Raw genomic sequence first — 144,179 nt, forward strand, 5'->3', positions numbered from 1 at the left:
AATGAAGCAGGCACGTAGAATGGCTTTCCATTTGCTGCTTTTGGACTCATGGAAATCATGAGATAACTCCTGCATTAAGAGCCTTGATCAAAACAACTGCAATACTGTACCACCATGAAGGCCAACAGATGAGTATAAACATGCTAAGAGGACTAAGGTAGGTGAGAGAGTACAGCTGGTTGTAAAGCAGGTGGGATTAGGAGATGCTGTTTCCTGATGAGTTTGAGTGCCAGGCAGTGAGAACAGGAGGAAATGCTGTCTCTGTCCAAGAGAGTCATAAGTGCAAAGATAGTAAATTTTACACAGCTGGGACTTAATTCCAAGCCACATATTTGTTTAAAGGATTGAATTGCTTGTATTTAGCTTCTATTTTCTTCTTTAGTTCCCCATGAAAATGTTATACAAATAATGCCAGCTCACAAAAAATAAAATCTGAGATAGCTTTCTTCCTTCACATACTGGGTTGGGCTAAATGCGTTCTGTGGATTGTTTACCAAGGATCACCTCATAAATTATGAAGATGTATGACAATGAACAAGGGTGGCCTGAAATAGACCTATGCCAGGGTACTTTTAACTGGAGGGTCTATTTTACAGGAAAAACCTGGGAGTCACATTGCTTTGCAAGGCTGAACTCATGTATTGTTAGTAATATTTCAAGACAAGCCACTTAAAATATGTCCTGGGGATTGGAAATGATCTTGTTTTCCATATGCTTTCAAGTGTCTTCATTTAAGTGTACATATTTATGCCTACATTTAACCTCTATCTACATTTGAACTCTACAAAATACGTGATTCGAAGAACAAATTCTGAGATCAGACCTGGAATAAAAATCTTAATTGCCACCATTTCCTTGGGCAAGTGTTTTCATCTTCCTATGCCAGTTCCCTCATTTGAAAAATAGAGATGACTCCTACTTCAAGGGTAATTGGGAGAATCCCACTAGTTAATGTGCAAGGTGCCAAGCATGTTCTATGTCACATGATAAGACTCCTTAATAGTAGGTATTTTATTAATACTACAGAAACTGTCATGTTTAGGAGAGACTGTTGGGGATCAGAAATGTTTATTGAATGAAAAGGCAGTCCCCAATAGCACAGATTTCTTCCTCTCCTTTGTAATTGCTTACCTGCCTAAGGACTGGAATCAACTCACTGCACACTGTCACCAGAATCGCCCATTAATTTATCAAATAAGGCAATCTAAAAACTCTAGGTGTATCTTCTCCTAAGGACCCGGACTGTTGAACTGGAAAGCTGAAAGTACAGGCGTGACAATTACCCTTCGACCCACACTCCCCCATAGGTCGCCTGCTTATTTAAATGGTGCGTCCCCGCAGGTGCCAGTTGGTAATCTTTAGGCGGAGAGCTCCTTGCGGATTCGCGGCAGGACGCAGCTGGAGGCTCCAGTTCTCCCAGGTGTCCGCGGCGCTCCGCGATCCCGGCCATCCCGAGTCCGGCACCAGGTGAGGGGGGGAGGTGCTCCCCGAAGTCCCAGTTAGAGCAGCTGGGCTGGCTGCGGTGGGCGCAGAGGCCACTGACCGCGCCTTCCCGCCTTCCCACCTTCGCGGAGCCGCTCGGGGCTGCTCGAGGCGGGTGGGGGGACGGATAACTGGAGGACGCCTCCGATCCCCGCGGGCGCCACGCCCGCCGCGCCAGCGGCGCCGGGAATAAGAACAGAGCGCGGAGCCGCAGAGGTAAAGCTCGGGCTCCGGCAGAGCGTCGCGGGGCCACAGTTTGTACGCAGGGCCCAGGAGACCGAGCGACCATGGACGCGACGCGGGGCATCGGCACCTTCGTGGTGTGGGACTACGTGGTGTTCGCGGGGATGCTGCTCATCTCAGCTGCCATCGGCATCTACTACGCCTTCGCGGGGGGTGGCCAGCAGACCTCCAAGGACTTCTTGATGGGCGGCCGCAGAATGACTGCCGTGCCCGTGGCCCTGTCCCTCACCGCCAGCTTCATGTCGGCCGTCACCGTCCTGGGCACCCCCTCGGAGGTCTACCGTTTTGGGGCCATATTCAGCATCTTTGCCATCACCTACTTCTTTGTGGTGACCATCAGCGCGGAGGTGTTCCTCCCCGTGTTCTACAAACTGGGAATTACCAGCACCTACGAGGTAAAGGGCGGGGGTGGGGTGGGGGTGGAAGGGACAGAGCTTTTCAGGATCTTGGAGGGATTTTCCTGGGGGCAGACTCACCCCCACGTTGAAATCTCTCCCTGTCCATGTCCATCACCTCCCCTGCCCCACCCCCCTTTTGGGGAGAGGTGTCTGGTGAAGGCGACAGAATCTTGGGGCTTACTCTCACGAGCTCAGTGAAAAAGAGAGGCTTCCAAAGTAAACGGAATGATTTGGACTAGTGCTCACAAAGGCCCTTTCTCCTTTAATATCTTTGATTTGGAGTCAAAGGGAAAGATTTTAATACTTCTTATCTGGGGGAGGGCAAGTTGTTCGAGTCTCAGCCCCTCCTCCTTGAAAGGAATCCCCTGTCCCAGGTCCCCAGGCACCATTCACTTTTCCAGGATAGTTGGAGAAGAATTTGCACTCTCCCCTCCGTGCCTCCACACACACACACACATTCCCTGGAGAGGCAGATTCCCAAATGGTTGAGGTACTGTAACTCTAGTCTCAGTCCCTGCATTTGAGACCAGATTCTACCATTTACTAGCTGGGTAACCTTGGGTGATTCAGTTAACCTTTGTGCCTGTTTTTTCATCTCAAAATGAAAATGATATCAACTACCTCATCCAGTTGTTGGGAGGATTAAATGAGATGATTCAAGTGTAGCATTCAGAATAGTGTCTGGAGCAGGGTGAGTGCCGGATAGACGCTGACCCTAAGGATTTGTGGTGATAGTGGCAGAGGTGGTTTGTTTGGGGTCACTAGGAAGATTTGGCTGCAAGGTTCTTAAACAGGCCTACCTTCTCTGTATGTGGAAAGATGATTAAGGAAAATGATCTTTCCTATTGCATAGCTCCACTGGTTATAGATTTTCTTCAGTTGTCTGCAGGAAAGGGCTTTGCAAAGATGGGGAATGTTTGGTTTAGGTTAAAGAGCTGTTGAATGGGAGTGCAGGGTGGGGATGGGGGAATAAAAGCTCAGGGGAGTGGGGGGCCTGTTCAGTGCCCTCACTGGTCTCCTTTCCCCAGGTACTAACCCATGAGCAACATGGACAAACCTGGCAAAGTTTCCTCTCTCACAGGGCATGATTCAGAGGGTGCTGATACTCATTCTCAGCAACCACCTCAGTCCTTGAGTTTAGGTACTGTGTGCTCTACTCCAGAGCCATTGGAAAGGTGGCTTCCTAGTGAGGCTGGTTCAACTAGTGCCGCTACAGGGCCTCAATGGCTCAAGTGTTTGTGACAAACGCCTGGGCTATAGTGACGCCACCCAGGGCGAGGCACCCCTGGGGCAGCTGTGCCTTCCACTCACTCTGGCCATTGTGTTTGGGAGAGTTCAGTCATCATCCCAGAAGTGAGCAGGATGGAAATTCTCTGTTTTGCTGAAAGGTAACAAACTGGCTGTCCCAGACCAAACTCTGTTTTCTGTCTTTTTTTTTTTTTTACCCTTATGGTGTTTTGAAAGAAAAATAATTTAGCATTTATGATGTTGAGAAGTCAAATAAAATTCCAGATTCTAGCTTCTTTTGAAAATTTAGAAGCCTGGGGGTGCCTGGGTGGCTCAGTCGGTTAAGCAGTTAAGCATCTGCCTTCGTCTCAGGACATGATCCCAGGATCCTGGGATTGAGCTCCATGTCAGGCTCCCTGATGAGCAGGGAGCCTGCTTCTCCCTCTCCCTCTGCTGCTCTCTCTGCTTGTGCTCTCTCACTCTCTATCTGTCAAAAAAATAAATAAAATCTTAAAAAGAAACAACAACAACAATTTTTTTTAATTTATTTATTTGACAGAGAGAGATAGCGACAGCAGGAACACAAGCAGGGGGAGCAGGAGTGGGAGAAGCAGGCTTCCCGCTGAGCAGGGAGCCCGATGTGGGGCTCGATCCCAGGACCCTGGGATCATGAACTGAGCCGAAGACAGACGCTTAACGACTGAGCCACCCAGGCGCCCCCAACAACAAAAATTTATAAGACTGGTGACACGGGGCTCACATTCCCTGTGATGCAGGAACTCCAGTTATAAGGCCGTTGCTCTCACCCCCTGTTAATTTCTATATTGAGGCCTCATCATTGTAGGTGCATGGTTACTTTCTTATGATAGAGAAATCTTTATCTGCATTTTTGTCTTCCTCAAAAATGCAAAAGAGAAAATGGACAGGGGTGAAGGGAGTACTTGGTTTTGAGAGAGATGTGAGAGGACATATTTCTTAGCGAATATGAGGAATATTCCAACATTTTAATATGTGAACACCTGGCTGATCCACTGGTGTATGTTCCCTGATGAGCCCTTAGGCAGTTTGAGTCCGTGAGCTCTGATCTGTAGTTAACCAATTCCAGAACTCAGAAAGGGTTTCAAGAACCTGGCAAGAAGACTTCAGTCCCCAGAGAGGAATGCTCCTCTTAATAAGCACTGACCCATTCCTCCTTGGGGGCAGCAACATTAACTCAACCAGAAACAGATTTCCCACACGTTTCCCGCGGTGGAGGCTGTTAGCAGGGTTCCAGCTAAAAATGGCAAAAAGTTAACTTTTACCGAATGCTTAATACATGTGTGGTGCTGGGCTGCATGTTTTACATACACACATTATCTGTCTCAATACTCAAAACAATCCTTATAAGGGAGGTACTATGAGAGCCCCATGTTGCAGACAAAGTTAAGCTACATAAGAGAGTATGAGGCAAAGTAGACACATGCCTGGAGGCTAGGCAGTGGTGCCTACTGGCTGCTTCTGAAGGCTCTGGTAAGTCTGTTATATCCTCGGGCGGGGCTTAGAAGAGTGCAGAGAGAACAAGAGAAGTAGAACAAAACACCTAGAGTTGTGGGCATGCTGGGGGTGTCCATGACTGGTGGATGCCCAGCAGTGGGGGGTCAGGGAAGTTAGATAACATGCTTTGTCCCTGACAATTGGCCATAGCAAACACTTTCTTGTGAGCAATTTTTGTTTTATGCTGAGAGGTGGAAACATCTACACAGAATAAGAAGTCCAGCATTGAGTGATACCCTGGCATTCTTGCTCAAATATGAAATCTCTTCCTACTTACATTTCTTAAGCTAGAATTGACTGTTCAGAAGCATTTTTATTATCTATTTATCCCTGCCTTCAAAGTATAGGCCTGATACGTGTTTAGCCACTTCCAGACCCACAGATAAGAAGTATAATGCAGGAATCCAGTTTCATTCCCCACTTTTTCGGGATCTTTCTGGATCTATGTAATCTGTGTATTGGAACTGAGTTGTCCAGAATATGTGTGTGTGTGTGTGTGCGCGTGTGTATATAAATATATATGTTTATATATATATTTGTGGATTATATTTATTTCTATATATATTATTCATATATATTTATGAATATATATGTATGCTTATTTTTTTAAAAGATTTTATTTATTTATTTGACAGAGAGAGAGCACAAGCAGGGAGAGGGGCAGGCAGAGGGAGAGGGAGAAGCAGGCTCCCCACAGAGCAAGCCCGATGTGGGACTCGATCCCAGGGCCCCAGGATCATGACCTGAGCCGAAGGCAGTCGCTTAACCAGCTGAGCTACCCAGGAGCCCTATATATGTATGCTTATAATTGTGAATTATACTTATATGTGGATTTGAATACCACCTTCTTAATGTCTTAGTTTTGAATAACAGTTTATAATATTTCCCCATCCATTTATATCATTCAGTAGTCTCCAAACCCCTGCAAAGTAAGAGGGGAAAGAGTTAATGCTGTGATCCTCATTTTTAAGAGGAGGAGCCTAAGATCTTCAGTGACTGCCCCAAGCTTGTGCAGTTACAAGTAGGACTGGGTTGAGGGCTGGAACTCCTCCCCAAAACTATACTGTGCTGCATATTTTTTACGTTTCATTTGTTTCAGAAGGTGTTACTATATATCAGTGCCACCTACTCACTCAAAGCCATGGTCAGTTAGCTTACTTATTTATGTGGAATAATGTAGTTGTTCCCTGCCCAGATTTGGGCATTAAATGGTCCTAGACTTGCATTGTGGCTCTGAGAGCTATTAGGTTGCAGCTTTGGTGTTCTCTCTGAGCCCCGGTGCCCTCCCCCGTAACAGGTGGTACTGGCCTCAGGGAGTTGTTGGGGGGACAGTGTACACAGCAAGTACTCTATAACTGTTACCTGTGATTTTGGAGCAAAAATATCTAGTGTCATTTCCCCAGATTATTACTTAATGTCAGTTTTTCCTCTTTTTTTTTCTGGTATAAAGACTGTTTTCAGCTTTAAAATTCTCCCTACGTGAGTAATAATACTCAAGTTAAAGAATGTTTGAGACCCCAGCTTCCTTCCAGCTCTAAAATTCTATGATTCTAACTCTATATTATGACATATAATATAGGAGATGGGTCGACTATATTTTAAGATACAGCAGATGCCAAGGAGAGTAGGAAAAATTGGCAGGGTTTTGGATCTGAACAGAAACTGACTTAGGCCGATTTACGTAAAAAATCATTTATTTGGGAGGATATATGGGTAACCCATAGAACAGAGTGAAGAGCTGAACAAATAGGCTGTGAAAAGGACAGAAGCCAGGGAAGCCTCTTCAGGCCACTGTCAGATCAGTCTGCTTCTGCTCCAATCATTTTCTGCCTTTATATTATACCTCCAAGATCCAAATATCCATTGGAGAGAGGAGCTGATTGGCTGAGCTGGGTCAGGTGACCACCCCCTAGTCAAAAGAGGCAGGGCACCTTGATAGACAATTCTATCACAATTGCCTTCAGTGGGAAAGGGCTGATCCCCAAGTGAATCAGGGAAATGTCTGAAGTAGATGCCAAGAGAAAGGGGAGAACAGCACTTTGCTCATTTTAAAATTGCAGAATATAATCCATTTAGATGATATTCTGCAAAAGCCAAAACTAGGGATGGAGAACAGTTGATCAATGATTGCCAAGGTTTAGGGGTTGGGGGAGAGTTTGACCACAAAGGAACAACGTAACAGAGTTCTCTGAGGGTTTTGGAACTGTCCTGTATGTGTTAAAACCCAATGAACTGTACTTTAAAGCAAGAGTAATTTTGCTTTATGTAAAGAAAAATAGTTGCAACGTGGGAATACAGAATACAAACATTTATGAAATTGCTTTAAATTTCTTTTTTAAATTTAAATCAATTTAGTTAACATATAGTGAGTGTATTATTAATTTCAGAGGTATAATTTAGTGATTCACCAGCTGCATATAACTTCTCATTACTTCAAGTGCCCTCCTTAATGCCCATCACCCAGTTACCCCATCCCCCCACCCACCTCTCCTCCAGCAACCCTCAGTTTATTTCCTGTAGTTAAGAGTCTCTTATGGTTTGCCTCCCTTTCTGTTTTTATCTTATTTTATTTTTTCTTCCCTTCCCCTATGTTCATCTGTTTTGTTTCTTAAATTCCACATGAGTGAAATTATATGGTATTTGTTTTTCTCTGACTGACTTATTTCACTTAGCAAATACCCTCTAGTTACATCCATGTCGTTGCAAACGGCAAGATTTCATTCTTTTTGATGACTGAATTTCCTTTAAATTTCTAACCCCTTTACTTGTTAAGCAGCTGATTTTTGAAAAGTGTATAAAGTTTTCACATAGTAACCATTTCTTCCTTTTTTGGAAACAGTATTTAGAGCTCCGATTTAACAAAGGTGTCCGTCTCTGTGGAACAGTCCTCTTCATTGTTCAAACAGTAAGTCACTCTCCATTAATTTGCTTTACCTTTTGTTGTCTAGAATGTTTTCAGCTAAGGCATCTGGGCTAAGCTTATTTGGTAAATGCATAAAAGATAAAAAAAAGAGGTGTTGAAAATAGGAGGAAACCAAAAAGGGAAAGCCCTTGTCATTATTTTCCGTTCTTCATTCAGGTTGCTGGAGGCTTGTCATGATGGTTGTCACTTCATTTACATTGATCTTCCTCTTGGCAGCTGAGTGCTTTAGGGATGGGTTTGATAATGGAGGTCCAGGAAGGAGTTTTCATTCTCATCCCTATTTGTAATTCTCTTCTCCAATGGCAAGCTACCTAAGCATTTGCAAAAGCGTAACAGAGTACCTTTGTAAATTATTTAACTTGACTCCATTTTATGTCTCTGTAAATTGCATAACTTAAATTGGTCATTAACACTTCCAATGTAAAAGGAAGGAGCCCTTTGGGGTTTGGTAAAGATCCTGCCAAAGAACTGAACCTCGTAGCTTGCATTTATCAACTGTTCAGACCCTCTTTGGATCATTTTTAGAAATGCCTACAGAAATGGGAAGTGGGGAACAAGTGTTAGGAAGATGGTACATGGCCATGTTTTCAAATCTTCAACTTGGTCAGGATGATGACTGTGGAAAGCTGGTTCATTCTTGCAAAAAAGAGGAAAGCATCTCCCACTTGAAGGACTTACTTCCATTGATCTACCCATGTAATATAATCAGACATTCAAATACTATATAATATGGCTTTTTTCATAATATGTTTTTATAGAATAAACATAAAATCATAGAATCATAATACATTTTTATAGAACAAATCACATAGAATATATATGATATATTTGAAAGATCAAATGCAGTAAAAATGATGTTCTGAGAAAAAAGACCATATTTTTCATACTGTTGTACCCTGGATTAATAAATATTTGTTAGGTGTATGAGTGAAAAATAACATATACAAAAGATGGAATACAGTTTTTGTTGGCTTTCAGGATTTTTTTAGTGCAAATTTATACTTTTGTTTAATAAATGAGCATGCAAACGTTTTAAAACCAGTTTCTAAAATTTTCAGTTTTCCCAGTTAATTATGCAGTGATTAATAATAGTTTGAAAGTGTATGAATGAGGGACCATCTCCTTTTAAATTTGTATTCTTTCTTTCATTCTAATTGTTTAGATTGAGGAGAATTGATTTCAAGTTTGAGGTGATAGATCAGTGACTATCTGCATTAAGCACTGTGTGAAAAGTCCATAATTTTAACAAAATTGGTCATAAAAGATTTTTGTAACCTATGACCACACCACAAACAGAAAAGGAGAATCAACTTTACTTAAATAACATTTTCAAGTTACAAACATATTTCATTAAGTATATTGAAACTACTGTTTTAATTCATTGTTGAGTTTATAGAAAAAATTGATAATTTATTTTATAATTCATACAGTTTATTTGGTTTCTTTTTTCCCATAGATTCTGTATACTGGAATTGTTATTTATGCCCCTGCCCTGGCTTTGAATCAAGGTACATTTTAGAGTTACTAATTATGTCACTCACATTTTGGGGATCACTTTTAATAGACCTTATTCCCTCTTTGGGGAGATGGGGAAACGAAGGGATGTTTCCAGGAACCTGCATCAACTTGAGGGGAACAAGATGGGCTTAGTGTTTAGCAGCTTCTTTGCATTCCTGGATCGATAGCTCCAAAAGATCTATGATTAATAGAAGGGCAGACCTCGCTGAGGAGTGAATCTCTGAAGTGCCAACCCGCCATGCTCCATTAGTTCAGAATGAACAGCCCCTATGGTCTATCACCTCAAACATGAATGGCTGTTACTTTCTTCCTTGGCGGCTGTAATCTGGAGCCCATAGTCAAGAGGCTTCTGTGTTACTCAGCTCAGTTCCATTGTAAAATATGGCAAGGAGAGAGCTTTTCTTATTTCCATTTCTAATGTGGTCCAAAATGCAAGAGAAGGAGATCTGTGCAATTTGAAATATCATCTTGCTCCTAGCGACAAGATGAAAGATGGCTATGGTGTCCTTTTAAACAAATATATGAAGATGGTGTGATTGACATACTCCTATACTCTTTGGTTTTGAGCAGATAAAAGCCATGAAACTGGAATAGTTTACTTCAGCAAAAGTGCATTTTAGTCATATCCTCAAAAGGCTTTGGGAAAACCCCATATCCTTTGAATTCTTATCAATTAGATGTGAGTTTATCTCTAAAGCTTCCTTATGAAATGTACAAGTGAACTCTGATGGGAAAAATGTGATGTAGTTCCTGGAGTTCATATAAAATTGAAAAGCCCTGCTAAACCCACACTCTAATTTCCTGCTTTCATGGTAAATAGATAGTAATTATTACCTAAGTTTATAAAGTACAATAGTATCGTTACAAACGATATTATTATATAACATTATATAACATGCTCTTGAATTCTGAATGTCAGGCATGTTCCATGTCAATATTACCAACATCATGAATGGGTCATTTTGTGTATAAAGAGCTGAGCTATAAACTTCATAAGTTACCTATTGGCTGTAAGTATAATGTAAGTGTAATTAAAGTTGTGGCTTTAGGGTTTTAAAGTACAGTTCTGGCAGTAAGAGAGTACTGCCTTCTATCTATGAAGAACTCGAGGACTCTGCTCTTATCAGTTTATTGGACTATTCCCTAGAAATTAGGACCCAAGAGGCTGCTGCATTTTGACCACTTGAATATCAACTGCGTATTTTACTGTGACCAAGGATAAATATAGTACTTGGTGTGCAACAGATGCTCCACAGAAACTTGTTTAACTGAAATGGATCTTAACGTTCTCTAGGTCCAATCGTTTTCCTTTTACCTTTTTAAAAAAATACAGAGAGGGGCGCCTGGGTGGCTCAGTCGTTAAACGTCTGCCTTCAGCTCAGGTCATGATCCCAGGAACCTGGGATCGAGCCCCACATCGGGCTCCCTGCTCCGCGGGAAGCCTGCTTCTCCCTCTCCCACTCCCCCTGCTTGTGTTCCCTCTCTCGCTGTCTCTCTCTCTCTGTCAAATAAATAAATAAAAAATAAAATCTTAAAAAAAATTATAAAAAAATAAAATTAAAAAAAATAAATATATAGAAAACTTCAAACATATGCTAGTAAAAAAAGAGAACAGTATTTTGAACTCTAATGTACCCTTAACTCTATGCTAAAAATTATCAACTCTTGGTTCAGTTCATTCTGTTTCCCTCACTAGATTATTTTGCTGTAAATCTGAAGTATTTTCATCATTTCATCTGAATTCAATGTCTTTTAAAAAATAAGCTAATTTTTTCACTGAGGTATAATTGACATATAACATTGTATTCTATTATAATGATTCAAGATTTGCATATATTGCAAAATGACCACCACTATGTCTAGTTAACATCTATCTCCATACATAGTTACAAAAGTTCTTTTTCTTGTGATGAAAGCTTTCAATATTTACTCTCTTGGCAACTTTCAATAAACATGCAATACAGGATTATTAATTATAGTCACCATGCTGTACATTACATCTCCATGACTTATGTATTTTATAACTGGAAGGTTGTACCAGGATGTGTTTTGTAAACACAATTATACTATATTCATATCTAAAATATTAACATTATTTTAAAAAATATCAATATGAAGTCAGTGTTTAGATTTCCTTGATTTTTTTCAGTGTTTGTTAGAATTAGGATTCAAATAAGTTTATGTAATTGCAATTAGTCGATTTGTCTCTTAAATTTCTCTTTCTTGCTTTTAAAACTTTTTTTTTTTTTTTTTTGCTCTACACCTAGAATAGAGCCCAGTGCAGGGCTTAAACTCACAACCCTGAGATCAAGACCTGAGCTGAGATAAAGAGTCAGATACTTAACTAACTGAGCCATCCAGGCACCCCTTTTGCTTTTTAAAATTAAAAACCCTTTTTCGTTGAAATACAGCTTATACATAATAAAATGTACAGAAATTAAGTGTACAGTTGGATGAATTTTAACAATTGTACATAGTTGTGTGACCACCACACAACTCAAGATACAGACTATTTTCTTTTTTTTTTTTTAAAGATTTTATTTATTTATTTATTTATTTGACAGAGAGATAGAGAGAAAGCACAAGCAGGCAGAGAGGCAGGCAGAGGGAGAGGGAGAAGCAGACTCCCCACTGAGCAGGGAGCCCGACGAGGGGCTCGATCCCAGGACCCTGGGATCATGACCCGGGCCGAAGGCAGCCGCTTAACCGACTGAGCCACCCAGGCGCCCCCAGACTATTTTCACCATCTAATCCTAGGAGATTTTCTTATGCTTCTTTGTAATAAACCCCCCTGCCAACCCAAGCTGCCACTTTCTGATTTTTATCACCATAGATTAGTTTTCCCTGTTAGATTTTATATAAATGGAATCAAACAGTGCCTTTTTTGTAACTGGTTTATTTTGCTCAACAAAATGTTTCTGAGATTCATTCATGTTGTTACATGTTTCAGTAGTTCATTCCTGTTTATTGCTAATATTTCATCATCTGTATCTCTACATCTGTTTATCCATCAACAACATTGGGTTGTTTCCAGTTTTAGGCAATTATGAATTAAGACTACTAAGATCATTCTTGTACAGGTTTTGTTTTGTCTTGCTTTGCTTTTTTTTTTTTTAATTCATTTGCATTTCTTACAACCTTTTAAAGCAGAATGTGACTTGAACACTACATTTCCACTCACAAAACTTGCTGAGTTACTTTTTGAACAGCTTTACAACACACCTAAATAGGCTTACAATTTTGCTACTCTAAACAATGCTCTTCTTTGGAAAACAAGTCCTATAGATAGTTATTCCCATGAAGTTGGTTCAGTTTAACATACTAGTTTCTAGATGCCTGGTACATGCAGTTGATAACTACAGGGGATAGAAGACTTAAAAAGTAGATCCTAGAAGGTGAAAATTGTTTTAATCAATACTTTTCTTCTAAACATCAAGGTATAGCTCAGAACACTTCACTGACAAAAAAATTTGGTCTTACTAAGAAATCTGTTTGATTGCTAAACACTTTAGACCACACAGTTAACATTAGGTTACATACATCTCACAACAAATGTTATCTCCTTCCGTTAAAATAAGCCAATGTGGAACTAGGAACAAAAAACTAGCTGGGCTTTAGTTCCTAAATACCACAGCATCACACTCAGAAAGAAATCTTATCTTCTCCTTAAATAGTTCTTGTCACATCATATAGATTTTTAAAAATGTTAACAAAAACAAAGAAAAACATTCTTTTTTTTTTTAAAGATTTTATTTATTTATTTCAGAGAGAGAGAATGAGAGAGAGCACATGAGAGGGGGGAGGGTCAGAGGGAGAAGCAGACTCCCTGCCCAGCAGGGAGCCCGATGCGGGACTCGATCCAGGGACTCCAGGATCATGACCTGAGCCAAAGGCAGTCGCTTAACCAACTGACCCACCCAGGCGCCCAAAGAAAAACATTCTTGAAAATATATTACCAGAGGGAATAAAGATAAAGTATTGAATACATGTACAAATAATTCTTGGGACAGCACTTAGTCTACTTCTTCCATGCACGATGTGTTGTCATCCCCTTTGAGGAACAGCATCTCTTTGGCTATGACAACATTGTTATCATGAGCAGTAGTGTCATCTTCGTCAATACCAAGACCAAGTTTAATCATCCTGTAGATCCTGATAGCATGTATCTGAGGATTTGCTTTTGACACATATTTTTATCTCTATTGGGTGAATACCTGGAAGCAGTGTAGTTAAACATAACACCTATTATAGCCCAGTACAGGGCAGATGCAGGTACAAAATTTAAGAGAGACTGGAAAATAATTTTTCTAAATGGTTGTACCATTTTACATGCCTACTCCACAATGTATGCATGTCCAAGTTACTCCAGTTGTGCTTCTGCCCTGGCTTTGAATCAAGGTACATCTTAAAGTTACCAATTATGTCACTCACATTTGGGGCTAGTTTATTTTATAGGAAAACAATGGACTTTTGTACATTAACCTTGTATCCTACAACCTTGCTCTAATCACTTACTAGTTCCAGTTTTTTTTTTTTACATCAGTGATCATGTCATCTATCAACAAAAGAGAATTTTATTTCTTCTTTCCCAATCTGTATACCTTTTATTTCCTTTCTTGCCTTATAGCATTAACAAAGACTTCCAGTACAATGTTAAGAAGGAGCAGTGAGAGGGAACATCCTTGTCTTGGACCTGATCTCAGTGGGAAAGCTTTGAGTCTCTCAGTCTTAAGTAGGATGTTAGCTGTAGGAATTTTGTAGACAGTCTATCAAGTTGAGAAAGTTCCCCTCTATTCCTAGTTTACTGAAAGTTTTTATGATGAATGGATGTTGCCTTTTGTCAAATGCTTTTTCTGCATCTTTTGATATGATCATGTGATATTTCTTTTTTAGTGTGTTAATATGATAGATTCCATTAATTGATTTTTAAATTTTGAACCAGCCTTGCATACCCGGGATAAATCCCTCTTGGTCACGGTGTATAATTCATTTTATACTCTTTTGGATTCAATTTGCTAATCTTCAATTTGTTGAGGATTTTTGCAGTTGTGTTCATGAGAAATATTTGTTTGTAGTTTTCTTGTAATGTCTTTATCTGGTTTTGGTATTAGAGCAATTCTGGCTTCATAGAATGAGTTGGGCAGTATTCCCTCTGCTTGTATTCTCTGAAAGAGATTGCAGAGAATTGGTATAATTTTTCCTTAAGTTGGTAGAAATTACCAGTCAACCCATCTGGGCCTAGAGCTTTCTGTTTTGGAAGGTTTTTAATTATTGATTCAATTTCTTTAATAGATATAGGCCTATTTAGATAATCTATTTCTTTTTGCATGAATGTCTTGGCCTATTTTGTCTTTCAAGGAATTGGTCCATTTTATATAGATTATCACATATGTGGGTAGAGTTGTTATCCTTCCATTTAAAAACAATATAATATGCCCCTCCGCTTCTTAGATAAATGGTAGCAAATTATACAACTTTTCTCTTTCTTGGTCTCATCTTAGTTACATGCATAACTTGTCTTTCAAGCACTGGTAGAATAGTGTGTTTATTTGAACCATGATGACACATACTCTGTGACCCCATTCAGTCTGGATAACTACCTCATAGTATCAAGTTGTTTCTTAGCTTCATTACAATATAAATGCTTTTCCATGTATTTAATTTAGTCAATGTTGGATCTAGGTATGCTCTCTGAGGGTAGAAACCAGTTCCATTTAACTTATTGAGTAAATTTGTTTGGGGGCATTTTATGAGATTTGGACCTAGTTCTAGGCAAGAGTAGAGAGGTATGTAGAAAGATAGTGCCCCATAAATGATATAGCTTCCTACTGATGATTTTTTGAGAAATATTTTTATTGTACATGTTTCGCAGTTATGCAGACATTTTCTTTTCTTTTTTTCTTTTTACAGTCACAGGATTTGATCTATGGGGCGCAGTAGTGGCAACAGGGGTGGTCTGTACATTCTACTGCACACTGGTATGTCAAGAACATTATCTCTTCTTTACTCTACCAACTGTTTTCCAAAGTTGAAAATTCCAATAGTTGTGTTCTGCAGACTAGGTTTTTCATATGTCCTCCCCTACTCCTACCTCCCACAGTGTAACTTTTTATAAGAAATATTCCGTCTAGGGAAAAATTTGATTCTTTATAGAACATTGATCATAACTGAAACTTTTTTCTTTTACATGAACCATTGCAGTGGTCCTCAGTGTTGTCTCCTAATTAATCCTTACTATTGCTAAATTATTATATTTGCATTCATATTATTCCTCAGCTTAGAAGCCTAACTTCCCATTGCCTATAAGCAGGAATCACAGTCAAAATATGTAACAACCAGATACTATGGACAATGATATTATTATGGATGCTAGTCCCTAGCAGTTGTACAACTCTTACGGCATATGGGACATACTAGGTCTTAAGACTTTAGTGGATTTTTTAGAAGATGGGGATCTCAGGGAGGGGATGGTTCAGCCAAGGACATAGGACCTGGAGGGAGACACTTGGGAAGTTTTTGGCAGTGGCTAGTACAAAACAATTTTAGTATTTCAACAACTGGTATGACCTTCTATGTGCATACTTGATTGAATAGCAGCCCTGCCAATAGGATAAAATCTATGATTATTTTGCCTTTTGCAATTTTACTCTGAATTTTCTTCCCAGCAATCTCCCTCTACCATTTCATTTTGCTCCAAAAGGTATATCTGGCCACACTCAACATGTCATGGACTTTGACTTCTTTATGCTTTTGTCCATGCTGTTTTTTCTTCTGGGATGACCTTCCATCTTTGCCTCTACTTCTGTCTGGAGGCTTGGCTTAAATCACACCTTTTCTTGAAGGTTCTACCAACCTTACTATCTACCACCTTGAGTCTATTCCTTAGCCAAGATCTATGTTTTCATTACTTTTGTCCAGCATAGTATATAACCATGTAGATGATTAATAATGTCTGATAAGAGCATTAATCCTAATATACTTTTTCCTCAAAGGGTGGTCTTAAAGCTGTTATCTGGACAGATGTTTTTCAAGTTGGGATCATGGTGGCTGGATTTGCATCTGTAATTATACAGGCTACAGTGATTCAAGGTGGGATCAGCACTATTCTAAATGATTGCTATAAGGGTGGAAGATTAAACTTCTGGAAGTAAGTTGCTATTTATCTCCTGGTCAATAGATCACTCCTTTTGTTGTTGTTGTTGTTGTTGTTTCTGTAAAAATAATCTCATTATTGAAGTAGTAGATTTACATTAGAAAACAAATAGATGGCTAAGAATGTGGTACAAAAAATTGAAGCTGGTAAGTTAATGTGTGAGGGGTTTCCACCAGGTCTTTAAGGGGTTAAAGCAGTCAGATGGTTACTTAGGTACATGGAATGTAACTTCCTCCTGAGAAAGGATTGATAGCAAAAGAGTGTTTTTCTTCCAGATATTAAAATCTGGAATTGGTCAAAGGATGGGGTAGGGTAATTAGGGAAGAGATAGTGGAGATATAAGATAAGGAAACCTCTTAAGAGAAAAACACTAAAGGGCCATGCTGTCATTTTGACAGTTCTTTGTCTCAAGTAGCCTAGAGAATTTTTCTATTGATATTATATATAAATATTTTATAATATTCTATATTATTTCTAGAAGATTGACTAGAAAGTTATGACTAATGCCTCAAGTGTCAGTATATTGTATGATATAGCATTTCTTAAACAGCTATTTAGGTTTCCTAGAGAAAGACTAGTGGAGAAACTAGATATTTTATCACATATATACCACACAACTTAGAAGAATATTTATTTTTATTTATTATTTTTTTTTAATTTTATTATGTTATGTTAGTCACCATACAATCATCATTGGTTTTTGATGTGGTGATCCACGATCCATTGTTTTCGTGTAACACCCAGTGCTCCATGCAGTACGTGCCCTCCTTAATACCCATCACCGGGCTAACCAATACCCCCTCCCCTCTAAAACCCTGTTTGTTTCTCAGAGTCCATAGTCTCTCATGGTTCATCTCTCCCTCCAATTCCCCCCCCACCTCATTTTTCTGCATGTGGCTGTCCAAGTTTCCCAGCACCATTTATTGAAGAGACTGTCTTTTTTCCATTGCATGTTTTTTCCTGCTTTGTCAAAGATTATTTGACCATACAGTTGAGGGTCCATACCTGGGTTCTCTATTCTGTTCCATTGGTCTATATGCCTGTTTTTGTGCCAGTACCATGCTGTCTTGGTGATCACAGCTTTGTAATATAGCTTGAAATTGGGCAACGTGATGCCCCCAGCTTTGTTTTTCTTTTTCAACAGGGGGGAAATACATAGCCATCCAAGCCTCACTCAAAAAAACAGAAAAATCCCAAATTCACCAACTAACTCTACACCTTAAAGAACTAGAGAAAAAGCAACAAATGATGCCTAAGCCATGCATTAGAAGAGAAATAATTAAAATTAGAGCAGAAATCAGTGAATTACAAACCAGAAACACAGTAGATCAGATCAACGAAACTAGAAGTTTCGGGGTCTTTTCTGATTCCATACAAATTTTAGGATTGTTTGTTCCAGTACTTTGAAAAATGTCATTGGAATTTGATTGGGATGGCATTGAAGGTATAGATTGCTCTGGGTAGCATAGACATTTTAACAATGTTTATTCTTCCGATCCATGAGCATGGAATATTTTTCCATCTTTTTCTGTCTTCTTCAATTTCTTTCATGAGTGTTCTGTAGTTCCTAGAGTATAGATTCTTTACCTCTTTGGTTAGGTTTATTCCGAGGTATCTTATGGTTTTTGGTGCTATTGTAAATGGAATCATTTCTCTAATTTCTCTTTCTACAGTTGCGTTGTTAGTGTATAAGAAAGCAACTGATTTCTGTGCATTGATTTTGTATCCTGCCACATTACTGAATTGCTGTATGAGTTCTAATAATTTGGGGGTGGAGTCTTTTGGGTTTTCCACATAGAGTATCATGTCGTCTGAGAAAAGAGAGAGTTTGACTTCTTCTTTGCCAATCTGAATACCTTTTATTTCTTTTTGTTGTCTGATTGCTTTTGCTAGGACTTCTAGTACACTGTGTTGAACAATAGTGGCAAGAGTGGGCATCCTTGACGTGTTCCTGATCTTAAGGGAAAGGCTCTCAGCTTTTCCCCATTGAGGATGATATTCACTGTGGGTTTTTCATAGATGGATTTTATGAACTTGAGGAATGTTCCCTCTATCCCTATACTCTGGAGAGTTTTAATCAGGAAAGGATGTTGTATTTTGTTGAATGCTTTTTCTGCATCAATTGAGAGGACCATATGGTTCTTCTCTCTCCTCTTATTAATGTGTTCTATCACATAGATTGATTTGTGAATGTTGAACCACCCTTGCATCCCAGGGATAAATCCCACTTGGTCGTGGTGGATGATCCTTTTAATGTATTGTTGGATCCTATTAGCTAGGATTTTGTTGAGGATTTTGGAATCCATATTCATCAGGGATATCGGTCTGAAATTCTCCTTTTTGATAGGGTCTTTGCCTGGTTTGGGGATTAAGGTAATGCTGGCTTCATAGAATGAGTCTGGAAGCTTTCCTTCTGTTTTTATTTTTTGAAACAGCTTCAGGAGAATAGGTATTATTTCTTCTTTGAATGTTTGATAGAATTCCCCAGGGAATCCATCAGGCCCTGGACTCTTGTTTTTTGGGAGGTTTTTGATCACTGCTTCAATCTCGTTACTGGTTATTGGCCTATTCAGGTTGTCAATTTCTTCCTGTTTCAGTCTTGGCAGCTTATAGGTTTCCAGGAAGGCCTCCAGTTCATCCAGATTGCTCAGTTTATTGGCATATAGTTGTTGATAATAATTTCTAATAATTGTTTCTATTTCCCTGGTGTTAGTTGTGATCTCTCCCCTTTCATTCATAATTTTATTAATTTGGGTCCTTTCTCTTTTCTTTTGGATACGTCTGGCCAGTGGTTTATCGATCTTATTAATTCTTCCAAAGAACCAACTTCTAGTTTCATTGATCTGATCTACTGTGTTTCTGGTTTGTAATTCACTGATTTCTGCTCTAATTTTAATTATTTCTCTTCTAATGCATGGCTTAGGCATCATTTGTTGCTTTTTCTCTAGTTCTTTAAGGTGTAGAGTTAGTTGGTGAATTTGGGATTTTTCTGTTTTTTTGAGTGAGGCTTGGATGGCTATGTATTTCCCCCCTGCCTTTGCAGTATCCCATAGGTTTTGGACCAATGTGTTTTTGTTCTCATTGGTTTCCATGAATTGTTTAAGTTCTTCTTTGATTTCCTGGTTGACTCAAACATTCTTAAGCAGAGTAGTCTTTAGCTTCCAAGTGTTTGAATTTCTGCCAAATTTTTTCTTGTGATTGAGTTCCAGTTTTAAAGCATTGTGGTCTGAGAATATGCAGGGAATAATCTCAATCTTTTGGTATCAGTTGAGACCTGATTTGTGACCCAGTATGTGGTCTATTCTGGAGAAAGTTCCATGCGCACTCGAGAAGAATGAGTGTTCTGTTGTTTTAGGGTGGAATGTTCTGTAAATATCTATGAGGTCCATCTGGTCCAATGTATCATTCAAAGCTCTTGTTTCCTTGTTGATTTTCTGCTTAGATGATCTGTCCATTGCTGAGAGTGGAGTATTGAGGTCTCCTACAATTAACATATTGTTATCAATATGACTCTTTATTTTGGTTAACAGTTGGCTTATGTAGATGGCTGCTCCCATGTTGGGGGCATAGATATTTACAATGGTTAGATCTTCTTGTTGGATAGACCCTTTAAGAATGATATAGTGTCCTTCTGTGTCTCTAATTACAGACTTTAGTTTAAAATCTAATTTGTCTGGTATAAGAATTGCTACCCCAGCTTTCTTTTGAGGTCCGCTGGCATGGAAGATGGATCTCCATCCCTTCACTTTCAGTCTGGATGTATCTTTAGGCTCAAAATGAGTCTCTTGTAGGCAGCATATGGATGGGTCCTGTCTTTTTATCCAATCTGCAACCCTGTGCCATTTTATGGGAGCGTTTAGGCCATTCATGTTGAGAGTGATTATTGAAAGATATGAATTAATTGTCATCATGTTGCCTGTGAAGACGTTGTTTTTATAGATTGTCCCTGTAAATTTCTGTTGTATATCACTCTTGGGGTCTTTCTCCTTTTATAGAACCCCCCTTAATATTTCTTGCAGGGCCAGCTTAGTGGTCACATATTCTTTCAGTTTCTGCTGGTTGTGGAAGTTCTGCATCTCTCCATCCATTCTAAATGACAGCCTTGCCGGATAAAAGTATTCTTGGCTGCATGTTCTTCTCATTTAGTACCCTGAATATGTCTTGCCAGGCCTTTCTGGCTTGCCAGGTCTCTGTAGATAGGTCTGACGTTATTCTGATGTTCCTCCCTCTGTACATAAGGAATCTCTTCCCCCTAACTGCCCTTAAGATGGTTTCCTTGGTTCTAAGATTTGCAAGTTTTACTATTACATGCTGGGGTGTTGGCCTGTTTTCCTTGATCTTGGGAGGGGTCCTCTCTGTCTCTAGGACGCGAATGTTTGTTTCATTCCCCAGATTAGGGAAGTTCTCAGCTACAATTTGCTCAAATACATCTTCTAGTCCTCTCTCTCCACTCCCTCCGGATTCCAATTATTCTGACATTGGAACGCTTCATGGTGTCACTTATTTCTCTGATTCTATTTTCATGGATTCTGAGTTGTTTTTCCCTGGCCTCCTCTTTTCCCTTTTTATCTATTATATTGTCTTTCAGGTCGCTTATTCGTTCTTCTGCCTCACTTACCCTAGCTGTTAGATTATCCAGATTGAATTGGATCTCATTGATAGCATTTTTAAGTTCTGCCAATTCACCTTTCATTTCTGCCCTTAGAGACTCTATGTTGTCATTAATTGATTTCTCCATTGTAGCTATTGTCTTCACAATTGCTAGCCTGAATTCCATCTCCGACATCTTGGTTATACCTGCATCCATTTGTAAATCTGCAGCATAAGTCATAATCTCTGAGTCTTTTCTATTTTGGGGGTGTCTCCTCCTAGTCATTCTGTTGATGGGTGTTTGAGGGAATGTATAGAGTCCAAATTATTGACCAGAACCCAAACAAGATGCACCTGTTTTCTTGGGACCTTAGGGTTGCTGGCCACTTGTTTTCCCAGCCTGTCTTCTGGGGGAGGGGCCTGCTGCGCTGTTACTCAGGCAACCCTGTTTGGGCGGAGTTGCCCTGCCCCCCTGTGGTGGGGGATGGGCTCAGTGGGAATCAGTCTTTGAGGCTTTTGTTCTCTGGCGGCTTTCCCTGGTGGCTTTTCACATCTCTTCCGCGAGTCAGAGCAGAAGAGACCGTTTCCAACCTTCTGCCTCAGAGCAGAGAGATCGCAGTCTGTTCTTCAGTGAGCTCTCCAGGCCACACTGTCTCTGTTTCTGTCCGTGCTGCTATAAACTGCAGCGGCCTGGGTTGTTCGCCCCTCCACAGCACCCCCAGTCCTGCCTCCAGGTCAGAGCATGTCTCTGCCCTTTGTGCTTCTAAAACCGCCAGCCGCTCCCAGTTCACGCATGCGTGACCCCACCAGTCCGGGTTTCTGCCCTGGGGGCTGCCCTAAAGTCCTTTCCCCTGCGCTACCGGTCTGCAAGTCTGTGTCCTGTCCGCAGCGTGCGAGGCTGTCACTCACTGGCGGTGTAGGATCCCCACGGCCAGGCACCTTCCCACTGCCGTTTATCCTCAGATATCTGCCTGCGGAATCAGGGCTCCCCGCTTCGTACCTCAAAACCAACCGCCTGCGATATTCTGTTTGTAGAGATCCAGATCTTCTTACATCTCAGGCTGGTTTCGTGGGTGCTCAGAGTGGTCTGGTAGATATCCAGCTCAATTCCGGGGACCAGTTGAAATAGGGTCCCCTACTCCTCCGCCATCTTTCCTTCTCCCTTAGAAGAATATTTAAAACACCTTCTACTGTGGATCAGTAGTGTCATTCTTGTTATCATGTTCAATATGGGGAGGGGCTCATTTTGACATGGACTGGCTTATTTCCTCTTTAAGCAGTCCTACTTTGAGACAGGCAAGCCGAAATCATTGGCAAAGAGAAAGAAAAAAAATTTCTTACTTGGTGACTCTCTTCTAGTTTTCTGAAAATGGTGCTAATGTTTGAGAAGAGCCTTGTCAGAAATTGGACTGGGACAATGTGTTAATTTGCAGAGAAAGTTGAATTATGATGAATCAACTTCAACTATTTTCAATAATCTTTTTTTTTTTAACCTCAGGATTCAGATTCCAAGGAAGAGCACCTCCAGTTGTCCTAGCTTGGGCATTATTCCATCCCTTAGTAGGAGTGGAGCAGGACATTTTTTTTAATTTTTTTTTAAAGATTTTTTTAATTTATTTATTTGAGAGAGAGAATGAGATAGAGAGAGCACATGAGAGGAGGGAGGGTCAGAGGGAGAAGCAGACTCCCCGCTGAGCAGGGAGCCCGATGCGGGACTCGATTCTGGGACTCCAGGATCATGACCTGAGCCGAAGGCAGTCGCTTAACCAACTGAGCCACCCAGGCGCCCCGGAGCAGGACATTTTATTGACAACCATTTAGACTATTTTATGGTGAAATGGTCTTTTCCCCAAAGTAAATTGGGTTGCTGTTACTAGAGGACAGGAGAATGGATACCAAGAAGCAGAAACAACCAGTGGCCACTCAGAAGATCTTGATTACTTCTAAATTTCCTAGTAGGCGAGATTGAAGGGAGGGGGTATGGAACCAATCATTTTTCTGCAAGATAACTGTCACTTTGTACAAAGGCAATCCATATTGCTGCACTGAAGTGACAACTTGTACACCAATAAGAGATTCTTAAAAGTAAAAGATTAGACACTTTTGTGACTTTTACTTTGGAGGCTGCCAACCATTAAATAATAATGAAAAGCCTCATTGTATATTCCTTGTGAGTCTGATATGTTTGAGAATATGGTGGGCAAAATATCTGCTCTGGTGGTGATAAACCAAGAGAAGGATTTTGTGTTGGTATTTTCTGTATGGTCTATAGTTGTCTTATATATTCTGTATGGCCTAAAACCACTAAATTGGGTGTTCTAAATCTTGTCTTACTTCCCTCGAGTAGATTCCTGAATCCTTTTGTCTCTTGATATCCATTAGCTAATATAGTAGCTGTTTTCTCTATGGGTTAAATGGTCAACACCCTTGAAACACTTAAACTTTGATATGAAGTGTTAAAGAATAGAATAGAGGCTCTTATATTTCCATAGGAATGCTGGGATATACATGAAATCAGAACACTTTACTCAACTAATCTTAAATATAAGATTGAAATGGATTTGCAGAATTTCATAATTTTTAGAAAGTTTCTATGAAAGCCAATTTTGCAGAAATTTGTCAAACTCATCATGGATGAACAGAATCATTCCTTCCAAGATAATGCATTAAGAAGAGTCAAAAAAATATTAAATACAGAAGTTGAACTTTCTTTGTAGCAATATTTTGGATTTAAGTACATGTCATAAAGTGACTTTTCACTATTAGCATTTAACTTGTGCACACAGCATTTTAAGAAAGCATGATTATAATGACATGGTAGTTTTAGAAGATGAAAGCCTTTAAATTGCATTAATTGACTGAGTTCTTGAGCTTGAATATAAATTAGAAATATGACTGTACATGTGCTAGGAGAGAAATTATATATGCAAAATGTGTCAATTTTGTGTTCATTTCAGTACCATATCTATTGCTGATGCACTTAGGAACTTTACTGTCTTTATTGCTCTCTCTCTTTTTAGTTTCATGCTCTTCTCTGATTTCAGCATAGCAGACTTGTTTAAATAACAGTTTCCTAAGGCCACAGGAGAACAATTTTTATGAAAGCTCAGAATAATTAGAGCATTCATTTTTCTTCAGTCCCATCCAGAATTTCCAATTCTCTGAAAGTATCCAATTTTATTTCATTGAACTTAAGTTAGGAATATTTCTGCCTTTTTTATTATTTAATAAATTTGTACATATTTATATCTGTATGCATATTTACATAGATATACATTGCTTGCTTCCAAAAACTATTCTAGGAGAATTTTCTGTAGTTTTTTGCTGATAGTTAAAATTTGTTTTCTGTTTCTTTTCATTTAGTTTTGATCCCAATCCTTTGCAAAGACATACATTCTGGACAATTATTATAGGAGGGACCTTTACATGGACCAGCATCTATGGTGTCAACCAATCCCAAGTGCAGAGATATATTTCCTGTAAAAGCAGATTCCAGGCAAAAATGTAAGCCAAACTATGGTATGGAAATCATTAATAACCATCAGTTGTCTTTATTGAAACTTGTTAATTAGTCAAGCTTTGTTCAGGTTTAAGCTTTTTGCATCATGAAATTCCAAGAAATAAATGATATACTTAGTTATAAAAGGATCAAGTAAAACAAAGTGGTACTTATATTTTAAATCAGATATTTGAAATATTTATATGATTTATTAAGTAAAATAAATCTTACACAATAAATGCCTTTTTATTTAATATCTATTTGTATAAGGAGTTATGGAGGATAAAAATTAGAATTATATGGCTCTTATAATGAAGGGACTTAACATCTAGTTAGGAAAATATATACAAGCATGCAAAAAGTGAAATAACACTAGAAAGGTATGACAGTCCCATGGAACAATATAATGATAGAATAAATGGTCAAGGACATTATATTGCCAGATGTGCTGGTATATTTTATTTTCAGACACAGTCATGGGCTTATAACTCTGCTCTAATACCTGCTATTTGAATGGGCTAGTTACTTAGTCTCCCTGAATCTCAGTTTCTAAACTTATAAATTGAGCATAAGAAATATTATATATCTCCTGAGAGGTATTGTAAAATATTATGCTTCACAAATACTTGGTAGGGATCCAATAAATGTGACCTCAAATCATAGGACGTGAAGGCAGAAAATGGGTGAGAGATTCCTATCAACCAAGCAGATCCTGAATAATGACCATATGTGGGCAGATGGAGAATAGGGGGAAAGAATTCCAGATATACATTGATTTGGACACAGCCCAGAGGTCAGAAGGATGACATGGTCAAGCCCATCTTGGCTTGAGGAAAGAGTATGAGTGGTGGCTGGTTCTTTCTCAGGAGGCCTCAGATCAGTGTGGTGACCACCACTCCCTATGCTGATAAATAAAGCTGACTGGACCCACATGCATTTAGGAACTTAAAAATTATAAATAGATTAAGAGTAACAGGGTGATTGGAGTAGGACAAGGAATGGCAATTCTATTTCTATTCAAAGAAGAACATGAAAATATTGTGATGTCACATGTTAAAACTCAATATATTGAGAGTAAATTGGTTTAGACATTATCTGTCTTTAGAAAATTCCATAGTAAAAGATCTACACAAATATCAGCACAGTAACTGGATATAGAATCCCCAAAAGTGAGCTTAGGAGTTCTGGTATTTTAAGGAACTTTGAAGGAATGTAATTTATCCATCCAATAATCCACTGGACTTTAAATCTATATTAGAGCTGATGCTTCTCCAAAATTAATTGTGCATATGCTCTTCTGTTTCTTTGGGAACATGAAACTCAAAGGGCCCAATTTTATAACTAAGAGGCCAACATTAGAGCTTTAGAGCTTTCTTAATAAGAAGCAATTTCCTTTGGAATGGCCCTCAGCAGACTCCCTGCGCTGAGAGGAACCATTTTCTCCTACTTTTTAACACTGGCTCCATAGGAAGAATGAATCCCAGTCAAAGAGTTAAGACCTACTGACATTGATTGACTGGGGACAGTATCAGATGTTATTGATAAGTGATCTATTTGAGTGGCACTAAAGTTAAATAAAACTATATAATAAAGTATTAACCTCATATATGAACAAGGGTATTTGAGCAGGAAAGTGTCTGGGTATGTTTTCTGGTGATTTGGAGATGAGCTGTAGTTACTTATACTATTTTTAGTCAATAGCAAAACATACAGTAAACTTAGTCAATCAAGGGAAAAGGCTAGCAATCTGTTGTTTGGTAGCTGTTGAAGGTGAGTTATCCTGAAACAGACTCTGAGATGGAGGTTGGCATTCCAGAGTCTGTGAGGGAATCACCACCTGTAGAAGAAAGAGAAGAGGAGGAAGCAGAATTGGCCCGAGAGAGAAGTTGGATTGTAATGCATTCTCAGCCAAGGCCTTAGGGGAAGCCCTAATGCTGAACTGACTCCAGTTTTGTCCCAGGTTAGGGTAAGGAGACTGGGTTTTAAGATTCTGAATCCAGTAGTCATTGGACACAGGTGCCCCAAAGAAGGAGGCATGACATTGGGGATTGTACCTCTCTTCAGCCTAGGGCAGCTTGTTACAATATCCACTACAGCACTCCTGGGAAAAAAATGTAGACACCTTAGTGAGAACAATGTTTACTATTCAACTGATTATTAAGACATAGAACTCAATGCCATTAGCACTCATAATGTCAATAATTACCATTTAACAAATGTTATTACATGCCAAGCACTGTATATATGATACATACTATTTCACTTAATCTTAAAATTCTGCGAGGTAGGCATCGTTATCTATAGGTGTACATGAAGAAGCTGAAGATCAGATAAGCTAAATTACTTGCCCGGGGTCACATATGGTAGATGGAACCAAGATTTATGTTCAGGTCTGACTCCAGTGCCGTTATACAAACCTTTACAATCTCCTGGAGCACACACCATGTATTATGATGCTGAACATTGTTTGGGAAGAGACCTCAAGGAATGCAGGTTTGCCTCTCATACTTATTAGGTGATATTACAAACCACATTTAAACAAGTTTAATGAGTTTCTGTGTAGATGCTAACAATGTTTAGCAGTCTATAACTGCATTATTTTTAAAAGCAAAATGAATAATAGTTACTGCTCTGTTGACCATTAAAAAATCCTTATTTCATGACAAGAAGACCTGAAGTAGTGTAATTGGATACCATTATAAAGCTGACAATGCCCATGGAACTCTGACCAGGAGGATACATTTACTCAATAGAGAATCCCCCATCTATTCCAAGTATTTCCAAATACAGTGTTGATTGACAGCATAAGCAGACGGTTAGTCTAGAATAAAACAGATAGCATTTTTGATAACCAAAAGATAATGTGCATTTATTGAGTAATCATGAAGGTCTCTTCTGTTTGTGTAACAAGTTTCCTAATCTTTGGGATGGAAATTACAATTGACATTTGCTGGTTTGTTTTCACTTCCTTAGGTCTCTCTACATCAATCTTCTGGGGCTCTGGGCAATCCTCGCCTGCTCAGTGTTATGTGGGCTTGCCCTATATTCCAGGTACCGTGACTGTGATCCTTGGACAGCCAAGAAAGTATCTGCACCAGACCAGGTTCAGTACCATGTCTTTCTTACATGTGCATTAATGTTATCCAGAAAGCTGATTAGTTGGGGGGAAAGAGTATTCATGTTTTTGTAGAGAAACAGCAAATGAGAACAATATAATCATCTTTAATTTGTTGAAAGCATTTGGCAAAATTTATTTTAGCAGATATAGCAAGAATGAAGAATGCTGTATCCAAGATTAAAATACTGAAATACCTGGAAAATTTCAAGCCAATTGTTAAATAGAATTAGGTCAAGACTGGGAGTAGAAATGTAAACACGGTTAAAGAAAAAAAAAAAACATATGTAAACCATGGTAGTGTAAAATATTTTGTGGGTATTCTTAGATCACTTTTTTATCAACAGCTTACCTTCCAGTTTTTTTTTTTAAGATTTTATTTATTTATTCATGAGAGACAGAGAGAGAGAGAGAGGCAGAGGCAGAGGGAGAAGCAGGGTCCCCGCGGAGCAGGGAGCCTGATGCGGGACCCGATCCCAGGACACTGGGATCATGACCTGAGCCGAAGGCAGACGCTTAACCGACTGAGCCACCCAGGCGTCCCTACCTTCCAGTTTTTAAATGATAGAGAAACAGATCTAATGAGTGAACATTTATTGAGTACCAACTATGTGGTGAGATTCTGTGCCCAGAGCTTTGAGTGCTTTATCTCTTTTAATTCTCGTAACCTGGTAATTCTAATTTTAGAGATGAGGAAATGAGTGACTTGCAGAGAGGTTATATTACTTGCTCAAGGTCACATAGCTGATAAATAAGTATAGTCGCAAGCATTCATCATACTGTCATAAGTGCTTTATATAAACTTCAACTTTGAATCCCTACAGCTACACACTGAGGTAGGTGCTATAATTATCTCCCTTTCAAAGATGAGTAAACTGAGGCACACACAAACTGTGTAATAGCTAGTAAACCTAGAACCAGAATTCAAGCACAGGGAGTCTGCCACTGGAGTCTTAACTTTGTTTTTTGTTTTTGGGGTTTTTTTTAAAGATTTTATTTATTTATTTGACAGAGAGAGACACAGCAAAAGAGGGAACACAAGCAGGGGGAGTGGGAGAGGGAGAAGCAGGCTTCCTGTGGAGCAGGGAGCCCGATGCGGGGCTCGATTCCAGGACCCTGGGATCATGACCTCAGCCAAAGGCAGACGCTTAACGACTGAGCCACTCAGGCGCCCCCAGAGTCCTAACTTTGAACCTCTATGCCATATACCACCTTTCAGAAAGTATAGCTAGAATTCAATGTTAGACTCCGAAGCTTGAGTTCTTGCCAAAATTATGTTCTAAGACTGGCTTGTAAATTAAGTGCCCAGGGTACTCATTAGATTGAAGATAGATTGAAATATATGCTGACATAAATGCATCACATACTCCTGGAAAAAAAAGCAACTTTGTGGGGTTAGAAAATGAGAACCTCCTTGAGCTGTGCATCTCAACCCTGTATTCACATGTGTCCTCCTGTTAATAAATAGATCTTTCCTATTTGCTCAGAGAATCTAATCATCATGTTTACTCTGAAGATGGAGGCACTCTTTCCTTATATTCTTTCTAGTGAGGAATATTTTGTCTGTAGTTTATATCATGAAGATAATAGGGATGTTAAAAATGTTTCTCATATATCTTCCCCGATCCCTAGACAACAACGAAAAATATCTACAACTTCCTATCCTCGAGACTTCTTGTCATAGAACGCATTCAGTGGGGTCTTGCATGCATGCACCTTTAGAGAGCCTGTGCTAAATTTTTTAAAAAGAAAGAGGTTTCCTCCTAATTGGATGATTCTGGTATTATGTTGATTATTGAGGAGTTAATTCAATTAACATTTCCCTAGGGATACAATGCACATGAGGCACAGTAGTAGAAAGTCAGGTCAAAATCTTAACCCAAGGAGAGCAAAGATATATTTGTGCAACGCTGCTGGAGCTCACCCTGAGGAAGCAAGATTAGTGTCTAGATGGAGTTTTACTATTTTTCTATCTATCAGTCTCACCTTGCTGGTTCTACCTATACCTGAGGGGGCCACTCAGAATATGAAATATCACACCAAAGACTTTTGAGAAAGTTGATGTTATGGTAGAGGATTTTAGATCTTGTTATCACAGTAACGACGGAAACCTTGACTTTTGCTTATGTATGGAATACTGTTTGAAGTTACACTTTTAAGATACCTTGGGAAAACTGGAACTTGATTTCATATAGAGATAAGTTCTATTCTCTCTTTCTGAGAATAAAAAATTAGTAAGCTTTGGATAAAGTGGAGACATTCTTAAAACAACTCAACACAGATCCTTGCCACAGTGGAGGATGTTCTTCAACATCCCATAACAAACTATTGTCAAATGAAATCAGAAGAGGCTGATAAGAGAGGACATGACATCCACTCTATACTCGAGGCTTTTTCAGTGCAAGTGAGGGGACTTTTTCTAGAAAATTATCCTCTTAGGACCCTTTTGATTTAAAAATCAGTTTTGCCAAAAGACTGTCATGTGACATAGTACGGAAGTAATACACCTTCCCATCCTTATTTAATATTTATTTTTTAAAAAGTAACTTATCAAAAGGTAAGTTGGTATCAGGAACTTTTTAAAAAGAAGCAAGTTTCAGCAACTTCCCAAGGTTACTCTCCACTTGTCACTATGTCTCATACTATATGCAACTATAATTACACTTTCAGTCCTGGGTAGTGATTAACGTTCTCAAAGGTGAACTTTGAGTCATCAAGTAAAGTTAAGTGAATGCTTCTTATTACATAAGCATAGAGGTGTGTACAATATTTCCTTTAAATTGATTTATTATTCCAAAGAACGAGAACAGCTGCCTCTTATCATTTACGATATCCCATGTACTATATTAAAACTTTACATAGATGATGTAATTTAACTTTTATAGCAAGTCTATGAGGTTAGTATTATTATCCCTACTTTACAGATGAGGGAACTGAGTTTTAGAGAAGTAACAAAAACCACTTCTGTCTGAATCCAGACCCTGTATCCTTAACTACTCTGCTATTAAGTGTTAGCAATAAAAGAGTTTGATTTTTCATATTCGGAAATTTCAATTATATGGAATAGGTTCCTTTAGTTCTTAAAGAACACAAGATAAATGAGGCATTAATTAATTTTATTTGATAGCAAATAGCACTCAGAAGTCAATTTTGGAATTTTTCAGCTCATGCCTTATTTGGTACTGGACATTCTGCAAGATTTTCCGGGACTTCCTGGACTTTTTGTGGCCTGTGCTTACAGTGGAACATTAAGGTATGAACTATGACTCTAACAATACATGGTTTCCCTGTTGGGATCTTTCTTTTGTTGTTGGATATTTTGGGGGATAAAGCTGAATTCTGGACATGAGCACAAATGGCCCAAAGTGGGTAATCTACTCCATGTATCCTCTCTGTTGGTCTCACTTTTATCCATGTGGATTATCAGTCTATTATCCTCAGTCTCCACTTTTAACTTGGTCTCTACTGTAATACATCATTACATACTCTGTAGGGTCACCATAATAATGATCAGTTGATGGTAGTTCTCACTGATTATCAAAAATGGGTGCCTATAGTCTTGGTTTAAAATGTATGTATAGCTAAAGCATGGTCAAATGGAAAATTATAATTAAAATCTCCTATTATGTGCTGAATAATATACACTGTCCAAAGAATCTTGTTCTGTGTTTCAACTTATTCATTGCACTTTCTTTCAGTGTTTGTGCCAGGGAATTCTTATTGTTAACATGTACAGTGTATGTTAGTAAGGATCCAGGAAATTAATATTATTGATATTAATGGCATATGTTTGTGAGGATTTATGACAGTCCTTTATATGCACAAAGAAGTCATTATATAATAGTACTATGTAGTCTGTGTAGATTCTTTCCATAGACACTGAGGATTTATTGCAAAGCGGAAGCAACATAAAATTGTTTTCTCACTATTAAGCCTATGGAGGTTACCTGAATCATTCTTGGATGATAACAGCTTCCAGAAAGAGGATGTTGTGATCATTAAAATATAGTAGAAATCTGGTTATATTTCAGAAATGACAGTTTGTTTACCCCTTTCTTATTCCTACTTAAAGTATTATTAAAGTTAAAATATTATAAATCAAAAGATTTTTTTCTCTTACAGCACAGTGTCCTCCAGTATTAATGCTTTAGCAGCAGTAACTGTGGAAGATCTAATTAAACCTCACTTCAGGTCGCTCTCAGAAAGGTCTCTCTCTTGGATTTCCCAAGGAATGAGTGAGTTTCCATTTTCACAATTCCTTCTTACCTCCAGGAGATTATTTTTTAGAAATACCAGAAATCTTTTCCATGGAAGATACAGAGTAAGAACCTTCAAGTGTAAATGTACATATACATATGCATGCCTATGACTAAATGCAGTTATGCCATATTTGCAATCCAGATTTGAGAGACACTTCAAGCAATTAATTTTCAGGGGTCCTTATTTTTTTTTTAAGTTTTAACTTAAATTCCAGTTAATTAACATACAGTGTAATATTAGTTTTAGTGATTCAACACTACCATACAATACCTGGTGCTCATCACAACATGTGTACTCCTTAATTGCCATCACCTACTTCATGCATCCCTCTACCAACCTCTCTTCTGGTAACCAAAAGCTTGTTCTCTATAGTTAAGAGTCTGTTTCTTGGTTTGCCTCTCTCTTTCCTTCCCCCATGCTTATTTGTTTTGTTTGTTAAATTCCACATACAAGTGAAATCATATAGTATTTGTCTTGCTCTGACTGACTTATTTCACTTAGCATTGTATACTCTAGCTCCATCCGTGTCGTTACAAATGACAAGATTTCATTCTTTATGGCTGAGTAATATTCCATTGTATATATGTACCACATCCTTTTTATCCATTCATCAGCTGATGAACACTTAGGCCATTTCCATAATTTAGCTATTATAGACAATGCTGCTATAAACATTGGGGTGCATGTATCCCTTCAAATCAGCATTTTTGTATTCTTTGGGTAACTACCTAGAAGTGCAATTGCTGGGTCATAGGGTAGCTCTATTTTCAGCTTCTTGAGGAATCTCCATACTGTTTTCCACAGTAGCTGCACCAGTTTGCATCCGCACCACCAGTGCAGGAGGGTTCTCCTTTCTCCGCATCCTCCTCCGCACAAGTTATTTCTTGTGTTGTTGATTTTAGCCATTCTGACAGGTGTGAGGTGGTATCCCATTGTGGTTTTGATTTGTTTACCTGATGATGAGTGATGTTGAACATCTTTTCAGAGGTCCTTATTTGGCTGTCTTTCTTTTCTCACTTCTTCCTTTCCCAAATCTATGTTAAAATTCTTAGCCACAGAAAAAAATTCAACACTTTTCCTTTTCAAACTTTAGCCAACAGTTTTAAGAAATACCCTTAGTTTGGAGCCAAGAGCCACACTTCTTCTTTATTATATAAGAGGGCACTCTCAGTTTAAAGTACAGAACACTGGGTGTTACACACAACTGATAAATTATTGACCACTACATCTGAAACTAATGATGTACTATATGTTGGCTAATTGAATTTAAATTTAAAAAATTAAATTAAAAAAGCCTAAGCCAAAAAATAGAATACATAGTCTGTATGTATGAATTGAAGATAAAGAAACAGAGTGTTGTAGTTTTTGACCCATCTTTATTGTCTGTTCTATCTGTACACGTAGACTGCCCTGGAGATAGTCAATTAAATTGTACAAGGAATGTTCAACTTCTATTGATAGATTGTAGGACCTTATTAGGGGTTAAATATCAGGTGAATGGAAAGGTTTAAAGACCCCAGTTCCCAGATATCCCAAATATAACAATCTGACTCAAAGAAATCTGGCTAGTGTACTTCATTCTTTGTGTTTGACATTTTGGTTATATGTGTTCTGGAATGAATGACTAACAAAATTGTTTTTGAAAAAGAGTGTTTAACTTCAACCCAGTAACACTAGACTGTCAAAGAAACAGTGAATAATATTCTATTTTGAACCACAATTCTATATGTAATTGTCTTAATGATAGCCTGGAATACTTAATTTATGTTCTTCAGTGTCCCTTGAATTTAAATAACATTGCATCATCTTATTATGTGCCCAATTTTAATCCTGGAGCATAATTTCAGAATGATACAATTCTTCCTAAAGAGTATTTAGATTGATTCATTATAGGATTATTGAAGCTATATGGTTTTAAATAGAAGCTTTTGAAGCCAGACAGACCAAGTCTTGCTTTACCAGTTTACTAATCTCAAACAAACCCAATAACCCAATACAGCTTGAATTTTTTGTATGAAAAATGTTACAAAAAATATTCATCTTGCAGGTACTGTGAGGTTTAGAGATAATACATATAAAATAGGAAGCACTAGCTGGTGCTCAAGGAAGGATGTTGATGATCATTAATAACAAATTAACTCTGCTAGTGTGGATGAGGTTTTCATTTACTTTGAAGGGTTATATAAAGTCATTATTTTGAGGTCTGTACAGTAAGGACATCATAGAGAAGAACATGGCAAATAATTTGTATGTGTTTCCATCAACTTTGAATACCAAAAACCCACAGTGGTGACCATTTATGAGCTATCAGATAGAGAAGACTCAAGATAAATATGTTGGAAATACTATTTACATTAGGATTTGGAGGCATAAAAAAAAAAATCATTGCGACATGAGCTCTATGTACAAATTTAATGTAAGGTTTCCATTCAGGTGCAATAAGGTTATTTACCCAATATACTTAACAAAGGGGTGAGTGCTGGTGTAAATTAGATAGATATAAGGAATGCACTAATTATATAAGCAAATTTGTCATTCCTTTTTTTGTGTTTTGATTTTTATGTGTGGGAAATTATATTGACTGATTTCAGGTGATTTGTGCTAAATGGAAATCTTCAAAAATAAAAATCTGGGGGCATGTGTGTAAATTTTCCTATAGTTTAAAAAGTAAAACATGTATTTGGAGAAATGAAGGGGGGAAATCGGAGGGGGAGACGAGCCATGAGAGACTATGGACTCTGAGAAACAAACTGAGGGTTCTAGAGGGGAGGGGGGTGGGGAGATGGGTTAGCCTGGTGATGGGTATTAAAGAGGGCACGTACTGAATGGAGCACTGGGTGTTATATGCAAGCAATGACTCATGGGCCATTACTTCAAAAACTAAGGATGTAATGTATGGTGATAAACATAAAATAATAAAAAAAATATTACTAACCAAACAAGTCATAAGAATTATTAAAAAAATGTATTTGGAGAAAATCTGGAAAGTACTGAAAGCCAAAAGAGAAAAAAAATTCTATAATTTGTAATCTGACCAGCTGTGGTGGCTTGAAAATTTCTATAAAGTTTGGAAAAACAATTTGTAGAATGGGTAATATCATACTTGATACTATCTTCCTTTGTAATTTAACAGGAAAGGCTTGGGGATGTTGATGGAGATTACAAAAGGGCTAAAGGTCATAAACCACCCCTTGGTGTGGATTGTAACTTCCCAGGAGAAATGAGTACATCAAATCAGATGACTCTAATTTCTGAAGTTTATTACTCCCCTCCCACATCATGTCATACAGAGCAGAGCTGGACTGTGTCCCGTTTCTGGCAAACTGAAAACAGAGACCTGAGCCTTCCTTTATAAACAAATGTTTATGGAGGATTAGATTAATGACACAATAATTCTTAGCCTTAAAATCCCTATGGTTAATGCTAGGGATTTTTTTATTTATATAACCTAATGTTGTCACTAATCCTAGGACACAATATCAGAGTTTTCTTTCCCCTTTGCACACTGCTGATCCTGTAGGAAAACACCCCTTCCCTTTTTTGGCTGGCTCTGATGTATGTGGCCATTTTTCACCACAATCATATTAATTACTTTGAATCAAAGGTGGGTAGCTTATTCTATTGAGAATTCTAATCCTCTGGGTCTGAATTTTACACTGGCTTCTACATCATCCATCTAGGTGTGCTGTTTGGAGCTCTGTGCATTGGAATGGCTGCATTGGCATCACTAATGGGAGCTTTGCTGCAGGTAAGAGCTGATTCTGCAGGGTTTGAGTCATAAACACTGAATTTGTCCTTTTTTTAAATGTTAATGTGACCATCCTTCCAGACTTCTCTATCCATCTATACATAGCCATATCAAGGAACAGAGTTGACTAAATTCTTTAAAAATTTTTAAATTAAATTTTCTATTTTGATATAATTGTAGATTTATATGCAATTTTGAGAAATAATATAGAAAGATCCCATATACCCTTTACCTAATTTTCCTTAATGGTGTGAGATTTAGATTGATGTTCTTTTTCCCCCCTTTCTCTATAGATGTACAATTGTAAAGGCTGTCTTTCTTCCATTGAGTTGCACCTATATCAAAAATCTGTTAGGCTGCCTGGGTGCCTCAGTCAGTTTGGCGTGTGACTCTTGATTTCAGCTCAGGTCATGATCTTGGGGTCATGGGATTGAGCCCCTTGCCAGGCTCTGCCCTGAGCACAGAGTCTGCTTGCTCCTCTCTCTCTGCTCCTTCCCCCACTTGCACGTGTGCTCTCTCTCTCTCAAATAAATAAAATCTTTAAAAAAATCAGTTAGGCATATTTGTGTGGGCTTATTTCTGGTTTCTCTTTTCTGTCTATTAATCTATGTGTCTGTCCCTCTGCTGGTAATATATAGTCATGATTTTTGTACCTTTATAATAAGTCTAGAATCAGGTAAACTAATTCCGTCTATTTTTTATTTTTTTATTTTTTTTATTATTTTATGTTAATCACCATACATTACATCCTTAGTTTTTGATGTAGTGTTCCATGATTCATTGTTTGCATATAATACCCAGTGCTCCATGCAGAATGTGCCCTCTTTAATACCCATCACCAGGCTAACCCATTCCCCCACACCCCTCCCCTCTAGAACCCTCAGTTTGTTTCTCAGAGTCCATGGTTCGTCTCCCCTTCCAATCTCCCCACCTTCATTCTTCCCTTCCTGCTATCTTCTTCTTTTTTTTTTTTTTTAACATATATGGTATTATTTGTTTCAGAGGTACAGGTCTGTGATTCAACAGTCTTACACAATTCACAGCGCTCACATACCCTCCCCAATGTCTATCATCCAGCCAACCCATCCCTCCAACACCCCACCACTCCAGCAACCCTCACTTTGTTTCCTGAGATTAAGAATTCCTCATATCAGTGAGGTCATATGATACATGTCTTTCTCTGATTGACTTATTTTGCTCAGCATAATACCCTCCAGTTCCATCCACGTCATGGCAAATGGCAAGATTTCATATTTTTGATGGCTGCATAATATTCCATTGTGTATATATACCACATCTTCATTATCCATTCATCTGTCGATGGACATCTTGGCTCTTTCCATAGTTTGGCTATTGTGGACATTGCTGCTATAAACATCGGGGTGCATGTGCCCCTTCAGATCCCTACATTTGTATCTTTGGGGTAAATACCCGGTAGTGCAATTGCTGGGTCGTACGGTAGCTCTATTTTCAACTTTTTGAGGAACCTCCATACTGTTTTCCAGAGTGGCTGTACCAGCTTGCATTCCCACCAACAGTGTAGGAGGGTTCCCCTTTCTCTGCATCCCCACCAACATCTGTCGTTTCCTGACTTGTTAATTTTAGCCATTCTGACTAGTGTGAGGTGGTATCTCATTGAGGTTTTGATTTGGATTTCCCTGATGCCAAGCGATGTTGAGCACTTTCTCATGTATCTGTTGGCCATTTGGATGTCTTCTTTGGAAAAATGTCTGTTCATGTCTTCTGCCCATTTCTTGATTGAATCATTTGTTCACCCATTGTTGGGTGTTGAGTTTAAAAAGTTCTTTATAGATTTTGGATACTAGCCCTCTTTCTGATATGTCATTTGCAAATATCTTCTCCCATCCTGTTGGTTATCTTTTGGTTTTGTTGACTGTTTCTTTCGCTGTGCAAAAGCTTTTTGTCTTGATGAAGTCCCAATAGTTCATTTTTGCCCTTGCTTCCCTTGCCTTTGGCAATGTTTCTAGGAAGAAGTTGCTGCGGCTGAGGTCGAAGAGGTCGCTGCCTGTGCTCTCCTTTAGGATTTTGATGGATTCCTGTCTCACATTTAGGTCTTTCAATCATTTGGAGTCTATTTTTGTGTGTGGTGTAAGGAAATGGTCCAGTTTCATTCTTCTGCATGTAGCTGTCCAATTTTCCCAACACCATTTGTTGAAGAGACTGTCTTTTGTCCATTGGACATTCTTTCCTGCTTTGTCAAAGATGAGTTGACCATAGAGTTGAGGGTCCATTTCTGGGCTCTCTATTCTGTTCCATTGATCTATGTGTCTGTTTTTGTGCCAGGACCATACTGTCTTGATGATGACAGCTTTGTAATAGAGCTGGAAGTCCAGAATTTTGATGCCGCCAGCTTTGCTTTTCTTTTTCAACATTCCTCTGGCTATGCGGGGTCTTTTCTGGTTCCATACAAATTTTAGGATTATTTGTTCCATTTCGTTGAAAAAAGTGGATGGTATTTTGATAGGGATTGCATTAAATGTGTAGACTGCTCTAGGTAGCATTGACATCTTCACATATTTGTTCTTCCAATCCATGAGCATGGCACGTTTTTCCATTTCTTTGTGTCTTCCTCAATTTCTTTCATGAGTATTTTATAGTTTTCTGAGTACAGATTCTTTGCCTCTTTGGTTAGATTTATTTCTAGGTATCTTACGATTTGGGGTGCAATTGTAAATGGGATCAACTCCTTAATTTCTCTTTCTTCTGTCTTATTGTTGGTGTATAGGAATGCCACTGATTTCTGTGCATTGATTTTATATCCTGCCACTTTACTGAATTCCTGTATGAGTTCCAGCAGTTTTGGGGTGGAGTCTTTTGGGTTTTCCACATAAAGTATCATATCATCTGCAAAGAGTGAGAGTTTGACTTCTTCTTTGCTGATTTGGATGCCTTTTATTTCTTTTTGTTGTCTGATTGCTGTGGCTAGGACTTCTAATACTATGTTGAATAACAGTGGTGATAGTGGACATCCCTCCGTGTTCCTGACCTTAGGGGAAAAGTTCTCAATTTTTCCCCATTGAGAATGATATTCACTGTGGGTTTTTCATAGATGGCTTTTATGATATTGAGGTATGTACCTTCTATCCCTATACTCTGAAGAGTTTTGATCAAGAAAGGATGCTGTACCTTGTCAAATGCTTTTTCTGCATCTAATGAGAGAATCATATGGTTCTTGTTCTTTCTTTTGTTAATGTATTGTATCACGTTGATTGATTTGCAGTTGTTGAACCAACCTTGCAGCCCAGGGATAAATCCCACTTGATAGTGGTGAATAATCCTTTTAATGTACTGTTGGATCCTATTGGCTAGTGTTTTGGTGAGAATTTTTGCATCCATGTTCATCAGGGATATTGGTCTGTAATTCTCCTTTTTGATGGGGTCTTTGTCTGGTTTTGGGATCAAGGTAATGCTGGCCTCATAAAACGAGTTTGGAAGTTTTCCTTCCATTTCTATTTTTTGGAACAGTCTCAGAAGAATAGGTATTAATTCTTCTTTAAATGTTTGGTAGAATTCCCCTGGGAAGCCATCTGGCCCTGGGCTTTTGTTTGTTGGGAGATTTTTGATTATTGATTCAATTTCTTTAGTGGTTCTAGGTCTGTTCAGGTTTTCTATTTCTTCCTGATTCAGTTTTGGTAGTTGATACGTCTCTAGGAATTCATCCGTTTCTTCCAGATCTAATTTGCTGGCATATAGTTGCTCATAATATGTTCTTATAATTGTTTGTATTTCTTTGGTGCTGGTTGTGATCTCTCCTCTTTCGTTCATGATTTTGTTGATTTGAGTCATTTCTCTTTTCTTTTTGATAAGTCTGGTCAGGGGTTTATCAGTCTTGTTAATTTTTTCAAAGAACCAGCTCCTAGTTTCGTTGATCTGTTCTACTGTTCTTCTGGTTTCTATTTCATTGATTTCTGCTCTGATCTTTATTATTTCTCTTCTCCTGCTGGGTTTAGGCTTTATTTGCTGTTCTTTCTCCAGCTCCTTTAGGTGTAGGGTTAGGTTGTGTATTTGAGACCTTTCTTGTTTCTTGAGAAAGGCTTGTATTGCTATATACTTTCCTCTTAAGACTGCCTTTGCTGCATCCCAAAGATTTTGAACAGTTGTGTTTTCGTTTTCATTTTCATGTGTTTCCATGAATTTTTAAAATTCTTCTTTAATTTCCTGGTTGACCCATTCATTCTTTAGTAGGATGCTCTCTAGCCTCCATGTATCTGAGTTCTTTCCGACTTTCCTCTTATGATTGAGTTCTAGTTTCAAAGCATTGTGGTCCGAAAATATGCAGGGAATGATCCCAATCTTTTGGTACCAGTTGAGACCTGATTTGTGACCTAGGATGTGATCTATTCTGGAGAATGTTCCATGGGCACTAGAGAAGAATGTGTATTCTGTTGCTTTGGGATGGAATGTTCTGAATATATCTGTGAAGTCCATTTGGTCCAGTGTGCCATTTAAAGTCTTTATTTCCTTGTTGATCTTTTGCTTAGATGATCTGTCCATTTCAGTGGTGAGGGGGGTGTTAAAGTCCCCCACTATTATTGTATTGTTGTCAATGTGTTTCTTTACTTTTGTTATTAATTGGCTGCTCCCATGTTAGGGGCATATATATTTAAAATTGTTAGAAATTCTTGTTGGATAGACCCTTTAAGTATTATATAGTGTCCTTCCTCCTCTCTTATTAGTCTTTGGTTTAAAATCTAATTTGTCTGATATAAGGATTGCCACCCTAGCTTTCTTTTGGTGTCCATTAACATGGTACATGGTTTTCCATCCCCTCACTTTCAATCTGGGGGTGTCTTTGGTTCTAAAATGAGTCTCTTGCAGACAGGCATATTGATGGGTCTTGTTTTTTTAATCCAATCTGATACCCTGTGTCTTTTGATTGGGGCATTTAGCCCATTTACATTCAGGGTAACTATTGAAAGATATTAATTTAGTGCCACTGTATTGCCTGTAAGGTGACTGCTACTGTATTTTGTCTGTGTTCCTTTCTGGTCTATGATACTTTTAGGCTCTTTCTTTGCTTAGAGGACCCCTTTCAATATTTCTTGTAGGGATGGTTTCATGTTTGCAAATTCCTTTAGTTTTTGTTTGTCCTGGAAGCTTTTGATCTCTCCTTCTATTTTCAATGACAGCCTAGCTAGATATAGTATTCTTGGCTGCATATTTTTCTCATTTAGTGCTCTGACTATATCATGCCAGTCCTTTCTGGCCTGCCAGGTCTCTGTGGATAGGTCTGTTGCAAATCTAATGTTTCTACCATTGTAGGTTACAGACCTCTTATCCTGAGCTGCTTTCAGGATTTTCTCTTTGTTTCTGAGTCTTGTAAGTTTTACTATTAGATGTCAGGGTGTTGACCTATTTTTATTGATTTTGAGGGAGATTCTTTGTGCCTCCTGGATTTTGATGCCTGTTTCCTTCCCCAAATTAGGGAAGTTCTCTGCTATAAATTGCTCCAAAATACCTTCTGCCCCTCTCTCTCTTTCTTCTTCTTCTGGGATCCCAATTATTCTAATATTGTTTCGTCTTATGGTATCACTTATCTCTCAAATTCTGCCCTTGTGATCCAGTAGTTGTTTATCTTTTTCTCAGCTTCTTTATTTTCCATCATTTTATCTTCTGTATCACTAATTCTCTCTTCTGCCTCACTTATCCTAGCAGTGAAAGCTGGATAGGTTTTAGTTCTTTTATTTCTCCAGAAAGGGTTTCTCTAATATCCTCCCTCCTTTTTTCAAGCCCAGCTAGTATCTTTAAAATCATCATTCTGAGCTCTAGTTCCAACATCTTACTAATGTCCATATCAATTAGGTCCCTGGCAGTAGGTACTGCCTCTTGTTCTTTTTTTTGAGGTGATTTTTTCCATCTTGTCGTTTTGTCCAGAGTAGAATAGATGAATGAGAAGACAAAATGCTAACAGGGTAACAATGACTCCAGAAAAGTATACACTAAACAAATCAGAAGAGACCTGAAACCAGGGGAAAAGAAAGGGAAAGAAAGAAAAAGGAAAAGAAAAAAAAGAAAAAGAAGAAGATAAAAACAAAACAAAACAAAAAAACAGAACATGATCAAATATGATCAGGCTGGTGAATAGATCAGTGCCACACACTAGATTTTGGGAATATTTTGGTCTGTTAGAAGAAAGTGCCTTTCAAAATTTTAAAGAAAGAAAAACATATATGTACAAAAATTAGGGTTAATATGATGAAGGGATGGAATATGACTGTAAAGATGAAAATTATAAAAGATTTTATAAAAGGAATTGATAAGAAGTTGGTTGAAAAAAGAAAGAAGAGGATTTAAAAAAAAAAAGGCGGGGGAGAGAATGTGATCAGGCAGGAGACTAGAACAAAGCCATACACTAGAGATTTAGGGTATATTTTGGTCTGTTAGAAAAAACTGTATCCCAAAATTTTAAAGAGAGAACAACTTATATATATATACCAAAAATAAGGTTAACTACTATGAAGGGATAGAATATGACTCTAAAAATGAAAAATAAAAAGATTTTTTAAAAATAGGATTGATAAGATGTTGGTTGAAAAGGGAAAAAGAAAATTTCAAAAAAAAAAAGAAAGTAAAAAAAAAACTTTGAAAGACTAAAGAATCATGGGAAAAAAGCCATGGATTCTATATGCAGTATTCCCCTAGCTCTGGAGTTCTGCCGTTCTCATTGATCGGTAAACTTGATCTTGGCTGGCTGTTCTTGCTGATCTTCTGGGGGAGGGGCCTGTTGCCATGGTTCCCAAATGTCTTTGCCGGAGGCGGAATTGCCCTGCCCTTGCCGGTCTGGGCTAAGTAATCTGCTCGGGTTTGCTCTCCGGAGCTTTTGTTCCCTGCAAGCTTTCCATACAGCTTTGGAGGACGAGAGTGAAAATGGCGGCCTCCCAATCTCTGCCCCAGAGGAGCTGAGAACTCAGGGCCCCACTCCTCAGTGAGCCCCCAGAGAAAAGCATCAATCACTCCCGTCTCCCCAGTCTCCGGCCCCACGCCGTGCTCACCTGGCCTGTGACCAAGCGTTTCTGTCTCTGGCTCACAACCCCGTGTGGAGTCTCCAAACCCAGCAGATCCCTGCAGTGCACTCCCACGCCTCTCCTCCCGGGGGATGAAGGGGAGTCTCCCAGGATCTGCTGCTTGTTGGGTCCCTGCTGCAAGAGCAGTAGCCCGACTGTGCCGTGGATCATGGTTTATGGCAACCCCGAGCTGAGAGCCCACTCCTTGGCTCCATCTCTGCAGCCGGCTTCCCTGCTGATACCTGGGAGCTCTGCCACACTCAGGCGCCCCCAGTCTTTCTGCGACCCCAAGGGTCCTGTGACCACACTGTCCCAGCAAGTGTTCCACCCCCCCGCTTAGCCACTGGAGTGACATCCCTCAGTGGAGCCGACTTCTAAAAGTTCCGATTTTATGCTCTGCTGCTCTATCACTTGCTGGCAGCAGCTGATGGAGGCCCCCTCCCCTGCCATCTATCTTCCCGAATATCGCCTCAGATTCACTTCTCTGCACGTCCTACCTTCCAGAAAGTGGTCGCTTTTCTGTTCAGAGAGTTGCTGCTATTCTTTTCTTTGATCTCCTCTTGAGTTTGTAGGTGTTCAGAATGGTTTGATCACTTTCTAATTGAATTCCTGGGACCAGACGAAATTTGGGTCTCCTACTCCTCTGCCATCTTGCTTCTCCCCTCTCAGGTAAACTAATTCCTTCCACTTTATTCTTATTTTTCAAAATTGTTTTAGCTATTCTAGCTCCTTTGCCTTTCCATATAAAGTTTAGAATAATCTTCTGTATATCTAAAAAAAATGATGCTTAATTTTGATAGAATTGCACTAAACCTATATATCAATTTGGGGAGAATTGACATCTTTACTATGTCGACTCTTTGAATTCATGAATATAGTATATCTCTTCATTTATTATATCTCTGGTTTTTCTCATAACCATTGTGTAATTTTCAGAATACAAGTTCTGTGTATATTTGGTGAGATTTATACCTTAAAATTAAAAATTTGTTTTAAGTTTTTTTAAAGACATTTATTTGAGAGAGAGAGAGTGAGCTTAATTGGGGGGGGCAGAGGCAGAAAATCTCAAGCAGATCCCCACTGAGTGTGGAGCCCAAAGTGGGACTTAGTCCCATGACTCATCAGATCATGACCTGAGCCAAAATCATGAGTTGGCTGCTTAACCAACTGTGAGCCACCCAGGTGCCCCATAATTTTTTTAAAGTATTAATTTTAATTCCAGTTAGTTAACATACAGTCATGTATTAGTTTCAAGTATACAATATAGTGATAGTGATTCAACAATGCCATACATTACCTGGTATTGTACTCATCATGACAAGTGCACTCCTTAATCCCCATCACCTATTTAATCCATCCCCCCATCCATACCTCCCCACTAGTAACCATCAGTTTGTTCTCTATAGTTAAGAGTCTGTTTCTTGGTTTGTCTCTCTTTCTCTCTTTTTTTCTTTGCTCCTTTGTTCTGTTTCTTAAATTCCACATGAGTGAAATCATATGATATTTGTCTTTCTCTGACTGACTTATTTTTCATAGCATTATATTCTCTAGCTCTAGCCACGTCATTAATAATGGCAAGATTTCATTCTTTTTTCTTTTTTATGGCTGGCTAATATATATATATATATAATCTCCAATCAGTGGACACTTGGGCTGTTTCCATATCTTGGCTATTGTAAATAGTGCTGCTATAAACATAGGGATGAATATATCCCTGTGAATTTGTGTTTTTGTGTTCTTTGGGTAAATACCCAGTAGTGCAATTACTGTATCATAGGATAGTTCTTTTTTTAACTTTTTGAAGAATCTCCATACAGTTTCCAAATATGTATTACCATCAAGGGTGGCACCAGTTTGCTTTCCCACCAACAGTGCACAATGGTCCTTTTTCTTCACATCCTCACCAACATCTATTGTTTCTTGTGTTGATTTTAGCCATTCTGATTGTTATGAGGTGAGATCTCATTGTAGTTCTGGTTTGCATTTCCCTGATGAAAAGTGATGATGAGCATCTTTTCATGTGTCTGTTGGCTGATGTCTTCTTTGGAGAAGTGTCTGTTCATGTCTTCTGCCCATTTTTTATTAGTTTTTTTTTTTCTGGTGTTGACTTTTATAAGTTCTTTAAATATTTTAGATACTAACCCTTTATCAGATCTGTCATTTGCAAAAGTCTTCTCCCATTGAGTAGGTTGCCTTTTAGTTTTGTGGATTGTTTTCTTCCCTGTGCAGAAGCTTTTTATTTTGATGTAGTCCCAATAGTTTATTTTTGCTTTTGTTTCCCTTGCCTCAGGGGACCTACCTAGAAAAAGTTGCTACAGCCCATGTCAGAGAACTTACTGCCTGTGCTTTCTTCTAAGATTTTTATGGTTTAAGGTCTCACATTTAGGACTTTAATCAATTTTGAGTTTATTTTTGTGTATCGTGTAAGAAAGTGGTCCAGTTTCATTCTTCTGCAAGTTGCTGTCCTGTTTTCCCAACACCATTTGTTGAAGAGACTGTCTTTTTCCTAGTAATCTTTCCTGCTTTGTCAAAAATTGACTGACTATATAATTGTGGGTTTACTTCTGCATTTTCTATTGTGTTTCATTGATCTAAACGTCTCTTTTTGTGTCAGTACCATACTGTTTTGATTACTACAGCTTTGTAATACAACTTGAACTCTGGAATTGTGATGCCCCCAGCTTTGCTTTTCTTTTTCAAGCTTGTTTGGCTATTTGGGGTCTTTTGTTGTTCCATATAAATTTTAGGATTGTTTGTTCTAGTTCTGTGAAAAATGTTGTTGGTATTTTGATAGGGATTGCATTAAATGTGTAGATTGGGTAGTATAGACATTTTAACAATATTTGTTCTTCTAATCCATGAGCTTGGAATATCTTTCCATTTCTTTGTGTCATCTTCAATTTCTTTCATCAGTGTTTTACAGTTTTCAGAGCACAGGTCTTTCACCTCCTTGGTTAAGTTTATTCCTAGCTATTTCATTATTTTTGGTGTAACTGTAAATGAAATTGTTGTCTTAATTTCTCTTTTTGCTGCTTCATTACTGGTGTATAGAAATGCAATACATTCTGTAGATTGGTTTTGTATCCTGTGACTTTACTGAATTTATCAGTTCTAGCATTTTTTTTTTTTTTTTTGGTGGAGTCTTTCAGGTTTATATATATAGTGTCATGGCATCTGCAAATAATGAAAGTTTTACTTCTTCCTTACTGATTTGAGTGCCTTTTATTCCTTTTTGTTGTCTGGTTGCTGTGGCTAGGAATTTCCATAACTATATTGAATAAAAGTGGTGAAAGTGGGGGCACCTGGGTGGCTCGGTCAGTTGAACATTTGACTCTTGACTTCAGTTCAGGTCATGATCTCAGGGTCGTGGGATCAAGCCCCATGTCGGGCTCCATGCTCAGCACAGTGTCTGCTTGGGATTCTCTCTCTCCCTCTCCCCCCACTTGTGCACTCTCTCTCTCTTTCTCTAAAATAAATAAAATCTTAAAAAAAAAAAAGCGGTGAGACATCCTTGTCTTGTTCTTGATCTTAAGGGAAAAGCTGAGCTTTTCCCCATGAAGTTTGATGTTAGCTGTGGGATTTTTGTATATGGCCTTTATTTTGTTGAGGTATGTTCCCTCTAAACCTACTTCGTTCAGAGTTGTTTTTGTTTTTGTTTTTTTTATCATGGATGGATGTTGTACTTTGTGAAATGGTTTTTCTGCATCTATTGAAATGATCATTTAGTTCTTATTCTTTCTCTTATTGATGTGATGCATCACATTGATTGATTTGCGAATATTGAACCACCCTTACAACCCAATAATAAATCCCACTTGATTGTGGTAAATGATTTTTTTAATGTATTGTTGGACTCAGTTTACTAGTATTTTTTAAAAAATATTTTTACATCTATGTTCATCAAATATATTGGCCTGTACTCTTTTTCTGTGGTGTCTTTATCTGGTTTTGGTATCAGGGTAATGCTGGCCTCATAGAGTGAATTTGGAAATTCCTTCCTTTTCTATTTTCTGGAATAGTTTGAGAAGAGTAGGTGTTAATTCTTCTTTAAATGTTTGGTAAAATTCACCTATGAAGCCATCTGGTCCTGGACGTCTGTTTGTTGGGAGTTATTTGATTACTGATTCAATTTCTTTGCTGGTAATTGGTCTGTTCAAATTTTCTATTTCTTCCTGTTTCAGTTTTCATAGGTTATATGTTTCTAGGAATTTATTTCTTCTAGGGTGTCCAATTTGTTGTTTTTCATAATATTCTCTTATAATTATTTGTATTTCTGTGGTGTTGGTTGTTATTTCTCCTCTTTCATTTGTAATTTTATTTATTTGAATCCTTTCTCTTTTTTCTTGATAAGTCTGGCTGGAGGCTTATCAGTTTTATTAATTTTTTCAAAATCAGCTTCTGGTTTTATTGATTTGTCCTACTATTTTTTTAGTTTCTCTATCATTTATTTCTGCTCTGATCCTTATTATTTCCTTCCTTCTGCTGGTTTTAGGCTTTGTTATTCTTTTTTCTAGCTCCTTTAGGTGTAAATTTAGGTTGTTTATTTAAGATTTTTCTTGTTTCTTGAGGTAGGCCTGCATTGCTATAAATTTCCCTCTAAATAGAACCACTTTTTCTGCATCCCAAAGATTTTGAACCATTGTGTTTTCATTTTCATTTGTTTCCATGTACTTTTTAATTTCTTCTTTTGCTTCCTAGTTGACCCATTCATTGTTTAGTAGCATGTTATTTAACCTCCATGTATTTGTATTCTTACAGATTTTTTTCTTGTGGTTAACTTCTGGTTTCATAGCATTGTGGTCAGAAAAGATGCATGGTATGAGTTAGATCTTTTTTAATTTGTTGAGGTTTGTTTTGTAGCTTAATATGTGACCTATTCTGGAGAATGTTCCATGTGCACTTGAAAAGAATGTGTATCCTGCTTTTGGCAATGGAATGATTTGAATATATCTGTTAAATCCATCTGTAGTGTGTCATTCAAAGCCATTGTTTACTTGTTGATTTTCTGTTTAGATTATTTGTCCATTGATGTAAGTGGGGTGTTAACATACCCTAATATTAGTGTATTACTATCAATTAGTGCCTTTATGTTTGTTATTAAATGCTTTATGTATTTGGGCACTTCCATGTTGGATGCATAAATATTTACAATTGTTATATCTTCTTGTTGGATTATCCCCTTTATTATTATATAGTGTCCTTCTTTGTCTCTTTTTAGAATCTGTTTTTTATTTTTATTTTTAAAGATTTAATTAATTTATTTATTTGAGGGGGGAGGGGCAGAGGGAGAGGAAGAGAATCTCAAGCAGACTCTGTGCTAAGCATGGAGCCTGATATGGGGCTTAGTCTCACAAACCTGAGATCATGACCTGAGCTGGAATCCAGAGTCAGACGCTTAACCTACTGAGTCACCCAGGTGTCCTAGAATCTTTTTTAAAGTCTAGTTTGTCTGATATAAGTATTGCCTCTCCAGCTTTCTTTTGATGTCCAGTTGCATGATAATTGTTTCTCTACCCTTTCACTTTCAATTTGCAGGTGTGTTTAGGTCTAAAGTGAGTCTCTTGTAGGAAACATATAGATGGGTCTTGTTTTTTTATCTATTATGTCACCTTGCATTTTTTTTTTAAGATTTTTTATTTATTTATTTGAGACAGAGAGAATGAGAGACAGAGAGCATGAGAGGGAAGAGGGTCAGAGGGAGAAGCAGACTCCCTGCCGAGCAGGGAGCCTGATGCGGGACTCGATCCCGGGACTCCAGGATCATGACCTGAGCCGAAGGCAGTCACTTAACCAACTGAGCCACCCAGGCGCCCCCTGTCACCTTGCATTTTGATTGGAGCATTTTGTCCATTTACATTCACAGTAATTATTTTTTTAAAAGATTTTATTTACTTATTTGAGAGAGAGAGGAGGGGCAGAAGGCAAGGGAGAAGCAGACCCCCCCCACCCCCCACTGAGCAGGGAGACCAACGCAGGGCTTGATTCTAGGACCCTGGGATTATGACCTGAGCCGAAGGCAAATGCTTAACCAATTGAGCCATCCAGGCACCCCTCACAGTAATTATTTATGGATATGTACTTATTGCCATTTTATTTGTGGTTGTTCCTTTGTGGTTGTTCCTGAAGATTTTCGCTGATCCTTTCTTGTCTTTCTTTCATGGTTTGCTGGTTTTCTTTAGTGATAAATTTGGCTTTCTTTCTCTTTATTCTTTGCATATTTATTAGTGGTTTTTGATTTGTGGTTACCATTAGGTTTGTATATAATATCTTCTGCATATAGCAGTCTATATTAAGTCGGTGGTTGTTTAAGTTTGAACCTATTCTTATTCCTCTCCTCCCCACGTTTTAGGTATATGTTGTCATATTTTACATCCTTTATTTTGTGAATTCCTTCACTGATATTTTATAGAAATATTCATTTTTACTGTTTTTGTGTTTCCTACCTTCATACCGTTACTTTTAGTCTTTCCTTTCTACTCATAGAGTCCCCTTTAGTATTTCTCACAGGGCTGGTTTAGGGATCATGAACTCCTTTAGTTTTTGTTTGTCTGAGAAACTCTTTATCTCTACTTCTATTCTGAATGATAGCCTTGCTGGATAGAATATTCTTGACTTCAAATTTTTCCCATTCAGCATTTTAAATATATACCATGCTAGTCCTTTCTGACATGGATAGTTTCTGCTGAAAAATCTGCTGATAGCCTTATGGGGTTTCCCTTGTATGTAACTGTTGCCTTTTGTCTTCCCACTTTTAAGATTTTTTTCTTTATATTTTACCATTTTAATTACAATATGTCTTGGTGTGGATCTGCTTTTGTTGATTTTGTTGGGGGTTCTCTGTGCCTCTGGGATCTAGATATCTGTTTCCTTCCCCAGATTAGGAAAGTTTTCAGCTGTTATTTCTTCAAATAAATTTTCTGCCTTCTTTTCTCTTTTTCTTCTGGGATTCCTATAATATAAATGTTACTGTGTTTGATGGAGTCACTGAGTTCTCTAAGTCTGTTGTCATTTTTCATAAGCCTTTTCTCTCTCTTTTGTTCGGCTTGATTACTTTTCATTACTCTGTATTCTAGGTCATTGATTTGTTCCTGTGTTTCTTCCAGCCTACTGTTCATTCCTTCAGCATGTTTCTGATTTTGTTTATTGGGCCCTTTATCTCTGCTATATTATTCTTATCTCCATGTTAATGGTCTCACTAGTGCCTTCCAGCCTTTTCTCAAGTCTAGCAAGTATTTTTATGATCATTACTTTAAATTCTCTATCAGACATGTTACTTGTATCTGTTCCATTTAAATCTCTAGCTGTGGCCTTGTCCTATTCTTTCATTTGAGACAAATTCCTCTACCCTCTCTTTTGTCTAAGTCTCTCTGCCTGCTTCTCCGTGTTGCATGCACTCTGCTATTGTGTCCTGGCCACTTTATCCTTCAGGCCAATTGTCTGTGGAGGCTCTCTTTGCCTACTGTGAGCAGTATTTGTTTCCCGACCTGAATGTGGGGAATTTTAACTAGGTGTACTCTGGTCTGCTTATGAAATGAGTCCTGTTGCCACAGCTGCCAGAACTGAAGCCCTGCAGAATTCGTGGATAGGGAGACGTGGTGTGAGCAGGGGTTTGGGCCAGTCTTCTGGGAGAGAGGGCCCACTGTGCTGGGACTGAGGCAAGCATGACTGAGATGGGCAGTTCCACTGGAGTGGATGGGTCTTGGTGTAAGCAAGTTGGGTAGTGAGTGTCAGCACTGTACTGGTTCCCACAGGTAGCTCTGTGCTTATGCTGAGGGGCAGTGGAGTCCAGTTATCTTTGTTCCTGGAGGGGTCTCTCCATGAATGCTGCCTCTCTGGGACATGCTCCAAGAAGAGCAAATAACCTCCCCACTCTGTGCCCCAGGCACTCTTCAGATTGTTGTTTCCATGCTGTATGTCCACAGGCTATTTGCTCTGCTTTCTCTCCAAGAGGAGCCCCAATGCCCCTGGGCTCTCCTGAGCCAAGCCCACTGACCATTAAAACTCCAGGCTTTAAGCCCTGCTGGTTGCAAGAACTCGTGAAGTTCAGCCCCTCTCACTTTCCAAGCCAATTGCTGTTGGGAATCGTCTTCCCTGTGCACTCCCCTGTGTGCTAGTCTGTCTCTTACCCTTGCCTGGGACCACAGCTCTCTCCCTACCACAGTGGCCACAATCTGTTTCTCTCCCAAACTATGTCTCCACACTTCCTACTTTCTGCCATGTGGCCTCTTCTCTACCTTTAGTTGTGGAGTTTGTTCTGCCAGTCTTAAAGTCAATTTCTGGGGTATGTAGGATGACTTGATAGTTATCTAGTTGTATTCATGGGACAAGGGGAGTCTAGATTCCTCCTACCCTGCCACCATCTCCCTCCTTATCCCAGTATCTAATTTTTTAAGTGATTATGAATGATATTGTACTTTTAATGTTGGTGTCCATGTGTTTGTTAATATATAGAAATACAATTGATTTTTGTATATTTGTGTTGTATCCTGAGACCTTGCTGAATTTACTTATTAGTTCTTGGGATTTTCTACACAATCACGTCATCTTCAAATAGGGACAGTTTTATTTCTTTTTTTCCAATCTGTATGTATAGCTTTTATTTCTTTATTGCACTGGCTTCAACTTCCACATCATGTTTAATAAGAGTAGTAAGAATAGATACCCTTTCCTTGTTCCCCAGTCTGGATGAGGAAAGGATTTAGGTTTTCACTCTTAGATATAATGTTAGCTGTAAGATTTTAGTAGATGCCCTTTACAAAGTTGAGGAAATCCCCTATTTCCCTATTTTCTATCTTTCTGAGAGTTTTTATTATGGATGAATGTTGAATTTTGTCAAGTGCTTTTTCTGCATTGATTGATATGGTAATATGATGTCTTCTTTAGTCCTTTGACATGATCAGTTACATGATTGATTTTCAAATGCTTAACCAGCCTTGAATTCCTGGAATAAACTTCACTTGGTCGTGGTGTGTAGTTATTTTGAAATATTTCTGAATTCTATTTGTTAATATTTTGTTAAGGATTTTTACATCATGAGAAATATTGGTCTATAGTTCTTTTTTTTTTTTTTTGTAATAGCTTTGTCTGGTTTTGGTATCACAGTCATTCTAGCTTCATAAAATAAAGTGGGAAGAATTATTCTCTGTTTTCTTAAAGAGCTTGTATAAAATTGGTGTTAATGATTTAAATGTTTGGTAGTATATTCTAGTGAAACCATCTGGGCCTGGGTATTCCTTTTTTGGAAGTTTTAAAAGTAAAAATTAAATTTCCATAAGTTATAGGGCTATTCAAATGATCTATTTCATAATGAGTGAATTATGATAGTTTGTATTTTCAAGAAATTGGTTCATTTCATCTAAGTTGTAAAATTTGTGTGTGTGGAGTTGTTGATAGTATTATACATTTGGTGTCTGCAGGGTCCTGTAGTGTTATTGCCTGTTTTATTCCTAATATTGGTAATTTTATCTTTTTTTCTTTCAGTCTTGCTTGAGGTTTGTCAACTTCATTGATATTTTTGAAAAACTATCTTCTCATTTCACTGATATTCTGTATTGTTTTTCTATTTACAATTATTGCCTTTTGTTCTTATCTTTATTCTTTTCTTCTGTTTGCTTTGGGTTTATTTTGCTGTTCTTGACATGAGACCTTAGATTATTGATTTGAGACTTTTCCTCTTTTATAGTGTGTGCACTAATTGCTAAAAATTTCCCTGTCAGCATTAATTTAGCTGTGTCCCACAACTTATCATATTTTGTATTTTTAAATTTCCTTTGAGATGTCCTTTTGACCCATGAATTATTTAAAAGTATGTTACTTAGTTTCCAAGTGTTTAGAAATTTTCCTGTTATTTTTCTGCTATTGATTTATAGTTTCATTCCAATGTGGTCAAAGAGCACACTCTGTATGATTTTAATTCTTTAAATCTGTTGAGGTCTATGTTACAGCCCAGGATATGGCATTTTGGTACATGTTCCATGGGCACTTAAAAAGAATGTGTATTCTTAGGTGTTAGGTGTGGTGTTCTAGAAGTATCAATTAGATCCTGTTCATTGATGGTGTCATTGAGTTCTTCTATATCTTCTGATTTTCTGTTTCGTTGTTTTTATCAAATTGGTGAGAGTGGAGTGGTGAATTCTCAACTATAATTGTGTATTTGTCTATTTTCCTTTTAGTTCTATCAGTTTTTATTTCATGTATTTTGAAGTTCTCACTTGGTGCATATATATTTAAGATTTCTATGTCTTGGTGAACTAATTCTTTTGTCATTATATAATGTTTCTCTCTGATAATTTTATTTATCTAAAGTCTAACTTATCTGATATTAATGTAGTTACTTTCCTTTGACTAATGGTTGCATGATACACCTTTTTTCATCCTTTTACTTTGAACTTGCCTAATCATTATATTTTGAATGAGTTTTTTGCAATCAGTATATGATTGGGCCATGTTTTTAAATATACCCTGCCAATTTCTGTCTTTTTATTGATGTATTAGAACATCTTCTACACTTACTGTAATTATGGGTATGTTAGGGTGTAAGTCTGCCATTTTTTGTTTTATGTTTGTTCTTTCTATTTTCTCCCCCCCCCACCTTTCTATAGGATACATGAACATTTTTTAGAATCCATTTTTATTTATCTGTTTTGAGTTTGCCTCTTAGAATAGCATTTTCAATTGTTGCTTTAGGTATTACGTTATATAAACATAACAAAATCTACTTGTTTTGTCATTTTACCAGTTTGAGTACAGTATAGAACCCTTACCTCCCTTTATGTGTGTTTACCCAGTTTTTAATACAGTTGTCAAATATTTACTCTACATACATTTTGAATTACATTAAGCAGTGTTATCATTTTTGTTTCAACAATCAAATATAACTTAGAAAACTCAAGAGGAGAAGGAAAGCCTATTATATTTAGCCATATCTTCACTTATTGTATTTTTCCTTCCTTCCTAATGTTCCAGGGTTCCTTCTTTTTATCATTTCTGTTCTGTTTAGAAACTTTCTTTAGCCATTCTTTTAGGATAGGTCTGCTGGCAAAAAATTATCTTCGTTTCCCTTCATCTGAGAATGTATTGATTTCCCCTTTATTCCTAAAGATATTTTTGCTTGGGTATAGGATTCTGAGTTAGCAGTTCTTTTTATCCAGCTCTTGAAAAGTATGTGCCACTTTCTTCTGGCCTCCATTATTTCTGATGAAAATTTTGCTGCCACTGTAATTATTTTCCCATGCAGGCAAGGTATCATTTTTCTCTGACTACTTTTAAAATTTTGTCTTTGTTGTTAATTTTCAGAAATTTATTTCAATGTGCCTTGGCATGTATTTCTTTGGGTTTGTCCTGTTTGGAGTTTGCTCGGCTTTTGAATCTGTAGGTTTATATTTCTTGTAAAATTTGGGAAGTTCATACATTATTTCTTTGAGTACTTTTTGGCCTCACCCTTTTTCTCCTCTAGGACTCTGATGACATGAATGTTAGATTTTTTGTTATACTTGCACAGACCCTGGGCACTCCTTTCATTTTTTTAAAGTCAATATTCTCTCTGTTGTTCAGATTGGGTCATTTCTATTGGCCTATCTTCCAGTTCACTAATTCTTTCCTCTTTCTCCTCCATTCTGCTGTTGAGCCCATCTATTGAGATTTTTATTTCAGTTAGTATTTTTCAGTCCTAAAAATTTCCATTTGGTTCTTTATATCTGCTATATTTTTGCTGAGACCTTCTATTTTTTTCTAAGACCTATTTTTTCATTTATTTCGAGCATGTCTTAATTACTGAAGCAGTTTTGTCATAGCTATCTGGGACCCCTGGACCTCCCCATGATCCAGAAAGTTGAAGGTCAATGCTGAGCAAAGCAGGTCCTCCAAACTCCTGCTTTAGATCTAAAGCTTGGGTCCATTCTGGTTTGTTTGCTTGTGGCATACCAGTTGTTAAAATAGTTTGATCTCCTCCTGATTATATGAATGAATGAATGATGTCCAGAAGCTCTAAGCTTATCTAGCACATCTAAGCCAAATCAACAAAACTCCTCTGAATGTGCTTTTCTCCATAGTCTGCATTATTGATTATAACTATTATTGTGATTGAGTCCCCTTTTTTTCATATATCAACTCTGGCCTGAGTATATACATTGAGGTGTTGTAGTAGGGTCACCATAACTCCAAGCCAGTTCTTCCTTGCTTCATTTCTAACCAAAGTATTATTTCCTGAGACAGACCTTTTTTTGGGATATATTCTTTGTGCCTCCAAAACTGGCTCCACAAGTCACACCATCATAGCCTGCTTCATGGGCCATGTGACTTATTTCACATTTTGCAGTGAAGTCTGTCTTCCTTCCTATTGGGCTTTGGTTCGAGAGAAATTATGAAATGACTCCCTAGGATTACATTCTGAACCCATATCCTCCTCAAACACTAGTTATTTGTCATCTCCATCCACACTCCTTTCCCTAGTCCACAAGGTAGGCTTCTTATTTTTTTTAACGTAGGACTGCCATCTATATTCTATAAAATTTTTCTTGACTTGATATTTTTTCTTTGATTTAGTTATTCTGTTATCAAGCCCCTTTACTCTGTAGATAAACCAAGGTGTCCTCTAATCCTTCTTTTATGGTTCTATCCACTCTTAAAAATTATCCATTGGCTTATTAGGAACTCACATCTCTTGGGATTTTCAGCTTTTGCATTTTTCCATGAACAGATGAATAGTTGAGACAGAGAAACAGAAGCATTCAAGTTCTGATTACCTATTTGCCAATTAAAAGGTTGCCATGATTTTCAGGAAGAGATTGATTACTTCAAATCCTCATTCTGATGAAATTACTTTGAAACACTTTAATTTGGTATTTGAGATTGCTAGTTCCTGACTTTATTTATTTATTTATTTATTTAGGCAGCACTCAGCATATTTGGCATGGTTGGTGGACCACTTCTGGGCTTGTTTGCTTTGGGCATTTTGGTTCCCTTTGCCAACTCAATTGTAAGTATAAAGAGTAAGTATGTGTAAAGCTTACTTTCCCAACTATAATAGCAGCTCTATAGTTTTTTCTCAATTGGAAAGATATAGTTCCTTTGATATCTGTCATTAGTGACTTGATGACTTAAATTACTCATATTGTCTTTGCTGGGGTATAAAGTAAAGTGCTATGCACTGGGACTTTGCATATATGAAACTAAATGGAAACTGCCAAAATAATATATATTATAAATATTATATAGCTAAATCATAATATTATAATTATATAACTAACCATATAATATAGAATATATAACATAACTAAAAGATATATATTATGAAACAATATATATTATATTGTACACTATATATAGTATATATTATGAATAGCATATAATATAACTAAAGGAGCAACATTTTTTGTGCATTTATCTTTTTGCCCCTCTTGAAAATCACTAGGATTTCTAGAAACATTTTTTTAAATTTAAAGTAAATTAATTGGCATATAGTATATTATTAGCTTCAGAGGTCACTAAACTCTACCTCTGAAAATCACTAGGATTTAAGGAAAGGAGATCAACAGGCTCAGATGTGAAAAGATTTAAGGGAAAAAGAGCTGAGGATACCTGTGAATAGCCAGAGTACAGCAAAGAGAAGCAATAAGATAAGTGTTTCACCACCTTGACCAGAGAGTTTATATTCCTGATATTTAAAGCTGTAGTTCCAATATCATGGTTCTGGCCCCAAAGGGGTGATCATAATTGGGAATGGTATCCAGAATGAGGTAATATCTCTTTTCTACAGAGACATTTCTGTGCTTTGAAGTACTAAATTTTGTTTGGAATAAATTAAATTGAAATTATTTCTCTGAAAGCCAGGAGAAACAGGGTCAGTCCTGCTGTAAGCTGAAGTCCAGGAAAAACTGATAATGTATATATGGTTGTTTCATGCAGACATTGAATAAAAGCAGAACCATGACTTTGCATTTAGAATTCCATTTTCTTCATGAAGCATTAGGGATTGGTAAGGCAGCTACTAATAAGGGCTATTACCATTATTATTAATAACAATTCTTAAGGAAAATAATTCTTAACAGATGATAGCTACACCTGTGGTAAGCATAGCATAGTGTATAGAGATATTGAATCACTGTGTTGTATCCCGAAACTAATGTAACATTGTGTATCAACTGTACTCAAATAAAATTTTTTAAAAAAATAATTGTTCTCAGGGAGCCTGGGTGGCTCAGTCAATTAAGCGTCTGCTTTCGGCTCAGGTCATGATCCCAGGGTCCTGGGATCGAGCCCCGTGTCAGGCTCCCTGATCAGCAGGAAGCCTGCTTCTCCCTCTCCCTCTGCCTCTGCCTGCCACGTCCCTGCTTGTGCTCTCTCTCTCTCTCTGTCAAATAAATAAAATATTTAAAATAATAATTATTATTCTCAAAAAAATAATTGTCAATGAAGTATCATATGAAAAGCTAGTTTGGTAGAAATTAATCACAATGAAAGAATAGTTTGTATCTACCTTGGAATGTTGAAGCTTTGATTAGACTCTGCATTATGAAATGCACAGTGGTTTGTTGAGTGTCTGAAATATTAAGAAAGACTGACTTGGTTTTTGACATTTACTACTACCGTGGGTTGCCTTCAGAAAAGCTGTAGCAGACTAGGTCCCACATAACCTTTTCTCAGGAGAAGTATGATATTATTACTCCTGTCATAGGAGGTACCTCTTTTTACAGTACCCACATTTTTTATTAGCAGAATATCTACTCTTGCTTTGGAATGGACTCCCTGTCTTCCTCTCTCCCTACATCTTTCTCTCCCTTCCTCTCCTTCTCTCCTTATCTTCCGTTGCTTTTCATCCTCCCTCATTTTCTCCCTCCTTCCCCCCCTTCCTCTCATTTTCATTCATTGAATATTTATGAGCTAAGCACTGTCCTGGGAATAAAGAACACTGAATATTTCTGCCCTCATGGGCTTTATAATTTTGTGGATTTTTGATCAAGCCATGTACAATGCTGAGAATAAGCAAGTATGGGCTGTCAACAGCTGGCCACACTACTATTCCAACCTCATATTATTGAAAAAATATTTATTGCATGCCTGCTATATGTCCAGCACTGTAGGTGCTGGGGTACCAAAACCAAAAATATCTAATTCTGCTTTCAAGGTTCACAGCTTAATGAAAGAGCTCATAGTGTTTGTCCCCAACATAAATCATCTGATCTTGTCATCAGCCTTCATCTTAACCCATCAACACACCATTCTTTTTTCCTGCCCTGTGATTTTGCTTACGTTTTTCCCCTTACTTCAAATATTCTCCCCTGTCTTCTCTATGGTGAGCCCAAGGCAAAAGCTGCTCTGTCTGGTCAGTATTCTTAAAAGAAGGGGGAAGTTTTCACCACAGAAGAAGAGGCCTACCAGCTTGAGGTTTGCTTTTGGCCCATTCGTTTGGAACTAGGGCTTAAATCATTCAAGGTCCAGCAGAACACCTGGACTGCTGGTGAAAAACAGAAGTGGGGAACCCAAGTTTTCCAAAGACCAAATGTCTTCAGAGGGGACATCTCTTCTTCTCTTTAGAAATACTTGGTGTGGTTGTATGCAACATTGCAGTCATTTGTGAACACTGCTTCCTATTTCCTCTCTAATTACCCTGAAGCACAGTTACAATCATGCATGTTGTTAAGTATGGAAATGAACTCTGTGTCTGCTTTCCCCTTCATAGTCTGTTGTTCATTTGGCATACCATTTGTTCACAGATTAAGCAAAAATAGAGGGGGCAATTGGCCTGGGGTCAACCATGTGATTGTTGTAGTTCTTTGGGTGTGAAGAGAGGAGGAGGCCAGAACAGAGTGCTAGCCATGGAAACAGAGTAGAAGGGATGGAATTATGAGATTGACAAAAAGAAAAATGAGCAGGGTGAGATAGGGATATGAAAAGGGAATGGAGTTACTGAGTCCCCAGGGCTCTGAGCTGAGGGTCCAGTGGCCCACACCACCCTTGACAAGAAGCAAGGATCTTGGGAGAGAGAATGCTTTTAGGAGAGAAGATGGTAAATCTGGCTTGGACCATGCTGAGCTTAATCTTCTGATGTTAATTTCTATCTCAAAGAAAACTATATTATTTTTCTTTTAAAAGCATTCTTGTTTTACAGGGAGCACTTGTTGGCCTGATGGCTGGATTTGCTGTTTCTTTGTGGGTCGGAATTGGAGCTCAACTTTATCCTCCACTGCCTGAAAGAACTATGCCACTAAGCCTTGAAACCTATGGCTGTAACAGCACATACAATGTGACAAATTGGGTGACAACCACAGAAATGCCATTTTCTACTAGTGCTTTTCAAGTACACAGTGTGGGAAGGTATTGAATTAAGCTTTATAATGTCATATTTTAAAGAAATGGATGTGACAGGTAGAGAACCCCAGTTGCTTTTTGTCTTGCCTACAGTGCTGTGATTTTCCCTAATTCTGAAATGGGTAGAGCCTTGTGGCTTTCTGGCTATAATATTTTGTTTGGAAACAACAAAAATTACTGTATGTTCTTAATTTTGGTAGAAACCTCTGCCTCACAGATCTGGAGAAGACTTGAATAATAAAAAAAAAATTCTATTATGGGTAAATGCTACCAGAATATCAGCTCTAGTTGAATGAAAAATCAGCTTTGTGAACTAAAAATGTTTTAAATGAAAAGCAAAATTATAAAAGAAACGTTGCTTATATAGGTTTTGAAGTATAGCCTTTATAGTCTAAAAGCTACAATCATCTAAATACGTTAGATCATTCCTATTTGTTTAGATTTAAAAATTCCTGATCTTTAGAGCACTGGCAATGGACTGCAGCTGTGATCAACTCACTTGGTAGAGTTTTCTGTATGCAGTATATTTTGGGCTCTGGATCCTTATTTCATCTGATTTAATGAAATGATGTAGATCTATGGGTAGGTGAGTGTTCTATAATATAGTGGACATAGGGCAAGACTTTCTTTAGTGGACAATTAAATGTCTAGCCTTAAAGCATAAACCCCTTGGAGATATTCAAGGAATACAAAGATGAGGTTGCTGCCCCTAAATTATTGCTCCCAGTTCCAGCTTTCCTAGAATGAAACCATTAAAGACTCATCCGCTTTGGGTCAAGACATGATGGCTGCCTTTTAAACTGGACGCACTCCTGAGAGAAGGAATGTGACTTATTATTAGTGATTCATGTTCCAAACAAAACCCAACTATGAGAATGCTTGCCAATGGAAGTTCAATGCTGGTAAATGCTGCATGAGTAGAGAGAAAAGGTAGTTCCAGAGCCTGAGGCATATTTGGGGGAGGTTTGACTAGGTGGGGTGCCATGGGGTGAGGGGCAGAGAAATGCCAGAAGCAGTTTGGACAAGCATGAACACACTAATGTTTGTGGGGAGAGGGTAGTTGTTTGAGTCAGAAAGGGAGAAAAAAATAATAAAAGGGTACATGGGAGGACGTTCAGGATATACTTCTTGTTTCACAATTTTGCTTAGCATTTGTCCTGATTGTATAAATCTCTTTATTAAAGAGTCTGGAGCAAAATAGTTATTTTGATTCTGAAACAAATAAATTAGCTGAAACAAATTTAGTATGTGCCTGGTACCATAATAATTACTTTTACATGTTAGCTTATTTGTAAAATAACAGGTAATAAACAAGAATTTCTTTTTTTTTTTTTTTAAGATTTTATTTATTTGACAGAGAGAGAGATAGCAAGAGAGGGAATACAAGCAGGGGGAGTGGGAGAGGGAGAAGCAGGCTTCCTGCTGAGCAGGGAGCCCGATGTGGGACTCAATCCTAGGACCCTGGGATCAATGACCTGAGCTGAAGGCAGACGCTTAACGACTGAGCCACCCAGGCGCCCCAATAAACAAGAATTTCTAAGAATGAACTATATACTCAGCTCTGGGCTGGCCATTTATGTAGTATCCCAAGAAAGTCTTCACCTCTTATTCACTGTGGTTCCTGCCTTCCAGGAAGTTATAGTCTATATGGAGAGAGTGTGCTAATATACACAAAACAATTAATTCAGTAAGCACAGTAAGTATAAAACTAGCACATGGTAAATAGTAATAAAGACTTGATAAATATCTGTTAAAAGAATGGATATAAACAAAGTTGGAATGATTAGCATCAAGACTTTAGAGAGGTAGTACTAATTGAAGGATACAGAGGTTGGCTAGAAGGAGAGGGTCTGGAAAGTCACAAAATGACCAGAAGGGAAGTTGGACAAGAAAATAAACACTTAAACAATACCCTGTGGTAGGTAGTATTCATAGGCGATCAAGAGAGCCAGAGGGATGAGGAGCCTAACTCTTCCTGGTGGAGTCAAGGAAACCTTAAGGGGAGGATTACGTGAGCTGGAATTAATCAGGTGAACAGGGTTGGGCAGAAGGGACAGAAAGAAGTGTATATTGCACAGTGGAGAAGCAGTATATGCAAAGGCATGAAGGTCTGAAGCCACATGGTATCTTAGGAAATCATACATAGTTCAGTGTCCCTAGAGTACAAAGGAAGTAAACTACACAGCTGAAGATGAAACAAAATACCCTTTGGTTGCCTAGATACCATGTTTCCATTACCTACATTTAGTTTTTATTCTTTAAGTTCCCAGTGCTTGATGGGTATATACTGATAGCTCGTCGTAGTTTTAATTTGCATTTCCTTTATGATTAATTACATTCAATACCTTTTTATTATATGTTTTTTGGCCATTTCCATTTGGATATTTACTTTTGCGACTTGGCTGTTGAAATCTCTTTTTTTCTTTTCTTAAAGATTTTATTTATTTATTTGAGACAAAGAGAATGAGAGAGAGAGAGCACATGAGAGGGGGGAGGGTCAGAGGGAGAAGCAGGCTCCCTGCCGAGCAGGGAGCCCGATGCGGGACTCGATCCAGGGACTCCAGGATCATGACCTGAGCCGAAGGCAGTCGCTTAACCAACTGAGCCACCCAGGCGCCCGAAATCTTTTTTTTTCTTAAGATTTTATTTATTTGTTCATGAGAGATACACAGAGAGAGGTAGAGGGAGAAGCAGGCTCCCCATGGAGCAGGGAGCCTGAGGTGGGACTCGATCCCAGCACCCTGGGATCATGACCTGAGTCAAAGGCAGACGCTTAACTGACTGAGCCACCTAGGCACCAGCTATTGAAATCTTTAATCCAGTTTTAAATGGATTCTCAGTTTTTTTCTTATTTATTTAGGACTTTTTGATATAGTCTAGGTACAAAATATATTTTGAAATATTTTTCTCCTGCTTTGTGGGTTGCATTTTTACTCTCTTAATGATACTTTTTGGTGGTCAGAATTTCTTCATTTTAATTAAGTTCAACTTATCAGTCTTTTTTTTTTTTTCTTTCAAGTTTTTATTTAAATTTCAGTTAGTTAACACATAGTGTAATATTAGTTTCAGGAGTAGAATTTATTGATTCATCACTTAAATTGCTCATCACAAGTGCCCTCCTTAATGCCCATCACCCATTAAACCCATCCCTCCACCCATCTCCCCTCCAGCAACCCTCAGTTTGTTTTGTATAGTTAAGAGTCTGTTTTATGGTCTGCTTCTCTCTTCCCCCCGCCATGTTCATCTGTTTTGTTTCTTAAATTCCACATATGAGTGAAATCATATGGTATTTGTCTTTCTCTGGCTGACTTATTTTGCTTAACATAATATACTCTAGCTCTATCTACATTGTTGCAAATGACAAGATTTCATTCTTTTTTATGGCTGAGTAACATTCGATTGTGTATATGTACCACATCTTTATCCATTCATCAGTTGACTTTTTTTTTTAAGATTTTATTTATTTATTTGAGAGAGAGAATGAGATAGAGAGAGAGCATGAGAGGGGGGAGGGTCAGAAGGAGAAGCAGACTCCCTGCTGAGCAGGGAGCCTGATGCGGGACTCGATCCCGGGACTCCAGGATCATGACCTGAGCCGAAGGCAGTCGCTTAACCAACTGAGCCACCCAGGCGCCCCAGTTGATTGACTTTTTAGCCCTTTCCATAATTTGGTTATTTGGTTGATAATGCTGCTATAAACACCGGGGTGCATGTACCTCTTCAGTTCAGTATTTTTTTATCCTTTGGGTAAATACCTACTAGTGCTATTGCTGGATCATAGGGTAGCTCTATTTTTAACTTTTTGAGGAACCTCCATTCTGTTTTCCAGAGTGGCTGCACCGGTTTGCATTCCCACCAACAATGTAGAAGGGTTCCCCTTTCTCCACATCCTGGCCAACATCTGTCGTTTCCTGAGTGGTTAATTTTAGCCATTCTGACAGGTGTGAGGTGATATCTCATTGTAGTTTTGATTTGTATTCCCCTGATGATGAGTGATGTTGAGCATCTTTTCATGTCTGTTAGCCATTTGTATGTCTTCTTTGGAGAAATGTCTGTTTATGTCTTCTTGACTGGATTATTTGTTTTTTGGGTGTTGAGTTTGATAATTTCTGTGTAGATTTTGGATATCAACCCTTTATTAGGTATGTCATTTACAAATATCTTCTCCCATTCCAAAGGTTGCCTTTTAGTTTTGTTGATTGTTTCCTTCACTGTGCAGAAACTTTTTATCTTGATGAAGTCCCAGTAGTTCATTTTTGCTTTTGTTTCCCTTGCCTCTGGAGATATATCTAGTAAGAATTTGCTATGGCCAATGTCAAAGAGGTTGCTCCTGTGTTCTCCTCTAGGATTTTGATGGCTTCCTTTCTCACATTTATGTCTTTCATCCATTTTGAATTTATTTTTGTGTGTGGTATAAGAAAGTGGTCCACTTTCATTCTTTTGTAAGTTGCTATCCAGTTTTCCCAACACAATTTGTTGAAGAGACTATCTTTTTTCCATTGGATATTCTTTCCTGCTTTGTCAAAGATTAGTTGACCCTATAGTTGTGGGTCCATTTTTGGGTTTTCTATTCTTTTCCATTGACCTATATGTCTGTTTTTATGCCAGTACCATACTGTCTTCATCACTACAGCTTTGTAATATAACTTGAAGTCCAGAATTGTGATACCTCCAGCTTTGCTTTTCTTTTTCAAGATTGCTTTGGCTATTTGGGGTCTTTTGTGATTCCATACAAATTTTAGGATTGTTTGCTCTAGCTCTGTAAAAAAATGCTGGTGATATTTTGATAGGGATTGCATTAAGTGTGTAGGTTACTTTAAGTATAGACATTTTAAGAATATTTGTTCTTCCAATCCATGAGCATGGAATGTTTTTCAATTTCTTTGTGTCATCTTCAATTTCTTTCATAAGTGTTCTATAGTTTTCAGAGTACAGATCTTTTACCTCTTTGGTTAGGTTTATTCCTAGGTATCTTAGTTTTTGGGTGCAATTTAAATGGGATCAATTCCTTGATTTTTCTTTCTGCTGCTTCATTATTGGTGAATAGAAATGCAACAGATTTCTGTACATTGATTTTGTATCCTGTGACTTTACTGAATTTTGTGTATTAATTCCAGCAGTTTTTTGGTGGAGTCTTTCAGGTTTTCTACATAGAGTATTATGTCATTTGAGAATTAAACCAAGGACTGTAACAAGAAATAAAGAAGGGCACTAAATCAAAATAAAGGGGTCTATCTAGCAAGAAGATCTAACAATTGTAAATATTTATGTCCTCAACTCAGGAGCACCCAAATATATAAAACAACTAATAACAAATTAAAGGAACTCATTGATAATAATACAATAATAGGAGGGGACTTTAACACACGACTTGCACCAATGGACAGATCATCTAAGCAGAAAATCAACAAAGAAACAATGGCTTTGAATGACACACTGGACCAGATGAATTTAACAGATATGTTCAGAACATTTCATCCTAAAGCAGCAGAATACACATTCTTTTTGAGTGCACATGGGACATTCTCCAGAATAGATCACATACTAGGTCACAAATCAGGCCTCAATAAGTACAAAAAGATTGAGATCATGCCATGCATATTTTCTGATCACAATGCTATGAAACTTAAAGTCAATCATAAGAAAAATTTGGAAAGACCACAAATACATAGAGGTTAAAGAACATCCTACTAAAGAATAAATTATCACTCTTTTCCTGTATTTTTAGTCCTTTGTGTGTCCCAATTAGGAAATTTTTGCTTTTCCTGAGGTCATAAAGAGATTCCTCTAATTTTTCATTTAAAAGCTTTATTGTTAACTATTTCCATTAATGAAATGTAATATACTTTGGAATTGATTTCTGTAGGTGCTGTAATCAAGACTCATTTTTTTCCCATATGGATATTCAATTAACTAAACACCACTTATTGAAAAGACATTTCCTTTGCCCCATTGCAAGGCAGTGTCAAATTGGACATAAACCAGATACTATTTTCTTTTTTTTTTTTTTATTTTTTTTTTAAAGATTTTTATTTATTTGAGAGAGAGAGAATGAGAGAGAGCACATGAGAGGGGGGAGGGTCGGAGGGAGAAGCAGACTCCCTGCAGAGCAGGGAGCCCGATGCGGGACTCGATCCAGGGACTCCAGGATCATGACCTGAGCCGAAGGCAGTCGCTTAACCAACTGAGCCACCCAGGCGCCCCCAGATACTATTTTCTTGTGCGTCTGTATCTTGATTCTCTATTCTGCTCTATTTTGTCTGTTTTTCCCCTGGTAATACCACATGATCTTAACTTCAATAGCTCACTTCAATGTGTTTCCCTTCTTTCTGGGATCTTGGCCCCTCAAGTCCTAATTGTTGTGACTCTATGGTGTCTTAAAAAAAAAAAAAAAAAAAAAAAAAAAGCCTGCCTGCCCCATTCCTGCACTTTTTTTTTTTTTAAAGATTTTATTTATTTATTTGACAGAGAGAGACAGCGAGAGAGGGAACAGAAGCAGGAGGAGTGGGAGAGGGAGAAGCAGGCTCCTGGCTGAGCAGGGAGCCCAATGCGGGACTCGATCCCAGGACCCTGGGATCATGACCTGAGCCGAAGGCAGACGCTTAACCGACTGAGCCACCCAGGCGCCCCCCCATTCCTCCGCTTTTTAAAAAAGATTTTATTTATTTATTTGACAGAGAGAGGCACAGCGAGAGAGGGAACACAAGCAGAGGGAGTGGGAGAGGGAGAAGCAGGCTCCTGGCTGAGCAGGGAGCCCGATGCAGGGCTCGATTCCAGGACCCTGGGATCATGACCTGAGCGGAAGGCAGACGCTTAACGACTGAGCCACCCAGGCACCCCTCCTCCACTTTCTTTACATTGTTCTTAGCCAGATGGGTGTTCTAAATCAAGCTACTCTACTAAAGCTGAAATTGGGATTCTAGAACAATCATTTTGAAACAGATCAGGTCATGTCACCCTTCCATTTAAAATACTGCCACAAATGCCATTGCCCAGAGTAAATCCAAACTTCATACAAATCTAACAAAAAAAAGACCTCTGCCTTCCTCTCATCTTGTATTACTCTTATGTTGCTCATTATGCTTTAGTCAGCTGGTGTTTACCTCTCTCTAGGATGCTTTTTTCAAGAACTTTTTGGTATTCAGATCTCAGTTCAAATGTCACTTCTTCACAAATGCCTTCTCTGACCACACATTAGAGTGTAGTTCCTTCTTTCCATTCTGTTTCATGTTACCTTGTTTTATTTTCTTTATAGTACTTCCACCAGTGGAAATTATTATATTTATTTGTTTAATTATTTATTGTATTTCTCTCTCCATTAGAATGCAAACTTTATGAGGGCAGGAGCCTTATCAACCTTTTTTTATGGTAGACTTTCCAATGGCAAGAACAGGGCCTGGGACATAAAGCAGAGTTGAATGAATACACATGGACATTTAGTATTATAGTGTATGGTCAAGGTTAAGTCAGGCTTTTAATTCTTGATCCAACAAGATCAAGTTGGAACAGTAGATTATGACATTAAAAACATTGTTAAATATTTTGTTTTGACTTTTGCCATGCATGAAGATTTTCGAGACTGCTCTGGTTGCTAGTAGCATTACATGAAATCTTACAGTTATGCTTTTGTTCTCTCTTAGGACTCCACTGATGGATAACTGGTATTCTTTATCATATCTATACTTCAGCACTCTTGGAACATTGGTAACGGTATTTATGGGAATGCTAATCAGTTTACCAACAGGTAACTATCTAAGCATTAGTATTGTTGTATTTACCTCTATATCAGCTTTTTCTGTATCTATTTTATAGCTATTTATGTTATTTTTCTATAGTCCTGTTAACAACTAGTTTAATTACTTGTTCCATTTTCCTCATGGGAAATTTGAGTGCCTGGACTTGAAAGCAGAAGATTCTATTTGAACCTTTGTTCTGCCATTTACTAGCTGCATAGACTTAAGGAAGTCCATATGGCTACTCTGAGACTTAGCTATCTTATGTATAAAATGAGAATAGTGACAATTGACTTGCCTATCTCACAGGTTGCTGTAAGATAAAAATAAAGTGCTTGACAAAATCATATGTAGCTACTACAGTGCTAGGATTTTACATGTATTATTACAACAATCCTGTGTCATGATCTTTTCATTGTCCTATGCTGACTTTTTGTAAACTGTAAAGAAGAATACACACGTAAGGAATGATAATTACAATCCTTACATTTGAACATAGTGCGAGGCTTTTTTCACATGTCCATAAACTTTAAAAACATTATTTAAAAAAACAGACTGATAATACACATCGTATACACTGCTCTCTGGGATTGCTATAGAGCTGTTATTCTGGGACTTCATTTTGTCTTCATTCTGTGAATTCCCTTGGTGTCCCTCCTGTGTTGGATTCCCTGTTGCCTGTATTGCATTATTTATAATTCTTGTTTATCCCCTTAACTGAATGGAGCACATCCTTTACCATGTTCTTGAGAAAGGGTAGACAAGAGATTTTGAAGATGTGGTATCTCTGGAAAAAAATTCCTTTAATTATCCCTTATACTTGATTGATCATTTGTTTGATTAGAGAATCCTAAAAAGAAAACACCTTTCTTGTTTCTGAGAGGATGTCTTAATTTTCTCCTAGCTCATTATGTTGTTATTTAGAATGCCAGTGCCATGCTACCTGTTGGCCCTTTGCACGTGACCCATTTCACAATGACTGCTTTGCCCGAAGACCCTTCAGTTCGAGGACATTTTCCTATATTATTTCTTTTGTAATTTCCTGTGATTTTCTGTTTTATCTCTCTGGAAACTCTTGTTAGTCAAATGTTTGAGTCTCAGATAGTTATTCTAATTTTCCTCTCTTTTCTCTCCTATTTTCCATCACTGTGTCTTTTAGGTGACTACATGGGATAATTTTCCAATTTCTTTTCCAATAACTCTCAAAGGAGCACTCTGATCCAGTTTTGAGAATAGTCTATAAGGGAAGGAGGGCAGGTAGGAGGCTATTGCAGTAATCCAGGCGAGCGATCATGGTGGCTCGAAGCAGGGTAGTAATGTAGAGCTAGTGAGAACTGCTGGGCTCCCTGATTTCCTGCATTCCCTCACCCATGTACATCCATAACAACCAGAGTGGGGGAAGGTAGCTCCACTGCCCTCTTCATCAAATGTGCAGTAACTAGTCAGAAATCCTATACTTTGTCCTAGTATGTCTGATGTCTTTGTTTGCTTTCTGCTACAGAGCTACGGCACTGTGCCACTTGAAGGAATTCTATCAATCCTGTTTTGTGGCTCCTGAATAGCACTGCCTTTCAAATTCTGTGATATTTGTATTTATAATTAATAAATTATATTAATAATTAGCAGTAATATTAATATAATCATATCAACAATTATATTAATTATAATTATTATATATTGCAATGCATAATTATACATTTATAATAAAGTTTGTAGCTATTTATTACTTCTCAAACAGTTGTTTTAATCTATTCTGTTTCTTTTCAAAGAGGACTGTGCCTTTCTTCATAAATTAAATTACCAACACAGTAAATTTATTCTTTTGTTTGTTTTGATATATTTTAAGACAGATTTTAAAGTTTTCTTACCAGTAACCCAATTATTCAGATCAGGAATACACCTAAACCATCTCCTTGTACTATTTGACCTTGGATCCTTGTTCAACCCATTCCTTTTTCTTTAAGAAAATGGAGTATCAGAGCATTCCCTTTGAGCACTCCCTTTTTTTTTTTCCTTAAAAGTTTTTATTCTGATGACCATATATGACTGCTTCTTTTGTTTTATAAAGTCATGCTTTACCTAGGTGAGCAGGCATCCAGTGATAAAAAACAATTCAACTTCATTAATTTCATAAACGACTTATTTCCACTTCACAGCAGCAATGAACACCTTGAAAAAATAATCTAGAAACATGAAATCCTTGGGAAATAAATAGGAATACTAGGAATACACTCCTTGGGAAATAAATAGGAATACTAGGACTCAGTAAGAATTCCGGCCATACAGACTTGGTTGGCATTTCAGTTTCACCTAACCATGTACTGTATACCGTGAGTGGGTCTGTCTCCTCATTAGTAAAATACGGTAAATAATGCCCTAAGTAGACCACGAGCTATGAGTAGAGTAATTGTTTTACTCATCTCTGTCTCTCCAGCATCTAGTAGAGTCTCTAGTGGATGGTAGGCACTCAACAATGTTGAATGAATTAACTTAAAGTTGATCCTGTCTCCAGAACAGCAGAGGTTCCCATAATTAAAAGCCTAATATTTGTACCGAAGTGGTGGTTCCCAAATATTAGAGAGCATGAAGATCACTTTAGAAATTTGGTAAAAATCAGGATTCAGTGGCCCCACTCCAGAGTTTCTAACTGGGTTGGTCCAGGTTGGAGTCTAAGAATCTGCATTTGAAGTACGTCTGCTAGATGATTTGTACAAAAGTAGTTTGAGAACCCACAGTTTTAAAAAGCTTTGTCTTTGATCTACAAATAAAATACCAAAACAAAGAAAAATTTTTATAAAACAGAATGTTAGGGAAGAGGAGTTGAAACATCAATCATTATATTGATTTTTATTTAACTAATTTATTCAATAATTCATAATTTCCTGCATTTCTTCATGCACATCTACATTCATAGCCATCAAACTAGGGGAAGGCAACTCCTCTGTCTGAAGCAGAGGCAGATGGCTTGATATTTTATTGGTAGATCACAGAGAATGCTTTTAAATCAGTTTCCCTACAAGTATTGGGCTCTTAGGTTAAGTACCATTGAGGTAGGTTACTTGCATTTAAGAACCATCTCATTCATCTTTAAATAGTAGACTCATTTGTCATAGTGAGGGGCTTGCAGGATCTAAGACTAAAAGAAGGGAAATAGTGAACCAAGTCTTCAGCACTATGTAAAAGATTCTCTTTCTCTGTGTGTTTTATGAGTGCCTAGAGATGAATGTGCACAAGTTAAATGCTTGTATGATGGGCCATCACTGGGTAGTTACAGATATTTTCGGAACATTGTAAATGATGTAAATGTTTTTCAGGAGGAAGAAAACAAAACTTAGACCGCAGATTCCTATTAACCAAAGAGGACTTTTTATCCAATTTTGACATTTTGAAAGTAAGTTGGCTTTCTTTCTCCTTAAATTAGTAAAACTGTGCTTTTATCACCAGGATAGAATACCAGTTAGTCCTCAGACTCTTTTGAACTCTGACGGACAAGGAAGGTATTTGCCCTATTCTTTGATGGTCTATTTCTGTTGTATATCTTGTCTTCAATAGACTACAAAGCTGATTTAGAGAAAGAAAAGCAGTAACAATTATTTAGAATTGAATAGTTCCATTGTTTTCCAATCACTATATTAACATTTTCTTTTAGAAGAAGCATATTTTAAGCTGTAAATCTCACCCAGTAGAAGACGGTGGAACTGATAATCCTGCCTTCAACCATATTGAATTGAACTTCCCAGATCAAAGTGGCAAGATGAGTGGGACTCGTTTGTGAAATATCTGTGATACTAGATGATCTTAAACAGTGACCCAGTTATATATGTTTTCTAAGATAATTGGATCAGGTTTAGATTTCTTTTTGGGGGAAGGGTTCTATAATGAGTGAAGTTTTTGGGGAAACTTTTGGGGGTAAAATTTTGTTAAAGCAAAGTGCAAACTCTTCGCTTATTAAACTCATTAATTGATGCTGCTCTGGAGTTAAGAGTTTCAGCATTGGCATTTCCCTCTATTTCTCTTTTATTTTAATGAAGCTGTCATTATGAAAGTTATGACCACATATATGCTGAAGGATTAACATACACATATACACACATACTTGATGGTCAAAAAGAGTATTTTTAAATTTGGGCATTATTAAAAATATTTTCCATGCATTTGATGCTAGCATATAAGTTTTGGGGTTTGCCAAAATCAGAAGTAATACTGAAAAGACCTTTTCTCCTCAACATACTCTATTTTTAGGAAATAATGAGGTGACAGATCTATGTTGTCTAGATCTTTGCTTCTCATTGATTCATATCAGCCCTATCAGGGAGCTTATTAACCTTGGAACCAATTCTGGTTCAGGAAGGTGGTAATCAAGAAGCATCCTGTTTGGGACAGAACATGGCCCCAATGATCAAGGTCTTTTTGGTGCTATGTATCTATTCTTGTGCCTTTTTTGCTAATTGTCTAGAGCTCCTGGCCATTGGCTGCTTATATTGCCTTACACTCTGGTTTTTACATGCAATCCTAGTTTCTTACCCATCAGCTCAGGTTTTGTTGTACACTTTACTTTGCTTGCCTTCCTAGTTTCCTATCTACTGTGTTACCTTGGGCTTCTATGTCTTGAGATACCCAATGTGAATCATGCTACCCAGATCCTGGTTCACTAAGTCCCAGACTATAAATTAGAAATCCTATGAGCCTGATACTGACTAAAGTACTTTCAGCATAGGTACTTGTGGATTTGGTGACCCAAGAACATTTACATAATTAAAATGGTCAAGCTATGTGGAATTACATGATTGTGTTGAATGATATTAATTTGAATGTCAACTAATTTGCAGTCAATTGAATTTAAAGTGCATATGCTTAGAAGTCTTGAATTCCAGTGTATTCACCCATTTAAAGAGCTAAATTACAAAGGCAAACACTACTTTTTTTTTTTTAATATTCTGAATTACTAACTATATGCTTTGTTCCATGCTTTAAAACTTCAAGTAGCAATCTCAATTGCTAAGAGTTTGGTCACAGACTTTTATCAATAACATTTATTTCTACAGTTCCCACATTAGATACTGTTTAGAAATGTGTTTCTTTTGTTTGTTTATTTGCTTGCTTTACAATGTTTTAAAATAACATGAGAAACATTTAGGTACATTAAATATATTTTAGAATTAAATACTTTTTTGCTTATTTCCTGGTATTTAGGTAAGTATGCTCTGTACTTTTAAAGGTTGCCAATTGAAAACATGAAGCAATAAAAAAATAGGAAGTAGCATTTGTCTAAAGAAAGATTTATATAACATTTAAATTAATGATGTGTTCATATATTTCATATGTGTATAGATGTTATTTTTTTAATCAATATGTTTGTAAGCATGCATCAAACTGTAAATCTTTCTACATTTTTTAATGAGTAGGAAGATATAATCTTATTTGTTTTATGCAAGTGTGATTTGAACTATTATTTATTTAATAAGTGTAAATGCACATGTGTGTAGAATGCTTCAATTGTATGGTGACTAACATAATAAAATAAAATTTAAAAAATCAATTTTGGAAATCAAAGTCCAGTTATATAAATAATTTTTTTTCCTTATCTAACTGCAAAGGGATTATGCAATGTATTCTTTTTTTTTTTTTTTAAGATTTTATTTATTTGTTTGACAGAGAGAGACACAGCGAGAGAGGGAACACAAGCAGGGGGAGTGGGAGAGGGAGAAGCAGACTTCCCGCAGAGCGGGGAGCCTGATACGGGACTCAGTCCCAGGACCCTAGGATCATGACCTGAGCTGAAGGCAGCCACTTAACGACTGAGCCACCCAGGCACCTCTATGCAATGGATTCTTAATGAGAGATATGATACTTCCATTCTTGTCCACTTTATTTAACTAAATATATCTTTGTGACTTTGGGAACTGTTGATATTTTACCTTTATGAACACATAAGAGTGCCAGACCAGATTCTTAAGAAATCAAAATACTGTCATTAATTATGAAAAATCATTTATCTTATCTGAATCTTTGGGTGAAACCAAAAAGAGGTAAAATGTTAATATATCATAATATAAATGAAATCATCTAATGTTCTTAATTATTTCTGAATTATAACAATCCCAACAAGAGGGAAAAGCCACGTAAGTCGTCTATTTTCATTTTGTCATTGACAGATTGTATGACCTTGAATTTATCCTTAATCTACTCTAATGATGGAATTTAACTTTAAACACTTAACTACCTCACAGAAATAATGTGAGTATAAAAGATTAGATAGCACTTTACTCGCTCAAATAGTGTTACTTAAAATTTTAATATGATTGGAAATCAGAATTTGAGACAAAGGTCACTTGCTAGTTTTAAAAAAAGACAAACTGTTAATAATTTGCAATGTAATGATGTGGAGATAGTTCCATCTCTAAAAAATATGTGCCATAGAAATATTGAACTCTATTTAGGAATCAGCAGGATTATTCAAACAGAGAGAATGGAAACTTTACTTTAAATAAAGCTACAGACCAATCGTATTACTCCATAGAGAAATGAAAATTTTATATGTAGGATGTAAAATGGTATAAATATATATGCATCTATTTGATTGCTTATGCATTAATTTTCTCTCTAGACCAGTGGTTCTAATGGGGCAGTTCCTGCCTGAACATTTGGAAATACCTGGATACATTTTTGGTTGTCACAGCTGGTGATGAGGTGCTACTGGCATCTAGTGGATAGAATTTAGGGACACTATTAAGCCTCCTGTAATACATAGGACAGCCCCTCTTCACAACAAAAATGATCCTGCCCCAGTATCAATAGTGTTGGGTTTAAGAACTCCTCCCTGACAGGTTAAGGTTGCAATCTTCATTTTCCTGAAGTTACACATGCTGGTTTTGTTCCTTTAGGGAAATTCCCTTGACTCTTCTATCTGATCATTCTCATCTACAGGTGAGGATTAAAGTTTCACTGGCATACACAATGTTAGGATACGGAATAATGACCATATATTTTCATAGCACTTTGAAAATATTAAGGAATATAAAATTGTGAATAATTATAAAAACGACTCTTATGAAAGTTTCATTTTGCAACATGATTTCCAACATTAACGCACATTAAGATGAAGGAAATATCAAATATATGAATATGAAGATTTCATAATTTTGTTTTACTTTTGAAAACCCCAGGAAGTATAGTTTATTTGTTAACAACTCAGTTTCTGTCCATGATGTAGACACAAGGGACAGGGATAGGCTTGAGATCAGGAGAATGACTCTCTGTGTCAATTCTTGTAGGAAATTCTTCGTTTTTTCCAATAATAGTTGTTGATACAGAGTCAACTGAATGCATGTGCAGTTACTGAAAATTCACCACATAATTTAGTTATTGTAAAATTTACTTTTCTATATAAGTTGTGTGCCCATTGTGAAAAATCTTGAGGGAACTGAACATTATAGTGTAAAACATGTTTGCATTTCTGATTTTTCAACTTGCTGATTAAGCTCTCTGCAAGTGTCTTTGCAGTTGTCTGTTCTTGGGGAAGAAAAGTCAAATTGAATATAATTAAGTTTATCAGGTTTTACAGAGTTATTTCCACTCTACCACATAAAGGACTTCTTCTGTATATTACATGCAGATTATAAAAGTGTAAGCAAATAAACATGCAGAACTTTTGTCGCTGAAGAATATTTTATGCTTTAAGTAATTAACACTGTATTTGAAAATAAAAAGTCACATCTTCAGTACTGAAAATTTCTTAGCCATTATTTCTTTGAATATTTCCCCCTCCCATTTTCTCTGTCCTGTAACTCTTTAACTCCTATTAGGGGAATACCTCTTTATCCTATCCTCCATGTCTCCTAATCTGGTTCATATTTTTTACCTTTTTATATTTAAAAATTTCAAGATGCAACACATACATATATATGAAAGGTCATTTTCTTTTCAGCCTTTCCTAATCTGCTACTTAATCTGTCCATTGAATTTTCCATTTCAATGACTTTTCTTCATTTTTAGAGTTGGATGTGCCTTTTCAAATTTTTCAGTTTCCTATTCTTTCCTAACATTGGATTCTTTCATTATGATTCCAAATTATTCTTTTATCTCTAATAATTTTAACCATATTTATTACTCTTATGTTATCTGAAATTCTTGATGTGCTAATTCTTCTACTTGCTCATTTGCTTACTCTTCATCATGGTGGTTTCTTTCCTTGTGGAGTTGATCATTTAACTGAAAGTTTATCTTCAGTAGGGGTTGTATTTTTTCTAGTGAGAGTTCCTTGGGCTCTGGTTAGTGAGTCTTTACAGAGAAGTTTTAAATCAGCTTTGGCTGTGCCTGTGTTTTAATTGCTGTCTACCAATCTTACATCATTATCTCGGGTTAGGGCTTCTGTCTTAGGTTCACAGGATCAATTTTCATCCTTTATCTATGCATGGCACAGGGTTTAGGGTTGGAGTCTCAGGTACTTTGTTCGCCATCAAAGACTGGGAGAGAGGCAAACTTTCTTGCTGAGCGAAATAAGTCAATCAGAGAAAGACATGTATCATATGACCTCACTGATATGAGGAATTCTTTTTTTTTTTTAAGATTTTTATTTATTTATTGAGAGAGAGAGAGCATGAGAGAGAGGAGGGTCAGAGAGAGAAGCAGACCCCCTGCTGAGCAGGGAGCCCGATGCGGGACTCGATCCTGGGACTCCAGGATCATGACCTGAGCCGAAGGCAGTCGCTTAACCAACTGAGCCACCCAGGTGCCCCGATATGAGGAATTCTTAATCTCAGGAAACAAACTGAGGGTTGCTGGAATGGTGGGGGTGGGAGGGATGGGGTGGCTGGGTGATAGACATTAGGGAGGGTATCTGCTATGGTGAGTGCTGTGAATTGTGTAAGACTGTTGAATCACAGACCTGTACCTCTGAAACAAATAATACATTAGATGTTAAAAAAAAAAAGAAGAAGATAGCAGGAAGGGAAGAATGAAGGGGGGAAATCGGAGAGGGAGACGAACCATGAGAGACTATGGACTCTGAGAAACAAACTGAGGGTTCTAGAGGGTAGGGGGGTGGGGGGATGGGTTAGCCTGGTAATGGGTATTAAAGAGGGCACGTACTGCATGGAGCACTGGGTGTTATATGCGAACAGTGAATCATGGAACACTACATCAAAAACTAATGATGTAATGTATGATGATTAACATAACATAATAAAAAAATAAATAAAGATAAAGTAACTGTCAATGTAGAAAATCCTAAAGAGGATGCCAAACTGCTGTTAAACTAATGTTGAGTTTAGCAAGATCACAGGATTCTGGTCAATAAAAAGTTGTACTTACAAAAAATAAAATAAAATAAATAAAATAAAATTCCCTTTTAAATAATGGCGCAGTTCCTCAAGGCTTCAGGCTTTTGGTGATACTTGGAATAGAGTTCTCACTCTTCCACATTTTGGAAGCAGAAACCTCTGTCCCCATGAGGACCCACGAACTCATCAAGAACTATACCTTCATAAGTTATTCAACATCTGCTGGTACCATTGCTATGATTTCAACTTTTTTTAAATTGAAGTAAAATTGGTATATAATTAGTTTTAGGTGTACCACATAATTTGGCATTTTCATACACTGCAAAGTGATCACCATATTATTTACCATCCGTCACCATACAGTTGCGCCCCTTCACTCTTTTTGCCCACCTCCCAACCCTCTTCCTCTCTGACAACCATCAATCATTTTTCTTTTCAATATTGGGACCTGGTGTTTCCCTTTCCATTCTTTTTTTTTTTTAATTTATTTATTTAATTGACAGAGAGAGACAGCGAGAGAGGAACACAAGGAGGGGGAATGGGGGAGGGAGAAGCAGGCTTCCCACTGCGCAGAGAGCCTGATATGGGGCTCAATCCCAGGACCCTGGGATCACGACCTGAGCTGAAGGCAGTCGCTTAACCAACTGAGCCACCCAGGTGCCCCTCCCTTTTCATTCTTACAAGTTTGACTATGTATTAAAATTTTTGTTTTGTGACATTTTATCCAGAATTTCTGTATGTTTCTAGCAGGAGGAGCCCAATCTGTCTGAGTACGGACCATAAATTTTTGAAAGTTCTGTTGTTATTATTATTCTTTTCATTTGCTTAATCCTAGGCTGTGGAGGCATGAGGAGATACTCATCACTCATAGCAATTTCAAAACAATGTGCAGAATAGGATAATCTGTTATAAACTGAACACATGAATGCTGAGGTACATGGAGAGTCTTTTGTTTTTATATAAAAGCTTTATGGAGTTGTAATTTACACACCAAACAGTCATACCATTTGAAATGTACAGTTTGATGGTTATTATATTCCCAGAGTTATACAACCATTGCCACAATCTTAGAACATTTTCATCAACCACAAAAGAAGCTCCATATCCATTGTATTTACTCCCCATTTTCTCCCAGACCCCTTAGCCCAAGTGGTCACTGATCTATTTTCTGTCTCTGCAGACTTATCTATTCTGGACATTTCATATAAATGAAGTCACAGAATATGTGGCCTTTTGTCACTGGCTCTTCCACATAGCATGTTTTTAATGTTTATCCATATTGTAGCATATATCAATACTTCATTTTTGTGGCCTTATAATATTCTATTGTATGGCTATTCCACATTTTATTTATCAATTTCTCAGTTGAACGATGTATTTTTTCCACTTCTAGGCTATTATCAATGATGCTGCTCTGAACCCTGTGTACAAGATTTTGTGTGGACATATATTTTCACTTCTCTTGTGTATGTACCTAGTGTGCAATTGCCAGGTCATATGGTAACTCTATGCTTAACCATTTGAGGAACTGACAGACTGTTTTCCAAAATGGTTGCACCATTTTACATTTCTATCAGCACTATCTGAGGGTTCTAACTTCTCCACGTCTTGACCAGTGCTTGTTATTAACTATATAATTTTTAAAGATTTTATTTATTTATTTGAGACAGAGAGAATGAGAGAGAGAGAGCACATGAGAGGGGGGAGGGTCAGAGGGAGAAGCAGACTCCCCACCGAGTAGAGAGCCTGATGAGGGACTCGATCCAGGGACTCCAGGATCATGACCTGAGCCAAAGGCAGTCGCTTAACCAACTGAGCCACTCAGGCGCCCTAACTATATTTTTTACTATAGCCATTCTAGTGGGTGTGGAGTGATATCTCATTGTGGTTTTGATTTGCATTTCCCTGATAGTGATGTTGAACATCTTTTTATGTTTATTGGTCATCTGTATATCTTCTTTGGAGATATGTCTATTTAGACCCTTTGACCATTTTTAATTGGCTTGTCTTTTTATTATTGAGTTGTAAGAGTTTTTTTGCATATTCAAGATATAAGTCTCTTATCAGATAAATAATTTGCAAATATTTCTTCCATTCTGAGGGTTGGAGAATTTTCTCTTAATTGAAAGTGAGTTACAGAGAAAAGTCGTTTGAGAGCTAAACAGAAGTAAATACATGATTTTAGAAAAATATAAAGCCTCCTATTCACATACTTAAGGCAGAGTAGGAAACATGATGTTTCAGTAAATAAGGCATGTAAAGTACAGTGCAATTTATAATAGAACCAGTTGTGAAGATAGATGGAGGGGGAGAAAGGAAAGAGGTGGAGAGACAAAAGATAGTAGAGAGAGGTAAATACATAGATTTACCTTCCTGCTGAGGCCATACATGGCATCACTATGTAACACTGGGTAGAAGCTAGACTACCTAGGCAAAGGCAAGACTGCAAAAAAGTGGTAAGAATCAAGAAGTTTCTTGGTTTACAGTGTTGGAGAGGTTGGGGCGCCTGGGTGGCTCAGTCAGTTAAGTGTCTGCCTTCAGCTCAGGTCATGATCTTGGGGTCCTGGGATCGAGCTCCACATTGAGCTCCACATCGGGCTCCCTGCTCAGTGGGGAGTCTGCTTCTCCCTCTGCTCCTCACTCCGCTCATGCTCTCTTTCTCTCGCTCTTTCTCTCTCTCAAATAAAAATACATACATACATACATACATACATACATACATACATCTTTAAAAAAACAAAAACCAATGTTGGAGAGGCAAGGGGCTGGCTCAAGGAGGCCATCTACAGGGGAAGTAATCAAACAAAGAAGAAAGGCATGTGAGGAGATTCTGAGGGAAGTACAATGGTGAGATATTCAGAAAATTTAATCAGTGACCCCCTTACTCCCTGGAGCATTCTATTGCCTCCTTGGCTCTTCTTCACATTCAAATAATCAGGTCTTTGATATTTATAGCTCAGAAAAGGGAGGCTTCAGGAAATACCAGAGAAATACCAGAGGGATTTCTTCTTGGCTTCTGAGTGTCAGAAGTCTAGCCTCTTAGGTTGGTAAGGATAAAATATCTTAGAAGGTAAGAACTTGGTTCTGGAACTCCTAGAGTAGAAATGGACCCCCTAAGCTGTGAAGGTCAGAAGGAAGCAATGAGATTTAATACACTGGTGAGCCTTTGAGGAAAGGTCTCTGTGTTCTGCTCTATGTACGGAGCCAGGGATGGCAGCAGCAAACCATCATAGGCTTATGTAGTTTGAAAACCAACACAACTCGTGCCCCAGCTCCTGGTTAGAGCTTAGAGTCATAAGATCCCAGTATGTAAACACTTAGCTAAGTGGTGTGTCTGGGCAGGCATGGGGCCTTGGGGTGTTAGAAAACTTTAGAAAAGTTAGTTAGAAAAACTTTACCATGTTTCATAAGCACTGAAGCAGAAATTACTGTATGAGGTGTCCAGATGAATAGGACTTTAGTGTCACAATTTCCTACAATTTAGTGTAGTAGAAGAGCAACATAATGATTTCTAAGCTCCCAAGGGCAGCAAGGAGGTAAGGAAGGAAACTCTTATGGGAATTAGGCTCAAACAGGATAAGAACTACTTAGACTAGCAATCAAGGATTTTATGGTTTCCAAACAGAACATGAATATTATAAGCTTAGACAATTAAAAAAAAAAACCTAGGCAGGTGAAGGAGTGGTGATGGGAGGTAGAAATACTTTTCTCTTTTTATAGCAAGTAGTCAATACCGTAGCTAAAAATTGATTTCAATCTCTTAATGCTTTTCATGATCTCTTTTCTTAAATTTAGTCATCTGCATTCACTGCTATATTCTTAGCATCCAGAACAGAGTCTGGCCAAATAAATGCTTATTAAATGAATGAATCTATACAATTCCTGCTTCTTAGAGCTTTCATCCACTTTTTGGTTTGTTTTTAAGTGAGTGTCACTTGTTTGATTCCCTGAGAATCAGAGTCTGAGATGGAGTTTAGTTGTGTTTAATGTTTATTAAGGAGAGCCTTTAGGATTAACACCTGTGGAAGAAAGACTGAAAAAAATGCAGATTTGGAAACAGGTGAAGGTTGAGCTGCAGTGTTGAGCCCCAGATATTCTGAAGTGAGAGGAGCCCTTTAGAGTTATCCCAAGCTGGACCAAGACAACCAGACTTTGATATTCCTGCATCAGTTAGTCACTGACATGCGCTGTCACAGGAAGGGGTGTGGTCATGGAGCAGGTGATCCTCTGCAATGAGGCAATTAAGAAGGGGCTGAGAGATAAAGGTTGTCTGGCTTTACTACTCCCAACACCACGGCAAGAAGTCCTTCATCGAAGGAGGATCTCAGCAGTGTACTGAAGTGTCCACTTCATGAGGTAACTGTGTCTTGGAGAAGTTAATCACTTGCCCAAGGTCATACACCTTGGATCTGAACTTAGTTTTGTCTGACTCCAGAGCGTATAATCTTAATATTTTTGCTCATTGTACATATTAACGTAAGCTCATTCCTAAATTGGTGAAGGTGAAGGGTTGGAGTTGGGAGAACTTATTCTCAGGCTCCTGGGTTGATACAAAGTGCAGGTCAAGGTAAAAGACCTTTTGTGGCACTGATCAATCCTTCAAGAAATGCCCAGTGCTCTGCTCAGCTAGGACCATGTAGTAGCAGTGCTTTGTATTGAATGATATGATTAACTGATAACTGCTATGATACTAAGATCACAGTTTAAAATTGCTACCCACCTAAATTTCCAGGGTGATGTTCTCTAAAATATTACACAGAGAAAACTGATTAAGTTCAGCTTGAATTGTAGAGTATATTAAAGTAATTCAAATTACAGCAAAATATTGACCAGATCAATAGTTTTCAAAGAGTGATCCCCAACCAACAGTATTACCACCACCTGGGTACTTGTAACAATTAAAATTCTCTGGCTCACCTGAATCAGGAATGGTGGTGGTAGGGTCCAGGTGATTCTGATGCATACTAGAATTAGTTTGAGAACTACTGAACTAGATGATAATGATAATTAGTAGGAAAAACAAACTGGGTTTATGACTAGTAAATAAACTATATAAATAATTCCTTTGAAAAATTTTCAAATATTTACTCTATTTTGTTCACAATATTTTCTTTGCATATTTGACTTCAGCCCTTCCATATGATCACAACTTCCTATTTAGTGAGGTCTGAATTAATGAAAATTAAAGACTACCTCCTTGGGGGCTGATGTCTAGGCAAAGTGAGTGCAGCTCTACAGAGGGTACCACTAATAACAGCTTTAGTATTTACCCTCTCTACTAGAGGATTGAGTATATCAAGTATTCAAAATCACTTGTGTAATGAAAGGGATGTTAAGCAAGCCTTCTTAAATTTTTTTTGTTAAATATTATAAAATTGGTATCCAAATTTGGACAATCAATGGGCAATCTGGAGAAATTACTCTATCTCTGTTGGAAAAATAATAGCTGTCATTTAAATCTGGGTGACTTTAACTTCTTCACTAGAGGATTAAAGTTAATGTCTTACACTTGTCCCTTTCATGATGAAGTGTGTTTACAGGCAAGTTAGTTTAAATTGATTGCATGTTATAAACAACAGTGTCTCCCTTTCAGTTTCATTTATTTTAAGAAGCACTGAACACTTGACTGTAGGCATCACACTCTGTTAGGCATTGAGAAGGTTAAGGTGTGGTTCTTGACCTCTATCACTTAGAAGCTATGTGAGGATATGACAGACATCCATGCACTAGCTAAGGAAAGAGTCTGAGTGGATGGGGCAGATTGTTTAATAGGAGACTTCTGGCAAGAGGGGAACCCACGGACAGGACCTGTTGAGAGACATACTTGTGGAACAGTTGGAGTTTGAGCTAGACCTTGAAGCTAGAGATGATTTGAATATGCAAAGAAGAGAGGAAATATGTTTTGTCAGGGAGTGTGGTGCACAGAGGAAGAGTATAAGGAAAGCTTTGGAAGGAGGGAAGGCATTTGCTCTTCTGGGGGATATGAGGAGGTAGACCTGGCTAGCATGGAAATGGGACTAAGGTGAAGAAAGTTGTATAAGTAGGGTGGCAGCTCTGAAGGTCAAGATGCAAAGTTAGGCCTTTTACCAGCACTTTCCTGAGAATCATTTGAGGTTCTGGAGTGTTGAATCTAGAAGGGTCTGTTGCCTGGCAGGGGCATTTGCTATATTCTAAATCTGTCTCTACTGTATATTAGAATAATATATTTACAGTGCTGACACTGAATCAACAAGGGAAGGATAAATGGGTTTCATTTTCCTTTAAGAACCCCTGGAAAGTTTGGTCCATTTGTACAAAGATGTCCATTTAAAAAATCAGCTAAAACAAAATTTTGTCAGTTCCAAGATGAACCACCCTTGCTAACTATTTGGATAACTTTGTATCTAGAATTCCTACTTTCTTGAAGGATCCAGATGGCTGAAGTTTTAATGAAGATTACAGTGTTGAAGTAGGATATTTCTAATATTCTAGTCTTACGGAGACTCATAAGATTCATTGATTAGAAAATCCTCAAATTATGGCATATTCATTATGCATGATATTTTAAATATTCTACCATCAAGACAGAGAAGGAAAGTTCATCATAAATATATGCTAATATTTTGACGGTTATATTATTTGTTTTTGCACGCATTCATCCAATAAATATTTGATTTCTTTTTTTATTTTTCCAGTTAGAGATATAATTGGCATACAGTGCTGTATAAATTTAAGGTGTACAGCATAATGATTTGACTTGCATATATTGTTGAAATGATTTAAGCTTAGTTAACATCCATCATCTCATATAGATACAAAAAAATTTTTAAATATTGTTTTCCTTATAACTTTTAAGATCTACTCTGTTAAAAACTGTCAAATAGACCATAAAACCATATTAACTACAGTCATCATATTGTACGCTATATCCCTAGTACTTATTTATCTTTTAAAAAATGAGATATAATTGATATAACATTATATTGGTTTTAGGTATACTACATAATCCAGTATTTATATATATTGTGAAATGATCACAGTAAGTCTAGTTCACATCCATCTCCACATCTACTTATAATTTTAAGATAAATTTAAGATTTATTTAGCAACTTTCAAATATGCACTACACTATTATTAACTATAATCATGATATCTATATACTATATCCCCTGGACTTATTTTATATCTGGAGTTTGTACTTTTAACCACTTTCACTCATATCACCCATCCTCCACCCTCTGACTACCATCAATCTGTTCTCCTTATCTATGAGTTCAGTTGTTGGGGGTTTTGGGGGGTTTGTTTTTTTAGATTCCACATTTAAGTGAGATTATATAGTATTTGTCTTTGTCTTTCTGACTTAGTTTGCTTAGCCTAATGCCCTCAAGGTCCACACTTGTTGCAAATGGTAACACACACACACACAGCTATATATATGTATATAGATATAGACATATTTTCTTTAGCCATTCATTCATTGATGGACACTTAGGTTGCTTCCATGTCATGGCTGTTATAAACAATTCCATAATAAACGTGAGTGTGCAGATATCTTTTTGAGTTAGTGTTTTTGTTTTCTTTGGATAAAATCCCAGGAGTGGAATTGTTGGATCATATAGTAGTTCTATTTTCAATTTTTTGAGAAACCTCCATACTGTTTTCCATAGTGACTACACCAATTTTATTCCCACCAACAGTGCACAAGTTGTTCTGTTTTCTCTACATCCTCACAATGCTTGTTATTTCTCTTCTATGTGATAATAGCCATTCTAACGTGTGAGGTTATATTGTGGTTTTGATTTGCATTTCCCTGATAATAGTGATGTTAAGCAATTTTTCATGTATCTGTTGGCCTTCTGCATGTCCTCTTTGAAAAAATGTTCAGATCCTTGGCTGATTTTAATTAGATTTTTTATGATTATTGTATTTTTTAATGGAAGTGTAAATAACATACAATATTATATTAGTAAAACATTGTTTCAACAATTCTATACATTACTCAATACCATGATAATGTAGTCAACATCTGTCACCATACAATGTTATTATAGTTATTGACTATATTCCCAGTGCTGTATTTTTTTATCTCCATGACTTATTTTATAACTGGAAGTTTGTACCTCTTTTATCTATTTCACCCATCTTTCTACCCACCTTCCCTCTGGCAACCACTAATTTGTTCTCTGTATTTAAGGGTTTGCTTTTTCTTTGTTTTATTTTTTGGATTCCACATACATGTGAAATCATATGGTATTTTTCTTTCTCTGACTTTTTTCACTTAGCATAATATCCTCTAGGTTCATCCATGTTGTAACAAATGGCAAGATCTCATCCTTTTTATGGCTGAATAATATTCCATTATATATATACCATTTCTTTATCCATTCATCTATCAATGAACACCTGCGGGTTGCTTCCATATCTTGGCTATTGTAAATAATCCTGCAATAAACATAGGGATGCACATATTGTTTTCAAATTAGTGTTTTTGTTTTCTTCAGTAAACATTCAGTAGTGGAAATATTCGATCACATTGTATTTCTATTTTTAATTTTTAAAAGAACTTCCATACTGTTTTCCATAGTGGTTGCACCAATTTGCAACCATGTCTCATTAACAGGGCACAAGTATTCCTTTTTCTCCACATCCTCGCCAACATTTGTTATTTCTTGTCTTTTTGATTCTAGTCATTTTGACAGGTGTAAAATGGTATCTCAATGTGGTTTCAACTTGCATTTCAGGTAGTGATTACAGTCCAATGTTAATTTTTGCACTTGTTTCCCTTGCCTCAGGAGACATGGAAAAATGTTGCTAATACCCATGTCTAAGAGATTATCCCCTAGGAGTTTTATGGTCTCATATTTAGGTCTCACATTTAGGTCTTTAATCCATTTAGAGTTTATTTTTGCATATGGTGTTAGAAAGTGATTGTTTCAGTCTTCTGCATGTCCAGTTTCCCCAGCACCATTTATGGGAGAGAGCGTTTTTCCCTCATTGTATATTCTTGCCTCTTTTGCTATAGATTAACAGACCATATAAGCATGAGTTTATTTCTGGACTCTCTATTCTGTTCCATGGATCTATGTGTTTATTTTTGTGCTGTACCATACTGTTTTGATTATTATATCTGCATACTATATCTTGAAGTCTGAGATTATGATAGTTCAGCTTTGTTCTTTTTTTCCTCAAGATTGCTTTGGCTGTTCAGGGTCTCTTGTTGTTCCATACAAATTTTAGTATTATTTGTTCTAGTTCTGTGAAAAATGCTGTTGATATTTTGATAGGGATTGCATTGAATCTGTAGCTTGCTTTGGGTAGTATGAACATTTTAACAATATTCTTTCAGTCCATGAGCATAGGATACCTTTCCATTTATGTGTGTCCTCTTCATTTTCCTTCATCAGTGTTTTATAGTTGTCAGAGTACAGGCCTTTCACCTCCTTGGTTAAGTTTATTCCTAGGTATTTCATTATTTTTGATGCAATTTTAAATGGGATTGTTCTCTTAATTTTGCTTTCTGCCACTTTATTATTAGTGTATAGAAACACAGTAGATTTTTGTATATTCTGTATCCTGCAACTTTACTGAATTCATTTATCATTTCTTACAGTTTTTTGGTATATATATATATATATACCAAATATACTAATATATATATTAGTATCATGTCATCTGCAAATAGTGACAGGTTTACTTCCTCCTTACCAATTTGGATGCCTTTCATTTCTTGCCTTATTGTTGCTTCTAGGACTTCCAGTACTATGTTGAATAAAAGTGGTGAGAGCGAACATTTTTGTCTTGTTCCTAATCAATCTTAAAGGAAAAGCTTTCAGGCTGTCATCATTGAGTATGATGTTAGCTGTGGGTTTTTCCATACATGGTCTTTATTATGTTGAGGTGTATTCTCTCTAAACCCACTTTGAGAGTTTTTAATCATGAATGGATGTTGTATTTTGTCAAATGCTTTTACTGCATCTATTGAGAGGATCATATGGTTTTTATCTTTTCTCTGGTGAATGTGATGTATCAAATTGGTTGATTTGTGAGTATTGAACCACCATTATATCCCTGGGATAAATATTACTTGATTGTTGTGAATGATTTTTTTTTTTTAAGATTTTATTTATTTATTTGACAGAGACACAGCGAGAGAGGGAACACAAGCAGGGGGAGTGGGAGAGGGAGAAGCAGGCTTCCCGCGGAGCAGGGAGCCCGATGCGGGGCTCGATCCCAAGACCCTGGGATCATGACCTGAGCCGAAGGCAGACGCTTAACGACTGAGCCACCCAGGCACCCCGTGAATGATTTTTTTAATGTATGTTGAATTCAGTTTGCTAATATTTTGTTGAGGATTTTTGCATGTATGTTCATTGCCTGTAGTTTTCTCTTTTTGTGGTGTTTTTGTCTGTCTTTTGTTTAATTCCAGTATATTTAACATACAATGTTATTATTAGTGTCAGGTATACAATATAGTGATTCAACAATTCTATACATTATTTAGTGCTTATCATAATAAGTGTACTCTTCAATTCCCATCACTTATTTCACCCATTCCCTCACCCACCTTCTTTCTGGTAATGATCAGTTTGTTCTTTATAATTGAGTGTGATTCTTGGTCTCTCTCTCTTTAAATTTTTTTCCCTTTGCTCATGTGTTTTGTTTCTTAAATTCCACATATGAATTAAATCATACGGTATTTGATTTCACTTAGCATTATACTCTCTAGCCCCATCAATGACATTGCAACTGGCAAGACTTCATTCCTTTTAATGGGTGAATAATATTCCATTATATATTTATATATAACATTCCATATCTTCTTTATTCATCTATCAATGGAAACTTGGGCTGCTTTCATAATTTGGCTATTGTAAATGATGCTGCAATAAACATAGGAGTGCATGTATCCTCTTCAATTAGTGTTTTTGTATTTTGGGGGTAAATACCCAGTAGTGTGATAACTGGATCCTAGGGTAGTTCTATTTTTAACTTTTTGAGGAACATCCCTACTGTTTTCCACAGTGGCTGTACCAGTTTGCATTCCCACCAACAGTACAAGAGCGTTTCTTTTACTCCACATCCTTGTCAACACCTTTTGTTTCTTGTGTTGATTTTAGCCATTCTGACAGGTGTGAGGTGATATTTCATTATAGTTTTGATTTATATTTCCCTGATGATGACTGACATTGAACATCTTTTCATGTGTCTGTTGGCCATCAATATGTCCTCTTTGGAGAAATGTCTATTCATGTCTTCTACCCATTTTTAGTTTGTTTTTTGTTTTTTGGGTATTGAGTTGTATCAGTTTTTTATTTGGGATACTAATGCTTTATTGGATATGTCATTTGCAAATATCTTCTCCCATTCTGTATTGTCTTTTAGTTTGTTGATTGTTTCCTTTGCTGTGCAGAAGCTTTTTGTTTTGGTGTAGTACCAATTGTTTATTTTTGTTTTTATTCCCCTTGCTTCAGAAGACCTATCTAGAAAAATGTTGTTACTGCCAATGTCATAGAAATTACTGCCCGTGTTCTCTTCTAGAATTTTTATGGTTTAAGGTCTCACATTCAGGACTTTAATCCATTTTGAGTTTATTTTTGTGTATGGTGTAAGAAAGTGGTCCAGTTTTATTCTTTTTGTCCCAACACCATTTGTTGAAGAGATTGTCTTTTTCCCCATTGCATATTATTTCCTGCTTTGTTGATTAATTGACCACAGAATTGTGGGTTTACTTCTGGATTTTCTATTCTGTTCTATCGATCTATGTATGTATTTTTGTGCCAGTACCATACTGTTTTGATTACTACAGCTTTGTAATATAACTTGAAGTCTGGAATTGTGATACCACCAGCTTTGCTTTTCTTTTTCAAGCTTGCTTTGGCTATTCGGTATCTTTTGTGGTTCCATTTGAATTTTAGGATTGTTAGTTCTAGTTCTGTGAAAAATGCTGGTGGTATTTTGATAGGAATTAAATTAAATGTGTAGATTGCTTTGGGTAGTACAGACATTTTAAGAATATTTGTTCTTCCAATCCATAAACATGGAATATCTTTCCATTTCTTTGTGTCATCTTCAATTTCTTTCATCAATGTTTATAGACTACAGGTCTTTTACCTCTTTGATTAGGTTTATTGTATCTATTATATGTATTAGTGGTTTTTGATTTGTGGTTACCATTGTTTATATAGAACATTTTCTGCATATAGCAGTCTTTATTAAGCTGATGGTTGCTTAATTTTGAACTCATTCTTTACACCTTTCCCCTCCATGTTTCAGATGTTTGGTATCATCTTTTACATCCTTTTGTGCTTCTCTTGACTGATTTTTATAGATTTACTTAATTTTTTTTTTTTTTTGCTTTTGTGCCTTTTATTTTTCTTAGTCTTATTTATGGTTTTTGTTTTCCACTCACAGTCACACTTAACATTTCTTGTAAGGCTGGCTTAGTGGTCATGAATACTTTTCACTTTTGTTTGGGAAACTCTTTATCTCTCCTATCCTGAATGATAGCCTTGCTGGAGAAAGTGTTCTTGGTTGCAGCTTTTCCCCTTTTAGCACTTTGAATACATCATGCCACTTTCTTCTGGCCTGCAAAATTTCTGCTGAAAAATCAGCTGATAGCCTTATGGGGCTTCATTCGTATGTGACTGTCTTCTTTCCTCTTGCAAACTTTAAAATTATTTCTTTAGCACTATTATTTTTGCCATTTTAATTACTATGTGTCTTGGTGTGGAGCTGCTTGGGTTGAATTTGTTGGGGGCTCTCTGTATTTCCTGAAACTGGATCTCTCCCTCCCCAAATTTAGGAAGTTTTCAGCTATTATTTTTTCAAATACATTTTCTCCTCCCCTTTCCCTCTCTTCTCCTTCTGGAATCCCTATGATGCAAATATTTTTATGCTTGAGGGAGTCACTGAGTTCTCTAAGTCTATTCTTATTACGCAGTATTTGTCTCTCACCTGTTCAGCTTGGTAAGTTTCCACTACTCTATTTTCCAGATCACTGATACATTCCTCTGCTTCCTGTAGCCTACTATTTATTCTATCTATTGTATTTTTTGAGTTCTTCATTTATTGAATTCTTCATTTCAGATATGTTATTTTTTATCTTTTTGTCAAGGGTCTCACTGATGTTCTCCATCCATTTCTGAAGTCCTGTGAGTATCTTTATGGTCATTACTTTAAATTCTGTATCAGACATATTACTTATTTCATCTTTCACTTATATCTCCTGTTGTGATTTTTGTCCTGTTCTTTCATTTGGGACATATTTCTGTGTCTCATTTTGTCTACCACTCTGTATCTATTTCTGTATTAGGAAAATCTACTCTTGAAAGTAGAAGACACATGAAGAAGAGGTCCTGTAGTGACCTCCAGTGTAGTGTCCCCTGTTTACCAGAACCTGGCTCTTCAGGGGAGTCTCTTATGTTTGTTGCTTGCATTCTGCTATTGCATCTGAGTCACTTTACCTTTCAGTCCAGACATCTTCACTGACTCTTTGCCTTTTGTGGGCTGTGTTTGCTCTCTGTGATGTTAGTGAGACCCAGGCATGCTGCCTCTGAGAGGCCATGACAGCAGAAGGGCTTTTTCTGAGTGGTGGTGTTAGCAAAGTGCACTGAGTTGCTAGTCCTGGCCCTATCCCCTACAGCCCAGTAGCTGCTGGGAGTGCAGCATGCAGTAGCTGAAGTGGCAAGGGGCCTGTAGCATCTGTTCATGAAGTGGCTGGGTATGGTATCTGTGCTCCTCGTGTCTATGTGAGCAATGGCTGGGTAAGAAGTGTGCAGCTGGGGTGTGCAACACCTGTGCATGCAGTGGCTGCATAGGATGTGTGGGATTTAGCAAAATTTGTGCTGAGCACCAGTCCTAGGCCAGATCTCCTGAAGTATGGTGGCCATGGGTCTATGGCACACATAGGCAGTGGCTGGGTGAGGTACATGTGGCATTAACAAAATTTACACTGAGCCCAGTGCCAAGGCCAGCAGGCTTGGAATCCTCAGGAGAACTCATGAGCTGGGCTCACTGTGAGCAGGTTGGGTAGCAAGTGTCTGTGCAGTGCTGCTTCCCACACATGGTTCTGTGTTTATGCTGGGGAGGGGGGGCACCGGTAGGAAAATGTCACCTGCCAGCTCCTTTGTTCCCCAAGAAGTCCACCAACATGCTCCAAAATCAGTATAAACAGATTTCCCTCCCAACTATGTTGCCTCTCCTTGGGCTGTTGTTTCTTTAAGCCAGGAGACTGGCTATCACTCATCTTCCCATTGCTGAGTCAGTTGACTTAAAGTGCCAGGCTCCAACTCCCAGTGGTTATACAAATTCATGGAATTTAGCCCCTTCTAGTTTTCAAAGCCAACATTATAGGGATTCATTTTCCCCATGTGGGCTCTCTGGTGCTTTCCCTTTTCCAAGACTACAGCTCTCTCCCTCCTGCAGGCAGCTCCTGACCACTGTTCTTCCCCTTCCTAACCTCCCCAGTGCAGCTTCTTCTATACATTTAGTTGTGGAGTTTGTTCTGCCAGTCTTTGGATCACTCTCCGTTTTATTTACTTGGATGTGAGTGATATCTAGTTGTAAACGCAGGATGAGGTGAGCTTAGGGTTCTCCTACTTCACCATCTTCCCAAGGCTCTCCAGCTGATACCTCCAGTTTTGTTTTGTTTTTTCAAGATTGCATTGGCTATTCAGTGCCTTTGTGGTTCCATACAAATTTTAGGATTGTTTGTTCTAGTTCTGCGAAAAATGCTGTTGGTATTTTCATAGGGATTGCGTTAAATCTGTAAATTGCTTTGGGTAGTATGAACATTTAACAATATTTGTTCTTCCAACCCATGAGGAATGCTATGGATTTTTATGTTAATTTTGTTTCCTACAACTTTACTGAATTCATTGATTTTTAGTAATTGTAGTCAGACTTTATATATTTTCTCGATAAAAAAATCTGTAAATAGAAACAATTTTACTTTTGCATTTCTGATGTCTTTTATTTCTTGTCTGATTGCTCTGGATAGGACTTTAAGAACTATGTTGACTAGGAGTGGTGAGAGTTGGTATCTTTGTTCTTGCTCTTAGAGGAAGAGCTTTCAGCTTTTCACTATTGAGTATGATGTTAGCTGTGGGATAGCCATATATGACCTTTATTATGTTGAAGTATGTTCCTTCTATACGTAATTTGTTAGGAGTTATTATTATGAACAAATGTTGAATTTTGTCAAAAACTTTCTATGCATCTATTGAAATAATCGTATTTTTTTCTTTCATTCTATTGATGAGATGTATCACTATATTGATTTGTGTATGTTGAACCATCATTGCACCCAGGGATAAATCCCACTTGATCATGGTGAATGACCCTCTTTTTTTTTTTTTTTTTTTTTAAGATTTTATTTGAGAGGGAGCATGAGCAGGGGAGAGGGGCACAGGAAGAGGGGCCAGCAGATTCTGTGCTGAGCACAGAGCCCAACGCAGGGCTTGATCCCAGGACTCTGGGATCATGACCTGATCCAAATGCAGATGCTTAACTGACTGAGTCACCCAGGTGCCCCTGTAAATGACCCTCTTAATGTGCTGCTGAATTCAGCTTGCTAGTACCTTATTGAGAATTTTTGCTTCTTACTCATCGGGGACATTGGCCTGTAGTTTTCTTTCTTTATAGTGTCCTTTTCTGGTTTTGGTATCAGAGTAATCCTGACCTTGCAAAATGAGTTTTGAAGTCTTCCATCCTCTTTGATTTTTTTTTCTTTTTCTTTTTTTGTGGAGATTTGAGAAGTATTGACATTAATTCTTAAATATTTGGTAAAATAGACTATTGAAGCCATCTGGACTGGAGCTTTTCTTCATTGGGAGATTTTTGATTTGATTACCTTACTAGAAATTAGTCTGTTTAGATTTTTCTATTTCTTCCTGATTCAGTCTTGGTAGGTTGCATGTTTCTAGGAATTTTTTCATTTCTTCTAGGTATTCCAGTTTGTTGGCATGTAGTTGTTCTTAGTTGCCTCTTAGGATCTTCTTATTTCTGTGGATTAAGTTGTAATGTCTCCTTTTTCATTTATAATTTTGTTGATTTAGGTCCTCTTTTTCCTTGGTTAGTCCTGCTAAAGGTTTGTCAGTTTTGTTTAACAAAACTAACAGTTGGTTTTATGAAAAGATAATCTTTTGAATTTTCTTGTTATTTCTGCTCTAATATTATTTCCTTCCTCTGCTACCTTTGGGCTCAGTTTTTCTTCTATTTCTAGTTCCTTATGGTGTGGAGTTAGGTTATTTATTTGAGATATTTCTTGTTTATTAATGTAGGCATTTGCTGTTATGAACTTCCCTCTTAGAACTGCTTTGCTGCATCCTATAAGTATTTTGTTTCAATTTTCATTTGTCCCGAGATAATTTCTTCTTTGATCCATTGGTCGTTCAGGAGATTGTTATTTAACTTCCATGCATTCATGAATTTTCCAGTTTCCTTTATTGAGGTCTAGTTTCATACCATTATGGGCAGAGAAGATACTTGGTATGATTTCAGGCTTTCTGAATTTGCTGACATATAGTCTATCCTAGAAAATGTTCCATGTGCATTTGAGAAGAATGTGTATTCTGGTGTTGTCAGATAGAATGTTCTCTATATGTCTGTTAGGTCCATTTGGTCTATAGTGTTATTCAAATCTGCCATTTCCTTATTGATTTTTCTGTCTGGATGATCTTTCCATTATTGAGAGTGGGTACAGAAGTCCCCAACTAGTACTGTATTGCTGTATTGCTGTTCATTTCTCCTTTTAGCTCCATTACCTTTGCTTTATATATTTAAGTGTTCTGAATGTTGGGTGCAAATATTTACAATTGTTACATTTTCTAGATGGATTAACCCCTTTATCATTGCATAGTGACCTTCTTTGCCTCTTTTTTACTATTTTAGCTTAACACTTATTTTGCCTAACGGAAGTATAGCTACTCTTGGATTTTGTTCTGTTGGTTACCATTTATTTGAAATATCTTTTTCCATCTCTTCACTCAGTCTATGTATGTCTTTTAGGCAGTATATCATTGGATTTTTTTTATGCATTCAGCCATTCTATGTGTTTTAAGAACCTGAATCAGGCAGATCTGCATCCCACCGAGTTCCCTGGTCATGGCTCTGCAGATAAAGCCACTGGTTGGGACTACTTCTTGGGCATTGCAGCTAGGAACTCAGTTTTCCAAGATCTGACTGCTGGTTTTTGCAAGCCCCTCCCCACTTCCCCATCACAATCAGATTCCCAGTGGTCAAGTCCTGCAGATTCCCCTGCAATTCCTGGGGGTAAAATTGGAATGGGGATTCCTAAAAAGTGACCCACAGCACTGGGAGTGCTGGTTGTCCACACTGGGCTCTCTTTCCCTCCCCTGGAGGAACTGTAGGCTCAGGCAAGACCTCTTGGCATAGCATAGTACCAGCCTGGAGGAGGGGCAATGTGGTCAGCATGTAGCTGCTCCTCTTACTCTTCTAATGTGGTCTTTTTTCGGTCTCCATGGTATAGAGGGTGCTTCAGCATTACCCCTGCATTCTAAGTTTCTCTCAGTGGTCTTATCCATGAATAGTTGTTAGTTTTCATTTTGTGAGGAAGAGCAAAGTCAGGAACCTATGTCTCCATCTTGGTGATGTTACTCCTGACACTTGATTTCTTGTAAAGTACATCAGAAATTCTCTTCTATAACCTTCTGTGCCTTTCTCCCCTCAACAAACCTAAAACCACCTTAAGATGTTCACCACATTTTCCTTGTACCCCAAACAGGGAAAGTAAGTAAGTACATTCACTGTAGTGGTAGAAAGAAATGAAGGGAAGAAGAGTGGGCAAGCAGGACGGTGGGAGGAAAGAGGGAGGGAGGGAGACAGTATAGGAGGAAGAGAGGAAGAGAAGAATTGTATGCCAGAAATGTATCAGGAATTGTGATTGTCAGAAGCACTTGTAATAGCAAAGGCAGAATTCCAGAGGCAGAAAACAATTCTGGCTATAGAGCTGTCTTAAGTTCAGTTTATGCTCAGACCAGGTAGAAAGTGGTACTTAAATGTTTACTTCTTTATCCCGACCAGTGTGTGTGGTAGTCCTCTACCTAGCTCTGAATGTTCATGGCCCATCCCAGACCCAAAGAGGGGTTCGCAATTCTTTCCTTTGCCCCTGCTACTTTCCCTGCCCCAAGGATTTATTGGGCCATGATGCTTGGAGCTTGGAGAGGCATAGCAAACAAAAGTTACAAGCTGAGTCAGTAGAGCAAGTTTTGTCTTATTGGAATGTCTCTTTGCATTTCATCTCTTGAGACTTTTCATAGAAATTCCTCTCCCAGGGGCTACTGCAAAGTACTTCACAGACTTTTTGGCAAAGACTGGAAAAAAAAAATTCCTTCAATGTCCTTTTGTCTTCAGTTTCCATAAAGTGCATCTCCTAGTTTAGGCCCTGCTAAGGTTAGAATTTCATTCCTAAGAACATTAGGTCATGGAAAGACAAAACCAAGAAATGGTTGAAGTTCTGGCCTGCCCAAAGCCACTCTTGACTGCCTGTTTCCATACAGACTAAGAAAACATCTAAGGTCTTTGGGAATCAATCAGCTTAAGAGATTCTACACATCTGAAAGAGGATAGTGTTTGATAGATACCGTAATGGGAGCACTCTCATCTCCCTAACCGACACAGGTAAGATGATAACATTGTTCAATGGCAGGTTCTGCTATCTCCAGAAAAAGTTACCACAACAGGCATGCTTAGAAAAAAATTTTTTTCCCCCAGGGTATGTCTTCTTCCGAGGATTAGCAGACCACACTAGTAAGCTGGATAATCAAAACAGCGTAAGTGTCATTGGCTATATTTCATATTACTTCTTCAAAGTATGTCAATGGCATTTTCCAAGTTCTTCTGTGAGATTTCTAATTAGGTGGCTTGGTACTCTAAAAAGGTAGCATAGAAACAAGATGGAAAAGGTGGATTTAGAAAAAATATATATAGTCTCTCTGAAGGGTGAAGTGATTTCACAGGAGTATGTAGGAGTAATAAAGCTTTCTTTAAAGATCCCACTCTGATTTCTCTTATTCTAGGAGAAAAAAATACAACAGAATTTCAGAAGACCCAACTGAAAATATTCCATGTGCATAAATTTATTTTAAATTTTATTCCATCACATTATACAAGCATTAAACATGGCTTCATGTTGATGACTATTTAAATGTGAAAATTTATCATTCATGTCAGTACCCTTTGGCTATTTACAAGTAAGGAATTGCTATGTACTTTATATATCTCTGTATTTGTATGTACATATGTAAGAATACATGACTATACATATGTACACACAGAAATACATCTATGGCCATACACATAGCTATAGATATGTCATATATAATAATCTCCTCAGAAAGATCTGAAATTAAAAAAAAAGAAAAAGTTGTAAACAGGGTCTTGTCTGTATCGTTCAGTGACATGGAATTAGGACCATATGATGACATTCTAGGAATGTGTGTCCAGGTGTCTGAATACCTATTATTAGCCCAGTGTCTGTAAAATTCACATGGGGTAGAATGCAAAAAAGGTAGCAAACAGGCTGAAAAACAGGCCCAGTATACAAGTTCCCCTTGGTTTTAAAAACTTGAGAATGTAACTGCCCATGACGTGCATGCTTGCTTGGTCAAGAATGGTCTATGGATAGATAGCAATTATGTGCTGCAATGTGATTTCACAGCAGCATGATTTCCCAGGTAGTCCTTTAAGGGTGCTGACCCCCCCGATGCTGCCAATGTCTGCGACATGCACTGCGGTTGCGTTTTAGTCATTCACTTGAATGTGCTTTTGCACAGCTGCGAGAAGTAAACAGAATTCAGGTCCTTGGCTTGGAAATGAACTATTACCTAGAAAGAGAAAAGAAGGCATTAAAACCCTATGTATACACAGTGGCTTAAGAACGCAGTGTGCAATGGCTGGTTTGTACTCACATGAATCAAAGGCATTCAAAGAATTTGTAACCCCAAACTGTGTCAGGTATGGTATAAACATTATTGTACCTGCTTTAAGACTGAGTCAGAAAGGCAGTCTGAAGCAAGGTGACACCGTGCCAACCATTGGCAGAATAGAGACAAACACTATACTTTCAAGCAAAAATCAGAAATGGTGATGAGACCAGAAGAAACTCCCAATTGGTTACCAGCCCTACAGGCCAATGCAGCCCCTAGGTGTAGGTAATGCCCCTGCTGCACCCTGGTCTCTAGCCTCTGGAGCTCCTAGGAACAGTGCTCTTCACTAATGTCTGCCTCCTACCCCCAAACAAAGCCATTTGGATAGTTAGTCTTTCTCCTCTGACAGCTGACCAGAGCCAGAGAAGAGGTGATTTGAATGGGTGTCGGGGTCAGGGGTTTGGAACAAATTCTAGGATCCCAGAAGGTTAAAAGCTGGATAGGCTCTTAAAGATTTGTTCAGTCCAACTTCTTTACTTTTGCAAATGTGGAAATCAAATCCACATGAATATTCCATTCCAGATCCTACAGATAGAGAATGGAAAAGCGAGGTCTAGTATCTGGCAGACTGTAACAAAATGTTTAACAATACAAATCCCCTACAGTATTCTTTTTCTTTTTATTATGTTATATTAAACACCATACATTACATCATTAGTTGTTTTTTTTTACTGTAGGTTTCTTTTTTCATTTTTTTATTATGTTATGTTAATCACCATACATTACATCATTAGTTTTTGATGTAGTGTTCCATGATTCATTGTTTGCATATAAAACCCAGTGCTCCATGCAGAATGTGCCCTCTTTAATACCCATTACCAGGCTAACCCATCCTCCCACCCACCTCCCTTCTAGAACCCTCTGTTTCTCAGAGTCCATAGTCTCTCCTGGTTTGTATCCCCCTCCAATTTCCCCCACTTCATTTTTCCATTCCTGCTTTCTTTTTTCTTTTTTTTTTTTTAACATATAATGTATTATTTGTTTCAGAGGTACAGGTCTGTGATTCAACAGTCTTACACAATTCACGGTGCTGACCATAGCACATACCCTCCCCAATGTCTATCACCCAGCCACCCCATCCCTCCCACCCCCACCATTCCAGCAACACTCAGTTTGTTTCCTGAGATTAAGAATTCCTCATATCAGTGAGATCATATGATACATGTTTTTCTCTGATTGACTTATTTCACTCAGCATAATACCCTCCAGGTCCATCCACATTGTTGCAAATGGCAAGATTTCATTCCTTTTGATGGCTGCATAATATTCCATTGTATATATATGCCACATCTTATTCCATTCATCTGTCGATGGACATCTTGGCTCTTTCCATAGTTTGGCTATTATGGACATTGCTGCTATAAATATCAGGGTGCATGTACCCCTTTGGATCCCTACTTTTGTATCTTTGGTGTAAATACCCAGTAGTGCAATTGCTGGGTCGTATGGTAGCTCTATTTTCAACTTTTTGAGGAACCTCCATACTGTTTTCCAGAGTGGTTGCACCAGCTTGCATTCCCACCAACAGTGTAGGAGGGTTTCCCTTTCTCCGCATCCCCGCCAACATCTCTCATTTCCTGACTTGTTAATTTTAGCCATTCTGACTGGTGTGAGGTGGTATCTCATTGAGGTTTTGATTTGGATTTCCCTGATGCCGAGCAATGTTGAGCACTTTTTCATGTGTCTGTTGGCCATTTGGATGTCTTCTTTGGAAAAATGTTCATGTCTTCTGCCCATTTCTTGATTGGATCATTTGTTCTTTGGGTGTTGAGTTTGATAAGTTCTTTATAGATTTTGGATACTAGCCCTTTATCTGATATGTCATTTGCAAATATCTTCTCCCATTCTGTCAGTTGTCTTTTGGTTTGGTTGACTATTTGTTTTGCTGTGCAAAAGCTTTTTATCTTGATGAAGTCCCAATAGTTCATTTTTGCCCTTGCTTCCCTTGCCTTTGGCAATGTTTCTAGGAAGAATTCGCTGCGGCTGAGGATGAAGAGGATTCTGCCTGTGCTCTCCTTTAGGATTTTGATGGACTCCTGTCTCACATTGAGGTCTTTCAACCATTTGGAGTCCATTTTTGTGTGTGGTGTAAGGAAATGGTCCAGTTTCATTCTTCTGCATGTGGCTATCCAATTTTCCCAACACCATTTGTGGAAGAGACTGTCTTTTTTCCATTGGACATTCTTTCCTGCTTTGTCAAAGATGACTTGACCATAGAGTTGAGGGTCCATTTCTGGGCTCTCTCTTCTGTTCCATTGATCTATGTGTCTTTTTTTTTGCCAGGACCATACTGTCTTGATGATGACAGCTTTGTTATAGAGTTTGAAGTTTGGAATTGTGATGCCACCAGCTTTGCTTTTCTTTTTCAACATTCCTCTGGCTATTTGGGGTCTTTTCTGGTTCCATACAAATTTTAGGATTATTTGTTCCATTTCTTTGAAAAAAGTTGATAGTATTTTGATAGGGATTGCATTAAATGTGTAGATTGCTCTAGGTAGCCTTGACATCTTCACAATATTTGTTCTCCCAATCCATGAGTATGGAACGTTTTCCATTTCTTTGTGTCTTCCTCAATTTCTTTCATGAGTATTTTATAGTTTTCTGAGTACAGATTCTTTACCTCTTTGATTAGATTTATTCCTAGGTATCTTACGGTTTTGGGTGCAATTGAAAATGGGATCGACTCCTTAATTTCTCTTTCTTCTGTCTTGTTGTTGGTGTATAAGAATGCAACTGATTTCTCTGCATTGATTTTATATCCTGCCACTTTACTGAATTCCTGTATGAGTTCTAGCAGTTTTGGGGTGGAGTCTTTTGGGTTTTCCACATAAAGTATCATATCATCTGCAAACATGAGAGTTTGACTTCTTTGCAGATTTGGATGCCTTTTATTTCTTTTTATTGTCCAATTGCTGTGGCTAGGACTTCTAATACTATGTTGAATAGCAGTGGTGATAGTGGACATCCCTGCCACATTCCTGACCTTAGGGGGAAAGCTCTCAGTTTTTCCCCATTGAGAATGATATTTGCTGTCAGTTTTTCATAGATGGCTTTTATGATATTGAGGTATGTACCCTCTATGCCTATACTCTGAAGAGTTTTGATCAAGAAAGGATGCTGTACTTTGTCAAATGCTTTTTCTGCATCTATTGAGAGGATCATATGATTCTTGTTCTTTCTTTTATTAATGTATTGTGTTGCACTGATTGATTTGCAGATGTTGAACCAACCTTGCAGCCCAGGGATAAATCCCACTTGGTTGTGGTGAATAATCCTTTTAATGTACTGTTGTATCCTACTGGCTAGTATTTTGGTGAGAATTTTTGCATCCATGTTCATCAAGGATATTGGTCTGTAATTCTCCTTTCTGATGGGGTCTTTGTCTGGTTTGGGGATCAAGGTAATGGTGGCCTCATAAAACAAGTTTGGAAGTTTTCCTTCCATTTCTATTTTTTTGGAACAGTTTCAGAAGAATAGGTATTAATTCTTTAAATTTTGGTAGAATTCCCCTGGGAAGCCATCTGGCCCTGGGCTTTTGTTTTTTGGGAGATTTTTGATGACTGCTTCAATTTCCTTAGTGGTTATAGATCTGTTCAGGTTTTCTATTTCTTCCTGGTTCAGTTTTGGTAGTTGATACATCTCTAGGAATGCATCCATTTCTTCCAGATTATCTAATTTGCTGGCATATAGTTGCTCATAATATGTTCTTATAATTGTTTGTATTTCTTTGGTGTTGGTTGTGATCTCTCCTCTTTCATTCATGATTTTGTTGATTTGGGTCATTTCTCTCTCTCTTTTTTTTTTTTGATAAGTCTGGCCAGGGGTTTATCAATCTTGTTAATTCTTTCAAAGAACCAGCTCCTAGTTTCATTGATCTACTGTTCTTTGGTTTTTATTTCATTGATTTCTGGTCTGATCTTTATTATTTCTCTTCTCCTGCTGGGCTTAGGCTTTATTTGCTATTCTTTCTCCAGCTCCTTTAGGTGTAGGGTTAGGCTGTGTATTTGAGACCTTTCTTGTTTCTTGATAAAGGCTTGTATTGCTATATACTTTCCTCTTAGGACTGCCTTTGCTGCATCCCAAAGATTTTGAACTGTTGTGTTTTCATTTTCATTTGTTTCCATGAATTTTTTAAATTCTTCTTTAATTTCCTGGTTGACCCAGTCATTCTTCAGTAGGATGCTCTTTAGCCTCCATGTATATGTGTTCTTTCCGACTTTCCTCTAGTGATTGAGTTCTAGTTTCAAAGCATTGTGGTCTGAAAATAGGCAGGGAATGATCCCAATCTTTTGGTACTAGTTGAGACCTGATTTGTGACCTAGGATGTGATCTATTCTGGAGAATGTTCCATGGGCACTAGAGAAGAATGTGTATTCTGTTGCTTTGGGATGGAATGTTCTGAATATATCTGTGAAGTCCATTTGGTCCAGTGTGCCATTTAAAGTCTTTATTTCCTTGTTGATCTTTTGCTTAGATGATCTGTCCATTTCAGTGGTGAGGGGGGTGTTAAAGTCCCCCACTGTTATTGTATTGTTGTCAATGTGTGTTTTTGCTTTTGTTATTAATTGGCTTATATAATTGGCTGCTCCCATGTTAGGGGCATAGATATTTAAAATTGTTAGATCTTCTTGTTGGATAGACCATTTTGTAGTGTCCTTCCTTATCTCTTATTACAGTCTTTGGTTTAAAATCTAATTTGTCTGACATAAGGATTGCCACCTCAGCTTTCTTTTGGTGTCATTAGCATGGTAAATGGTTTTCCACCCCCTCACTTTCAATCTGGGGGTGTCTTTGGGTCTAAAAGGAGTCTCTTGCAGACAACATATCAATGGGTCTTGTTTTTTTATCCAATGTGATAGCCTGTGTCTTTTGATTGGGGCATTTAGCCCATTTACATTCAGGGTAACTATTGAAAGATAGGAATTTAGTGCCACTGTATTGCCTGTAAGGTGACTGTTACTGTATATTGTCTGTGTTCCTTTCTGGTCTGTTACTTTTAGGCTCTCTCTTTGCTCAGAGGACCCCTTTCAATATTTCCTGTAGGGCTGGTTTTGTGTTTGCAAATTCGTTTAGTTTTTGTTTGTCCTGGAAGCTTTTGATCTCTCCTTCTATTTTCAATGACAGCCTAGCTGGATATAGTATTCTTGGCTGCATATTTTTCTCATTTACTGCTCTGAATATATCATGTCAGTCCTTTCTGGCCTGCCAGGTCTCTGTGGATAGGTCTGTTGCAAATCTAATGTTTCTACCATTGTAGGTTACATATCTCTTCTCCCGAGCTGCTTTCAGGATTTTCTCTTTGTCTCTGAGTCTTGTAAGTTTTACTATTAGATGCCAGGGTGTTGATCTATTTTTATTGACTTTGAAGGGGGTTCTCTGTGCCTCCTGGATTTTGATGCCTGTCCCCCCCCCCCCCAAATTAGGGAAGTTCTCTGCTATAATTTGCTCCATTATACCTTCTGCCCTCTCTTTCTTCTTCTTCTGGGATCCCAATCATTCTAATATTGTTTCATCTTATGGTATCACTTATTTCTCGAATTCTGCCCTCGTGATCCAGTAGTTGTTTTTCTTTTTCTCAGCTTCTTTATTTTCCATCATTTGGTCTTCTATATCACTAATTCTCTCTTCTGCCTCGCTTATCCTAGCAGTTAGAGCCTCCATTTTTGATTGTACCTCATTAATAGCCTTTTTGATTTCAACTTGGTTAGATTTTAGTTCTTTTATTTCTCCAGAAAGGGTTTCTCTATATTCTTCCATGCTTTTTTCAAGCCCAGCTAGTATCTTTAAAATCGTCATTCTGAACTCTAGTTCAGAATGTACTAATGTCCGTGTTGATTAGGTCCCTGGCAGTCAGTACCGCCTCTTGTTCTTTTTTTTGAGGTGATTTTTTCCGTCTTGTCATTTTGTCCAGAGGAGAATAGATGAATGAGAGAACTAAATGCTAAAAGGGTACAATGACCCCAGAAAAATATACACTAAACAAATCAGAAGAGACCTGAAACCAGGGGAAATGAAAGGGAAAGAAAGAAAAAAGGAAAAAGAAAAAACAAACAAAAAAACAGCATATGATCAAATATGATCAGGCTGGTGCATAGATCATTGCCACAGATTTTGGGCGTATGTTGGTTTGTTAGAAGAAAGTGCCTCCCAAAATTTTAAAGAAAGAAAAACTTATATATGTACAAAAATAAAGGTAAATATGATGAAGGGATGGAATATGCCTGTAAAGATGAAAATTAGAAAAGATTTTATAAAAGGAATTGATAAGAAGTTGGTTGAAAAAAGAAGAGGATTTAAAAAAAGGGGGGGGAGAATGTGATCAGGCAGGAGACTAGAACAAAGCCATACACTATAGAGATTTAGGGTATATTTTGGTCTGTTAGAAGAAACTGTATCCCAAAATTTTAAAGAGAGAACAACTTATATATATACAAAAAATAAGGTTAACTACAACAAAGGGTTAGAATATGACCCTAAAAATGAAAAATAAAAAACGATTTTTTAAAAAAGCGATTGATAAGATGTTGGTTGAAAAGGGACAAAGAAAAATTCAAAAAGAAAGAAAATTAAAAAAATTAACTTTGAAAGACTAAAGAATCATGGGGAAAAAAGCCATGAATTCTATGTGATGTATTCCCTTAGTTCTGGAGTTCTGCCGTTCTCATTGATCAGTAAACTTGGTCTTGGCTGGCTGTTCTGGCTGATCTTCTGGGGGAGGGGCCTGTTGCCGTGGTTCCCAAATGTCTTCGCTGTAGGCGGAACTGCACCGCCCTTGCCCAGTCCAGGCTAAGTAATCTGCTTGGGTTTGCTCTCCGGAGCTGTTGTTCCCTGCAAGCTTTCCGTACAGCTTTGGAGGCCGAGAGTGAAAGTGACGGCCTCCCAATCTCCGCCCCAGAGGAGCCTAGAACTCGGGGCCCCACTCCTCAGTGTGCCCCCAGAAAAAAGCAGTCAGTCACTCCCCTCTCCCTGGTCTCTGGCCTCACTCAGTGCTCACCTGGCCTGTGACCGAGCGTTTCTATCTCTGGCACATGACCCCGTGTGGAGTCTCCAAACCCAGCAGATCCCTGCAGTGAGCTCCTGCACCACTCCTCCTGGGGGAGGAAGGGGAGTCTCCCTGGATCTGCTGCTTGTTGGGTCCCTGCTGGAGGAGCAGTGGCCCGACTGTGCCGCGGATCATGGTTTATGGCAACCCTGAGCTGAGAGCCCATTCCTCGGCTCCGTCTCTGCAGCCAGCTTCCCTGCTCTGATACCTGGGAGCTCTGCCACACTCAGGCACCCCGGTCTTTCTGTGACCCCGAGGGTCCTGTGACCACACTGTCCCAGCGAGGGTTCCACCCCCCTGCTTAGCCACTGGAGTGACATCCCTCAGCAGAGTCGACTTCTAAAAGTTCCGATTTTGTGCTCTGCTGCTCTATCACTTGCTGGTAACAGCTGACAGAGGCCCCCTCCCCCGCCGTCTGTCTTCCTGAATATCGCCTTGGATTCACTTCTCTACACGTCCTACCTTCCAGAAAGTGGTCGCTTTTCTGTTCAGAGTTGCTGCTATTCTTTTCTTCGATCTCCTGTTGAGTCTGTAGGTGTTCAGAATGGTTTGATCCCTATCTAGCTGAATTCCTGGGACCAGACAAAATTTAGGTCTCCTACTCCTCCACCATCTTGCTCCTCCCCCTCCCCTAGAGTATTCTATAGTAGTACTTTATTGTTTCATATGTGTCTTGCCTTATTTGAGCTGCATATTAGTTCTGCCAAACAAGCAGGCTCAGAAAAATTAGGCAATTTCCCCCAAATCACAGAGCCAAATGGCAGATCTGGGAAATGGCAAAATTATTATGTTGCAAAAAATGTCTTGCCTTTAGTGAAACCAAGGCCTACTTTGGAATTGAGGGTCGGGCATCATTCAATATCTATATACCACCATTATCCCTGTGGGTCTGGGGTCTGGGTGATTTCCTCCCAGTCTACCCTCATATCCAACTCATGGTAGCTTCCTGGACTCTTAACACAGATATGGGGTGACACTAATTCACTAACTTAACAAACATCTCTGCAGGTATCTGTTACATCTTAACCAGTACAAAAAATGAAAAACATAACTTTTTGCCCCTGTGTATCTCATTTTTCTTTTGGAGACCAAATTTTGAACAATGTTTTCAAAGTTAGTCTTCAATTAAGTGGAGAAAGAGAAATGAAGGGTGAGGAAGGCAAAAGAAATGCTATAATGCTAGATTCACAGAACACCAAAATGGAGAACTCATCTAATTATTTTATCACTGAAGCAACGGAGGCCTAGAGGTTAAGTGACTTGCTCAAGGACACACAGCAAATAGACCTGCCAGAGAGATTTCAGAAAAACTTTCTAAGATATGTGGGAACATTATGAAACTTTCCTACAATCTTTTTAGACTTAATCCACCTAACTTTTATTAACAATTGCATTTAATGAGTGCCATGTACTTAACACTATGCTAACTAGTTGGAAGAATAAAATTACCATCCATAAAGACTTTCCTGAAGATGCTTAAAATTGTGCTGGGGAAGCCTGATAACTATTTGAAAATCATAAATTAATGATACAGATCCATATATATGTCAATACATGTAGCACTGATGAAATAACCAGAGAAGTTTATAAGAAATTAATCTCAGTGGGCTGATGAGTCTGGGGAAAACTTCTTAGAGGGTATGATGTGACATGCACCAGCCTGGGAGGGAACAATAAATGGGTGATGAAGGGAAGGCAATCTTGGGTGAGATAAAAAGGTGACTTTAATATCCCCAAGGCAACATGATTCTTCTTTCTGTTTAAAGAGAATTGCCAGACTGGAAGGGAGAGAGGAAGGTTTATTTCAGGGAACACCAAGACCAACTCCTAAAGACCTTGACTGCCAGGCCAAGAGTGGCATGGAGGTAGAGAAGAGTTGCAGAAATTATGTGCAAAGGGAAGATAAAGTTCAATTGTGCAATTAAGAAATAAGCTGGTTTGGGAAGCTTCTAAGGAGTTTGATTTCTAACAGTAGGACAATGACAAGCTTTGATTCAGTGAACTTAAAGCTCACCCTTCAACCCAAGGAGAGGTTTTAGACCATGAGCACACCTCTCACCTACCTGGTCATGGCCACTCATTGTGGTGTGCTTTTCCATTTTTCTTCCTCTCCTTTCGTTCCTTCTGGAGACGCTCCAGTTCTGCTTCATACATCATCTCCTGAATCAAGTACTTCTCTCTTCTCATTCGATCCCTTAGATCTTTTGGGAGGTCTGGGATCAGATATGAAATGAGGTGCTTTATACAAAACACGAGATGCTAAAAACATAAAGGAGAATGAATACAACAAGTTAGGTCTATTGCCCACCCTCAGCTGGAAAGAGCTCTGGAACTTGGTGCAAGAACTCCTCTCACTCCAGGGATATGGAGCCTCTTGAGTGTCTAGAAAGTGGAAGGAGGCCAGGGAAGGTATGTGAGGATAAATCGCAGGGATAGGCGAGGACTGAACTTGGTCTGATGACACTTCACAGGGAATGAGAAAAGGAATCAGGAAAGAATGTGGAGAAGGAGTGGTCAGAGAATGCAAAGGAGAGCCAGAAGTACCTATACCATGGAGTCAGGAAACCCAGGGTTAAATCCTGGTTCTGTAGTTTTTACTACTAAAGAGCTGTCTGCTTACCTGGGAATAAGTCACTCTGAACTTCAATTTGCTTATGTATAAACTGGGCATTATTGTGAAAATTATAAGAAAATGTTTCAAAATGCTTTGCAGATTGCTAAATTTGCTTTGCAAATTTTTATTGCAAGAATGATCAGGAGGCCTAAAGGAAGTGATCATTTCAGGAAGAAATTTTTTTTTTTCTGGTAAACTGCCACAAATTCTTTACCTGACTTATTAACAGCTGAAACTCTAGAAACACTGTCATTTCTGTTTGTCTATATGATGATGACCAGGAAAGTACCAGATGATAATTTAAAGGTGCTCATTATTCTAAAGTATTAAATAAGTGAATTCCCAGGGAAGAACAGCTTGTCTTCTCTTGATTACCTGGAATGAAGGAAAAAACAATGGAGGAAGAGGTACAGGAAATGTCTAGTCCAAGCCAAGAAGCAGTCCTGGTTTGCATTAATCTGGCTTTAATATATGTGACAGGAGATGAAATTTCCATTTATAAGTACAGTCCTAGAAATGCAAATGATTTCTAGTAGCAATTTTCTTAAAGACTAAAAGAATATAGGTAATAGGTAGATTAAAAGTCAATTTTGAGTCTAAGATAACACTTATTTGTGTCTTGAGTATGAGTAATGTCATGATGACACACAACCAGAGGCTACCACTTGTACAATAGTCAGTTTAGTGTTTTCCAAACTATAGTCCTTGAACACCTATATCAGAAAGAATCATCTTGGAGGGCTTGTGAAAAGCGAATTACAGACATGATGTATCTGAGTCTCTAGGAGTAGTGATGAAAACTGCAATTTTCTTAAAGTTGAAGAACAATGGCCCTAGAACATTAGGACTGATGATTTCTGACTTATCCATTAACATTCAACAATGGAGTTTCAATTGTTTATTGGACAACTCAAGGGGAAGAAAAAGATTTTAAAAAGAGGGTGTATAATATCACTATAATACTTCTGGACATAGTCACATTGAAAGTTCTCACACTTACATTTATGTATTATTCTTAGTTACTTAATTATGGCAAAGGAATTGGTCAAGAGAACTTACCTCAAACACAATGATAAAAGCCAATCGAGCTGCTAGGACGTGCCAAAATTGCAGTGTGTAACCATAGGGCACCAGTGAATGAGGAGGGTCACGGTAGTCTCTGTATCTATAAATATACAGGAGAATGAATGTTACATTCCAAACCATGATTTTCCTGACTCCCAAATCTCATCCATTCCCACTATGTAGTCCTCATCATGATAGATAGTTTAAAAAGTTTCTCTATCCTAGACATTTGTCACTTGTCCATCATTTCTTCTTCTGGTAAAAGAATATCTCTTCTCTGGGGAATTGTCCATGTGAGTTAGGCAGGGTTCACCACCCCCTCCCCTGACCCCAGTTCAAAAGATGAGTCAGACCTGATCAGTGAGACCCCTCACCAGGACTTCTGCTAAAATGATCATTTACTGAATTATAACTAAGTCCACAGAAGGTAAAAGCCTGGAGCTCCTGCTGGCCATCACAGACGGTGTAGAGAGAGATTGCTTGAAAAGGAAGTCATCTGAACACAGAGCCAGTAGAGAGGCACTGTCTTGCTGACACTGCTGGAGGCTTGAGATCCAGCCATTAATAGTGTTAGTATCATCCTGCCAATCTCCCAGTTACCGGAACCAATTAATTTCTTTTTAAGTCCATTTATACTGGATTTCTGCCACTAAGGAGTCCTTCCTAATATATGTTCCCACTATAACTTTTGAGTCAGCATCAAATTCCATAAATATTTGTTAAATACCTATTAGGAACCAGGCACCTGTCCTAGGAACCTAAAATCATTTGGCTCCATTTTATCTTTGCCATTATCATTACTATTACTACAGGTGGGCAAATTGAAAAATGACTCTCAGTATTACAGAGTTTTCATGTGTCTTGAGCCCAGTATTCTTTTCAATAACCCCAGAAATGAGGAAAGGTCTGGAAATGCTAATTTCCAGTTCTATGTGTAAACATACCAAATTCCCTTATCTGAGGAAAAGTTATGATTATTCAGGCTCTCATGTAAGATAGTACCTAACCTCAAGGTCAGCACTAATTTGTGTATGAGGATACAAGATAACTCCTATGCCGAGTATCTTTTTTTAATTATGTGTATTTGACATACAATGTCCTATTAGTTTCATGTGTAGAACATATTGATTTGACAATTCTATACATTAGTGTTCATCACAATAAGTATAGTCACCATCTGTCATCATACAACATTATTACAATATTGACTATATTCCTTATGCTGTACTTTTCATCCTGAGACTTATTTTAAAACTGGAGATCTGCAATTCCCATTGTCTATTTAGCCTATCCCCCTACCCACCTCCCCTCTGACAATCACCACTTTGTTCTCTGTGTTTAAGAGTCTGTTTTTTTGTTCATTTGATTTGTTTTTTAGAGTCCACATATAAGTGAAATTATATAGTATTTGTTTTTCTCTAACTTATTTCACATAGCATAATACTCTCTAGGTCCATCCATATTGTCACACATGTCAAGATCTCATTCTTTTTAATGGCTGCGTAATATTTCATTGTATGAATATAAACTACCTCTTCTTTATCCATTCATCTATCAATGAACACTGAGGTTGCTTCCATACCTTAGCTATTATAAATAATGCTTCAATAAACATAAGGGTGCATGTATCTTTTTGAATTTTTGTTCTCATTTTCTTTGGGTAAATACTCAGTAGTAGAATTGTTGGATTATATGGTATTTCTAATTTTTTGAGTAACTTCCATAATGTCTTCCACAGTGGTTACACCAATTTACATTCCCACTAATAGAGCACAAGGATTCCCTTTTCTCCACATCCTCACCAACACTTATTTCTTGTCTTTTTGATACTAGCCATTCTGGCTGGTGTAAGGTGATATCTCTTTGTGGTTTTGAGTTGTATTTCCCTGATGGTTAGTGATGTTGAGCACCTTTTTATGTGTCTGTTGGCCATCTGTATGTCTTCTTTGGGAAGATGTCTATTCAGATCCTCTGCCTATTTTTTAATCTGATATTTTCTTTTTTTTTTTTTTAAAGACTTTATTTACTTATTTGACAGAGAGAGACACAGCAAGAGAAGGAACACAAGCAGGGGGAGTGGCAGGCAGAGGGAGAAGCAGGCTTCTCACCGAATGGGGAGCCCGATGAGGGGCTCGATCCCAGGACCCTGGGATCATGACCTGAGCTGAAGGCAGACACTTAACAACTGAGCCACCCAGACGCCCCTAATATTTTCTTTTTTGGTGTTGAGTTATTTAAGTTCTTTATATATTTTGGATATAAACCCCTTATCAGATGTATCAATTGCAAATATATACTCTCATTTACTAGGATGCCATTTTGTTTTGTTGATGATTTCCTTTGCTGTGCAAAAGTTTTTTCTTTTGATGTAGTCCCAATAGTTTATTTTTGCTTTTGTTTCCCTTGCTTGAGAACACCTACCCATAAATATTTTGCTGAGGCTGATGTCCAAGAGATTATATTGCCCATGTTTTCTTCTAGGAGTATTATGGTTTCAGGTCTCACATTTAGGTCTTTATTTTTGTATATGGTTATAAGAAAGTGGTCCAGTTTCATTCTTTTGCATATAGCTGTCCAGTTTTCCCAACACCATCTGTTAAAAAGACTGTCTTTTCTCAACTGTATGTGTTACCTTTTTCATAGATTAATTGACCATATAGGTGTGGGTTTATTTCTGGGCTGTCTATCCTATTCCATTGGCCTATAGGTCAATTCTTCTCCTAAGCAGAGCATCTTTGAAAAGTATCAAGTACTATAGGAATGAGTTGTCACTATTATCATCACAATTATCATCTTAATTCATTATATACTTTAAGTATTAATGATAATTATCTATTTTGTCAGTAAAATTTATGATGCATATCTGGTACTGAAATTAAGAATTAAGCTATGAAAACACTTGTTTTTAGGTGGTGATCTTACATTTTAATTAATGATTTTTATATATTTTTAGAATTAACATTCTTAAGTTGAAAATAGAGCTACCTTCAAGCTGTTGGTTCTATTTATTATGATGAGGATTAGGTAACTGTCTAGAACACTTTTATTCTAATATATGGTTACATAAATGGTTCCTGTCAAAGGTCCAATTTATTTAGGACTAAAAGTTTACATGAACTATTCTTTCTTTTACTTTTTGCAGAGCACAACTAGTCAAGAATCAGGAACTGTGTTTTCTGCAATTAAGATAATAAATGTGATTCCTGTGTTTGTCTTTAGCTATACTTCAAATATAGTCTGAGTAAACATTCTAGAAAAAAAATGGCAGTATGCTTTTTATTATACATATGATTATTAGACCAAAGTATATTTATAAAGAACAATTTATAAAAATTGTTTCAAGAGTTACCCTCATTAACTCCTTAAACTTTTTACATGACAGCATTCATTAAAACAAAATTCCTTTTGGAACCTACTGCTCCTTTCCTACTATGCCTCAGCTCTGCTCTTTTAGCCTTCATTGTGACTGCTCCATCTCTTAGCTTCTTAGACCTTGTTCAGCTTTTCATTTGAAGAATGTTAGTAAGTCTCTCCCTCCCTAGATCCCTTCTAAATTCACTGGGTAGAAAATCATGGTTTTCCCTTGACTGTTTCCAAAGACACAATATAGATGTATCATTCTTAAATTTCTGCTACAAATTTGTAGCAAATAAATGAATTCATTTATATATCAAACATAAGCATTCATTAAATAAAAGTATGAAGACTAGAAAGATGAAATACTTTTTATGATCCAATGATGAAACAGATTATCAAACATGACTCTATTTGTCAAATTGTACATATATGACTAGTAGTTTGCCCCCCACCCCTATCTCGCTGTTTGGCTTTATGTGGTTTCAGTTACCGCACCCTCCCTACCAGTCAGGAGGCAGATGATCCTCTGTCTGTTGTCACAATGTCAATAGTAGCCTAATGCAAGGTCACAATGCCTATGTCATTTGCCATGCTTCATTTCATCATGTAGGCATTTTATCATCTTACATCATCAAAAGAAGGGTGAGTACAGTACTAGAAGATATTTTGAGAGATAGCACATAACTTTTCCTACAGTATATTGTTATAATTGTTATATTGTTGCTAATCTCTTATTGTGCCTAATTTATAAATTAAACTTTATTATGTAAGTACGTATAGGAAAAACACAGTATATATGGGGTTTGGTACCACCCACAGTTTCAGGCATCCATTTGGGGTCTTGGAATGATCCCCTGCAGATAAGAGAGGACTACTGAATTATGCAAATATGAAAACACTTGTTTTTAGGTGGTGATCTTACATTTTAATTAATGATTTTTATATATTTTTAGAATTAACATTCTTAAGTTGAAAATAGAGCTACCATACGACCCAGCAATTGCACTACTGGGTATTTACACCAAAGATACAAATGTAGGGATCCGAAGGGGTACATGCACCCCAATGTTTATAGCAGCAATGTCCACAATAGCCAAACTATGGAAAGAGCCAAGATGTCCATTGACAGATGAATGGGTAAAGATGATGTAGTATATATATAATGGAATATTATGCAGCCATCAAAAGGAATGAAATCTTGCCATTTGCAATGACATGGATGGAATTGGATGGTATTATGCTGAGCGAAATAAATCAATCAGAGAAAGACATGTATCACATCTCACTGATATGAGGAATTCTTAATCTCAGGAAACAAACAGGGTTGCTGGAGTGGTGGGGCGTGGGAGGGATGGGGTGGCTGGGTGATAGACATTGGGGAGGGTGCGTGCTATGGTGAGTGCTGTGAATTGTGTAAGACTGTTAAATCACAGACCTGTACCTCTGAAACAAATAATACATGTTAAAGAAAAAAAGAAGATAGGAGGAAGGGAAAAATGAAGGGGGGGATATCGGAGAGGGAGACGAACCATGAGAAACTATGGACTCTGAGAAACAAACTGAGGGTTCTAGAGGGGAGGGGTATGGGGGAATGGGTCAGTCTGGTGATGGGTGTTAAATAGGGCACATACTGAATGGAGCCCTGGGTGTTACACACAAACAATGAATCATGGAATACTACATCAAACACTAATGATGTAATGTATGGTGATTAACATAATAAAAAATTAACATTCTTTACATTTTTAATAGTTAGAAAGCACTTCTATTCATAGCTATGGTGAGTTGACAATATATCAGATAATTAATATACAGAGATCCAGTTGCTGAGAATATGCATCTATTTGTTCAGTCTCTGTATAGTATACATCCATTTGTGGGTCTATCACAGAGTTCTGCTAATTTGTGCACAAAGGAATGCAATGTGTCTAACATTGGCACTTCTGATTCTTGTTCTCAGAATCTATGAAATTTTTAAGAAGTTTCAGTTTTCAGAAGCAGCAGGTTTCTGGCCTTCCTACTCTCTTAAGCTATTGTATCATAAAGTCAAGTTTCTCTCTAGAAAACTCCTTACTGCTACCCTAAGGCAATTAATTGGCTGTCATCTGCTTCACTGCCCTCAGCTGTCTCCAGAACTATGCACTGGAAAGCACGCTGAAACCAAATTTGGGGTCTACCTGACTTTATGATCTTAGGTAATTCATGAAGCTTCTCTGGACATCAGTTTTCCTTAGTAACACAATTAGGGTCTCTCCATGTCACCAGGCTCTATAATTTTGGACTCTCTTTTCTTCTTTGAGTTTGCAGATGTTTAGGTGGAGCTCTCAGTTGCTGTGCCAGCCTACTCCTGATCCCACTGGCCTTTTCAAATGAGGCAGAGGTTTGAGAGGTGCTCAGATGTCATTTGTGCCCTGTGTGTCTGTTTTTGATGCAGTGCTATTTATTTGCCAAATGACTGGCTACATGTTTACTTGTGCAAAGAAAACACTTCCCTGGTCCTGCTATAGAAAGAGACAGAAAGACCAGTTTCAAAGCTAACTGAATCAACATTTTACTCCTCTCATCTTATTATCTTCAAAGAAACTAAGTGGTCCAGTGGCACTAATGTTTGGAGAAATTTTTTCAAGTGAGTCAGAGTTATTTTCAGAAAGTAACACTTGTAGTTTCTTGGCTTCAATTTTACATGAAGGAAAGGCAGGACGTTCCCACTTAAGTTAGTGCATTCTCTAAAGCTGCTTTTGTTTCTCAGGAAATGGATTATTGGCTTGCAAACATTTTTTCCCAGTGCCAAGTATAGTTAATTCATTCCCATTTTTAAAGATCTAAAAGTATGTGTACTTTTAAAAGAATGATACTGAACTTCACATAACCACCATCCAAGTTAAGACCTAGAACATGGTCAGTAACTTAGAAATGCCTCACTGGCAATCCCAGATACCCAAAAGTTAATTACTATTTAATTTTCTGCTTTTCTCTATTGTTATACTACTTATACAAGTGCTCCTGAATAAAACAGTGCTTAGTTTTGTCTGCTTTGAACTCTATGTAAATTAAATCATATTATATGTTATTTTTTATTACATCTTTAATATGCAATTTTTAAATTCTCAAATCTATTCCATTTTCTATTTATTTGATCCAGTGACACCACTAGACTATTTTAATTTTATACTAATTCTAATGTAAGGTAAATCTCCACTTTATTATTCTTCAAAAGTATCTTGACTATTCTCATCCTTGGCATTTCCATATAACATTATTTTCAACCTCAGGTACACAGAATTGGCCTAATTATATTTAATTTTTTTAACTAACCTCATTGATCCATTTGTGTTCTTTTCTCTAACCTTTATATTTATTTAATACTTAATATGATGAACTCTCATATCTACCATGTAACATAAGAATTAAAACATTATTCAAGAATTTACACCTTACCCTCTGTGCTCTTCCTTCTCATCCTCTTGCTTTCCTTATGTTGAATTTCATTTTTATTATTAACAAATGTTTGTATCAATATTCATTTGTCTGAATATTATACTGTTTAGTTTTGGTTTTGAACTTTATAAAAAGGATATTATACTGTATGTACTCTTCTGAGGTGTTTTTTTTTTTTTTCTTTTGCTACCATGCTACTAAGATTCATCCATGCTGTCCTAAGTAACACCACCAAGGATGTTAGCCTGTAATTTCTTTTCTTGTGGTGTCCTTGTCTGGTTTTAGAGTTAGGGCAATGTAAAATGAGTTAGGAAGTATTCACTCCTCTTCTATTGTTTGGAAGATTCTGAGAAGAATTGGCATCAATTCTTTGGATGTGTGGTAGAACTCACCAGTGAAGCTGTCTGGTCCTGGACTTTTGTTTGTTGGGAGTTTTTGTTTGTTTGTTTGTTTGTTTAGAAAGGGAGAGAGAGTTGGGAGGCGGCGCAGAGGGAGACAGAAAATCTTAAGCAAGTTCCATGCCCAGTGTGGAGGCCCACTTGGGATCCATCTCTGAGATCATGCCCTGAGCTGAAATCCTGAGTCAGATGCTTAAACGGATGAGCCACCCAGGAGCCCCTGTTGGGAGGTTTTTGATTACGGATTCAATCTCTTTACTAGTAATTGCTGTGTTCTGATTTCCTGTTTCTTCCTGATTTGGTCTTGGTAATTTGTATGTTTCAAGGAATTTATCCATTTCTTCTAGGTTGTCAAGTTTTTTTCTTTTTCTTTTTTAAGACTTTATTTGTCAGAGACAGAGAGAGAACAGCAGGCAGAGGGAGAAGTAGGCTCCCCACTGAGCAGGCAGCCCGATGTGGGGCTCAATCCCAGGACCCTGAGATCATGACCTGAGCCGAAGGCAGATGCTTAACCAACTGAGCCACGCAGGCACCCCCTAGGTTGTCAAGTTTTTGCTATATAATTGTTCACTAGTTTTTTATCCTTTGTTCTTCTGTGGTGTCAGTTATAATGTATCCTCTTTCATTTCTCATTCATTCCAATCTTTTTTTCTTGGAGAGTCTAGCTAAGGGTTTGTAATTTATTTATCTTTTCAAAGAAGAACCACCTCCTAGTTTCGTTGATCTTTTCTATTTGTTTTTACTCTTATTTCTGCTCTGATCTTTGTTACTTTTTTCCTTCTACTAACTTCATTTGTTCTTTTTCATTTTGTTTTCTTCTTTGAGGTATAAAGTTAGGTTGAGATTTTTGTTTCTTGAGGTAGGCATTTATTACTATGAACTTCCCTCTTAGGATTGCTTTTGCTTTATCCCATACGTTTTGGTACATTGTATTTCTATTTCCGAATGTCTCAAGCTAGGTCTTATTTCTCCTTTGACCCACTGGATGTTCAGTAGCATGTTTAATCTCCACATATATGTGCATTTTTCCAGTTTTATTTTTGTAATTTCTCATACCATTGGGGTCAGAAAAGATGCTTCATGTGATTTCAATCTTTTAAGATTTATTTATTTGAGAGAGAGAGAGAGAGAGAGAGAGAATAAGCAGTGGGGAGGGGCAGAGGGAGAGAAAGAGAGAGAGAGAGAGAGAAGCAGACTCCCTGCTGAGCAGGAAGCCGGATGTGGGGCTCGATCCCAGGACCTGAAGATCATGACCTGAGCCAAAGGCAGACGCTTAAATGACTGAGCCACCCGCACGCCCCGTGATTTCAATCTTCTTAAATTTATTAAGACTTGTTTTGTGGCAGAACATGATCTATCCTGGAGATTTTTTTTTTTAATTTAAATCCAATTTAGTTAACATATAGTGTATTTTAGTTTCAGAGGTAGAGTTTAGTGATTAATCAGTTGCATATAACACCCAGTGCTCATTACATCAAGTGCCCTCCTTAATGCCCATCACCCAGTTACCCCAACCCTCCAACCCACCTACCCTCCAGCAACCCTCAGTTTGTTTCCCAGAGTTAAGAGTCTCATGGTTTGTCTCCCTATTTCATCTTATTCCCCACCCCTTCCCATATGATCCTCTCTTTTGTTTCTTAAATTCCACATATGCATGAGATCATATAATTGTCTTCCTCTGGTTGAATTATTTTGCTTAACATAATATCCTCTAGTTCCATCCACATTGTTGCAAATGGTAAGATTTCATTTTTTTGATGGCTGAGTAACACTGCATTGTATATATATACACCACATCTTTATCCATTCATCTGTCCATGGACATCTGGGCTCTTTCCATAGTTTGGCTATTGTGGACATTGCTGCTATAAACATTGGGGTGCAGGTCCCCCTTCAGATTACTATGTTTGTATCCTTTAGGTAAATACCTAGTGGTGCAATTGCTGGACCTTAGGGTAGCCATATTTTTAACTTTCTGAGGAACTTCCACACTGTTTTCCAGAGTGGCTGCACCAGCTTGCATTCCTGCAAATAGTGTAGGATGATTCCCCTTTCTCCTCATCCTCACCAACATTTGTTGTTTCCTGACTTGTTAATTTTAGCCGTTCTGACTGGTGTGAGGTGGTATCTCATTGTGGTTTTGATTTGTATTCTGGAGAATGTTTCATGTGCACTTGAGAATTATGTATTCTGTTGCTTTTGGATGGAATGTTTTGTATATATCTATAACATGCTGTATAGGCCAATGTTATTTTTCTGTCAGGATGATTTATCCGTTGATGTAAGTGGGGTATTAAAGTTCTCTACTGTAAATGTCTTGCTATCTATTTCTCCCTTAAGTCTATTAATATTTGTTTTATATACCAGGTGCCCATGTTGGGTATGTTGGGAAAGTTGTTGGATTGACTGACCCCTTTATCATTATATAATGATCTTCTTTGTTTATTACATTTTTTTAAAAAAAAAATCTATTGCCTGCTTTAAATATAGATTTTTAAATATAGTTTTCCCAGCTTTCCTTAGGTTTTTATTTGCATGGAATATCTTTTTCAATCACTTTATTTTCAGTCTATTTATGTTCTTACATCAGAATTGAGTCTCCTAGGTAGCAAATAGATCAGTTTTGTCTTTTTATCCCTTCAGCTACTCTGTCTTTTGATTGAAGAATTTATTTTATTTACATTTAAAGTTGTTACTGATAGGTATGTACTTACCACCATTTGTTAATTACTTTCTGGCTGTTTTGGAGTTCCTCTCAATTCATTTCTTGATCTCTCCTTTTATGATTTGATGGCTTTCTTCAGTGGGGGGCTTAGATTCCTTTCTCTTTCATATATCTACTATAGGTTTTTTGCTTTGTAGTTATTAGAAGGCTTACATATAACAACTGTCTAAGTTGATAATTATTTTTGATCACACTCTCAAGCTCTATACTTTTACTTTCCCTCCAACATTTAGTTTTTATGTCATAATTTCCAAATTTTGTGTATCCCTTAACTAATTATTGTGGTTATAATGATTTTTACTACTTTTGTCTTTTAAGCTCATACTAACTTTAAGTGATCATTTCCACTTCTTTTCTATATATTTACCAGTGAAATTTATACTTTCATTCTGTTTTCTTGTTACTAATTAGTGCCCCTTTATTTCAACTTAAAGAAGTCCCTTTAACATTTCTTGTTAGGCTGGTCAAGTAGTGATGAACTCCTTTAGCTTTTGCTTGTCTGGAATACTCTTCATCTTCCCTTCAATTTTGAAGGACACTGTTGTTGGGCAGAATATTCTTGGTTGGCAGTTTTGTTTTGTTTTTTTCCTTTCAGCACTTTGAATAAATCATGCCACTTCCTTCTGGCCTATAAGTTTTCTACTGAGAAATCTGTAGTTTTACGTGTGTGGGAGGGGTTTCCCTTGTACGTAACAAGTTGTTTTTCTCTTGCTGCTTTTAATATTCCTATAACTTCTGATTATAATGTCTTGGTGTAATTCTCTTTGGGTTACTCTTATTTGGCTCCCTGGATCCGGATGTCTGGGTCCCACCCCAGAGATTCTGTTTTAATTTTCTAGGTCATAGCTTGGTCAAGAGGAGATTTTAAAATTCTCCAGTGGATTTTAATGCATGATCAAGGTTGAGAACCACTGCTTTAAAACCACTCAGTCAGAAAGGGCTGTCTGAGCAAAACTTCCCCATGGCAGAGCCAGCCCAGGTTTGGCTAAGAGTGCCATACTCACCTGCAGTACTTGAGAGGAGTCCCCGAGAACTCACTGCCATCAGACTCAGGCTCAGATCGGTTCTCAAAGTCAGAAATTTGAAACACAGATAAGCTGGCATTTACATAGCCAACCATGCACCTGAAAAAGAATTCTATAACTAGATCTCTGATCACCTCTGCATCCAGTTCACTAAAGGTTTTACTTCCTAGAAGCTCTTGCACTTGTAAATGCCTTTAGCTGGCTCTGCCTTGTCATAAGCACTCAAGTTAGGATATACTGAAAAACCCTGGGTATGTGGAATCAGAAACAAGTCATTCTTTTATTCTAGTTCTTCTTGTTCAGAACCATCATACAGAACATCACTACCCCAATCAATACTTCAGTGAAATAGGGGAGAGACAGCATTGCATGATTAGTAGGCAAATCACTGTTTCTTTCCTTGATGATGTAAACACACATGCACACACATATTCCTTTGTTAACGAATATCTATACTCTCTCATAATGCCCTGAATGTGACTGGTGTTACTATGACCTTCCTCCAAACTCACATCCCTTGCTATAGTCATGCTAGACTATATTCCTTGCATATACCATATGCTCTCATGCCTCTGTTCAGGTTGTCTTTTCTATTGGGATGCCCTATTCATTTCCTTCTAAGTAGAAATAGTGCTCATTTTTCAATGACCAACTGAAATGGCACCCCTTCTGGGAAGATGTCCTAATCCCCCCAGAAAAAAACTCATTCCCTCTTCTGTATGGTGCTGCTGTACCTAATACATTAGGTACATTACCATACAGCTTGTGCTAGAGTTGCCTGCATAGATGAAGGTCTTCTTTAGACTGTAGTTGTTTTTGGAGCAGAACAGGTGTCATAAGTATTTTTTATGTCTTGTGTAGTGTAGGAATCCATTAAATATCAAATTCAATTGATTTTATTTGAGGAAAACTAAAGCATCAGAGATTCTATCAAGGTCTTAAGCATGGACCAAGAATAAAACTATTGCCTCCATACCCCAGGGCTAATAAGCTTCTTGAGGACATAGCTTCTATTCTGTACTAGGAGTCCGTGTATTAAAATACTAAAAACTTGGGTTTGAGGGTCAAATTGTAGCTCTTCTGCTTTCTAGCCATGCAAATTTTACAAATTATGTAACTTCTTTAAGCAACAAAAGTGCCTACCTCATAGAGTCATTGTGGGGATTAAATGAAATGATACATGTAAAGTGAGTGAGAGTGCCTAGCCTATAGGAAGATCTTAATTAAATGTGAGTGGCTCTCATTAATTTCTTGTACCTTGCAGAAGGTCAATAAATGATTATTGATTTAATGAATAAATCATAGCTTTCAAATTCTCTTCATTAACTTGTCTGGCATGATTATTCCAAGCTGCTGAACACCAAACCAAAATGAGGACACAAACGCAGTTCTGAGAGAACATGAGTTCTGTGTGCTGTCTTGATCAAGACAAATCACTAGGGTTTTTATCATGGCCTTAAAAAAATGAACCAAGCAGAAGGACCCATTTGTCAAGTCACTTATGGGGGAAACAGATGGTCAGTGGGTATGTAATATGCCTTAATCCAACTGGCAGCAGGTCTCCCCTACCACTCCTTGGAAGGGTAATTTGGAATAATGTCTCCCTCCTCTTTGAACTGCCTAGAACATGACATGAAAGCAAATTAGTACTTTGATTATTAGCTGTCATAGAGAAGGAGCCAGTTTTTGTGAACTATAGAATGTAGCAGAGTTTTCTCAGGAGCCAAACAGTGGGAAAGGAAAGGTGCTCTGGAAACTGGCAGAAAACAGGCCCAACATTGAAATGAAGTATTCACAACCCCTCCCGCACTCATCTCCCAAAGCAGCCCTGTGGCTTTATTGAAATTAAAGCTGTGGCCTAGGGCGCCTGGGTGGCTCAGTTGGTTAAGCGACTGCCTTCGGCTCAGGTCATGATCCTGGAGTCCCGGGATTGAGTCCCGCATCGGGCTCCCTGCTCAGCAGGGAGTCTGCTTCTCCCTCTGACCTTCCTCCCTCTTGTGCTCTCTCATTCTCTCTCTCGCAAAAAAAAAAAAAAAAAGAAAGCTGTGGCCTAATGGCTGCTCTGTCCAAAAACTCAATTGAGAAAAATCTAAATTTAAATAAAATATCAGTCTCATGGACAACACTCTACTTTCAAAGTAAAGAGGATGTATCTTTGAACTATTTATTACGCATATTCATGTAATGTCAGTCATAAATCCAAGTTAAAAATGTGCCTTTGGTGGTTCTATACTCCTGCGTACAAAGCATCACACATGGACGTAAGACATGTATACATAGTTATCAGCTGTGTAAGTCTTCCTTCCATATCCTTTCCATAATCAGGGAAGAAGAGGGACTGCTAAGCTCAACTGTCTGGGCATTTCTCAAAGTCTTTTCACTGTGGTAGAATCTTATCTATTGCCCACAATAAATAGTGGAGGCACTCATCAAGTCAGGGAAATGAGATTTCCCACAGTTCCCTGTATGAAGTTCAGCCAATGGCATTCATGTGTGAATTCGGAGGCCATAGGCAGCAGTAGATCCCATGTTCATCCCTATCTGCTGGCAGGAGATCACTATACCCTCAATGTGGCACACCACCAGCTCCAAGTTAGAGGAAAGATGAAGCTATACTGATGATGAGGCAGACAGAGAGAGAGAGAGAGAGAGAAAAGTATCAGACAAAGGAAGGGTTTCTGTAAATATAAAAAATGTTATTTTCTTAAGGGACTGGTAGATGGCTTCTGAAGGCATTTCCAAAAAAGGAGATTCAGAAAATATCTTATGTAAGGGTAGGATTGTTTGAATTAGGATGCATGCCTTTTCCAAGTAACTTCTGTAAAGACCACATTCATTTACATTTGAGAATTCTGGTTTTAAAACCATTCATGACTTACTGTTTTAATCCTTTAATGAAAAAGATGAACTAGTGATCATTAGTAATCAAGTTTAAGGAAAAGAAAAGAACCTGAAGTTGACTTTTGAGTTTGTAGATTCCAGATCAAACTTATTGTGCAGTGTCTTTGAATTTTGCTATTAAATTTGCCTTTGAGGTTTTAGATATAGTGACACAAACAGAATGCGGATAGGGCTCAAATGATGAAAAAGCTAGAAGAAATAAGATCTGGTTTATGCATTTAAAGTCAAATGTGCCTTATAGATAATAAATGACAAATTTATAAATTTATAATTAGGCTAATGAAAGAACAGAAGAAATTGGACTTCTGACTTATTGCAATAAAAATGCCAGACATTATGAAAAAAGAAAGATTAAATCTCTGTACAGTTGGCTTTATGTTTTTAAATGGAACTTTGCAATTGATTATGTTGGTGATTTACTGACTTACAATTTGCAAAAATATATTACTTTATTAAGATATTTGTGGTTCATTCTGTGACAGTTTGAGCATGTGTCCTTGATCAAGTCTCTAAGTCCTTATATTTCACTATTTCTACATGAAAACCAGCTATATACCTTACAATAATCCTAAGGCCTGCACATATTCTTAAGGAATGTTCCACATCTCTAGCCTGATAACGAAGTAATTAGTTTATTAAAACATTCAATGGATGGGGGGGGCTCAAAATGATTTTTTGTGCTATTTGAAAAATAATTTATTGATTAAAACTGTCAGTTAAATTTCATAGTATACACCTTCAATTTTGCTTCATAATTTGTCTCCTAATGCATATTCAGAGGTGATTTTAGTTCTCTAAGCACTTTTCTAGAGGGCTCATATGAAAATCACTTGAAAGAGGAAGTGACTTCATTTTGCAAACAATGAACAATCTGAGCATAGGCACTGGTCCAGGAATCTACCTAGGCAGGCTGCAGCCAAAAAGAAGAAATGTCTTAAGAGGAAAAATGAAACACTTGAAAACTGCCTGTGTACCCACTGTGTGGAGTACATTGCCTTAACTCACAGTATTCCTCCCATGTTCAGATCTGGCTGGAAAATGAGAACGTCCTCCCCTCTATGCCCCTGAAGATGCATTCACTGAACACTCATGATAGTAGGGACACTGGTTGGAAGGCACAGCCAGGAATGGCTGACACATCTTGTCACAGATATAATGGTCATGTGAACTGAGTGACTGGATATATGCATGAAATTCTCATCTTTGGAGAAGCCAGGGAAAGCTGAAAAAATGGTAAGAAGGAGGCCCTGAGGTAGTCTGGGGTTTTGGAGGTTTTTTTGGTTGGAGTACTTTTGATTTAGAGTCAGCTTCAATTGAAATGAGGCATTTCTACAGGTGAATTAAATCATAATAAGTGGAATTTGACTATGCACATACTACCTCAAAAGCCTGTAACATTCTAAAATTTGACAACGTTGCTCCTCTATGAAATCATTTCTAAAGCATTTCCAAATTGGGGGGGGGAAACCCTTAAAAGGGATAATAGAGTAGCTGGTGGGGCAGAAAATAAGATTCATGAAGAAACTTATACAAATGCAACTATTTGAAAACAAGGAAAATGACCAATGGATTAGAAGATAGAAGGTAGATCTATAAATATTCAAAGTGGCAGAAGGCTCTTACATGAAAGGTTATATATAAAAAATAGCCCAGGGGAGCCCAATAAACCTAAATTAAGGAGACTGTTAAATTTTAATCTCTGAATATTGTCTTAAATCTACTGTCAACATTTTAAAGCTTTTTTTTTAATTTTTAATTTTTTTTTAAGATTTTATTTGAGAGAGAGAGACACAGCAAGAGAGGGAACACAAGCAGGAGTGGGAGAAGCAGACTCCCCACTGAGCAGGGAGCCCAATGCGGGGCTCTATCCCAGGACTCTGGGATTATGACCTGAGCCGAAGGCAGATGTTTAACTGACTGAGTCACCCAGGCGCCCCTACATTCTAAAGCTTTGATTCACTATCAACTGCACATAAATGTTCCCATTTTATTTTTGGGCTCCCCCCAAACCAAAACAGGTTTCATTATATTTGCGGTCCAGAAAGAATTTAAATAACCATTGGGACTTAAACCCTCGGGGAGTTCTCTCCTGTTAGATGAGCTGGATAAACATTTACTGACAATGGCCCCCAGGGCTGTGTGGTTCAGGATGGAGAGCACTGTATGGCTCTAGGCTTTGCCTTCATGTGGATTCTATCAGTTACTCTGCCTTGTGATTCTGGATTTAACCTCTCAATCTTTTTCTGCTCTTCAAAGTGAGGGTAATAATGCATGTCCCAGTCCCGGGGGGTTGTTTTTAGAATCAAATGCAAAACGATGGGAAAGTGGTTTAAACAAAGGCAAGCTTTTCTAGGCTCAGTCAAGCAGAGAATGTTGGCTACAGTCAGAAACAATATGTGAGTAGTACAACATAAGCCTTTAAATCTCTTAAAATGGGATGGTAGGTTCACTTAAAGTTGCTTGATAATTAGTGTCTAATGGCCACATGGTTATTCTAGTAAAGAACTTTATAGAAGCCTCTTCAAATACCTGGATTGTAAGCTTTATTGCATTCAACCATCCATGCCTTAGAGCAGTAATGTAGGATTAATAATGAAATTGGAGCTAGGCCAGGGGTGCATGAATTTGGCTGACTTGATTTGGTAGCACTTTATTCCTTGGGGCTAATTGAACTACAGTGGTTATACAGATTAGTTTAGTTCTGACTAGTAAACCAGGAGGTAGGACCGCCTGTGTGAGTAGTCATAGCCCACGTGGGGTGATTTCTGGGGCATTGAAAAGTCTCCCAAAACATACTCCACTCTGACCTACAGACCTCTAAATCCCACAATTAGAATTGGATTATTTTTACTTTAGCCAAACAAGGATTTTTCTCCCATTAAAGTAGGTTAAATTTCTTGTCTCTTTCCAAGGGTATAGGAAGGAAATCTAGGTGATGTGTTATAATTTTGCCTGGACTTTAACTGACCAGAAATACCCAGAAAGCCCTGGCTTTTGGGAATCACTTAGGTGATGCCACAGAATTGAATTTGCCTGGGGTAATATGTACATTGGTCAGGTCAATAGCCAGGAAAGAATCATTCAGTTATTTATTCCACAAATATTTATTGAGTACCTAACAGGGTACTTAACGCATGGTTGCATATTTCCCATGCAGAATTTGCAGTCTCCATATGATGTCACAAGAGGAATCAGATTCTAATTGTTCCTCTTACAAACTCATAAAAATGGCATAACTGTATACTCTATCATGTGCTACTTTTTTGGGCTACGCACATTAGCATACCATACATTTCTGAATTCATAGTGAGCAGGGCTCAGGGGTAGGGGAAATGATTAATTCCACCTAAAACTTGTGTTACTTATATTGAACCCCATCTCTTCAGTAGATCATGATGTGTTTTCTTTGGCTGAAATTCTACCTCTCCCACTACCATCCTTCTCATCCTGGGTTGCTCCAATGCAGGAGCTTCTGTCTGAGTGTACCAGCATCATACAGTGCATAGAGAGTAGGGATTTCATGATAGTTTTATGACAAACTTACTTTTGTCCAGCTTCTCCTTGGCCTGCACAAGGTCCATACTTATAGGCATACACCAAGCGAGGGATAAAGTCAGATGTTATCGCTATGACAAATGCATTTGTAATAACCGAGAGAATTCCAATGCCTTCAAGGATGCCATACCAAATTCCTATTCAAAGAGAAGTGTTATATTAGTTCCAGACACAACAGCAGAGATAATGGTACAAAAACAACTGGGGTAACTCATTTCAATAGTCCTTTCCATGGGTCCTTTCAAATTCCCAAATACACTTGTAACCAAGAGTAAGAATTTGTACTTGCAAACACCTTGGCATTGGAGGAGTTTCTGGGAAAGTGCCAATGCTCATGACTTAATGACTCAGGATCAGACTTAAGTCAGAGAGTTCTGGTCAGCGATAAGGCACTGATACATTATCCAATAAGATGAGCGCTCACACTGTTAAACCACTACCAGGCTGGGAGCTCCTGGAGGGTGCTGACATCTGGGTGGGCCCAGTCCCTGCTGCACTGACCTAGGGTAGGTACTCACTGAATGTGGGTTTGTTTCATAGGGAGGTTAAAGACCGCTGTGAGTCAAGTACATCCATATTCAATTCTCTTCTATACACACTGAGCACCTGCTGGCTCTGTTCTAAGCATTTGATGCAGAAATGAATAAAAGATGGTCTCTGATCTCAGGCGGTGCACAAGAGGCTGCACCTGGTTCGACTCAGCCTCTCTTGTCAAAGACCAAAGGCCATCTCTGTCTTTCCCTGTGACTCAGGGAAACATTTGGGCAAAACAAAGTAAAGCAAATGGAAGATTACTTTAAAAAGGAAAATAAGTGATAATCAAAATTCTAGATTCCAAGTTCAAATAAAATCGAGAATCTATTTAAGCACAAATTCTCTAGTACTAGAAATTATAAATTTCCAAATAGGCAGCTTTACTTCTTGTCTCATATTATTTAAAGCTAACATAATTATTCTTCTGAAAGAATAAGTTAAGTCATCTTACATGGAAACCATAAGTAAAAATCTAAAGTTGATGTTTGTTTTTATTTTATCCACCAGATGGTTAATATCTTAAAAAAATTTCAAATCCAACTTACCTATGTCTTTGGCCCTTGAAGCTAAAGGTCGCCTCCACTGTGTGACAAATTTGTATGCATCAAGTCGAATTTCAATTATGTTATTCAGTAAGGCCAGAAGTGGTGCTAGGGGAAAAGCTGCCACAAAGATAGTTGTGAATCCAAACTGAAGAACTAGGGAAGAAAAAAGGAAAAAGAACAAAGAATATTGGTTTTCCATTACTATTTTCAAAAGGATAATAATCTTAATGTGTCCTTATCTTCACCCATATTTTTTCCAATATAGAAGCCCAGGAAATATCTCTTCCAGAAAGATAGCCAGGACACTGGACAAAGAGGTACTACCTGGGCCTGGAAGGAATGACATCCTAGCAATGATCATACCTAGGATCCAGATCTTGTTTTCTAACTACCATTCTCTAATAACAGGGCTCCTTGAAAAAATGTTTGATTCCACAGCCATTGCAGGGAAAATACAAGGGGAAGCTGGAATATCTCATGATGCCATAAAGTTAGGAAGTCCTTGAAATCAAATGGAGAGCATATCAGTAGGACACAGGACAAACTTGAAGGAGCTACCAATGGCAAAACCTGGAACAATATATACAACAAAATAAATAATGATAGTATTGGGTTAAATCCAAAGACTAAATATCTAAGTCCATACTGATATAAATGCTTATATAAATAACTGAATAAATGGAGGAGAAGGGATAGCTCCTCCCTATGGTAGAATTTTAATTAACAAATTAGAAAATAAATGTATAAAAATAAATGTAAAAAGAATGGTAAAGATAGAAAATTACCATTGGTCAACAACATCACAGTAATTATTGCAGACAAGAACCATCAAAGAATGCTAAAATTAGTAGGGGGAATTATAGTAAAAAAAAAAAAGACATTTATATATTCTCAAAGTATCTCCATACATGATAGTAATTACAAAGAAAAAAATATTATCTTTACAGTGGAAAAACCTGGTAGCCATCACCTTCACCAAGTAAATATTACTTGTAATAAGACATATTGACATCTCATGCCCCTGATATGATGTACTGAGGATACATCATTTCTGTGGTGATCTTGCCAAAAAGGCATCATGAGAAAACGTTGGATAAACCCAAACTGAAGGACCTTCTACTGAACTCTAAACCAGTACTCTTCAAATGTATCAAGATCATGAAAAACAAAGAACTGTCATAGATTGGAAGAAACTAAGGAGACACAACATTTAAATGCAATGTTGGATCCTGGACAGTCAAGGACAATAAAAAGTAAAAAAAAAAACAAAAACGTGGTAATATTAAAATAAGGTCTGATTAGTTAATAGTGTTGTATTAATGTTTATTTTCTGGTTTTAATAAATATATAACATATTAACATTAGGGGAAACAAGGTGAAGACTATATGGGAGCTCCGTATTTTGCAACTTTGCAAAATAGAATGTTAAAAACAAACCGAAACAAAAAAAAAAAAGAAAAAGGCAGTCCCTGATGCAAAGCAACCAGAGAGCATAATAGAAAATTTAAAAATACAATTTATTGGGCATTGTGGACTGCAAAAAAGTATTTGGCTAAATGGATGACTACATAGTTTGTTTTTGCTTTTTTAGACTATTTTAGAAAGTAACAAAATAATGACTAACACATATTCCATTTCTATGTAACAGCCACTGTTCTAATTACTTCACATATATTAGCTCATTTAGTTTTCACAATTACCCTATTGTAGGCACTAAGAGGTCAGGTAACTTGTTGACACACAACTAAGAAGCAATTGCTAATGTGGGTAATGTGGTTCAAGAGTCCTGAAGAGTCAGTCCATTTACCTCATCTCTTTGGCCCTGCCACCTCCAAGGTGTCACCTGTCTTTGGTCACATTCATACTCTATGCCTATGCTGCTGGCCCTTCACCCACCAACAGACACAGGCATCTCCCTTAGTTTTCCCCTTGGCTTCCTCTTCTGACTTTCTTCTTTCCTTAGGTCAGTCCATCTACTCTCATGACTTCATTATTATCTCTCTGATAAGGATTCTCAATTCCCTATCTCTTACTCTGTATCTTATCAGGGAATTTCTAGTTGTCTGCTGTTATGCTACAGAAGCCGCACTCTCCAAACCCTGATTCAATCTTAAACCTCAATCTCTCATCCTTAAATCTGTTCCTCCTTTCATGTCTTCCTTCCCTTCAGATTTCTCTTGCAAAAAAACCAGGTCTCCTCTAGCTCACTTTTCATGACCATTAGCCTCCAAGTCTCCACTCTCCCCACTGGAGTTCAGACTCATGTTCTAACTGACTTCTCTGCCTCAGACTTTCACCTCCCTCCGCCATCTCACTGCTGTCAATATTGGTTAAAGCCCCTAATCAATCATTTCCCTATTCCAAATGTTTCAGAAGGTTCTCATTGCCTATAGACTAAATCCCCAACTTTTCACTGTGCCATTCAAGGATCTTCCAAGCCTCATGTCCAAAATTACCTCATGCCTAGACAGGCTTCCCAAACAATCCTCTACTTTGGCCACATGAGACTTCTGGTTTTATGGGGTCATGTCATATACTTAGTGTTTTTATTCATACTCTGGTGAAATTCTATTCTTCCTTCAAGGGTAAGCTTGATGTGGCCTCTGCTAGAACCTCTCGTAATTACTACTTCCTCAGTAGCTTCTGCAACTCTACTTACATTGGAGAACTTATTTTGTCTTGAGTTTATGGCTCTTTCCCTGTATGGTACTGACTCTTACGTTTAAGTCTTTGATCCATTTTGAGTTAATTTTTGTGAGTGATATAAGACAGGAGTCCAATTTAATTTTTCTGCATGTGTTTATCCAGTTTTCCCAACACCATTTGTTGGAGACTACCCTTTCCCCATTAAGTATTCTTGGTTCTCTTGTTGAATATTATTTGACCATACATGAAGGAGTTTAATTCTGGCTTTTCTATCCTATTCCATTGGCCTGTGTGTTTAATTTTACTCCAGAAAGATGGTTTTGTTACTACAGATTATAATATGGTTTGAAATCAGGAGGTGTGATATCTCCAACTTTGTTCTTTTTCCTCTGGACTGTGTTGGCTATTTGAGTTCTTCTGTGGTTCCACACAAATTTTAGGTTTTTCTTTTACATTTTTTGATTAAAGATTTTATTTATTTGAGAGAGGGAGAGAGACAGACTCCCCACTGAGCAGGGAGTCTGATGCGGGGCTGAAATCCAGGGCCTGAGATCATGACCTGAGCTGAAGGCACCTGCTAAACTAAGCCACCCAGGCACCCTGGTTTTTTGTTTTTTGTTTGTTTGTTGTTGTTCTTCTGCTTCTGTGAAGAATGCCATTGGTATTTTAATGGGGATTGCACTGAATCTACAGACGACTTCGGGTAGTATGGACATTTTAACATTAATTCTTCTAATCCATGAACAGAAGATGTCTTTCCATTTGTGTCTTTTCAGTTTCATTCAGCAAAGTCGTGTAGGTTTCATTTATACAGATCTTTCACTTTCTTGGTTAAATTTATTTCTAGGTATTGATTTTGATGCTATTCAAGATGGAATAGCTCTCTCTTTCAGATGTTTCATTCTTAATGTACAGTATATCCTGCAACTTTACTGAAATTATTAATTAGTGCTGATTTTTTTTGGTTGAGTCTTTGAGATTTTCTATATATAAAATCATTTCATCTGCAAATAGTGATAATTTTACTTCTTTTTTGATTTGGATGCCTTTTTTTTTTTTTTTTGGTCTTACCTAATTGTTCTAGCTGGGAATTCCAGTACTATATTGAATAAGAGTAGGGAGAGTGGGCATTCTTGTCTTGTTCTTGATCTTAGAGGAAAAGGTTTCAGTTTTTCTCCACTGAGTATATTAGCTGTGGGTTTATCATCTATGGCCTTCATCATGTTGAAGTATGTTCCTTCTATATCCAATCTACTGGGTTTTATAATGAAAGGAAGTTGTATTTTATCAAATGCTTTCTCTGAGTCTATTGATACTATCATATGATTTTTATTTCTCGTTCTACTGATGTATTACATTCGACTTGCCTATTTTCAACCAGCCTACATCCCAGGGATAAATCCCATTTGGTCATGTTGTTTGAATTCAAGAAGACATTAAAATGGTTAGTTTACTAATATTTTGTTGAGAATTTTTGCATTTATATTCATCCAGGATATTTGCTCATAGTTTTCTTGTAGTGTCCTTACCTGGCTTTGGTATCAAGGTAATTTTGGCCTTGCAAAATGAGTCTGAAAGTGTTTTCTCTTCTTCTGTTTTTTTGGAATAGTTTGAGAAGGATTTGTATTAATTCTTCTTTAAATGTTTGGCAGAATTCACCAGTGAAGCCGTATGGCCCCAGGTTTGCTGTGGTGGGATATTTTTTATTACTGACTTAATCTCTTTGTTTGTGGTCTGTTCAGATTTTCTATTCCTTCCTGATTCCCTCTTGTAGGCTGTACGGTTTTAGAAATTTATCCATTTCTTCTAGGTTACCTAATTTGTTGGCATGTAATTGTTCATTATAGCATCTTATAAACATACGTATTTCTGTAGTGTCTATTGTATTATCTCCTTTTTCATTTCTAATTTTGAGTCTTTTTTCTTAGTCTAGCTAAAGGTTTGTCAATTTTATTTTTTCAACAAAGCAGCTGTTTGTTTTGTTGATCTTATCTATTTTTCTGGTCTCTATTTCATTTCTGCTCTCATCTTTATTTCCTTCCTTCTAGTAACTTTGGGCATAGTTTTTTTTTTTTTTTTTTTCTTGTTCCTTGAAGTATAAAGTTAGGATATTTGAGATCTTTTAAATTTCTTAATACATACATTTATTGCTATAAACTTTATTCTCAAAAACTGTGTTTATTACTTCTGGGGATGATGGCAGAGTAAGAAGATCCTAAGATCACCTTGTTCCTAGATATACCTAGTTAACACCCACATCAGTGTAAATAACCCAGAAAATGACCCAAAGATGGAAAGAACACTCTCCACAACTAATCCTATAGGAGAGGCTACATCAAAAATGGTAGGAAGAGTGAAGACACAATTGGTAACCAAACTGACCTGTGAGACTGTCCACTGGAGGGAGTGACATCACAGGTATAGAGAAAGGAGAAGAGGAGACCTTACATGAGGCATCCCAGGAATGGTGGACCAGCTTTGGGAAATGAATCCCCATAACATTTGGCTTTCTAAAAACTCATGAAGTTAAATGCCTGTGGTTTTCAATCAGTGGGGTCTAACATCTGGAACTTTTAAAAATGAGCAGCTCAGCTCTGGGAGAGTTGGAGGGTGATAGGAAAGTCAGTCCTTGCCCTTAAAGAGACAGCACAACAAACAACTCCACAGATCTAGCATAGAAACAGCAGTTTTAAAAACACCTGGGGTATATGGGAAGACTTATTTACTTATCTCAAAACGTGTGCTGGAAGGGCAGGGATCTTTAGGAGACTTCTCCAAGAACAAAAGAACTGGCGGATGCCATTTCTCTCCCTGTCCCCTAGCCTAGATACATGGACACCTGTGAAAATCAGTATGAACACCCTCCACCTAGCTTGCTAACAACTCACCCTGCCCCTGTGCTCTCCTATGAACCCACCCCATCCAATCCACCCTTGGCAGGAGTCCATCCAAAGCAGTGACATTGTGCAAGCAGCACCCACAGTGGCCAGCAGCATTCCAAAGTGACTCATTCCCTGGGGATAGGGAAGATTAAACCACACTCACCAGACATTTGGTGGGGCAGACATCTGGTCTGACTGCAGGCCCTGCCCACAAAGCCTCTCAGGGGACAACAGAGGGAGTACACCTGCAATTTGGTGCGACTACAACTGTGGCAAATGCCTAGTCTGACTCACTCAAGCCCAAGGTGGCCCCAAACTGGCCCACTAACAACAAAGGGACTAAATGATCCCCACAATAGTCAAAGAGAGGCACTGAAGATGATTGGACTGAAGACAAACATGGTTCAGCCCCAACAGTATGGCACACAAAACACACATAGGAGATACTCCTGAAGTGCCCAGTTCTGGTGAACAGGGGACATTGCACTGCAGGTCAGTACAGGATCTCTTCTTCAAAAGGCCACTACTTTCAAGACTCGTGTAGTTGACTTTCTTAACGCATAGAAACAGATACAGAGTTAGACAAAATGAGACAGAAGAATATGTCCCAAATGAAAGGACAGAACATAATCACAGCAAAAGAGCTACACAAAACAGAGATAAGCAATATGCCTGATAAAGAATTTAAAGTAATGGTCATAAATATACTCACTGGACTTAAAAGTGGAGGATCTCAGTGACACCCTCAAGAAAGAAATAAAATATAAAAAATGACCAATCAGAGATGAAGAACTCAGTAACTGAAATTAAAAATAAACTAGAGGAGATAAACAGTAGACTAAAGGAAGCAGAACAACAACTCAGCAACCTGGAGGACAGAGTACTAGAAAGCAACCAAACTGAATAGGAAAAAGAATATTAAAAAAAAAAAATAGATTAAGGGAACTCAGCAACACCATGAAGCATAACAGTCTCATCATAGGGATCCCAGAAGGAGAAAGGAGAGTAAAGGGTGCAGAAAATATGAGAAATGATAACTGAAAACTTCCCAAATCTGGGGAAGGAAGTAGAAATCCAGATCTAGGAGGCACAGAGAGACCCCAACAAAATTAACCCAAGGAGGTCTACAAAAAGACACATAATAATCAAATGGCAAAAAGTAGTGATAAAGACAAAATTTTAAAAGCAAGAGGAAAAAGAATAAAAAAAATAAATAAATAAAAGCAAGAGGAGAGAAAACCATTACATATAAAGGAAACCCCATAAGACTATCAGCTGATTTTCAACAGAAACTTTGCAGGCCAGAAGAGAGTGGCATGATCTACTCAAAGTGCTGAAAGGAAAAACCTATGACCAATAATACTCTATCCAGCAAGGTTATCATTCAAAATAGGAGAGAGAAAGAATTTCCAAGACAGGGTGCCTAGGCAGCTCAGTTGTTTAACTGTCTGCCTTTGGCTCAGGTCATGATTCCCGGGTCCTGGGATCGAGTCCTGTGTCAGGTTCCCTGATCAGCAGGGAGTCTGCTTTTCCCTCTCCTTTGCTGCTATGCGCTCTCTCTCTCTCTGTCAAATAAATAAAATCTTAAAAATAAAAAGTTACAGGAATTCATTACCACTAAATCAGTCTTAAAAGAAATGTTAAAGGGGACTGTTTGAATGGAAAGGAAAGACCATAAGCAGGAGTAAAAGTAGGAAGCACAAAAGCAGTAAAATTAAGTATATCTGTAAAAAATCAAAGGATTCACAAAACAGAATGATGTAAAGTATGACACAATATACCTAAAATGTGGTGGGGGAGAGGGGAAAAAATTTAGTGCTTTTGGAATGGGTTCAAACTTAACCAACCATCAACTTAATATAGACTGCTATGTGCATAAGATGTTATATATAAACCTAATGGTAACCACAAATAAAAAATCAGTAATGGATATAAAAAACTGAAATACAAGTATATCACTACAGAAAGCCATCAACCTATGAAAGAGAGCTAGAAAAGAAAGGAACAGAGAAGAACTACAGAACAACCATAAGCCCAGTAACAAAACTGCAATAAGTACCAAAATATCAATAATCACTTTGAATGTACATGGACTAAACACTACAATCAAAAGACATAGGGTGACTGAAAGAATAAAAAAGCAAGACCCATCCATTTGCTGCCTACAAAAGACTCATTTCAGATGAAAAGGCACATGCAGATTGAAAGTAAAGGGAAAAACATTTATCATGCAAATGGAAGTGAAAAGTAAGCTGGGTAGCAATATTTGTATCAGACAAAATAGACTTTAAAACAAAGACTGTAACAAGAGACAAAAAGGACACTACATATTTATAAAGGGAACAATTCAATAAGAAGGTATAATTGTAAATATTTATGCACCTAACATGGGAGCACCAAAATACATAAAGCAGCTATTAACATAAAGGAAGTAATCAATAATAATAAAATAGTAGTAGAAAAATTTACCACCCCATTTATATCAATGGATAGATCGTCCAAACAGAAAATCAACAAGGAAACAGTGGCTTTGAATGACACATTGGAACAGATGGATTTAACAGGTATATTCAGAACATTCCCTCCTAAAACAGCAGAATACACATTCTGAAATTCAAGTGTATATGGAACATTATCCAGAATAGATCATGTTAGGCCACAAAACAAACTCAACAAATTCAAAAGACTGAAATCATATTATGCCTCCTTTCTGACCACAATGCCATGAAACTAGAAATCAACCACAAGAAAAAATATGGAAAGAACACAAATATATGGAGGTTAAATAACATGCTACTAAACAATAAATGAGTCAACCAAGAAATCAAAGATGAAATGAAAATGAAAACACAATGGTCCTAAATCTTTGGAATGCAGCAAAAGCTGTTCTAAGAGGGAAGATTATAGCAATACAGACTTATCTCATGAAGCAAGAAAAACTCAAATAAATGACCTAGCCTTATACTTAAAGGAGCTAGAAAAAGAACAAAACCCCAAACCAGTAGAAGGAAAAAAGTAATAAAGATTAGAGCAGAAATAGATATAAAATTTAAAAAAATACTAGAACACATCAATGAAACCAGGAGGTGGTTCTTTGAAAAGATCAACATAATGATAAGCTTTTAGCCAGACTCATCAAAAAAAAAGACTCAAATAGACAAAATCAGAAATGAAAAAGGAGAAATAACAACCAATACCACAGAAGTAACAAAGGATTATATGAAAATATTATAAAAAATTATATACCAACAAATGGGACAACCTAGAAGAAATGAATAATTCCTAGAAATATATATGCTTGTAAACTGAATCAGGAAGAAACAGAAAATTTGAACAGACTGATTACCAGCAATGAAATTGCATCAGTAACCAAAAAACTCTCAAACATAAGTTCAGGACCAGATAGCTTCACAGATTAATTCTACTAAACATATAAGGAAGAGAATTTTAATTAAACTATTCCAAAAAACAGAAGAGGAAGGAAAACTTTCAAAATTATTCTATGAGGCCAGCATTTCCCTGATACCAAAACCAAAACAAAAAAAGAGAACTACAAGCCAGTAGCTCTGATGAAGATAGTGCAAAAATCCTCAACAAAATATTAGCAAAACCCAGCAATACATAAAAAAAATCATTCACCATGATCAAGTGGGATTCCTGGGATATAAGGGTGGTTCAATATTCATAAATCAATCAACATGATTCATCATGTTAGTAAGAAAAAGGATAAATAGATCATTTCAGTAGACGCAGAAAAAGCATTCAACAAATAAAACATCCATTCATGATTTAAAAAAAACCACCACAAAGTAGGTTTAGAGGGAATGTATCTCAATATAATAAGGCCATATATGAAAAACTCACAGCTAACATCACACTTAATTGTGGAAACTGAGAGCTTTTTCCCTATGGTCAGGAACAAGACAAGGATATCCATTCTCACCACTTTTATTCAACATGGTACTGGAGGTCCTAGCCATAGCAACAGACAAGAAAAAGAAATAAAAGGCATCCAAATTGCTAAGGAAGAAGTAAAACTTTCATTATTTGTAGATGACGTGATACCATATATAGAAGACCCTAAAGACTTCACCAAAGAAACTACCAAAACTGATAAATGAATTCAGTAAAGTTGTGGGATGTCATATCAATATACAGAAAAATATGTTACATTTCTATACACTAATAATGAAGTAGAAGAAAGAGAAATTAGGAAAACAATTCCATTTACAATTGCACCAAAAATAATAAAATACCTAGGAATAAATTTAACCAAGGAGGTGAAAAACCTATACTGTAAAACTATAAAACATTGATCAAAGAAACTGAAGATGACACAAACAAATGGAAATTTATTCCATGCTCATAGATTGGGAGAATGAATATTGTTAAAATGTCCATTCTCCCCAGGGCAATCTACAGATTTAACGAAATCTCCATCAAAATACCAAAAGCATTTTTCACAGAACTAAAATAATCCAAATATGTGTACGGAACCACAAAGGACCTTGAATAACTAAAGCAATCTTGAAACAGAAGAACAAAACTGAAGGCATCACAATCCCAGATTTCAGGATATACTACTAAGCTATAGTAATCAGAACAGTATGGTACCAGCACAAAAATAGGCATATAGATCCATGGAACAGAATAGAGAGCCCAGAAATAAACCCACAGTTATATGGTAAAATCATCTATGACAAAGAAGGCAAGAATATGCAATGGGAAAAAAGTCTCTTCAAATCCTGCTGGGAAAGTTGGACAGCTACATAAAAAAGAATAAAACTGGACCACTTTCTCACTCCATACACAAAAATAAACTCAAAATGGATTAAAGACCTAAATGTGAGACCTAAAACTATAAAATCCTAGAAGAGAGCACAGGCAGCAATTTTTCTGACATTGGCCATGGCAACATTTTCTAGGTATGTCTTCTAAGGCAAAGAAAACAAAAGCAAAAATAAACTACTGAAATGATATCAAAATAAAAAGCTTTTGCATAGCAAAGGAAATCATTAAAAAACAAAAAGACAACCTAGTGCATGGGAGAAGATACTTGCAAATGATTTATCTGCTAAAGGGTTAATATCCAAAATATATAAAGAATTTATGCCACTCAACACCAAAACAAAACAATACAGAAAACCCCCAAAAAACAAACCCAATTATAATGCAATGAAAAACTGAAAAGACATGAACAAACATTTCTCCAAAAAGGACATACAGATGGCCAATAGACAAATGAAAGGGTGTTCAGCATTACCCATCATCAGGGAAATGCAAATCAAATCCTCAATGAGATATTACCTCACACCCATCAGAATGACTAAAATAAAAAACAAAGGAAACAACAAGTGTTAGGGAGGATGTGGGGAAAAAGGCACACTGTACCCTGTTGGTGGAAATGTAAACTGGTGCAGCCACTGTGGAAAATGGTGTGGAGGTTCCTCAAAAAATTGAAAATATAATTACCATGATTCAGTAATTCCTCTACTGGTAAGAATATGAAAACACTAATAAAAAAATGCACCCCTATGTTTATTGCAGCATTATGTACAATAGCTAAGATATGGAAGCAATCCAAAAAAGAAGAGGTGGTATTTATATACAATGGAATATTAGCCATAAAAAACAATGAAATCTTGCCATTTGCAACAACAGGGATGGATCTAGGGGGTATAAAGCTAACTGAAATAAATTGGTCAGAGAAAAACATATACCAGATGATTACACTCATATGTGGAATTTAAGAAACAAAAGACCAAAAACCCTGACTCTTAAATATAGAGAACTGGTGGTTACCACAAGGAAGGTGGGTGGGGAGATGGGTAAAACAGATGAAGGGGATTAAGAGTACACTCATCATGGATGAGCACTGAGTAATGTATAGAATTATTAAATCACTATATTGTACACCTGAAACTAATATAGCACTGTACATTAATTATACTGGAATTTTTAAAAAAACTGTCTTTGTCCTATAAGTTTTGGTATGTTGTACTTCCATTTTCATTTGTTTGGAGATATTTTATTTTCCTTTTGATTTCTTTGATCCATTGGTTGTTCAGAAGTACGTTGTTTAGTTTCCACATACTTGTAGATTTAAAGTTTCTTCTTGTTTACTATGTGTAGCAACATAGAAGAAGCTTATACACATGATATTTAGTGAAAGAAGCCAGTTATAAAACAGTATATATTGTACAATTTCATTCACATGGAGATTTAAAAAAGGCAAAATTAATTTACGGTGTTAGAAATCAGGAGAGTGGTTAGTGAGGGTGTTATTACTTGGAGAGAAAACGAAGAGCCTTCTTTGATAGTGATAATATTCTATTTCTTGATTGACCATACAGGATGGCAAACATTTTAAGGAGCCAGACAGTAAACATTTGAGGCTTGGTAGGCCAGTCTCTGTCAAAACTACTCGACTCTACTATTGTGCAAAACCAACTACAGACAATATGTAAATAATTGGATATTGCTGTGAACCAATAAAACTTTATTTACAAAAACAGGCAATGGACTCAATTTGACCTGAGGGCTGTAGTTTGCCAAATTCTCACCTATATAGATCGGTAAATGTGTAAAAATGTATTGATCTGCACACTTATTTATATACTATCTGCACTATTATACTTCAAATATACTTAAAAAGATAAATAACAAAGCACAGAAGTCATTAAGAAAATGAGAAGAACAGAAGGAAGCAGTTAGGATTCACTAGTCTGCTTGTGACGCTTCTTTTTTTTTTTTTTTTTAAAGATTTTTATTTATTTATTTGAGAGAGAGAATGAGAGACTGAGAGAGAGAGAGCACATGAGAGGGGGGAGGGTCAGAGGGAGAAGCAGGCTCCCTGCCGAGCAGGGAGCCCGATGCGGGACTCGATCCCGGGACTCCAGGATCATGACCTGAGCCGAAGGCAGTCGCTTAACCAACTGAGCCACCCAGGCGCCCTGCTTGTGACGCTTCTGAGATTTGTTTCTTGCTGCAGATACTGCAGTATTTGGAGCACTACTAATTCTAGCCACATAAAAGCCTCTTTCAAGCACTCAATATACCAACATTATTGTTCATTTCCTTCTTTACGGGAGAAAAGTCCATTAAGAGACCTCAAAATGGTTAGTTCTCTTAATGAATTCCCTTTATTAAGTTTTATTATTAATGCCCACATTGATTTCTTCTCTAAGTTATATTATCCTGCCATTCTATAATTGAAACTCCAAAAATATCAGTAGATACTTAAGACATAAGCAATCTAAGAACATTAAGCATCAATTCTACTGCTCCTTTAATTTTCAGATTTTCCCAGAAAGAACTCAGAAGTAATGCATCTCGCTAATCGCTACCCCCACTTTTACCCCAATGTTACAGAGCTTAAACATAATTGAAAAAAAAAAAAAAAAAAAAAAACAACAAACAACCCACACACACTCAATATATCTGCTGAGCAATTTTGTTAGCTTTTCTCCCCTGGGAGATAAGAACAGGAAAATAATAGTGATGATACAAATAACATGTACCAAGTGTATCCTAGGAGCCCAGTCATTGTTCTAAGCCCTTTCCATTTATTAATTCATTTAATCCACACAATGACCTTATGAAGTGGTTACTCTCCTTATTATCCCCACTTTAGAGGTGAAAAAATTGAGACAGAGATTAATTGTCCAAGTTTCATAGTTAATAAGTGATAGGGCTGGGATCTGAACCCAGGTAATCTGGTTCCATAGCTTATGCTCTTGGATACATGCTTGGGTACATGTACAACATACAAGATAAATAGCTTGGGTTTGATTAATAGAGAAATCTAATTCCTTAAATGTAAGTGCAGCATAGCTTAAGCATTCCCAGCCTCCTGCCATCCTCACCAAGAGAAATGGCTGCTCCCCCATCCCTTCTACTGAGGCATCCTGCAGCATCTCGGACACTTTATATCTCTGGCTTTCCCCCACTAGCCCATGTACTCTTTGAGAGCTGGGACTCTGCCTTATTCCTTCTTGTAGCTCTAGTGTCAAGCATAGCCTCTGCCTGGACATAACATGGCTCAGTACATGTCTGCTAAATGAGTCAATCAATCATGCCATGGTAACTCCTTTTTCTTTGGTTCACCAAGTTTTCCAACTCATTTTTGTTTCCTGGTGATTGATTACAAGGGACAGGACACAACGTCATGATAAATTTGAAGTGCCTAGGCTTTTGGAACCATCTCTATGGATTGAGCTTCTTAAAGGAAGAAACTCCCTCCTTGCATTCAGCTGGAGAATCCCCCCACACTGCTGGCCTCAATGATAGAGGGTGCATGTCTAGCTGAATATAGCTTGAGATCCAGAATTGGCATTTAGAATTAATAAGATAAAATAAGATATTTGCATACTCATTTCTAAGTATTCATCGAAGAGTCCATAGGCATTCATGGGCTGAAGATTGTAGTCCTTTTCCCACTGTGGGAAACTTATTTTTCTTTCAGGCCCACGTTCTTGTCGTACTTTCCTTCTGGTCCACCAATTCTGAATTAACCTGCACAACAAGATCAATTCCTTTAAAAAAATGTATGACTGTTCATAAGACTTAAGACAGACTTCAAATATAGAACCATAGTTTAAAAATGTTTAGGATCAGCTGCCAAGGAAATAAAACCTTGGATTAGGAAGACAGTATCAATGGCTATACTTCATGCATTTGCACTTCAAGTGAACAGAATGACTTTTTAACTATTCATGAAATTGTTTCATGTTCAGTGTCGCCTCAAGAGGGTGGGATAGAGGACTAAGAACATCTATAAACGGATCTTCTAGCACCAAGGTAACACCCAGACCTCGGAGTAGAGGAAGGTTTGGCCTAGCTGACTTAATTTAGGACCCATGGGCAGTCTTACCATGTGGGTGCTGACCTGCATACTCTGACTGAGGGCCTGGAAGATCTGCAGACCCACTAAATGCTTCCCCTCTTAGCACACGGAAGCCTGCACATCTACAGCTGGACTTGCCTGCTTTTAGCTTGAGCTCAACAGGGGCTCTGAGTCCCAGTAAAATACATCTCACACTGGTGAGGTTAACACATTAATCTTTAGTAAGTTCAGGAATGCATCTTATGATATGGAATAGGGTTGAGGAAATGGGTGCAAGGGCCAGGTGTGTGTGCTATAGGGGACAAGGAAAAATTGAGGGGTATTCAAGAGCAGACATGCCAAAAAAACACAAAAACAAATTGTGAAATAAAGGAAATAATGGGACGGGTATCAAAGACAAACGACCTACTTCACAATTTTGCTCTGTCCATACTACTAGAAGATAAAATACAGTTCCCTTGATGTCTCTGACATTTTGATAAATTATGGCTTATACTTTAAAGTAGCATATAATGTTAATTTTTAAATTTTATGCATTAAAAAAAGTTTCATAGAAAACATCAAGCACTTGGAATAAGTTTTCTAAAAATCTAAGAATAGAAAATTACTGGGATAGCTTCTGACTGAGAGCTAAGAGGTGACTTTTTCGAAGTGATCCAAGTTCTAGCTAATCGTTCTGGCTGAGTGGTCCTCCCTGAAACCTGGAGTTCTCTATGGAGACACCAAGCTGACATGGAAACCAGTAGGTTTGGAATTAAAGCAGAAATAGAAGTAGCTGATTTATGTTCCTTTAAAACTTAACTGACCAGAGCTGAGCAAACATAGCAGAATTCAAGGTTATCCTTAAAAGAGTGATGCAAGTTTTTGCCTATTGTCATCAACATAAACTATTATCACCAGGTGACCATATTTTTACTCATTAAGATATGTTGACTTAGAAATACTCTAGTTTCTTTTCTCCATCCCTAAACTTTTCTCTTTTCCGTAAGTTCCTTTTCTGTACAGTTTGAATTTAAGGTAGTTTAAAAAAAATTACCATTCCTGATTTATCATGGGGGTGGGATGGGTAGAGCTCTAGTTAATGGGTTGTAACTAGTGAGAGCCTTGTAATGCTACAGCATGAGGGTCAGAGGCATTATTTAAAGGAGCTGCAAGCAAGTGTTCAATATTTAGGGCCCCACAGAGACTTTTTAAGAATATTCACTATCATTCATACTTCTTGTACTAAATCTTCCTAAACAGCCAATGTTTATTACTTTCATGACTGCCTTTGAATAACTGAGCATGAGCACTTTAGCTCCAGGTATATGTACTGCCTTAACTGCTCAGTCTGCATTGCTTATCTTACTTGCCACACCTAGAAAAGCCAATAATGAGCAATGCTGCGTCTCAACTATAGATGTCTAAGGTACTTACGGGTAGCCAAGTTCCATGAAATTATTCCAGGTCTGCTTTAGCACCATTATAATACCCATTTGCATACAGAGATCAATAAGGCATCCACTAGGGTGGCACTGCGAGGTAAGCAAACACAGAAATTTCAGAATCAATGGAGAGGAAGAAAGAGTGTCTGGTTTCTAATCTGCACAAAATTGCCCTAGGTTATTTAATGTACGACTGTAGAAAATACGGAATGATGGGAGAATACAGACCTCTTCTAGTCTCCATCTGTTTATCAGCCTCAAGTAGGCACCTGGGTGTCCTGTAAATCTTTAACACACAGAAAAACAAACCATTAGCATACCGTAGGTCTAAGCTTTTCATAACTATTGTGTTCAGATTAGCACATCTCCAATGAAAATTACTGGTACAATCAGGTCTGAGAGAATTAGGAAACTCTCCAGAGCTGCCATAACTGCAGCTTCTGGAATTCTCCAGGGAATATTTATTTCCCTTCTAGACTATCTGGCTGCTGACCACAGAGGCCAGCTCTTGTTGCTTGCTGTGACTTTGAACATTTTCTGCTAAATATCAAGTGCTCTGGCCTGTGTAACAAACAGCATGTTGGATTGAAACACATTCTGATCTTTTTGAATAGAAGTTTAATTAAAAAAAAAAAAAAAACAGCTTTACTGTTTGACTAGAATTCCACACTGAAGAAGCTCGATACTGAGGAGAAGCCGCTGCATCCATCCCACCAAAACGCAACACTCACCTGTCTCCGGTTCTTATATCCTCAGAAACTACTTCCCGACACAAAAGAATTCATAGGGCATGACTACTTAACACAGGAGCCTCTGCAAATCCTCGTAACTGCTGGATTCAGAAGTTGCCCACTCTCTTCTGGCATCCTCTGTCAGCCCCTTTCCTGTCTGGATGTCCTTCCCTCTTCTGTGAAGGTGGGCATCCAGAACACACTATAGACCGCCCACCCCATTAGGCCACCTGCTCATATAGGTGTGAGATCCTGGGGCCTGACCCAGGTGTGGATGGAGCCCACAAGTTTTAAATCCATCCTTCATTTGTGCAAATGCTTTTCCTCTATGTACCTTAGCAAGAAAATGTGCACAGGTAACTTTTGAGTGGAGCGACCATTCCCCAGGATGGGAATAGGAAGGGAAAGGAGGAAGCTAATCTCTTTTTACCCTTTGTGTAAATCACTCTAAAGGAGGTGCTTCTCTCTCACCCTGGTCAGTGACCTCCGAGTGCTCTGTCCCTGGCCTGCAGAAGTGTGGAGAGATCAGGTCCTTACCTTCCAAGGAAGAACGCGATGTAAAATGTGGAGCTGTTCAGATTGACAAACTGAAAAAGAAACATTTTCAGGGTGAAGCTGTTCTCCCACTCAGACTCTGTGCGAGGCTGTTCTGTGGACAAAAAGGGAGTAGAGTTTGAGAGGTTGCCTTTGACCCCTTCTTAAATCCCTCTGCCCTACTCCCTATACACACAGGGCAGGAGCAGAGGTGTCCTAAGGAGGCTGCATGAGACCCCAGTTTGCCTATAAATGGTGTGTGATGGAATGCACCACCCATGAGATCCTCAAGCTTGCAGACCAGCCCCAACCAGGGTGTGGTGGGAAGCAGCTAGTGACATATCTGAGGGGATGGAATATCCAGTTTGTTCTGCTGTGACAGGATGCCCAGAGAGCCTGGAGTAGAGAGAATGAGGGCTGAAGGGGCCTCATTTCCTTTCGCTCTTAGTTTCTGCCTGTGGGGTAGGGCCTGTGTGGCGTCAGGTCCTCTCCCAGCTCCTAATTAATTCCTTGTTCTCAAATTCTACTCTGCTGCGGGAGAGGGAGTCAGACCCCCCCTCTCAGAATACTGAGAGTATCTGACTTCTTTGCCTCTCACCCTCATCCATCATTTTTCATTTGCATGGACAAATACCAAGGAGATGACCTCATTTTAGAGCTTTTACTGTATATTACCATGTGTATCTTACAGTATTCTGATCTCAGCCAGACGCCAATTCTCCTCTCCTTACATTTTGACTTCCATAAAGCAAGTGCTCTTTGGACATTGTGATATGAATCAAAATATGAATCAAACTTCCAACTTGACATCTCATGTCAAATGCACCTATCCTTCCCTAGGAGCTGCATCCTCATCCCAAGCAATGTCAAAGAAAATATATTTAATTCCATAGTACTTTCTCTGTTTCCACATTCCCTGAGCTTCTAATTGCTCTTTACCATTTCACCCCATCAATTCCTTTTCTACTAATTCCTCAAACTGCTTGCTAGGAGCATATCTGAGAAGGGGGAGGAGAATTATATTTAACAAGGCTGTACTGCTGTTGAGGGAAAAAAGACAAAGGATTTTTTAAGGGTTTTAGCTTTACTTCACTTCTGCTACTTAACTATTGGTTACATAGGAAGGTCTCCCAGGTTGTTAGCCAGCTGGGTGGGTGCCCAGGTATCCTGACCACAGATGGGCCAGAGCTGTATCTCCCTGGCAACTTTGCCAGCCTGGATCAAGGTGCCACTGGACACAATCTGCTAATGCAGTGACCTCTTCTGTGGATATAAACCTCTTTCTATCTTTCTGGGCGAGGCGTGGTAATGATGAAGGATTTTATCGACATTAAAGGAGATATTCCAGGTATCTAGCTCTGCATCTGGCACACAGAAAGGCTCAATAAATGGCATCTTGTATTATAATGATTATTATAAATAAGAGCACTTTTGTGATTTCTCTCCCCCTCTGGACAAGTTACATATGGGAATGTGCTAAAATAGGTTTATGTGTGGGAGCATGTAATTTTCTCAAATTGCATAGAGTAAAATGACTAATGTTTCATTAATAAAATTGGGACAATTTCTTTATCTTGAAAACATGGAAAATGTACAGTGTATAGCCAGCTACCAGATTGTTCTAATGTTTTATGGAGTCAGAGAAATGTTCTTAGGGTGAATGTTATTTCTATAAATGTCAGTAATGATCAGGCCACCTACATTCCTAGTAGAAGGTCCCCAGTCTTCAAAGCAACTAACCCTGCTGTGGTTTTTATATACCACAAAAGCTTGATACATTTTTAATTAAATAAAAATTGTAGGCAATAGCAAATGAACACTTTTCTAAATGATTTTGGGTACTTTACTACTTTTGTGATGCTATATTTTTGTGCATTAAGAGATAAACCTGCCTCAAATTACATTAGCTCATGATAGATAATGTTTATGACAGGTTTTAAAGCTTTAAATAGAAATG

General features: G+C 37.7%; 2 protein-coding genes across 2 annotated transcripts in view; one reads left to right on the top strand and one right to left on the bottom strand.

Moving 5' to 3' along the window:
- The first annotated feature begins 796 nt into the window (after positions 1-796).
- Positions 797-71,863, top strand: SLC5A8 (solute carrier family 5 member 8). The gene is made up of 15 exons (XM_034987274.1): positions 797-2,120; positions 7,723-7,788; positions 9,263-9,314; positions 15,235-15,302; positions 16,317-16,471; positions 24,431-24,571; positions 27,540-27,669; positions 30,846-30,934; positions 31,804-31,916; positions 35,622-35,689; positions 55,604-55,690; positions 58,823-59,028; positions 66,663-66,766; positions 70,070-70,146; positions 70,405-71,863. The coding sequence occupies exons 1-15, from the start codon at positions 1,770-1,772 to the stop codon at positions 70,528-70,530; spliced, it is 1,833 nt and encodes a 610-aa protein (XP_034843165.1). The 5' UTR covers positions 797-1,769; the 3' UTR covers positions 70,531-71,863.
- Positions 71,864-95,287: 23,424 nt separating this feature from the next.
- Positions 95,288-144,179, bottom strand: part of ANO4 (anoctamin 4) — a 231,393-nt gene continuing 182,501 nt past the window's right edge. Inside the window, exons 18-27 of the mRNA XM_034987747.1 lie at positions 142,226-142,337; positions 141,186-141,243; positions 140,950-141,047; positions 139,060-139,202; positions 125,161-125,313; positions 124,071-124,218; positions 117,605-117,724; positions 106,677-106,782; positions 105,067-105,262; positions 95,288-95,859 (exon numbers count right to left, since the gene is read on the bottom strand). Coding sequence (XP_034843638.1) covers positions 105,071-105,262; positions 106,677-106,782; positions 117,605-117,724; positions 124,071-124,218; positions 125,161-125,313; positions 139,060-139,202; positions 140,950-141,047; positions 141,186-141,243; positions 142,226-142,337 — 1,130 coding nt within the window. The 3' untranslated portion in view covers positions 95,288-95,859; positions 105,067-105,070. The remainder of the gene's footprint in view (positions 95,860-105,066; positions 105,263-106,676; positions 106,783-117,604; positions 117,725-124,070; positions 124,219-125,160; positions 125,314-139,059; positions 139,203-140,949; positions 141,048-141,185; positions 141,244-142,225; positions 142,338-144,179) is intronic.

The sequence above is a fragment of the Mirounga leonina genome, unplaced genomic scaffold (assembly GCF_011800145.1).
Source record: "Mirounga leonina isolate KUSES-001 unplaced genomic scaffold, KU_Mleo_1.0 Mir_418, whole genome shotgun sequence".
Lineage (NCBI taxonomy): Eukaryota > Metazoa > Chordata > Mammalia > Carnivora > Phocidae > Mirounga > Mirounga leonina.

What these genes read in the sequence shown, in the direction of transcription:
- SLC5A8 (XM_034987274.1), top strand. Translation starts at nt 1,770, where the DNA reads ATGGACGCGACGCGGGGCATCGGCACCTTCGTGGTGTGGGACTACGTG. An exon ending in GCTTACAGTGGAACATTAAG is followed by an intron (nt 30,935 to 31,803) that starts GTATGAACTATG and finishes TTTCTCTTACAG; the next exon opens with CACAGTGTCCTCCAGTATTA. An exon ending in TTGGATTTCCCAAGGAATGA is followed by an intron (nt 31,917 to 35,621) that starts GTGAGTTTCCAT and finishes TCATCCATCTAG; the next exon opens with GTGTGCTGTTTGGAGCTCTG.